The sequence below is a fragment of the Schistocerca serialis genome, chromosome 5, assembly GCF_023864345.2.
Source record: "Schistocerca serialis cubense isolate TAMUIC-IGC-003099 chromosome 5, iqSchSeri2.2, whole genome shotgun sequence".
NCBI classification, from domain to species: domain Eukaryota; kingdom Metazoa; phylum Arthropoda; class Insecta; order Orthoptera; family Acrididae; genus Schistocerca; species Schistocerca serialis.
Genome location: NC_064642.1, coordinates 361,455,638 through 361,599,816, shown reverse-complemented (window position 1 = coordinate 361,599,816; position 144,179 = coordinate 361,455,638). Strand labels below are relative to the sequence as shown.

The following is a 144,179-nucleotide window of genomic DNA, read 5'->3' as shown; positions in this document are numbered from 1 at the left end:
CAGCGCCGCGCTGTGGACGTATGTAGCGAGCGGAGAACAGTTTTCCGATAGCCGCAGCGGCCTTGCTCCTGTAGTGATATCCACAGGCGAGCAGCCAGGTCTACCCAAGTCTGTAGCAAGGCTGCCGTGAGCCTTAGCACGGACCACGTGCAGTAAGGCGCATGCGCGGCGGCTGTGACCTTGGACCGTTCCTCCGCAGACCGCGCGGAGACGTTGTGTAACTTGTCGGAAGACCCGCGCTGACGCGCCCGCAGCTGGCTGGCCTTGCACAGACGCCGGTGACAGGAAGTTTCTGTCTCACTACTTCACCATGCCAAAACACTGCCCACCATCACTTTCGAGCGCTATCTTCGTAATCTCTACATGATTTCGCCCACGATGATTAGATAGTTTGGAGAAATTGCGGAGACCATTCGCTTGTTTTGACTCCATTCCACCGTAATGCCTTCCGGGTCTTATTCAGTTTCATTTAACTACCCAATTTTTCGAATAGTGTACCAGAACCAATGTTGCAGCCAAGTTGTATTTAATTTAATGCAGCAGCTGATCCTTCTCATCATGAAAGACCTCTTGGGCACACAGATCATTACTCTTCTGTTGTAGTACCGTGGCAGGACAGGGCTGCAAGGACATCGATAAGTTTACGTTTATGTACATCAGCAAGCCACCTTGCGGAGTAGGCCTGGGGGTACTTCTGGTACCAGTTTTCTTACTTGCAGAACGCCCCTGTTTTAGTGTCTGCCACTGGAGTTTGATGGGCCTCTCCGCAACGCCCTCGCGCTTGCTAATGAACTTCGGACACAACGTGCCACTGTTCTTTGGATGTTCTGTATGTCTGCTTATGGTATGGCCAAGAGATCGCGGTGCTACACGAAAGTCGGCAACGGGAATCGATACTACAATTATTAGAGGGAGCTCGCTGCAGTCCACAACGACGTATGGAAGGGACTCATGAAGACCACACCTCTCCCCTCAGCACAGCATCGCTCACGCACCGGAGGTCAATATAGAGCCGAGAACAGAAGGGCCCTCCCCCATTTCGAGACTTCAGCTACAGCAGTAAACATCATCGTGTAGGACAGTGACAGTTAAAAGTTTCTGACAAACTTGTACTTAGTAAATGTTGAACATTGTACCTCAAGACAACAGTGCATCAGGAGATGCTTTGCTAGTCAATGACAGTTGTCAGTTATCCAGTACTCCTGTGGCAAAGAACTTTGGCAAAGCTAAGTAAATCCTTAGTCATTAATGTAATACAATTAACTAATATTTCATGAGCTGTAGCTCCTATGTGCCAACTCATAGAGCAATCAAAGAACTCACAGTTATGGCCAGATGAAAGTAGTTTCGTCTGGTCACAACACCTCTACTAATCCACTCGACTAATGATGCCAAACCGACGAGAAATACACAAGAACCGATGTGAATACGAGTATTTCATGAGCCACTTCTTTCGTTGCTGGACACTCCGGACTGGTACGGAACCCCTAGATATTTCATGGTCGTGACTGTTTTCGGTGATTTACCACAAACCGTGAAATCCAACAATTATTGAACTTTCCTTCTATTTATGCAGAATATTTAAGAATTATTTTCTTTGAGGATCAATTACCAGCCCCTGAACCAATCGTCAGTACCCTTGTAAGTCTTACTGCAATTCGTTATAGTTTTCTAGTGTTGCAACTTGTGTGCAGGGTTTCTCAGAAGGAATGGTCAGTGCTCAAGGCTATGACAAGGATGTGAGTACTTGTTCATCTACGATACTGTGAAACACATCTACTGAACAAGAGCTAATAGCTCTTATGATATGCAGTTTAGAGCATATGTTTACTGGAGATTTTTTCTTGCTTTGGTCCATACTATCTCCTGACAAAATTTAGAAAGCAAAGAGCTAGTACTCGAACCGATTTGTTTCGCAGTATCGAAGGTGTAATGTCATACGTCTTAAGGCATGCATTTTAGAGTATATGTTCACTGGAACTTTTTTTCTTGTTTCGGGCTATACTACCTCCGCACAGAATTCAGATAGCAAAGAGCTAGAAGCAGAAGAGATCTGTTTCACAGTGTCGACGATATAGTGATCATAACTCTTACGGTATGCGTTTTAGAGTCCATGTTTACTAGATGGATTTTTTTTTTCTCTCTTCTTTCTTCATACTAACACCTCTGGAAGTTTGTCGATGGAGTTTTGATTCACCGTGCACAATGAATTTTAAGTGTCCTGTAAAGCTCCCTTGCGATAATACCGAATTATCTTGTGCGCCTGACCATTTCACCCCGTTGAGAACTGCGTGCTGAGTACTAGCCAGTGGAAAGTTCTGAATCCAGACACAAAACTAATCCGATAATCAGTAAGCTTTGCTTGCAAGAGAGCTTACTCTGTGCATAGCTGAATGATGTACGATGTATCTACATGCATGCACATCTACATCCATTCTCTGCAAATCACTTGCAAAGGGTACAGTAAAAAGTTTGATGATATGCTATATTATTAGAACTTCTTTCCTGTTCAATTAACGGATAGAGTGTGGGCAGAATGATTGCTTGTATGTCTTTAGGGGTGCTGTTATTAGTCTAGTTTTATCTTTATCCTTTCTTCAAGTACTGTGTGTGAGGAACAGAAAATTGTTTCCACTCTTGCATCCTTTGCCGTCCGTTATGGCTGAGCGGTTCTATGCGCTTCAGTCCGGAACCGCGCGACTGCTACGGTCGCAGGTTCGAGTCCTGCCTCAGGCATAGATGTGTGTGATGTCCTTAGGTTAGTTAGGTTTAAGTAGTTCGAAGTTCTAGGGGACTGATGACCTCAGATGTCCCATAGTGCGCAGAGCTAATTGAAAATCTTGAATCCTTTGAAACTGTTGTAGGGATCTTGTATATTGTCGCTATTGTTGTCTCAGTACACATATTCCCTGTTTGTCTGGTCTGATATGGATCCCCATAACTTGTACAAGGGTTTCGTAAGTAATCTCTTACGTGGAAAAAATGTAGTTTCCTAGAATCACGCCAAAAAATTGAAGTCGGACTTTGCTTTACCTACAAATTGACACAGTGACTCCACTTCATATCATCAATCATAACCGCTTGCAGGTATTTTGTAGAACTAATTCCAGGCTTGCCTCATTATGAGCTCCGACCTATTATCGATATAAACCCATCCAAGCAATAGCAGCGTCACCTGGCGAGGAATGATTGCTAGCCAGACACACGCACGGTGTACGTAGCATTAGTGAGCGTGCTGTTCGTGTGTGGAATGGGGAAGGCGTGCGATTTATCGGAGTTTGACTGAGGGCAGATTGTGATGGTCTGAAGGCTCAGCACGAGCAGTTCGGAAACTACACTTCTTGTCGGGTGTTTGAGGAGTGCTGTGGTGAGCATCTTCAACACGTACCGAGACCAAAGTGAAACCACGTCCAGACGTCGTGGGTTTGGTCGGCTATCCCTTATTAGAGATGTCGGATGTCGTAGGCCGGGCAGACTTGTGAAGCAGGACAGGCGGGGAACTGTGGCGGAAGTAGTATCATACTTTAATTCTGGGTATACAAGCGTGTCTGAGCACGCAGCGCATCGAACACTCCTAACGATGGGCCTCCGCAGTCGACGATCCAGGCATGTGCCAAAGTTAACACCACGACATTGACAACTACGACTGAAATGGGCACGTGACCGTCGGCACTGGATCATGGCGCGGCGGCAGAGTATTGCATGGTCTGATAAATCCCGATACCTTCTTCATCACGCCGATGGGAGGGTGCGAATCCGTCGTCTTCCAGGGGATCGCTCCTTGACACCTGTACTGCGGGTTGGAGACAAGCTGGCGCGGCTCCATTATGCTCTGGGGAACATTCACGTAGGGATCCATGGGTTCAGAGGAGCTCGTGCATTGCACCCTGACGGCGAAGGAGTATCGTACGGTGGTTACAGACCACGTATACACTTCATAACGATCATGTTTCCCAACGGCAGTGGCAGTTTTCAAAATATTGTGCTATATCACAAGGACTTCCAATTGACGTGCTGGCCACCCAGTTCACCAGATCTGAACCCGATCGAACCCATATGGGATGCGATTGAACGTAGCGTCAGAACCCATCGCGTCTTTCCCCAGAATTTATAGGCATAAGGTGACTTGTGTGGGCAGATGTGGTGGTAACTGACTCCAGCGTCCTGTCAAGGCCTGATTGGTTCCATGCTAAGACGCGTCACCGTTTTTACCCGTTCTTGATGTGGACATACCGGCTATTAGTTAGATGGTCATGGTCATAATGTTCTGGCAGACCAGTGTACAGTCGAGCGCTGCGGCCTTTTAATGTTTCATGAAATGAAATGCACAACTTTACATTTATCCCATTTTAAAAACTAGTTGTCGGCCCTTGCACAAGTTTGACACTCAACTGTACAGTTCCAGTTATCAGTCAAAAACGGCTTCAATGATAGTCCAAACAGTGGTGCTGTGTCCTGAGTCAACATGCCGTTATCTGATATACGCTTCGAGGCGTCGTTCACCACGAAGTCGTCATACATGTTTAAGAATATTCTGGTTGAAACACGGTTTGTGAAAAGAAACTACAGTCGAAATGCTGCTGTTCGCACTTAACAATTGCAAGTTTCACTTTTTAGGATTCTGTACCTCAGTCTGTAAAAACGGAACCTTGTACGATCACTTCGTTGTTCGTCTGTCTGTGTATCCGGCTGTTCAAAACTCTTTTTCTCAGAAGCGGTTAGACGCATCAACTGGAAACTTATGTCACTTATTAAGATCTACAGTCGCTTCGCGATGTAAGAAAATTAAGTTTCTAAGTCAGTGCAATCAGAATACACGGCCATTTATGTCATATATTTTCATACTCTCATACTCACTCATTATAGCTACTGCAGGGCTTCCCAACCTTTTCAGCTGGCGGACCCCTTCTACAGTCGAAAATCCATGGCGGACCCCTAGTCAGTCAAGGGCACAGCAACTTTAAATTTCAGAGCGAAACCCATGGGAACTGAAAGCTTCTTAATGCAAGTGCCATGTTCCGAATGACCCCCCCTCCCGAAGTATCAATAGTCTTTGGAGCTTCTTGTGGTTGTTCTTTCTTTGGTCGTCCTCCCTCCTCATTCATTTCAACTGGAAACTTCCCTTGTTGTGAAGACGATGGAGAAACCGCACCCATCTTCAGTGATCCTGACTTCAGCCTTGGATCCATGTTAGAAGTAATAAACTGGTCAAAAATCGATTTATGAAATAGGTGACCGTATCTAGCGCCGTGAACCGGCGCACAAACGACCCCGCTATTGTTGCGAAACAGTCGATCAGAGAAGCCGCATTCTCCGGCACTCAACTATGCATGCGTTCTCACTTAGGAACCGCAAAGGCTGCTTGAGAATACGACCTGAAGTAAAAGTGCACCTTTTTCACACGAAAAAAATAGTGATGAATTTGATTTTCACATTTGTATACAATAATTTTACTCATTATTTTACACGATTTGTTGAAAGGTAGCTGCGGACCCCCTAGAAAGAGCCGGCGGACCCCCAAGGGGTCCCCGGACCACACGTTGGGGAGCCCTGAGCTACAGGGTACTTCCCCTTGACGTAGAACGTGACGCCTGGCACGAAGTCGACGTTCTAAAACATCCCAAAGATGTTCATAGGATTCAGGTCAGGACTCTGTGCAGGCCAGTCCATTACAGGGATGTTATTGTCATGTAACCACTCCGCCACAAGCCGTGCATTATGAACAGGTTCTCGATCGCGTTGAAACATGCAATCTCCATCCCCGAATTGATCTTCAACAATGGGAAGCAAGAAGGTGCTTAAGACATCAATGTAGGCCTGTGCTGTGATAGTGCCACGCAAAACAACAACGAGCGCAAGCCCCCTCCATGAAAAACACGACCACACCATAACACCACCGTCTCCGAATTTTACTGTTGGCGCTACACACGCTGGCAGATGATGTTCACTGGCATTCGCTATACCCACACCCTGCCATCGGATCACCACATTGTGTACCGTGTTTTGTTAGTACACACAACGTTTTTGCACTGTTCAATCGTCCATTGTTGACGCTCCTTACACCAAGCAAGGCATCGTTTGGCATTTACCGGCGTGACGTGTGGCTTATGAGCAGCCGCTCGACCATGAAATCCAAGTTTTCTAACCTCCCGCCTAACTGTTATATTACTTGCAGTGGATTCCTATGCAGTTTGCAATTCCTGTATGATGGTCTGGATAGATGTCTGCGTACTACACATTACGACCCTCTTCAACTGTCGGCGAGCTCTGTCAGTCAACAGACGAGGTCGGCCTGTACGCTTTTGTGCTTCACTGTCACTGGACCTAGGGATGTTTAGGAGTGTGGAAATTTTGCGAATTGACGTATGGCACAAGTGGCACCCAATCATCTAACCACTTTCGAAGTCCTTGAGTTCCGAGGAGCGCCACGTTCTGCTCTCACGATGTCTAATGACTACTGAGTCGCTGATGTGGAGTACCTGACAGTAGGTCGCAGAATAATGCACCTAATATGAAAAACGGATGTTTTTGGGGCTGTCCGGATACTTTTGATCACATAGTGTGTCCGTAGCTTTGGATAAGTTTAAGCACTTAACAGTTAGCACATCTCTAACTTCCTCTGTGTTTTCCGTCAGTCGGACTTGGTAAGCGTCTCACACTGACGAACATTACCCTCGAAATGATTGCACGAATGTTTTGTGATAGATCTGTTGGTTAGGTGAAATATAGTGCCTTAGCATTCGTCAAATGAACCTTCACCTGGAATGTATCTCCGGCATAAATACATACATGTCACCGGTCCGCCTAAAATCGCCGCGTGTGACTACACAGGGATATCTGACCATTTTTTGTAGTGAGTGCTAATCTACAGATTTGTCTGTATTAAAAAGCAATTTTGTAATGATGATACTTAACGTATATAGAAATAAAACGTCCATGAGGAGCATCAGAAAAGTAACAACCTTTTTTTTACCAGTTATTTATACGTACAGTGAGTAGTAACACTCCTATCACAGTTCCGAGCAACAAGCTGAATATCACTTCCGCTTCCAAAGACCTCTTACTATTGGGAAAGACCTCTTACTATTGGAAACCACGGGCTAAATCCTAATATTCCTTATGAATGTCTTATCTTACAGTGTCAGCCGTGCGGAAGCGATTGCAATCCATTTAGTCGTGACATCGATAGCTCCGGCGCCACGCTGTCGATACATACGATTTTCAGCTGACAACCTACTCCCCGTCGGCGCGTTGTATTGACAGATCTGCCCACGAAGAGGCAAGGTGTGACTCTTTAACACTCGTACAGACAGCTTGTGGGAACACCTCTCACGGCTTCCCGTAACATCACTGATTCGATACTGATACTGGAGTTTAGACAGATGAAAGCCGTCGCTACGCAACAGTGTCGTAGTGACGTTTTGCATTAAATAATTGCTCTCATTTTTATACACATATACCTAGTAAATTACACGTTCTGTGAACCACTATGAGGGGGTCACAAGGCAATTGAACAACAGAGTATAATGGAAACTAATATTTGTAAGCTGTACGAAATTTCATTTCTGTTTCTCTGATATTGCAGTGCAAAGTTTTTTTTGGACAGATCTCGACTATCGCACTTTAATTCGCATTTAATAGATCCATCTTACATAAGCTGTATAACACGTAACAATTTGAGGGGTTTCCTTACTTTCTCTACATTTCAGTTGCACCTATCCCAGACTACAAGAATTTCGCGCCAGAATTGATGAAATGTACGTCGTTAACAGAGATATCCATAATTGTAAAACAAGACATAAAAATGATAATCACATTGAGGGAAATCGGGTTATATTTAATGCCAAGGACACGGTAAATGCAGGGTGCTTTCTGTACAAGAGTTTGCCACACTATATAACAAAATGGTGTAAATATGGCTATTTTCAAAAGTAAATTACACTGGGATGACAGAAGTCATGGGATAGCGATATGCACATGTACAGGTGGCGGTAGTATCGCACACACAAGGTATAAAAGGGCAGTGCATTGGCAGAGCTGTCATTTGGACTCAGGTGACCCATGTAAAAATGCTTCCGGCGTGATTATAACCGCACGACGGGATTTGACGGACTTTGAACGCGGAATGGTTGTTGGAACTAGACGCATGGAGAATTATACTTGGTAAATCGTTGGGGAATTCAATATTTCGAGATCCACAATGTCAAGTGTATGCCAACAATACAACATTTCAGGCATTACCTCTCACCACGGACTTAACGACAGAGAGCAGCGACGTTTGCGTAGAGTTGCCAGTGCTATCAGACAAACAACGCTGCATGAAATAACCGCGGAAATCAATGTGGGACGTACAACGAACGTATCCCTTAGGACAGTGTGGCGAAATTTGACGTTAATGGGTTGTGGCAGCAGACGTCCGACGCGAGTGCCTTTGCTAACAGCAAGACATCGCCTGCAGCGTCTCTTATTGGCTCGTGACCATATCGTTTGGACCCTAGACGACCGGAAGCCTATGCCCTAGTCACATGATTCCGGATTTAGTTGATAAGAGCTGATGGTAGGGTATGCGTGTGGCACAGACCTCACGAAACCGTGTACTCAAGTTGTCAACGAGGCACTTTGCAAGCTGGTGGTGGTTCCATGATGGTGTGGGCTGTGTTTACATTGAATGAACTGAGTCCACTGGTCCAGCTGAACCGATCATTAACTGGAAATGATTATGTTCGGCTACTTCGAGACCGTTTCCAGCCATTCACAGACTTCGTGTTCCCAAACAACGATGGAATGATTATGAATGACAATGCGCCATGTCACCTGACCACAATTTTTCGCGACTGGTTTGGAGAACATTCTGGACAATTCGAGCGAATTGTTCGGCCGCGCAGATCGCCCGACGTGAATCCCGTCGAACATTTATGGGATGTAGTTGAGAGGTCAGTTCATGCACAGAATCCTGCACCGTTAACCATTTCGCAGTTACGGACAGCTGTAGACGCAGCATCACTCAGTATTTCTGCAGGAGACTTTCAACGACTGGTTGTGTCCGTGCTAAGCCGAATATTGCACTACGACGGCCAAAAGGAGGTGCGACACTATATTAGGAGGTATCCCGTCACCGTTGTCACCCCAGTTCTAAATGTTACTTGGTTAAAATTTGTCCACACATTGTGAAAGAATATCTTGAAGCTGAAAACTGAAGTAGTGTGAACTTACATTAATCAAATCAGTCGTTTTTATATACACTCCTGGAAATTGAAATAAGAACACCGTGAATTCATTGTCCCAGGAAGGGGAAACTTTATTGACACATTCCTGGGGTCAGATACATCACATGATCACACTGACAGAACCACAGGCACATAGACACAGGCAACAGAGCATGCACAATGTCGGCACTAGTACAGTGTATATCCATCTTTCGCAGCAATGCAGGCTGCTATTCTCCCATGGAGACGATCGTAGAGATGCTGGATGTAGTCCCGTGGAACGGCTTGCCATGCCATTTCCACCTGGCGCCTCAGTTGGACCAGCGTTCGTGCTGGACGTGCAGACCGCGTGAGACGACGCTTCATCCAGTCCCAAACATGCTCAATGGGGGACAGATCCGGAGATCTTGCTGGCCAGGGTAGTTGACTTACACCTTCTAGAGCACGTTGGGTGGCACGGGATACATGCGGACGTGCATTGTCCTGTTGGAACAGCAAGTTCCCTTGCCGGTCTAGGAATGGTAGAACGATGGGTTCGATGACGGTTTGGATGTACCGTGCACTATTCAGTGTCCCCTCGACGATCACCAGTGGTGTACGACCAGTGTAGGAGATCGCTCCCCACACCATGATGCCGGGTGTTGGCCCTGTGTGCCTCGGTCGTATGCAGTCCTGATTGTGGCGCTCACCTGCACGGCGCCAAACACGCATACGACCATCATTGGCACCAAGGCAGAAGCGACTCTCATCGCTGAAGACGACACGTCTCCATTCGTCCCTCCATTCACGCCTGTCGCGACACCACTGGAGGCGGGCTGCACGATGTTGGGGCGTGAGCGGAAGACGGCCCAACGGTGTGCGGGACCGTAGCCCAGCTTCATGGAGACGGTTGCGAATGGTCCTCGCCGATACGCCAGGAGCAACAGTGTCCCTAATTTGCTGGGAAGTGGCGGTGCCGTCCCCTAGGGCACTGCGTAGGATCCTACGGTCTTGGCGTGCATCCGTGCGTCGCTGCGGTCCGGTCCCAGGTCGACGGGCACGTGCACCTTCCGCCGACCACTGGCGACAACATCGATGTACTGTGGAGACCTCACGCCCCACGTGTTGAGCAATTCGGCGGTACGTCCACCCGGCCTCCCGCATGCCCACTATACGCCCTCGCTCAAAGTCCGTCAACTGCACATACGGTTCACGTCCACGCTGTCGCGGCATGCTACCAGTGTTAAAGACTGCGATGGAGCTCCGTATGCCACGGCAAACTGGCTGACACTGACGGCGGCGGTGCACAAATGCTGCGCAGCTAGCGCCATTCGACGGCCAACACCGCGGTTCCTGGTGTGTCCGCTGTGCCGTGCGTGTGATCATTGCTTGTACAGCCCTCTCGCAGTGCCCGGAGCAAGTATGGTGGGTCTGACACACCGGTGTCAATGTGTTCTTTTTTCCATTTCCAGGAGTGTATTTATGTAGTTGTGTAATTTTTAAGCTTGTAAGCGTGTTATTATTATGTCCTATGTAAACGTGACGTATCCAATACAATTGAAGAGAATGGTCCACGGACAAAAAAAATTGTGACTGTAAAGAGAGAGAGAGCGGATAGTAACGGACCAGGACCAACTGAAGTTTCTCATTGTCCAGTGACACGTGACGTAATCGCTGGCACTGAATCAATACTTCACAGAAAAGTGTAACTTAAATCATGAACAGAGTTTCGCGGAGAAGATTCTTGTTTACTTCTACGCACAATGTTGCCAGATTACGAAGACACCTGCTATGAACTCGGAGATACTGGAAACTTTTCGTGCGGTCATATGGACTAATTTCAGCTGATCGTGAATTCGAATTATGTATAGCATCGTATTCCTCGTAATCCTATGGAAGCTAGAGCTCTGTGCAAGGAGTAGCGCAACCTGTAGTAGATGTTATGTTATTCTAATTGATGTTTTAATTACGCAGCGAACGCGAGCTCCGTCTCTAATGACCTCATTGTCGACGATACGTTAATAATCTTCCTTCCTGGTTTTTAATTATGCAGAAAAACCTTATTTCATTGACGTGGTACGTAATGTTGTTAGGGCGCATGTAATGAAGTGCTGGACAACCACGTTTATTAGTGGTCAGACATCTTAATAACCACCTTGAAATCGGCAGCCCTGCCTTCCAGGATAATACGCTCTCGCCCATGGAGCTGAAATTGTGATGAAATAACACTCATCATCCTTCACATATCTTGCCTGACCAGCAGACCATCCGAATTTAAACCTCAATTGCAAATACTCGAAAAAATTCAAGAAACGAGTGTTCGTCTGCAAATTCCAAGGCGGTAAGATAGCGAGCCACAGCAGCAGCAAAGTTCGATCGACTGAAAGACATGTGCACACTGGTCAGCTGATGACAGGAGGAGAAGCAGTCTGCAGTCATTTACCCACTTACCTTTTAATTGTCTTCACAGCGTTAGTCATGTTAGGTATTTATATCTAACGATTAATCCTATAAAAATTTTATGATTGCCACACGATTGATAATTGTATTAACATCCTCAGAACAAGACAGTTACTACATTTGTTAAAGAAAAAAAGAAAAGTTTTTTTTGTTTAGAGTGATTGTATGTAATTAGCAGTGATGTGAGTGATGAATCGAAAACCCACAGTAACCATATAAAATAATGATGTAGTTTGTAAACATATACTGGGGCGCAAAACGTCAGGACAAAAGTAACTGTCGCATGAAGTTTCATTACCAAGTAACATCACTCGACGAAACTTGGACCATACATAGAAAGAAAAGCTTATAGTACGGAAGTTAACTGGAAGAAATATGCAATGAGACGAACAGAAATGACATTTTTATTCGAAGGCAGTAAGTATAACGAAGCCACAGCGATTCATGATGGTCGCCTGGACATTACGAACGGCGGGACGTGGTTCTTAATAGGAGATGTGATCACCACCGATGGCAATACATTGTCTGCCAGATGCTCCCATACTGGCCCATAGGGCTGGTAAGGTTGTGTTAGGGCGTTCCATACCTCCACGACTGCTGGATGGTCGTTCGTGCACGTGGTCGTGGAACCTTTTGTGACGTCCTGAGGGCCATCATAAACCGCGGTGGCGTAATTATCGTCTTTGAATGAAAGTGTCATTTCTATTTGTCTCATTGCGTATTTCTTCCAGTGCCCTCTGTACTAGACTATGAGGTTACTTTGGTCCTTAAATTTTGCACACCAGTGTACGAGGGGTGCTTGAAAAGTCCGTACAAAAATAAAAACTGCTTACATGTTTGGGGTAAACCTTTTTTATTTTTCGACATAATCTCCTTTTAGACTTACACACTTCGTCCAACGCTGTTCTAATTTGTTGATACCTTCCAAATAATAGGAATTGTCCAAGTCTGCAAAATAGCTATTAGTTGCTGCAATCACCTCCTCGTTCGAATACAATCTTTGTCCCGCCAGCCATTTCTTCAAACTGGGGAACAAGTAGTGGTCTGAGGGAGCCAAGTCTGGAGAATGGGGGGGATGTGAAACGAGTTAGAATCCTGTTTCCACTAATTATGCGACAACTGCTGAGGTGTGTGCTGGTGCAGTGTCGTGATGGAAAAGGACTTTCTTGCGGTCCAATCACCGGCGTTTTTCTTGCAGCTCGGTTTTCAAACGGTCCAATAACGATGAATAATATGCACCTGTAATAGTTTTACCCTTTTCCAGATAGTCCATGAGGATTATCCCTTGCGAATCCCAAAAGACAGTCGCTATAGCCTTTCCGGCCGAAGGAATGATCTTCGCCTTTTTTGGCGCAGATTCTCCCTTGGTAACCCATTGTTTAGATTGTTGTTTGGTCTCAGGAGTATAATAATGTATCCATGTTTTATCCACAGCGACGAAACGACGCTTAAAGTCCTGCGGATTCTTCCTGAACAACTGCAAACCATCCTTGCAACCCTTTACACGATTCCGTTTTTGGTCAAGCGTGAGCAATCGCGGAACCCATCTTGCGGATAGCCCTCTCATGTCCAAATGTTTATGCAAAATATTATGTAGCCGTTCATTCGAGATGCCCACAGCACTAACAATCTCACGCACCTTAACTCTTCTGTCATCCATCCCCATATCATGGATTTTATCAATGATTTCTGGAGTCGTAACCTCCACAGGGTGTCCAGAACGTTCAGCATCACTTGTGCCCATATGGCCACTCCGAAAATTTTGAAATCACTTATAAACTGTTCTAATCGAAGGTGCAGAATCACCGTAATGTTTATCAAGCTTCTCTTTAGTCTCCTCAGGCGTTTTGCCCTTCATAAAGTAACGTTTAATCACCACACGAAATTCTTTTTCGTTCATTTTTTGACATTCACTCGACTTCCTTGATTCACACGAATGCCAAACACAAAGAAATAGATCAGTATGGCTTAAACTTGGTGTGCGTTTTTTCCAAAGATGCTACTAACTAAACATGACTCGATACACGCCGGTGATGCCATCTCTCGGACTTTGAACGGACTTTTCAAACGGCCCTCGTATTATTAAATAACACTGTAGTTCTCTAAATAACCAGACAGCTGAAAGGCTATGTAATTACAAATACATTTTTAAAAATCTCTTGGAGAGCCTTGAACAATCTACCGAAATCAGGGACTGTGGACACTCAATCCGATCGCCTGCAAAGGTTTTTTGCCAGGACTGGTTGGGCACTGGCGACTTCTTACTTTCTGAAGCCAACCCGCAGCGAATAACAGGTGTTCTTAGGGTTAGTGAACCGATTAAATCTTATTAGGAGAGAGCTTCCTCGTCCAAGGAACTTAATCATCGAAATTGTTCTGTTCGAAAGCCAGTGAGAAACCGCTCTTTAGCTGCCCTGGTCAGATACAGCCAAAATCACACAGAACGGACCGACCTCCGCAGAAAGAGAAAGTGGTGTAATATTCGTCCCCAACGAGCGCACGTGGCAGGGCTGCGAATCAGCAGCAGCCTCTTGTGACTGCAGCAACGGATCCGGGCTGCTCCATTAGGCGGGGCTCAGCTTGCATCGGTCGCCTTTTTTGTGGACGCTTCCGGCCATCCCCTCCCCACCCTTCAGCCAGAGATAACAGAACAGGATGCTGCCTCCGCGCCACAAAGCCAGCCGGAAAGGTCCAGTTCCTATCACATATGAGAAAGCTAATCTCTCAAGATCTAGCCACTGGAATACAGGAGTCTATACTTTTTAGGCTACTCAATACGTTTGCAGAATTTCTTTAGTTTCACTCTTCTTTACGTAACGCATTTCAATCAGTACAGTAGTAGAACCTGCAGCTTTTACAGCTTTGCCGTGCCGCTGTTGTGACAGAGTAATAATTTATACGAAAAGGAACTAGGTTGCCCAGAATAGTGTTTACCAAGAGGTTGTGATGCTTACCAATACTTGGGAAAACGAAATTTGGTGAACACATCTGAACTATAACACTGCGAAAATTTCACACTCAGAAACAAGGCATCAAATGAATTCAAACTGACAAGAAATGTACCGTAAGCCGCTGTACGAGCATTAAACGCTTAATTTTGTAAAATTATGGCATATATCTAGTCCCTGCAGCGTCGTCTCCTGTGTAACCAGAAACGTTATTGATGCACCATTCATTTTGTGAAAGGCTGCCAAAGTGGGAACGTGAAAACCACTATGTCTCACTGACATCAAAGTTCGCAATATAAGAACTGTAAGATGACTAGAGGTGACGTTGCTGACAGGATTAGATAAATCGACAGAATTTGCCTTTCTAGTAGTCTCTGCCAATGTGAGCTTGCAGAATGTTAGTGTATTTATATCTACAGAAAAATTGCAGAAAAGCTATTGTGTAGTTGAGTTGGCAATCGTCTTATTTGCTTGCATGTTTGATGCATTAATTGTCTTTAATTAAAGCTGCGTGCGACTGGAATGTTTTCAGTACTAGTCAACATACACTATTGGCCATTAAAATTGCTACACCAAGAAGAAATGCAGATGATAAACGGGTATTCAAAAAAATGGTTCAAATGGCTCTGAGCACTATGGGACTCAACTGCTGTGGTCATCAGTCCCCTAGAACTTAGAACTACTTAAACCTAACTAACCTAAGGACATCACATACACCCATGGCCGAGACAGGATTCGAACCTGCGACCGGAGCAACAGCGCGGCTCCGAACTGGAGCGCTTAGAACCGCTCGGCCACCACGGCCGGCAAAAGGGGGTATTCATTGGACAAATATATTATACTACAACTGACATGTGATTACAATTCCACCCAATTTGGGTGCATACATCCTCAAGAGGAGGTCGTTATCAGGAGAAAGAAAACTGGTGTTCTACGGATCGGAGCGTGGAATGTCAGATCCCTTCATCGGGTAGGTAGGTTAGAAAATTTAAAAAGGGAAATGGATAGGTTAAAGTTAGATATAGTGGGAATTAGTGAAGTTCGGTGGAAGGAGGAACAAGACTTCTGGTCAGGTGACTACAGGGTTATAAACACAAAATCAAATAGGGGTAATGCAGGGGTAGGTTTAATAATGAATAGGAAAATAGGAATGCGGGTAAGCTACTACAAACAGCATAGTGAACGCATTATTGTGGCCAAGATAGATACGAAGCCCACGCCTACTACAGTAGTAAAAGTTTATATGCCAACTAGCTCTGCAGATGACGAAGAAATTGAAGAAATGTACGATGAAATAAAAGAAGTTATTCAGATTGTGAAGGGAGACAAAAATGTAATAGTCATGGGTAACTGGAATTCGGCAGTAGGAAAAGGGAGAGAAGGAAACGTAGTAGGTGAATATGGATTATATAATGGTAAGACAGAGATTTAGGAACCAGGTTTTAAATTGTAAGACATTGCCAGGGGCTGATGTGGATTCTGACCACAATCTATTGGTTGTGACCTGTAGATTAAAACTGAAGAAACTGCAAAAAGGTGGGAATTTGAGGAGATGCGACCTGGATAAGCTGAAAGAACCAGAGGTTGTACAGAGTTTCAGGGAGAGCATAAGGGAACAATTGATAGGAATGGGGGAAAGAAATACAGTAGAAGAAGAATGGGTAGCTTTGAGGGATGAAGTAGTGAAGGCGGCAGAGGATCAAGTAGGTAAAAAGACGAGGGCTAGTAGAAATCCTTGGGTGACAGAAGAAATACTGAATTTAATTGATGAAAGGAGAAAATATAAAAATGCAGTAAATGAAGCAGGCAAAAAGGAATACAAACGTCTCAAAAATGAGATAGACAGGAAGTGCAAAATGGCTAAGCAGGGATGGCTAGAGGACAAATGTAAAGATGTAGAGGCTTATCTCACTAGAGGTAAGATAGATACTGCCTACAGGAAAATTAAAGAGACCTTTGGAGAGAAGAGAACCACTTGTATGAATATCAAGAGCTCAGATGGAAACCCAGTCCTAACCAAAGAAGGGAAAGCAGAAAGGTGGAAGGAGTATATAGAGGGTCTATACAAAGGTGATGTACTTGAGGACAATATTATAGAAATGGAAGAGAATGAAGATGAAAATGAAATGAGAGATACAATAATGCATGAAGAGTTTGACAGAGCACTGAAAGACCTGTGCCGAAACGAGGCCCCGGGAGTAGACAACATTCCATTAGAACTACTGGTGGCCTTGGGAGAGCCAGTCCTGACGAAACTCTACCATATGGTGAGCAAGATGTATGAAACAGGCAAAATACCCTCAGACTTCAAGAAGAATATAATAATTCCAATCCCAAAGAAAGCAGGTGCTGACAAGTGTGAAAATTACCGAACTATCAGTTTAATAAGTCACGGCTGCAAAATACTAACGCGGATTCTTTACAGACGAATGGAAAAACTGGTAGAAGCCGACCTTGGGGAAGATCAGTTTGGATTCCGTAGAAATGTTGGAACACGTGAGGCAATACTGACCCTACGACTTATCTTAGAAACTAGATTAAGGAAAGGCAAACCTACGTTTTTAGTATTTGTAGACTTAGAGAAAGCTTTTGACGATGATGACTGGAATACTCTCTTTCAAATTCTGAAGGTGGCAGGGGTAAAATACAGGGAGCGAAAGGCTATTTACAATTTGTACAGAAACCAGATGGCAGTTATAAGGGTCGAGGGGTTTGAAAGGGAAGCAGTGGTTGGGAAGGGAGTGAGACAGGGTTGTAGTCTCTCCACGATGTTATTCAATCTGTATATTGAGCAAGCAGTGAAGGAAACAAAAGAAAAATTGGGAGTAGGTATTAAAATCCATGGAGAAGAAATAAAAACTTTGAGGTTTGCCGATGAACATCAACAAAATCAAAACGAGGATAATGGAATGTAGTCGAATTAAGTCAGGTGATGCTGAGGGAATTAGATTAGGAAATGAGACACTTAAAGTAGTACTGGCAGAAGTAAAGCTGTGGGTACCGGGCGTGAGTCGTGCTTCGGTAGCTCAGATGGTAGAGCACTTGCCCGCGAAAGGCAAAGGTCCCGAGTTCGAGTCTCGGTCGGGCACACAGTTTTAATCTGCCAGGAAGTTTCATATCAGCGCACACTCTGCTGCAGAGTGAAAATCTCATTCTGGAAACATCCCCCAGGCTGTGGCTAAGCCGTGTCTCCGCAAAATCCTTTCTTTCAGGAGTGCTAGTTCTGCAAGGTTCACAGGAGAGCTTCCGTAAAGTTTGGAAGGTAGGAGATGAGATACTTGCAGAAGTAAAGCTGTGAGTACCGGGTGTGAGTCGTGCTTGGATAGCTCAGATGGTAGAGCACTTGCCCGCGAAAGGCAAAGGTCCCGAGTTCAAGTCTCGGTCGGGCACACAGTTTTGATCTGCCAGGAAGTTTCATATCAGTGCACACTCCGCTGCAGAGTGAAAATCTCATTCTGGAGACAAAAATTTTGATTATTTTTTTGAAAATCCTGGAATCAGTTTTCAGATTATTGTATCAAATTGAAGAGTATGACTGCATATTTCAGGCCTTCCTTATGTTTCAGTTTATCATAATTTTACATAAACAGAACTTTCTTTTTGACCAATCGTGTGACAGATGCTCACTTCTTGGGTGCATAGATAATTTTGATACTTGCTTTGGGCTGCAGACAGCCCGGGGGTTGGACACCCCTGTCCTAGAGCATAATCTAATTTCAGACACAATGGATACCAAAGAAAAAACAGTCTTCTCTGTAGGAGTCACTGTGGATTCTGAAACATTAAACGTTGTCAAATATGTGGGCAGAAATAACCTGGGGTTCCTATTTTCCAAAATGTTTTTAATTCTATGCGACAGTGTAGCCAGCTTCAAAAAGGTTTGCTGTTGGACTGAGTATTTAGTGATAGCCATATTGTAGTATGTTATCCACAATGGAAACTCAGCCACAAGTGTGGTTATCATATAGTGTTCCAAGGAAGTTTGATAGTGCCACTCCCGCTACTTTTCCACTACAAGGTGGAGAGTACATTGCAATAAATGTTGGACAAGCTACAGTTGTATGATAAACCTAGAGTTGAATATAGATCCTTGCCGTCTGCAGGCAGCATGCTATCTATTGTTCTACCTATACATGCCTCATTGACTAAGAAGTACACAACCTAGTCTACCATAGTAACAATGAGTTCACAGTCCATCTGTGATACAAGAAATTAAAGGCGTTTTCTCAACTCATCACCAGTCACTCTAGTTTTTATAGGTTTTTTTATAATGTTCCACATAAGAAGACTAGAATCAAGGTGCACCCATAATTTAGAATTTAGTAGTATTCTCATAGCGCAGGGTACAGAATTATGTTGCCATCAGGAGGCAAATCAAGGACACCTGCATGCCAGAAGTATTGAAAAAGCATCATGTATCATGTGTTATGCTACAATGTTGATAATTCCCAGAAGAGAAAACACTGGGAAGATGTGACCCAGAAAATAGCTGAGAAAGGAACTGTACAGTGCATTTTCTGCTATAGTGTACAGTTTGTGAAAACACAACCAGCAAATGTTGTCAGGACTACGTAAACTTTCATGATGTATTATCTGAATATATTCTTGTAGGGTCTTAGGGTCTGCAGCCAGATCATAGTGATCTTGACCCATTATTTCAGTGACCTGCCTGGACCACTGAAATATTGTGTCAAACTAACTCCATGATCTGGCTGCAGACATGACAAGAAGATGACTAATAAGAAACATTAATTATTGACAAACTCATGAGCACAGCAAGCTACATAATGTGTCTATGTAGTCACCATTTAAATTCATATTTTACATGCCTAGGTCGCAAGTGGAGGGAGGGCACTTCTGGCACCCCTGTTTGTTCTCCTTTCCCTGTTCCATTTGCAAAGGAATCATGGGAAGAATGATTAAAGATAAATCTGTGTATTAGCTTTAATTAACCGGTTTTTCTCATTGTGATAATTTTGTGATATTTAGGAGGGAGTAAGTAACATGTAGTCAGATTCTTCCTCGAAGATGTTCTCTCAGAATTTCAGTATTAAATCTCTCCATGATGTCAAATATCTGTCTTATAGCGCATACCACTCTAGTCTGTAACACTGTCACACTCACTAAACAAAAATGTGTGGCTTTTGATTGGATCTTCTCTATTTCTTCTATTAATCCAATCTGGTAAAGGTCCCAGACTAATTACCAGTACTCATGAGCGACCAAAGAAGTGTTTTGAAAATAACTTCTTTCATGGCTGAAATATATTTCCTTATGATTCTGCTTCTGAATCTCAGTCTGGAATCTGCCTATCCTGCTATTTGTTATATGTGGTCATTCTACTTTAGATTTATGTGGAGGGTTACTGTTAAGTATTTTAGAATTGTTACTGTTTCTGGTGTTTTTTCACCAGTAGTAAATTGTATGGTAGTGGAGTTCTTCGCCTGTTTATGTTACAATTACTTATGTTTAGGGTCAACTGTCAGTCCCTGCAGCAACCATCAATTCTCTGTAGATATTTCTGGAGTCTGCTACAGTCTATTGGTGTTGCTACCTTTTTATAGATTGCATCATCTGTGAATGGCCTCATGGAGTGTCCGATGTTATCCATTACATCACTTATATAGAGGGTGAACCAGAACTCCACCAACAAACTTTCAGAGGTTGTTTAGGAATATTTTGTGAGTATTTTGATAGTAGTAACCAAGACCTCCTGTGGTTTATTGCAGAGTAATGATGTAATAGTGATTTATTTGGTTTATCATCCCAGCTACCTTTATTTATGGGAAAATACCTTAACAAGACTATAATATGACAACACAAAATACAGCATAATGCTGCAACCCTCAGACAGATGCTGCAATAGTGCAGTGAGGTTGCACTGATGGGAGAATGTCTCAGCACAGCATCATTGTGCATTGTGCAGCTCTTCCATTGCATTCAGTGAAACCGTACACCTGATGCGTTTTGGCAAACTCTCCATCAGAAACCAATATGGCTGTTAATGAACAACTGACTTAGCCAGAAAAAGATACTGAATGAAGTCTTGAGGTCAAAGAGTAATCTGGGCTTTACTGTTGTCAACAACATGTACCATGAATGACTGGAGCAAGTGTTTCCCAACAAGACGCACAGTGCACTGTGCATACCTCAATGTTTCCAGTGTTATACCGATATTTTCAGTACAGTACAAAGATACATGAGCACAAGAAATCAAGTAAAATGCAATTACTCTTTAATGAGGCACCAGAGATCATGAGTCCCTTATACCAAAATACTCAAAAAGTATCCCCGAAAAACTTATGAAATTTTGTCAGTGGAATTTGGTTCACATTGTATACCGTAAACAGTAATGATTCCATCACAATTTGTTGGGGTACTCAAGAAATTACATTTACATTTGTTGGGCTTTTTCCCATTAAGAACATTGTATTGAGTTCTATCTGCAAGGAAGTCATGAAATGTCACAAATCTGGTCCACTACTCAGGAAGTTCATAGTGTTCCAACTTCCACCAACCCCCCCACTCCTCTTCAGTAAACGACAGTGTGGAACTCATGAAGTCCAGGAACACAGCATAAGGCTGGAAACTGACGAAAGTGCTCTAGATCCCACAAATGAACAGAGTGAGCTGAGTTTTCCAAGATCTCTGTTTGTTGAACCCATGTTGGTTTTTGTAGAGGAGATTTTCAGTCTCCAAAAAGTCATAATATCCAAGTTATATCATGTGATAACTTTTTGTAACCCTCTTTCATGTTCCTTTGACATCAGAGATTGAAAAAGGTGAAAACCAATTTCTTCATGTCCTTCAATTTCATAAAATGTGATAATCAGAAGGAGACAGATTTAAGCAGTTAGATGTGTGACCAAGGTTTTCCCCTTGAAAATGTTACTGGAGTTTTGTTTTCTGAGCAGCATGAGCTCTGGCATTGTTATAAAAAATTCTGTATGGGAATACATCTTACACAAATTTTTCACGACTTGAAATAATCTGTAACAATTCCATAATTAATAGTATGCAAAAAGGAATGAAGTATTTAACTGATATCAGTTAGTGTGATAGACCAAATTATTGGTATTGTTTTTGCCAACTAAACACAGCAAGTCAGTCATAATGACTGATGAGTACCCTATTAATTGTCCATTGTGAATCTTCTGCCACAGTAGAACCTATAAGGCTGTCAGTAAACAAATGATTCACAAATATCTCATTCTCACTGCTTCTGGAGAGAGTATCAGATTGTCTCACATTTCTTGCATTTGTAATTAAATTACATATGTAACTTAAACTTAGAACTGATTCAAACTGCTAATAAAGGTCATGGCATAAATGAACCATACTTTCCAGACTTGCTGTCCAGTACAGCAGCACACACACACAGGAGCAGGGGGAATTAGTGTAAAATTTCAGACATTGAGATTAAGATAAAGAAGTATTATATTGGATTTACTGTGTACAGTTGTAATAGATGGCATCATGAAACCAGAAATAGATAAACAGAAAGTAAATGCAATAATAAACACATAGATGATGATTTGATCATGTTGGAAACTTTCAGCTATGAAGAAATTAAATTAATGGTATACACAAGGCTGAATACCAGAATGAATAAAAGAGATAAAGACAAGTGTAGCATTTCTAATTATAATATATGCATTTTGTTGTAATATAAATATAATCCTAGTAAAAATGAAGACATTGAAAGAAATCTATGATTACATATTTATTAGCAGGCTGAGAAGTTGTGAAACTCATCAACAACAAACCAGATACACTATGTGATCAAAAGTATCTGGACACTCACAAAAACTACTTTTGGTCACATAGTGTAGTTGTTGCTACTGCCAGTAACATTCTGCCTTTTGAAGGCCATTTTCTGTACAGTCAGTCTGTATATCTCAACTAATATGTTTGAAACTACACATGTTGATGCCTGTTAGAGAAAAAACAACAGGATACATAAATAATGAGCTCCATGACCTAGCTATGTATTGAAACTACAGTGGCTGTATTATAGAAGCAAACTGAAATGAAGATACAACAAGACAAGGAAGGGCAAATTAATGAAAGAGATGCTCAAGAATATGAGAAAGAGGACAAATAAGAAAATGTGAGAGAGCTCCACAAGAAAAAGTAATAAACTTTCATGTTCCTTCCCTGCAGTTGGGGGTTGCCCTATCATTCCTCAATTGCTTCAAATAATATATGAATACCTTGGCTGTAAACTGTGGTAAGGGACAAGTTAGTTGTTTTGAGAAATTGTGCAGTAAGGTTAAAGTAGAATCTCATAAATATGATACTTCAAGTACATCCATAGTGATCTTTTTATCCAGGTAACTCATAGTTTTCAAATATTTGTAGGGTACTGAGATGTTTTTAAAATTATAAATTGTATCCAAAATTTTATTCTTAAAAATACATCATCGTACATTTAACATTTTTTATTTGCAAACTGGTTGCATCTCTTGTGGGTTAACATTGTCTTACCACTGTTTACTTGCTGGGCAAAGTATCAAAACAGTACTGTGAAACCTCTCAAAAATACAAATTTAAAAGTCCAAATTGTTTCAGTTTATCATATTAAGATTTACATTACGAGTTTTTGCAGTGATAAAGTACAACCGTCTCAAAATTAATCTATGATTCAGCAAAATATAAAATTAATTTTACTGTCACCTTATTACAGCACGTAACTGTGTTAAGAATTGCCCTTAATATTTCTGCCATCAAACTATTACATAAATTCACATAAACTATGTTAAGGGACCTTACTTAACATTGTTTACTTGCCAAAATAATAATTCATATGTACCTGATTAGCACCAACTGTTGAAGTGCATTTGCATTGAGGAACATATTCAGGATCTTTATCTGAGTTGAGTTGTAATTACCCACATCATCCCTAGATTTGCACAATTCAACCCTGAAAAGCATTTTCCTGTCACAAATACCACACATGTTCCTACTACTAGCAGCCAAGCTTGTGCCACTTACCACTGTCCTGACAAACTTGCTGTTAGTGAGAATTTGAAATTAGGATAGAGCTGCTATCTATTGGTATATTTTGCAACTACCAACCACTGCAATATGAATGAAGTAGATCACATTCCATGTTTATATGCAATGACTTATTTACAGCTGATGTCTTCGTGTTATTGTTTCCAATGGCCTCCCCTTGCACTGCTAAATGGGAAACAGCACAATGTTGCATCTTTAACTTCTGTATATGTATACTTACATGGATTAATCTACATACAGCCTTTTAACTCATTGTGTATGAATAAAAGTAGTTTTGTCTTTCTCTTGGTTTATACACGCCTGTAAAGTTGCAACTTAGACAGCTTGTGTTTTGTGGTCAATAAGCTAGCATATGTGTAGAATGGGAGTACCGTCTATCATAAGCACTTAGAGACTCATAAAAGTAGAAATTGTCAGATCTGCTTTATTTTGCAAATGGTTGTAGTCTTCTTTCCGAAGACTAGTTTGATGCTGCTTTCTATGCTGGTCTGTCCTGTGCTAGCCCCTTCATCTCTGTGTAACTATGACAACCTACATTCATTTAAACCTGTGTGCTGTATGGAATCCTTGGTCTGCCTCTACAATTATTATCCTGCACACTATCCTCCATTATCAGATTCACTATCTTCAGGATCAACTGATTTCTTTTTTTAGTCATGTTGTGCTATAAATATCTTTTTCCTCCAGTTTGATGCAGTACCTCCTCATTAGTTATTTGATCTACCCATCTAATTTTCACCATTATTCTGTAGGACCACATTTCAAACACTTCTATTCTCTTCTTGTTTGAATACTCACATTTCACATCCATACAAGGCTATACTCCGTACAGATACCTAGAGAAAAGACCTCCTAACATTTAGTTTTATATCGGATGTTAAAAAATTCTCTTTTTCTGAAATGTTTTTCTTTCTATTACCAGTTTGTGTTTTACATCCTCTCTACTCCAGGCACCATCAGTTACTTTACTTCCTAAATAAAAAAAAACTTTTATTGTCATATTTTCTTGCCTAATTCCTTCAGCATTGCCTGATTTAATTTGGTTATGCTCCTGTGCTTTTGTTTTTCTTTTGTTGATGATGTTCATCTGATAACCTCTTTTAAAGACACTATCCATTCCTGAATGAAAAGTCCAATAGTGCACAATAGCTGCATTTATTGATGTCAATTAGAGGCTCACACAACCAGTTTTGCAGCTTTTAAGTTAGATCTTCTGATGTATATAATCCTATGCCATACGGTATAGGGAGCTATTACAGAACGCCAGTTAGTTCAGTTTTCTTATCTATCTCAGTACCCTGACAGCAGTCACTGCACATGCTCCGTCAACACACTGAGCACCTCGTAGCTTGTATTGTTTGCTGCTACTATTATTATTATTTTTGATTATTCCCATTTAAGAGAGCGTTTGAACTTGAATTCCTTTATGATGATTGTTTGTGTTTTTTCTGAGCCCAAATTTTCTTCATGTGTTCACTGTGTTGTTTCTTTCGCTCCGCTGTCCATTTGCATCCTGGTCTCTTCTGTGTTGTGGTGTCAAATTTATGTTTTTTGATGATGTTCCTGAATTCAGTTCTGTTTTCTGCATCGTTTACTGTTATTTGTGCTTGTCTGAGGTCCTCTTCAACTTCTTTTATCCATTTTGTTTTTCCCCTGCCTGAGTTGATGACTTTAAGAATTCGCTTTGAAATTCTGTTTTCATTCATCCTGTGGATATGTCCGTAGAACTGCATTCTTCTTTTCCTTACTGTATCTGTAATCTTGTCTGTGTATTTATATAATTCTGATGTTGGTCTCTTCTTCCAGATTCCTTGCTCTTGTATCGGGCCAAAAATTTTCCTGAGAATTTTCCTTTCTTGTTTCTCTATTTCTTTGATTTTAGTTTGCCCACCTATTTGTGTTGTTTCAGATGCATACAGTGCCTCCGGAAGTACGACAGTGTTGTAGTGCCTCAATTTTGCGTTAGTGGATATGGACTTTTTGTTATAATAGTTCCACGTGAGTTTATATGCTTTCTGTAATTTTTTTATTCTTTCCTCATTGGCCTTTAGGTTGATCCCTGATGGCTGAATGATTTCTCCCAGGTATTTAAAATGTGGTACTTGTATGATTTTCCCATGGGTTGTCACAATAGGCAATTTGTCTTGTGGCACTCTTTCTATGTACTGGGTTTTCTCATATGAGATTTGCAGGCCAGTTCTTTGTGCAATTTCGTGTAACTTCTCTATGGCGTTAGTGGCTTCTTTTCTATTATTTGTGAGGATTGCAAGGTCATCTGCAAAAGCTAAACACTTCACATTGAATCTATTATCTTTTCTAATGCCAATTTGGATTCCTTTGACTTCTTTTTCCCATGTCCTGATGATTTTTTCAAGAATGATATTAAAGAGTAATGGTGAAAGTCCGTCACCCTGTCGCACTCCAGTTTGGATTACAAATGGTTCCGAGATATCCCCCATAAATTTAACCTTGGAGACTGTGTCAGTTAATGTTTCCTGAATGATTGCTCTTGTCTTTCTGTCAATGCTGAATTCTTCCAGCGTCTTGCAGAGCACTACTCTGTCTATTGAGTCGTAGGCCTTTTTAAAATCTACAAAAGTAACCACTGTGTTTCGTGTGTTTCTCATCTGGAGAATCATTTTCAGATTCTACTGCTACTATTATTATTATGTTGTTAATAAGCACACACAAGCGTGTCGGCTTTTGGACCTGTTTTCCTGGATAACATTTATGAGGTTCATAGTCCGTTGCTCGACATAGATCCACAGTAACATGTTTTAATTGGTCATTGATGATGGTTTTAACCAATTTAAGAAGGCTGAACACTTTGCCTAGCCATGCCAACTTTTATTCTGCGGCATTCTGTAAAGCTATACATATGACTTAGCATTGTATACGCCAGAAGATGCAACTTGAAAGTCTGTAACTGACTTCACTAAATACAGTTATAGAAGATTATTGAACCTTTCATTCAGTTTTATATTTTAATTGTTTTATTTGTATGTAAACATTTGTTATATGGTATGAATGGTCAATCGTTTATGTATAATTACTTTAGGTATGGCTGCCATAGTTTTAAAATTATCTGTAATTATCCATTCCATTCAGCTGCCCTTACATATTCTTTGCTGTCTCTGACAGAATTACAGTGTTGTCAGCAACTTCAAAATTTTTATTTCTTCTCAGAGAACTTTTTTTCCAATTTCTTCCTTGGCTTCCTTTACTGCTTGCTCAATTTCATATAGAATTACATCAGGGATGGCCTACAAGACTGTCTCACACCCTCTCAACTATTGCTTCCCTCTCATGTCCTTCGACTTTTACATTACGGTACAAATTTCACTTTATTCATTCACTCAAGGCTAGTTTTGGGCCAGAACCAATTTTCAAATCACCATCCAGGCCCAAAACTAGTAAATGAAATTTAAAACTTTGTCTGGTTTTCCATTGTACTGATTAACACAAGCATGTTGGAAGTTTATTTTCCATTGCAGTTTGGTTTCTAAAAGCTGTAGATAACTTTTTGCTCCCTATATTTCATCCCCACTAAAATACTTGAATGAGGTTTGTCTTTCTTCAACCCATCTAAGTTGTAAGGTCAATACTGTCTTGCATGTTCTTACAGTTCCCTGGTACCCAGACTGATCTTGTCCAAGGTAGGCTTCTACCAGTTTTTTCATCCTCCTGTGAATAATTCAGGATAGTATTTTGCAACTGTGAGTTAGTAAATGGATAGTTTGTTAATATTCACACCTGTCAACATCTGCCTTCTTTAGAATTGGAAGTATTACGTTCTCTAGAAGTCTGCGAGTATTTTGCCAGACTCATATATTTTGAACACTGGGTGGCATAGTTCTGACACGTTTGGCTCTCAATAATTCTGAGGGAATATTGTCTGTTCCAGGGACCTTGTTTCGATTTAGTTTGTTAGAAAGCTGCAAACAAAGTTTTTCGTGTCACCGGAAATATGTTAAAGCAACTGACCCTATTTAGAAGTACGTTTAAATGAAACGCTCAAAGCACTGAAGTTCCTTTTTTTGTTGGGTGCATGTAAGAAAGAGAGACCTTGAAAATGACTTTGTATTATTTTTTCATATTTTCTCTCACCACTATATTTAGAAGGTGTTATGCTCATAAGAAGCGAAAATACAATAACATTTCTATAGGTTTGTTGTAATCACAGGATATAATTCATTCCTGCAGGCACGTGACATACCATTTAGAAATTTCACAGTATCCATTTTTCAGAAGCCAAGCCAGAATGGAGTTAGTTTAGTGCTCTCTGACAAGAGTGGTGTACCATTATCACAAAAAAATGATTTATCTGTTCCTTTACTCATAATCAATCTTACAAATTATATTTTCTAAACCACACCTACCCAAACTCCACTGTTCACTAAAAATTGCTGTTCCACTTGCTGTAGCAGTTGTACAGAACAATTAAGCACTGGAAAGGAATTGTTAATGGTATCCTACTGACAAAGCTCATCTTCATCGACGTACAAGTCACCAAACTGGCGTAAAATAAAAAGACTTGTACCACGTGGGCAAACAACCCCAGGTGGGGTCTCCCAACTAATATTACCATAAGGTAATTTCATTTCATTGACAAACTTTTGTTGTGGTGCAACTAATGTATATTCCATTGTGAGATACCTATCTTCTTCATTACTTATTGTTTTTTATCAGTCAGTTTAAAATTAATTCGTTCTCCCATTTTCTGTTCATATTTTACTGACATAAAGATTCAGTAGAAGATTTTCTAATATCAATACAATTTCTGTAAAACATTATCAAAACTCTCTAAATGTTTAGCTGTAAATGTGACTACAAAAGAGGTGGTCCTAGTTAGTAGGTCTTGGAAGAAATGACTGTGTGAAGAAAAAACAACCAGAGATGTTCATACCTAAACCTTAAGTGGCTAGATAATGTTAAGTAACCAATACTTGTATGGGGAAAAGCTAACATATTGTATTCCACGGAAATAGTATAGATATGACCAATTAACTACAAAAGTCTTCATAAAAATTTAAAAGTGAAACAGAAATTTAATGAAAGCACCATAAATATCAGTCAGGTGGTAAATCTTGTTGGATAGAGGGGGAAGGTGCAGAACACACTTTTGTTAACACTTCTGGTTGCACCTCATAGAAATTACAGGCACACAGATTTCACTGATAGTCAGTAATCGAAGAATGAATCTCTGAATGCGGTTTGATTGATTGTTACTTCACAGTACATTATTTCTAAGCAATTATGGCTTGAAATCAGTTGTTCACTCTTTTGGCACTTTGGATAGCCACCTAAATGGATGTTCCTGCTTCCAAAAAGTGCTCATGACTTGAAAAACATATCACAGATGTGATCAGTTCCAGTACATTTGTTTTGCAGTGCACTTCTGTAGTTGCCTTGATCACAAAAAAATTTGTCGTAGAATAGGGGACAGTTTGATTGAAGGAAAAATTCTGAGGCTGCTTGAAGAATATTATGCCAAAATTGATGATGGTTTTGAAATCAATGACTATTTCTGAAACAAATGATAATCTGATTTCCTCCTTCATTGTATAAACAGGAGCCACAGAAAGAAATCAAAAATGTTTATGAATTTTGGGGACTGCAGCAGTCACTGTGGCCTGACTGTATTAATCTAAACATTGGTTTAGAATCATGTAGGTAGAGAAAAATGAAAACACTAACATTTGGTTTCTCTGAAACGTGAGGCAGAGGGCCACGACAAATAAAATTTGAACTCAGGCTAATAGGGGAAAACTTGGCATCATCTGTGTATTGTACAGCATGTACACAAACAGTTGTAAAATCAAGAAACATGGCAATATAATGACAAAAAGAACAGCAGAAAAGATAAAACCTTGCTTTTGAGGTGCATGGAAGGAAAAGTGCCAAGAAGAAGTAGACTTGAAATAGTTAAGATGTAAGGAGAGAGAAAAAAAGTCCAGTAGAAACAACAGTAAGATAACAGAAATATGTACACCACACTTGTGAAAGTAGAGTTAGAAAACGGATGATGATGATGATGATGATGAGCACCATGATGATGATAAGAAGAAGAAGGAAATATAACATTGGCCAGGTGTCTTGGCATTAGGCATTTATCACCTGTATATGTAAGACTAGTCTAATAAGCACTTTTGGACTCATCACAAAGATGCGTGGGGATAATAGCATTTTGGTTCGTTACTTCAATGAAATCATGAGATAAAACTTTTTTTCAACACTTTACTGTAATCCACCCAAAAGTAGAGGAAAAATTTACGTAATGGTAATTATTTCCTTATACAATGAGAAAGTGCTCAATGAAATAAGTGTTGTTGAAAGCCTTAGTGATACTGGTTTATGTGCGGTATGATATTATTAAATTCTTAAAGTAAAAATAATTTGAAGAAAATTAGATATCTATCAGGATCTGCAAAAGATAAATTTGTTTGATGAATAGAGGTGCTACTTGCTATGAAAATTCCTTTCCTCTGCATGATCAAAGAGGCTCCTGTCCAAATAACCTAGCCAAGGTGCGGCACATGTAAGTTTGCATTGTGACAGCAATTAAGCTTTAGTCAGCGAAGGAAATACTAATCCTTGCTATAAAATATTGCATAGTTCAGCATTCACTGATTACTAGGCATTTTTAAGCTCAGTCAAGATATGTTTTGAACATAGCTTCAACTTAATCCAGGGAACTATACATGCATAATGCCCAAACTACTTTAAGGAGTACCAGCCTCAGATGTGCTGCCTTTTATTTACTTAATTTTGGGTCTAAGTAAAATAAGTATTGAATCACATAAGAAGTAAGAACAGGTAGTGCATATTTTATTCCTTGCTGCAGTCTTTCATGAAAAGGGGAGGGGGACAAGGTAGTAGTCAACAAATTAGAATCCTATTCTTTTTTCTTGTCAATAGTAAACACAAGTCAAATAGTAATGAATTTGCAAAATTACCTTTTCATTAATTTTAGCCTCTTTTTAGTTCAAAGTTTTTAGAAGCCTGTCATTATCTAGTCATGCATGGAAATGCTCACATGGTGCTGAAAGTTTACAGAGAAGTAAGCTGAGTTATCCACCATCTAGTGAAATTATCATGACTACCAATGTTGCGCCATCAGACACAACCATAACATAGCATGACTTCATTACATCTCCACAACATAATTCAGCTAACTAAATAAAATACCACACTGCCAGCTGATAACTCCATATGTTGACGTCAGAAGAAGTCATTGAAAGCTTGAGATTACATACAAATTTGTCAACGCCAGAAATCTGTAAAGAATTTTTCTGTTTACTGTATAGATCATTCAGGTAGTGCCTTAATGGTATGCTACTTGCAGACAGAAAAATTTATATCCACATGTTGTTGTTCAGTTCATTGCTGTATTGACTGGAACTGCTTGTATCTCTTTCTTGAAGAGGATAATTTTTCTTGATTGACTTTAGCATGTCTACAGAACTACTTGTTTCACATTTAAAACAGCTTTTATTACAACAGAGTATGAAATAAGTTTTGGTCAGGAACTGTCTACTGGGTAAAGAAAACAGTTACAATACATTTCATTAAAAGTTACTTGAATGTTGTAGTTTGTGAAGGCAACATGTACTTGTGAATGTAGCAAACTGCATATCCTTTTGTTTTATGCTTTTGCATGAAGTATATTATTTTTGTGGCATTAACCTCTATTACAAGGATTTAAAGTAACTTACTCTTGTACAGAAATGTGTGCATTATTCAGGAACACACATTTTCAATAACTTGCCTTTAGCCATAAAATGCTAAACAACCAATGAAATTCAGTTTAAGAGAAGCCTAAAGGATTTATTGGTGGCCAACTCCTTCTACTTCATTGATGTATTTCTCAGCAGAACCAACTGATTTGTTAATGTGTTCATTGTAAATAAGTGTGTGTGTGTGTGTGTGTGTGTGTGTGTGTGTGTGTAAGTACAATCTAACTTCTGTACCATTTCAGTGCAGTAATGTGTTCATTGTAAATAAGTATTATAGTAGTTTATTATCTTATAAATAAAAAAAACATTTTTTAAATTTTAAATTCAGTGCATTAATGCAATCTTAATAAATTACTGTTTGTAAAATGATTCTTTCATATAGTGTTCATTAAAAAAATGACGAGCACTTGGGACCTGTGGAATGTACATTAGCTTATTTGTTTCAGTTGTAAATATTTGTCATGTATTATTGTTTTTCTGACATGTTCTACATCCTGGAGGACCTCCTCACTATGGATCAATTGGAATGAAAGTAAATCTAATCTAATCCAATCAGTGCTTTGCAAACACTCCTTATTACAGTAGACTGATATTCAGAATTTATTAATTGTTTTACTGGAGGAACTATTGTTTTCTCCCTGTCAGATTAATCTGATCCTTAAAATATGATAAGAAAAGAAATACTGCTGTCCACCGTTTTCAATAAACCAGATAGATAGCTCAGAATTTTTCAAAATGAAGACATGAGTTTTCCAATAATTATGTGCAAGTTTTATACCTTTTGTATGATGACATTCTGATTCCTTACTTTTGTCTTCTGCCACGGTAACGTGTATTTTATTATGGGCAACAGGTGTTGGTGTTGTTTCGTAATCCAAATACTTCAGTGTTGTAACATCAAGAAATATACATGTGACCAAAAGTTTGTAAGAAATTAAATCCTAGTCATAAATTTTTAAAAATTAAATTGCTTGTCAAGTTTCAAATTATGTACCAGTACTGAATGAGTTATTAATGATAATATTATTATGTTTAAGACATTTTACTCAGTCACTCTGTCACTGATGTAGTGCATAGACAGTCAGCATGCAGAATGCCTCAAAAATGAATATACTACCTAAAAAATGTAACTTTAAAAAGCTGGTAATAATGCTTCTTTAGTTTTCACTTTCAAACTATGGCATACCTGTACAAAATCAACAGTAACATATTTCTTTCGATCCCCCTTGTTCTTCTATTTTAATCACAGAAAATTTCGAAGAAAATGTCAACTGTAGTGGACCATAAACAACTTTAGTTACTGGTGGGAGTGGAAAACAATTACTGTCACTCATTCAGTTATTTATTTATATGTAAAAGTAGTAAACAAAAATAAATGAAAATGGAGAGTATCGTGTTTGTAATGAAATTTTTATTCAGCATTAATAAGTTGTGTTGTTCATGTTTGGAAAGTATTTACGAAGAAATATAGTTACGCCTTTTGTGACAGTAGTAAAAATATGAGCACAGGCACAGTTTGTAAGAAATGTTGCTGTAAATTACACTAAGTTATTTACATAGTGTCAGGCAGTTGTCATCAGCATGCAATTATCCAGCCAATCAGTCAACAAGTTAAATAATGATTAGTAGTACAACTCTAAATTTAATAGTATTTACTTATGAAGAGTTATGTGGATAGTGTATTTACTACTGTTATTTATCTTTTACAAATATACATATCAGGTGGTAAGCATTCATACCAGAGACTGTTTTTGATAATTTCAATATATGTCATGCATAAACAGGGGAAACTTTATTGAACACACGTAAATAACAAAACACAACACAAATCACAGCCTAGCACTGCAGTTTACAAAGCTTGATATAATTCAGCCTGTGTGCCTGTTACTGAAACATGGCAAGCTGTCCATCCTCTGTGAAGCCCCACTGTACACTGAATGCTGGGTATTGATCCAGGGGTGTGCTGGCAGCAGCACTGAGCATGGCACGACTCACCCTCACTCCCCTCCCTTCCCACACACTCTGGATCAATGAAATGTGTATAACCCTTCTTAGGAGTGAAAATCAATGCAGATGCCGGAGTGTAGGATACGTGTTAGTGATAGGATGTTGTTAATACTTACACCTCTTGCCTGTGTGCAACATGATCTTGTTTGTGTGATAAGAGCCCATGGGCATGACATGGTGTTGCCTAAACTGCTAGAAGCCATTACTGCTGTTTAAGCAGACACTTCAGTCATACTACAGTGGTTATAAATGTGTGTATGAAAAAATACTCATCTCATGCAAACTTTAAGGAAGAAAACCAGTCCCTGTAAATGTGAGTAAGCCTTAGATTTTCATAAACTTGTGTAATTTTAGCAGCACATAAAAAGTGTCACTTGCACATTTTTGTTCCACACGTTTCATCTAGATGCATGTTGTTATTAGCCATGCTGCATGTGCTAGCACAAGCACTTAAATAATGAAATTACTGAGCTGATGTCAACTCTGTTGCTGCAGGCAACACAGGATTCTGAATGAAAAAAGGCCACGTCTGACAGTATTAACTAAGGTGTCAGTATGTTGTTTTACCTGTATGTGATCGTTAAACGAAAGCAATGTTATTATGACATATGAACATGGTATCTCACCTGTCTGTTGACTTTTAATAAAGTTAAGATCCTTCATCTGTGAATTTGTAATAGCTAATAACTTGTATTTATAGAAAATTTTGTATTTTAAAACCTCTCTGATAATTTTATGTACAATTAAGAACAAGTATTTATGCACTTATCTCTCTTTTTTCAGATAAGAATGAGCCCTCAAGATTCTTGGGAGAAGGGGTGAGCTTCAAGGCTAAATTGATTGGAATTTTGGAGGTCAACGAAGCTCGTGGTGACCGAATGTGTCAAGAGGCTTTGGCAGATCTCAAAATGGCAATCAGAGCTGCTGGAGAACACAAGCAAAGGATCAACATAAATATTGCCATAGATGGTTTGCGTCTCAGGGATGAAAAGACAGGGGTAAGAAAGAAACAATATTTTGTTAGCAGTAGCATTAATTTTCTCATAATCTTCAACACAAATGTCAGTAAATATTGGTATTTGTATAATAAACTGGATTAAAACCAATTTTTATCTTTAGTAGATATTAAACATTTAAAACATGTTACATTTTTTGTTTTCACTGTGTATTCCTAAAAATAGTAAATTGAAGAATATAAACATCTATTTGCACTGCACATCAGTTTTGTAATAATCATGGAAGTGAATTTTTGTGTGAGAAGCGAGGAAATATTTCATTACTGATACTCTAATCCATTAATATTTGTAACAATATTTTTATAATACACAACATTTTACTGTTCCTTCTAATGCTATGTTGCTGTTGTGTTGGTTGTTTCTTCTTCTTCTTCTCCTCCTCCTCCTTCTTCTTCTTGCATAATTAGTAACCTTTCCCACAGAAACTTTAAACTCAAGGAAAAAAACTTATAATTGTCATTATTGGACACACTGTGAGAAATCGTTAATTTTGTTTCTCGGGAATTGAAACAGAGTCAGGGCAATATAAATATCAGTAGCTGTCTCAAGCTGGCATCAGTGACAAGACAAGAAGCTGATAAAACCTGTTTCATCAACTATTTAAATAATGTGACAGCACATCACTACTTCTGGTTATTGGCATAACCACGAGCCATTAAATATTTTTTGCAAGAATGATGAGCACATCACACTGTCAGATTTAATTAATTCACTTTTTCAAGCAATAAATTCTCTGAGATTTATACAATTAACAGGAAGTGTCATGTCATTGTAGTGATTTCACCAGTAAATTATAATAAATTCGTGAACATCATCTTACAGCAATTAAATCTGATAGTGCTTGGCTATTTCCTAGCCTTTTTTATATCCAGCGCATATCTCCTCCTTGAGTATATTCTATCTTTTACTTGTTCTAAGGCAGTTCATAATGACATTTTAAATCCTGTTTCATTCTGTTAATCTGAAAACATGTTTTCAACCAATTCTGCTTAGGGGTCCTGAGCTAACCATGCACAATCTTCTCATTTTACATATATATTACACAGTGTGTTGCAGTTGTCTAACCACAACAGTACACTGTATTTCAGCTAAATTACCACAGTGCTTGTTCTTTATTAAGGCTGTTACATCTGCGTTAGTACTCTGCAAGATGCTGGCAGAAATATATTGTACAACTGTTGCTTTTACTCTATCCTATTCCTTTTGTGAATGATGCACAAGAACAACAACTGCTGATATACTGCTGTGTAAGCCTGTATTTAACTATTTTTGATTTGTGAGCATTTTGTGAAATGAAATTGGAGGCACTAATATTTTCTTACTAGCAATAAGATGACTACATATCTTAGATTTCTAAAAGTAAGTCTTCACATATAGGGTGTCATCTTTCCTACAGTGTCTTTCACTGGAAATTGTTAGAAACTTGTGTGACATTTCACCTCTAAATAAGCACCAAAAATTGCCCCTGGTGGATGTCCCCAAATATTCAGGTGTTGCAGCATGTTAAATTTTTTTCTTGTTGCTTAAATGATGGGCAGATGTTAGTCACATAAAAGTGTGAATATTAGACACTTTAACGTTATGATTTTAGATAACATTATTGGGAAACAGTCATCTGTCAGTTAATTAAGGTTAGTGAAAAACTGTCTCAGTCATACAGTCATTTATTAAAAATATGACTGGTTTTGGTCTCTAGTAGTAGGCCATCTGCAGACAATACACCATGCAGCTCATGTTGATGATACCTGGAACAGTTGTGCTGACCTCAGTTGCAAAACGGTAGTTCTGCAACTAGGATCAGCACAGCTATTCCAAGCATAATCAATGTTAGTCAACATAAGCCGGATGGTGCATTATCTGAAGATGGCCTACTACTAGAGGCAAAACTGGTCTTACTTTTAATAAATGACAGTGTAATTGAGACAGTTTTTTACTAATTTTATTTTAATGTTAGTACTTGAGTGTACGGTCATTTAATCTATGCACATAATATACAGAACAGAAAAGAATTTCAGAATGCTGTCTGTAGAGAGGGAAAAAAAATGCTGAGATTATACGAACTGATTTGCAGATGCTGAGCATATTTTCTTCTGTAATGACAAGGGGGGGGGGGGGGGGCATTACATTTATGTGTGTAACTGCAGGCTCCACAAGTTTCACATAGGTCTGGTCTTAAGATACAGTTCACATTTTCCAAACTGAATTACTTTCTGAATGTCTTCTAATTGAAAACTGATTGCATAAGGGCATAGACTTATTCTCTTGATAGTATGTATCATGAGTTTGTCAGATATTATTGTGTTTCTCCAACCAACACCAGTAATTTAAGAACAAAGATTCTGGTCTATATAAAAGTTGCTTTTGTATAGCATTGTCATGGAGACATTGATCTACACTCCTGGAAATTGAAATAAGAACACCGTGAATTCATTGTCCCAGGAAGGGGGAACTTTATTGACACATTCCTGGGGTCAGATACATCACATGATCACACTGACAGAACCACAGGCACATAGACACAGGCAACAGAGCATGCACAATGTCGGCACTAGTACAGTGTATATCCACCTTTCGCAGCAATGCAGGCTGCTACTCTCCCATGGAGACGATCGTAGAGATGCTGGATGTAGTCCTGTGGAACGGCTTGCCATGCCATTTCCACCTGGCGCCTCAGTTGGACCAGCGTTCGTGCTGGACGTGCAGACCGCATGAGACGACGCTTCATCCGGTCCCAAACATGCTCAATAGGGGACAGGGGGATACATGCGGACGTGCATTGTCCTGTTGGAACAGCAAGTTCCCGTGCCGGTCTAGGAATGGTAGAACGATGGGTTCGATGACGGTTTGGATGTACCGTGCACTATTCAGTGTCCCCTCGACGATCACCAGTGGTGTACGGCCAGTGTAGGAGATCGCTCCCCACACCATGATGCCGGGTGTTGGCCCTGTGTGCCTCGGTCGTATGCAGTCCTGATTGTGGCGCTCACCTGCACGGCGCCAAACACGCATACGACCATCATTGGCACCAAGGCAGAAGCGACTCTCATCGCTGAAGACGACACGTCTCCATTCGTCCCTCCATTCACGCCTGTCGCGACACCACTGGAGGCGGGCTGCACGATGTTGGGGCGTGAGCAGAAGACGGCCTAACGGTGTGCGGGACCGTAGCCCAGCTTCATGGAGACGGTTGCGAATGGTCCTCGCCGATACCCCAGGAGCAACAGTGTCCCTAATTTGCTGGGAAGTGGCGGTGCGGTCCCCTACGGCACTGCGTAGGATCCTACGGTCTTGGCTTGCATCCGTGCGTCGCTGCGGTCCGGTCCCAGGTCGACGGGCACGTGCACCTTCCGCCAACCACTGGCGACAACATCGATGTACTGTGGAGACCTCACGCCCCACGTGTTGAGCAATTCGGCGGTACGTCCACCCGGCCTCCCGCATGCCCACTATACGCCCTCGCTCAAAGTCCGTCAACTGCACATACGGTTCACGTCCACGCTGTCGCGGCATGCTACCAGTGTTAAAGACTGCGATGGAGCTCCGTATGCCACGGCAAACTGGCTGACACTGACGGCGGCGATGCACAAATGCTGCGCAGCTAGCGCCATTCGACGGCCAACACCGCGGTTCCTGGTGTGTCCACTGTGCCGTGCGTGTGATCATTGCTTGTACAGCCCTCTCGCAGTGTCCGGAGCAAGTATGGTGGGTCTGACACACCGGTGTCAATGTGTTCTTTTTTCCATTTCCAGGAGTGTATATGTAAGAGTGCCCTGCTCATAAGCTGTGGTGCTATAAGTATGTTGTGCTTCTTTCTGATAATGTTATCTTTGTTCATCACATTGGACTATATGAGTCAGTCAGCATTCACTTCTTCCTTGAAGGTCATATTGTTTGATTCTTGTAGTGTGCCCAGTACCTTTTCATTCATGCCAATTTTCCTCAATTCACATGAAACCTATGTAGCCACTCTATGTGCCACTGCTGAAAAATTGTGTGTCTTCAGAAGGATGTTAATTCTGTCTTTGTTCTCTGTATTTGCTATCTCGTGTTCAACTGCATTGATATCATGCTGGATTCTTTTGATCCATAATCTTCCTGTCTCCTGCCTGAGATTTCTCATCACCAGTTGTGACTAGATCCTGTTTTCTGATTGTCTCAAGATACAATGGAGATTGGATCAACTTCTCGATAGACAGCCCATTTTGGATGGTGTTCCAGACTCCTTTTAGCTGATTTTTTATTTATTTATGCAAGTCCTGATGATTCTTCCTTTAGTTTTGAGAAGCTGATCTGTTCTACTTTCCATTTTAATTTTGATATAGTTTCACAAGCGTAGATTGAATCTGTGAGCGATCAAATTTTATAGTGTTGGATCTCATAAATCATCTATTATTATGTATTGACAAGGCTAAATATGAGCTTTATGCGTTTTGTTGGTACTATTTATCCATGATGCTTTTTTGAATAGATTTTGTCAGATTTTTTTTCTTCCAGGTTTTTAAGTTGCTCCACTGTGTTAATTAGCTGATCACTTATACTTATATGGGTTTCATGGAGAGTTTTCTCAAACAGTATTTGTAATCCCAGTTTTGGGGCAGTTTTTTGTAGCCTAGTACTTCTTCCATACTGAGGGCAAAGAGAGCTAGATTGCTTGCATACCACAGCAGCCGGTTCTTGCTGAGGGTTACCTGTTCTAATTACATTGCTTCTACCACATCCAAAATTTTCCACTGCAGTACTCATCTTGGCATTTGAAGAGTATTATTTTAAAGCTGTCTATGAATTGTGTTATTTGTTACCTACCTACAGTAGACTCTTGTTGCTTGTACAGGTACATGAACAGAAGATATTGATGAAAATCTCTTTCCCACTTCTCAAAATGGCTTGGAAGGTTCGAATTTCTTTTGCAAACAGTTAATTGCTGGAACTTCTTAACTTTCAAAAAGCAGCACAGTTTTCATTCTCACTTACTGTGTTACTGTCTGCATATGTTTTTTATGCTACTGTGTTTTTTCTGTTGAGTATCTGAATAGTTAGCATCACTAGTGGTACTTTGTCCAATACTGAATTTCGTTCCTGTTTCATTATCTTTTACTAAGCTACACGACACAACAGTTCCTATTATTTTATTGTGTTTTAGATTGTTTTACATCATTGTGAAGTTATCAAGGCTACACTCACCTCTAAGTTCTTCTTGTCTGTGTGATATAGAACATGTATATTTTCATTTATGTTTCCTAATAACACTATTAGAATTTTTTAAATATTCACACTTGGTACACTTAAACTTATATTTATTTGCTTTTGTAGTAACATGTAGTTAAAATGTATATTCGACATAGTAATTAACTCATGATGTGTCCTTGTTTGAATTCAGTGGGTTATTTTCAAATGTGATTACTTTCTAATAGATGTGATGAATGTGTGAAATTAATGTGTCTTAATTTTTTACCTTCAAGATTGCTGCCTGAATGCAACTAGTTATCTGCAATAAATTCATCAGTGTTCAATATGCTTAAATTAATTACATAGTAGATTCTGGGCTCTGACTGATTTTAATAAGTTCGATGTAGTTAATTTCTTAGTAAAGAATTTCCTCCCATATTGATTATATTAGCAACACAAAACACTCGTATATGATCTCGTAACTTTAGCAACTTATAATATTGCAAATATTTGAAAAATAAATTGCACCCTGACCTGTATACTGCTGTTACAAGAATGCAAAAATTTCATATATACAATGTAAATATTGCTTTGCTGTGTAGATGTAACCGACACACACAGATTGTTATTGATCAGTTGAATCTTTGTCAGGTGGCAGCAATGAATTTCATGGGTCTTAGCACTTGTGTGAACTGAAACCTGAGACCTCACCATCAGAAGTTCACACTGGGAAAATATATCCCCCAATTATGCTCATGACACAGCTTGAATACTGCTCATTGTCAGTTTAAATAGAACATTGTGCACTATAGGAACTGTGAACATTAGTGGTCAGTCAATTACTAGGTTTGCACAGCTACTGACAAGTAGTGACCAAATACTGGTTTTGCATTCATGAGTGGTGAGGTCCAAATTCCCTTCCAATCATTCAGATTTTTTTTGTTTTTTCTTGGTTTTTCTAAACCGAATAAGGCAAATAACAAAATGATTCCTTTGAACATAACACACCCAGTTTTGCTCCCTGTCCCTGTCTAATCTGAGCAAGTGCTCCATCTCTAATGTTGTCATTATGGACTGGATGTTAAACTCTTTTATTTCTTCCCAGGATGACACCCAACTCCACAGTGTCAACTTCTTCACTGGAACAGATGTATACAACACCTATGCAGCTGTTACAAGTGTGTACTTCCTAGAAATGCAGCTGCAACTTCAATTTTGATTGCTGTTGCTTCAGTAAAAGAGATTCTCCAAAAATGTGCCACTTTTCTTATCAAACCCTGTGTTGATTGTACAGTGTTTTTGAGGTCACTAATCCGTGAGAATGACTAACATCAGGTTATCCTGTAGAGAAGTCAGTAATGTAATGTAAATGCCGCGTGACTATGGCCGCCCATCGGGTAGACTGTTCGCCTGGTGCATGTCTTTCGAGTTGACGCCACTTCGGCGACTTGTGTGTCGATGGGGATGAAATGATGATGATTAGGACAACACAACACCCAGTCCGTGAGTGGAGAAAATTTCCGACCCAGCCAGGAATCGAACCTGGACTGTTAGGTATGACATTCCGTCGCGCTGACCACTCAGCTACCAGGGGCGGACAAGTCAGTAATGAAAACCATTAAATCCTTTTGGATATATCTGCTTTTGATAGATACTGAACCAAGAATTTAAGTTTTTTGCATACTTTCATGTTATTTTGTAACAAAACCCTGGAAACCATATTTCAGTGACAGCTCATTAAATGGATAGGTCCTGTAACATCCAATAATTAATCCATTCTTGTTTTCTCTTCCCACTAGTCTGATTTTCCAAATGTCTTTGGGTGTATTTCTTATGTCTGCACCTTTGATCGCACCAAATGCTTTTGCTGATCAATTGTGCAAGAAGTAACTGAGCTGCATGGAAAATAAATAAAAGACAACCATCCATGACAATTGATTATTTTTTGTGGTCAGGGCTGCACAGCCTGTAACCATCAGAACTTGTTATTATCAGTATTTATTTCCAGACAGCTAGTTTTGGTCAAGCATTCACCTTCAAGTCACAGTGTGGGCGTAAAAATATGTAAGATACACGACACATCAGGAGGTTGCAGTGAACCACTAGATGTAATAGTTATGGTTGGACCAGCTGATGTTTGTTTTTCTAATGAGTAGGCCTACTGTATTTTGATATTTAATTCTCAAATATTCATGCCATTTCATTAAATACCATGGTCCGCCCCCGGTAGCTGAGTGGTCAGCGCGACGGACTGTGAATCCTAAGGGCCCGGGTTCGATTCCTGGCTGGGTCAGAGGTTTTCTCCGCTCAGGGACTGGGTGTTGTGTTGTCCTAATCATAATCATTTCATCCCCATCGACCCTTAAGTCATCGAAGTGGCGTCAAATCGGAAAGACTTGCACCAGGCGAGCGGTCTACCCTATGAGAGGCCCTTGTCACATGCCATTATTATTATTATTATTATTAAATACCATGCATTGCATTTTGTTATTGACTTTCTTATATGAGAAATAAAATTTCATGTCCTGTATATTATTCTCCCATCAAATGGTAGCTGAAAGAGCTTGAGAATCATTGATTGCCATTTAAATTTATGAAAAGTAATTTGGTTAGAAATCTCATAAATGTAAAAGAAAGAGCAGCTTCATGTCACGGTGCATGTAGGCAAAAGAGTAAGTGAAGAGGGGGAGGAGGAGTTATTTATAGTCATTAGAGAAGTTAGTCACACTGATCTCAAGAATGGAAATAGTTTCTTCACTCATAAATTAAATTTCAGAAAATGAGCTGCTTCATTAGCTGTGACAGTTCAGTATGTTACTCATTTATTTATGAATTTCTAAAAACATCTGCTCTCAGTTCTTATTTCCAATATGAATATAAGATTTAAGAAGGAAATTTCTTGAGTGCAGATTGTTCCTTGTTTAAAAGACTTGTGAAGAAAGCAAACATAGCCTGCAGAAAACTTTGATATGTCTTTTCATAATCTATTTGACACAGAAGATTCTTCACTTAGTTTATTTTATTTCCTGATGTCAATAGAATGATATGAGTTTAAATCTGAACCATGTCTTACAGCATGATAGTTTTGTGAGGTGCAATTCATTAAAAAAGTATTCCAAGTAGCTTGAAAAACAATGTAAATATTCGTGATCATTTTCTCCGTATTGTGTTTATCTGTACTTACTGAAAGGAAATAAAATGAGTAGGGAGATTGTACAGACAGCTCAGAAACCTTCTGAAATGTAATGATGCTGAATGTCACAGTCTGTTTATGCTGCTGTATTTAGAAAACTGTTTTTAATAAGATGCACAGCACTGCTTTCCTTTATACAAATCTTCTTTCCTTTTTATAAATCCTTCCTCAATTTTTATTTACAGGATTGCTTGTACCATCATCCTGTTCACAAAATATCATTTATTGCACAAGATATGTCCGATTCAAGGGCGTTTGGTTATATTTTCGGCTCACCGGATACTGGACATAGATTTTTTGGAATAAAGACTGATAAAGCAGCGAGTCAGGTAAGCTCCCAATGAATTTGGGTAACACATTTAACATACATTTAATAAAGCAGATTAATTTTCTTAAGTACAACAAAGAATACAGTGTTAATGCCATCAAACACCTCAAGTTATGTCTCCTTCAGGTGTGGAGAAAACTATGAATACATTAGTGCATTCAGAGAGATATTGGAAACTTTCAGTATTAACCCAAAGTCCACACAAATTGTCTAAATGATGGCAGCCTGTCACACTGGTTGCCATTAGATGGACTAAAACATAACTTTATTTTGCTTTCATTACTGCTCAGTTTTGATTGTGGAGTCATTTTCAAATGATTGTAATTAAGTATAAAATTTAAAGCTGTCATAAACCCAAAGTTTGGCTTTAACTTGACAGTACTTTTAACCATGGTCCTGTTTAAGGTGGTATGCTGTTTGCCTTCCTCTGACTTTTGAGCTAACTCACCCAACCAGTTTAGCAGAACCTACAGTTTAATGTAGATCCTGAACCACGATGTAGCTCAATATTTTTCACATTAACAATTCATTGCCAGAGTTGATAAGCAACAGGAAAAATCCGTAGACTGTTCGGGGCTCAAATCCAGGATCTTTGGATTTGGAGTCTGTGTTTATCCACTTTTACTTATTAATTTATGGCACTCTTTGTACAAAGTATGCAAACTGCTCCTCTCAAAAGCACTTGGATGTGTTACCGATTTTTTGACTTGATCTCATTTGTTTCATTGATTTTCAGTTCTAATATCTTCAGATACCTGGCATATTATGTGTATAAAAGCCTTCGTGATAATGGATTGATTTGAATGAAATAATGCATAAAGTGTCATCTAAAATATAGGTGAAATAAAATATAAAAGGAGATGAGTACAAAATTGCAATTTTTTAAAAATAAAACATTCAAGGTAGCTGATTTCTGTGGATTTCAGATCTTATTGGTATTCACTATGATTATGTTTTATGAGGGTGCCATCAGTTCAGACATAATTGTAGAAAGTCACTTTATTTTCTTGAGTTTCTTTCGCCTTCAATATTAAGATTGTCTTCCATTGGTAGAAACTCAAATCTGTTTTGAAGCTTAACGACATTATCTTTCAGTTTGTTATTATTTATTTACATGCCAAGTTCCATGGGACGAAATTGAGGAACAAATCTCCAACGTCATTGGCCTCTCAATATATATATGTCTGTGTATGTGCAGATGGATATATGTGTGTGTGTGTGTGTGTGTGTGTGTGTGTGTGTGTGCAAGTGTATACCTGTCCTTTTTTCCCCCTAAGGTAAGTCTTTCCTGTTTTATTTATATATATATATATATATGGCTGCAACCCTTCTTTCCATCAGTCCCTATACCAGTTCCAAACTGAACAATCCATTGCCCTCACCCACCTAATCCTTCACCTACACATCAACTCAGCCAATGAACACACCCATCAACTCCTATCCTTAATAAAAGTCCTCAATCTTTCCTCTCCCACATCCACACCAGCTGTTCAGAGCATCCTCCTACAGGCCAACTGCAAATTAGAACAGCATGCCACACTTCACCTCAAAAAACTATCCAATCTCCTGGTTTCCCACCTCCGGAAAGGCAACTCACTCACCCTTCACAACCTTTCCAGCAAACCTCAACCTCCTCTCATTGCACACAAACCCAGTCTCTCCCATCTACTCAACCTCCCACTTCCAGCTCTACTCCCTCCAAAACCTCAAAATTCCAATCAACACAATGTGGAACCACAACACCCTAATTCAGTAGTTAACCTTTCCTCCAAACCTCTCTCCCAATCCGAAACCTCTGTCCTATCCAAAGGCCTCACCTTCAGCCCCACTCCCAGATTCAACCAAACAGCCCTTGTCAAAGATTTACTGTCCTACACTCGTACTCTCTGCTGGAAGTATCACTTTGCCACGAAGAAAAATGATCCTAATCCTACTCCTAATGATCCAACTCCCCAAGACACTATCCAAATTGAACCCTGCCTGGAACAGTTCCGTCCTCCGTCACAGCGGGACCCACCTCCTCTTCCTCAAAATCACCCTCTCCAAACCTTCCAGGAATTTCTGACTTCCAGCCTTGCCTCTCAATCCTTCTTAAAAAACCTTAATCCTACTCCCAGCATCACCACTGCTGAAGCCCAGGCTATCCGTGATCTGAAGGCTGACCGGTCCATTGTCATCCTTCCGGCGGACAAGGGTTCCACGACCGTGGTACTTGATCGTCGGGAGTATGTGGCTGAGGGACTGCGTCAGCTTTCAGACAACACCACATACAAAGTTTGTCAAGGTAATCCCATTCCTGATGTCCAGGCGGAGCTTCAAGGAATCCTCAGAACCTTAGGCCCCCTACAAAACCTTTCACCTGACTCCATCAACCTCCTCACCCCACCGACACCCCGCACCCCTACCTTCTACCTTCTTCCTAAAATTCACAAACCCAATCATCCCGGTCGCCCCATTGTAGCTGGTTACCAAGCCCCCACAGAACGTATCTCCGCCTACGTAGATCAACACCTTCAACCCATTACATGCAGTCTCCCATCCTTCATCAAAGACACCAACCACTTCCTCGAACGCCTGGAATCCTTACCCAGTCCGTTACCCCCGGAAACCATCCTTGTAACTATTGATGCCATTTCCTTATACACAAATATCCCGCATGTCCAGGGCCTCGCTGCGATGGAGCACTTCCTTTCACGCCGATCACCTGCCACCCTACCTAAAACCTCTTTCCTCATTACCTTAGCCAGCTTCATCCTGACCCACAAATTCTTCACTTTTGAAGGCCAGACATACCAACAATTAAAGGGAACAGCCATGGGTACCAGGATGACCCCCTCATACGCCAACCTATTCATGGGTCACTTAGAGGAAGCCTTCTTGGTTACCCAAGCCTGCCAACCCAAAGTTTGGTACAGATTTATTGATGACATCTTCATGATCTGGACTCACAGTGAAGAAGAACTCCAGAATTTCCTCTCCAACCTCAACTCCTTTGGTTCCATTAGATTCACCTGGTCCTACTCCAAATCCCATGCCACTTTCCTTGATGTTGACCTCCATCTGTCCAATGGCCAGCTTCACACGTCCGTCCACATCAAATCCACCAACAAGCAACAGTACCTCGATTATGACAGCTGCCACCCATTCCACATCAAACGGTCCCTTCCCTACAGCCTGGGTCTTCGTGGCAAACGAATCTACTCCAGTCCGGAATCCCTGAACCATTACACCAACAACCTGTCAACAGCTTTCGCATTCCGCAACTACCCTCCCGACCTTGTACAGAAGCAAATAACCAGAGCCACTTCCTCATCCTCTCAAACCCAGAATCCCCCACAGAAGAAACACAAAAGTGCCCCACTTGTGACAGGATACTTTCCGGGACTGGATCAGACTCTGAATGTGGCTCTCCAGCAGGGATACGACTTCCTCAAATCCTGCCCTGAAATGAGATCCATCCTTCATGAAATCCTCCCCACTCCACCAAGAGTGTCTTTCCGCCGTCCACCTAACCTTCGTAACCTCTTAGTTCATCCCTATGAAATCCCCAAACCACCTTCCCTACCCTCTGGCTTCTACCCTTGTAACCGCCCTGGTGTAAAACCTGTCCCATGCACCCTCCCACCACCACCTACTCCAGTCCTGTAACCCGGAAGGTGTACACGATCAAAGGCAGAGCCACGTGTGAAAGCACCCACGTGATTTACCAACTGACCTGCCTACACTGTGACGCATTCTATGTTGGAATGACCAGCAACAAACTGTCCATTCGCATGAATGGACACAGGCAGACAGTGTTTGTTAGTAATGAGGATCACCCTGTGGCTAAACATGCCTTGGTGCACGGCCAGCACATCTTGGCACAGTGTTACACCGTCCGGGTTATCTGGATACTCCCCACTAACACCAACCTATCCGAACTCCGGAGATGGGAACTTGCTCTTCAATATATCCTCTCTTCCTGTTATCCACCAGGCCTCAATCTCCGCTAATTTCAAGTTGCCGCCACTCATACCTCACCTGTCATTCAACATCATCTTAGCCTCTGCACTTCCGCCTCGACTGACATCTCCGCCCAAACTCTTTGTCTTTAAATATGTCTGCTTGTGTCTGTATATGTGTGGATGGATATGTGTGTGTGTGCGAGTGTATACCCGTCCTTTTTCCCCCAAGGTAAGTCTTTCCGCTCCCGGGATTGGAATGACTCCTTACCCTCTCCTTTAAAACCCACATCCTTTTGTCTTTCCCTCTCCTTCCCTCTTTCCTGATGAGGCAACAGTTTGTTGCGAAAGCTTGAATTCTGTGTGTATGTTTGTGTGTCTATCAACGTGCCAGCGCTTTTGTTTGGTAAGTCACATCATCTTTGTAAAATAGAGGGAAACATTCCACGCGGGAAAAATATATTTAAAAACAAAGATGATGTGACTTACCATCTGAAAGCGCTCTTTGTCTTTAAATATGTCTGCTTGTGTCTGTATATGTGTGGATGGATATGTGTGTGTGTGCGAGTGTATACCCGTCCTTTTTTCCCCCTAAGGTAAGTCTTTCCGCTCCCGGGATTGGAATGACTCCTTACCCTCTCCCTTAAAACCCTCATCCTTTCGTCTTTCCCTCTCCTTCCCTCTTTCCTGATGAGGCAACAGTTTGTTGCGAAAGCTTGAATTATATATATATTTTACTTTCATTTCTTGTTAACAATATTACCTTAATCCTTCTTTTTCAATGACGCGTTTCCCGCATGCAGAATATCCTCGCTCAACTGACTAGGGCAGTTCCCATTCCTGAAGCGTACCATCTGATTGGCTACAGCTTATTCTACATTATTTTACATTTTAACATATTTAAATAATCAAAGCTTGACCACTTTCATGTTCTAAATAAAGTAACAATAATACCCATCACACAATAAACGTTAAATTCTTTTACACAAAACCAATACAATTTTCTTCTTAACTTTGAATGTCGTGGCCTGTAGCCTTGCACCAATGTGCTTCCTGATAAATAAATAAAGAACAAAAGTAACTATTATGCACTAAACTTTACAACAAATATCCTGTTACCTAATGATTCAATAAGGTGTCATGCTGTCATCTTTCAATGTGTTTTGTGTAGAGGAAATGATGATCTGATGCTTAACTGAACATACTGATAATTTAAATTAACTATATCTTTTAAACAAATAAAGTTACAGAGTTGATATTTACAACATTTGTCATTTTAATGATATGCTTTTATATGAAATGTCGATCATTAAGATCGACCAAAGCGTTCAGATTTTAGCATTCAGATCTTTGTTAGAAAACTTGTTAACTTCATTTTAACATTAAATCCTAAACTATTATAGATATGATCAGTATTCAAGTTTTATTGGGATCACCAAGACAATTTAAGAAAGATGGTAGATTAAAGTTATTGTGGCTTCATTCCGTGAATTACTACAGAATTAAATAGTTTTCATAAATGTTTCCCTTTATGGCCGATCTTAGGTCCACCATATTTAACACTGCTATGCCTTCCTGGGCACAAGCAGCTCGTTTGGGGTTTCCCTATGACGTAGGTTCTCATCTGTCTCACTCGCACACTACAGCACTTAGGCCTAAACAGCCTGGCCTCATTCAGCACAATAGACGCCTGTGAATTTCCCCATCTCGTGACAAATCTGCGCCCTTGTTGCACGTGTCCTGGATGACAGGATTCGTTTCGCAATTCCTGGAAGGCTGTATCTTTTGGATATATATCTAAATGACAGCAAAATGCTCGTTAACTCACAACATTCAGTTTTAAATATTTCCTTTCTACCATTTTCCACTGCTGTTGGTGATGTTATACTCAGTCTAGTGCTGAAATGAATGAATTGTCATTTTTCGTAAGGTGTGTGACAAACCATTTACTGAAAACTAGAGAATTATTTGGATAAAAATTTCAATTATTAAAATTTAACTGTTTGCTAATTCTCCTTGTGCATCTGTGCTGTGCTTGATTAAAATTCTTGCTTCATTGGCAGAGATAACTATTTCAACTTCATTATTATGAGATGGGTGATCACTGATACACAGCAAGAACAGGAGCAGGCATCCATATCATACTCTTTGGAATGACAGTGTGATTTATCTGTCAGATGATGATTTGCCATGGAAACCGTCTGAGCTATCCAACATCACATCTTCCCATCAGCTAATATGAAATGAACCAATTACTGCGTCTTGGAAACTATAAATTAAGTTTATACTAAAGAATGTTGCAGTTTATGCACAAATGCATGACATATATCACAGAAAAATTTGGAAAGTGTAATTTTTGTCACTTAACTGTTTTAATACTTCGACAGCAAATTTTTGTTTTTGAAGGTGTTTTCCTTACAAGATGTTGGACTGACCTCAACCTGACTTAAGTTTCAGAAAAAGCAAACAAGGTGGAGGACTCTTAAAAGCAGTGTGGAAAGAGTATTTACACCAGTTTTATTTAAAATCTACACAAACACCAATCTATCAATTTTGAATGCAAATCTTACTTACGTAATCATCACCTAACATTATGATCCCATGCTTCAAACTTTAAAGAAGTGAATAAATAGAAACACTCACATATCTCACATCGTACTACATATCGAAACTCCTTAAGCCAAACCGGCAGAAAAATAAATTTGGTACTTTACACCTGCTCACACTGGAAATGTAGAAGTTGCCTCGTAATGGTAACAGTCACCAGATGCAGTAATTCTTGATCATGTCCTGAAGTTCTGGAAACACAGTGAGAATGTAAAAAAAAATAAATAAGTAAATAAAATAAATAAAATGAAATTGTGTAGATAATGACTGAATTCAACCACGAAAACATCCTTGAACACAATATTCCTGCTTAAATCTGTTCTTTCCTTGTGCTCTTCTGATGAGTCTGGTGTGACCAATTCTTTGCAAGGCATAAGGTTGAAAATTACAGTAATTCAGTTCAGTATGGTAATCACACAGTGCCCATGATCAACCATTTTAACCAAACTTCTCAACCATTGATGGCAAAACACTTTCTGAAGTCTGATAAGTAATTACCAGTCAATGGGAGTAGAAACACACCCAAGAAATTAATTACTATATTCTGTAGTGTAATGTTCTAGCTGTCTGACTGAAGTACAGAAAGATTTTTTTCAGTCCCCTAACTAACCACCCCAAGGCACTGAATGAGGAAATGTGGAGAAACGAAGTTGCTCAGCAAGGGTTTATTACATCAGCAAAAGTTCTGACAATTCCAGTGGACTGGTCATGGCAGCTTTGCGTGTCTACCTGAACCAGTAATGTAATGCGATTTTGTAAAAATCTCAATGGCAATGCTGAGTGTTATCACAACTCAGTAGATGACATCTAGCACTTTGCAATTGAAACCTGGCAACTGGCCTATGAACTGTTGGGGATCACCTTACACTGCTTCAGATCATCTTATGCTACCTCATCTAAAACATCTGGAATCCATTAAACAAACTGTACCTTAGACACAGCCATTTCAAGAAAAGTATATTATATGGAAGCTACTTCAACTAGGAGATGACGTTAGGTGTCCCTGTTCTGAGCTCATACATAATGTGGTATCTTGAATGAATGACCACCTCAATGCCAACCAGATTGGCTTTTGAAAATGTTGATCTTGTGAAACCCAACTCTCACTTCTCTCACTTGACACACTGAAAGCTTCAGATAAAGGCAATAAAGTAGAGGCTGTGTTTCTTGATTTCCAAAAAGCATTTGACTTGACATCACACCTATGCTTATTGTCAAAAGTACTATCATACGGGGTATTAAGTGAAATATGTGACTGAATTGAAGACTTTTTGGTGGGGAGGACAAAACATGTTATCTTGAATGGAGAGTCATTGTCAGATGTAGAAGTAACTTTGGGTGTGCCCCAGGGAAGTGTGTTGGGACCCTTGCTCTCCATGTTGTATGTTAAGGGCCTTGCGGACAATGTTAATAGTAAAATCAGGATTTTTGCAAATGATGCAGTTATCTATTAATTGAGTATTATCTGAAAGATGCTGCACAAATATTCAGTCAGATCTTGACAAGGTTTCAAAGTGGCACACAGATTGGCAACTTGCTTTAAATGTTCAGAAATATGTGTACTGTTGGAATTGGCTGACTCGTACAAATACCTGGATGCAACACTTTGTAGGGATATGACACAGAATGATCACACGGGTTCAGTCTTGGGTAAAGCAGGTGGTAACTTCAGTTTATTGGTAGAATACTGGGGGAGTGCAATCAGTCTATGAAGGAGATTGCATACAAATCACTCGTGTGACCAGTTCTAGAATATTGCTCAAGTGTGTGGGACCTGTACCAGATAGGACTAACCGGGGATATTGAAAGTATACAGAAAAGGGCAACACAAAGGGTGACATGTTTGCTTAATCCATGGGAGGGTGTCACAGAGATACTGAAGGAACTGAACTGGAATGCTCTTGAAGATAGACATAAACTATCCCGAGAAAGTCTATTAACAAATTTTCAAGAATCATCTTTAAATGATTACTCTATGAATATACTACAACCCCCTACATACCGTTCACATAGGAATCTTGAGGATGAGATTACAATAGTTACTGCATGAACAGAGGCATTTATACAGTCATTCTTCCCATGCTCCACATGTGAATGGGACAGTAAGAAATTCAAATAACTGGTACAATGGGATGTACCTTCTGCCATACACCTCACAGTGGTTTGCAGAGTATAGATGCAAATATAGATGTAGATGTAGATACTGTTCTCAAGATACAATGTCTCACTTGTTGCATTATCCAAATACTCTTCTTCCATCAATAATGTAACCTTCAGGAATGCTTAGAAGTGGTCAATAAGTAATAAATTATTGCTGAATCTAAAGAAAATGAGCAGCAAAAATTTCATTTTAAAGAGGAGAATTGTTAACTGTAGATGATAGTGCCGAACATTGTGTAGCAAACACAATAATATCAAGAATGAATATAGATTGTCATCTGAAGTAAGATAAGCACACACAAAGCTATTAGGTAAGTGAATGTCATCAGCAAGTTATGCCCTTATAGAGCCCTGTCATCTTTGTTACATCAGATGCCTCAAGGGTGCATGCTGTTCCTAAGTACACTCAGTCATTTGCTGTGGTATAATTCTTTGGGATCAAATGCACAACTTACTGCCACAATATTCAAACTATAGAAAAGGCCATAAGAATAATGACTAGAACAATAATCAGTCTTATTGTAAAAATTGGCCAAATTTAAAAGAACACAAAATCTCCATGATTGGCGATATTTTACTGAAACTTTTAACTTAGCGCAGACATCAGTGTGACATGCTTTTAATAGCTGCCACAACGAAAATCTGGCCCAAAATCTGAAGATATTCTCATCATATGTAAAGTATACCATTGGCAAGACACAATCAGTACCTTGACAATGGTAATATTACTGATGATAGTTCTACTAAAGTATTTTGTTCACACCCACCTACATAGGGAGAAATGATCATCATAATAAAATAAGAGAAATCAGAGCTTTCACGGAAAGATTTAAGTGTTGCTTTTCATGCATACTGTTTGAGAGTGGAACGTTACAGAAATAGTCTGAAGGTAATTCAATGAACCCTCTGCCAGGAACTTATATGTGAACTGCAGAGTAGTCATGTAGATGTAGATGTAGACCTCATTGGTAGATAATGAGAATAGCTCACTACTACCTGCAAGTTTAAAAGTTATTGTCAGAGATGATTGGGTTAACAGTGTATAGCAGTGTGACAGAGTTGCCTGATTCCGCAACCAAGGAACTGAGTGTAGAGGTCAGTACCCTATTGGTGACATGGTTCTTGGCTGTAACTCCTTGCTTAACATGTGATAGTAGGGCTAGATCCTTGTGGTGCTAAGCATTAGATTTTCCTATCATGGGGTGCATATCATGCCCAGGTTTTCTTCTACAGAACAGTATCACTGTTTGACTGATTCCACTTTTGCAATTCCCCAGAATGAGCATGAATCAATTAGCTAAATGTTGATACTTAATTGTGGGTATTTGCCAAGTTTCATAGAGAGTTCCTACACATGCTCCAACCAATTGTACAGCTATTATAGAACTCACGACATTTTCTTTGCCTCTTACCTTACTAGCTCTGAATGAAAGACTTCAAGTCAGTATGTTAGCTGATCTATGCAATCAAATAACACATGGGGGGAAAATGTGAAAAATGTGTTGCAAGCCATACAGATGGAACAGAGGCTTGCTTGTAAAAAGAAAGAAGGTTAGGGATTAACTTCTCACTGATGCCAAAGATATGACATACAGCAGAATATTATTGCTCAGTTCAGGTTTACTCTATAGCAGTTAGGTCCAGCTTCCCCAAATAGTAATCATCATTTGGTACGCACAGTGTTTATAATAAGGCAGGCATAACACCATAACTGAAATTAGTCCTTGATTCAAGTAAAAGGATCAGACATTATGTTTGCAGCTACATTGTTGCTCTTTCATGCTGTCAGCAGTTAAAGGTGGAATTACCTCCAGTTACTGATTTGTGGGGTAAATTTAAGTGATTGCAGAGGCTATGTAGCAGACCTGTCTCATATTTCAAGGATTTCTTGGACATGTAATCTATGGTGATATGATGCCCTGTTTTGCTGATGATGCTGAAGAATTAGAAAATTCTGAGAGCGCCAATGTCAGCTATGTGTTCTACATAAAAAGGATTGGATCATGCTCTTAAAATTTTTCAAGGATGGAAAAACAGCTCTCACTCTTTCCAAAGACGTAAAAAGAGGTCTCATTCTGACACTATCACTATAGTGCTGGAATGTTTTGTTCATATTTTGTCTGCTCTAGATAATGGAATTATGCAAAATAGTGATCCAAAGGTGACAAAAGCATTGAATGTGGCAATTTGTTGTCTTCAGAACACTTGATATCTGTATATGAAAGCATCAATGAGCATCTATATATGGTTTCAAGTATAAACATTGTCCGCCTCCATAGCTGAGTTGTCAGTGCAGCAGAATGCCATGTGAGAGGCGCAGGTTTGATTCCCAGCTACGTCAGATATTTTCTCCACTTAGGGACTGGGTGTTGTGTTATCTTCATCATCGTATCATCTTCAAGTCACCAGTGTGGTGTCAATTAAAAAGACTTGGACCAGGTGATTGGTCTACCCAATGAGATCACACGACATTTCATTTCAGTACAAACATGGAGATTGCATATGCCAAATGGTAGCTTGTATCAATTGTATGTAATGCACAGAACAAAAGAGCTTCAGCAAAGATTGAATGCCAATTCCTAGCATATTTAGGGAACCTATGTTGTAGTCTGTATGAAACTTATAATGGGCTGCAGTAAATCAGTGTATATTGTGAAAATAAAACACACCTCACCACTCATTATTATTTAAAACATCCCTTACAGATATATGTTGTCAGTTTGAAAAAAGTTGTATTTTTAGAGTTGTAATTAATGCTAAACATTGTTTCACAAATTCAGTTGTCTTCAATATTATGCGCAATATACAGAGTTAAAACAAAAAACCTTTTATGAATATTTGTGATAAGTCTTAGTCGCTGTTTCTATAGTATGTTGGAACAGACAGAATTCTTGTTGTGAAATTTAAAAACTTTCCCTGTGTGTATAACTTACTGCTATATGTCAGAGCAGTATCCTGTGGCCTACTTCAGGTGTGTAGTAACAAAAACCCCAAAACCCAATTATCAATGAATCATGGAAATATGACTGTCTGAGGCCCTTATCAATGAGGACCTTGGTTTCCAGTTAGATAATATATGCAATTGTGCACAGAAAAACTTAATGCTCTGCATATTCGACATTGTTCTGCACTTTTACTGTGTGAAGATGATCAGTCCGATATCGATGAGGTGAGCTTTGACCATGGAGGGTGTTCAAACAGTGCACAGACTTGCAACAGACATGCATGTGCTCTAGCAACTAATGCGCAATAACAACTGGGCACATCATACATATGCACCATTGGGGTTTTAAATGGGAACTCAGTGCACTTATGCCAGTGTACACCCGAAGATAGTCAGAAGACTCTGTGCTGAAATATCATGGTAGCTAGTTACTGACATCTGGCAGTTCACTTGAACTTTTGTTCTTTGTGTAGATTACAAACAAATAATAATTGATAATGATGTCTGGTCTGATGCAACTCTTCACACTAGTGATGACTGGTCTGATGCAACTCTTCACACTAGTCTATTCTGTACAAACCTTTTTGAATTGGCATAGATAGTGCCCTCTGCATCAATTTTAACCAGTTTACTGTATTCAAGTTTTGATCTTCCTCTACAATTTTTACTCCCTGCAGTTCCCTCATTACCAAATTAAGTATTCCACACTGTCTTAGAATGCATCCTATCAATCCATCTCTCCATTTAGTAAAGTTGTCTGAGAAAGCTGTTTTTCCCCAACTTCTTTCAGTAGGTCCTCTCTTACTGTCAGCATTCTACTGTAGCACCATATTTCAAAAATATCGTTCTCTTTTTATCTGTGCTGTTTATCATCCATTTGTCTCTTCTTTGTAAGATTGCACTCTAAACAGATACTTTCAGAAAAAGATTTTCTAACACTTATATTCATATTTATTGTTAACCTTTTTTCTTTTTCAGAAAAGCTTTCCTCATTATTGCCACTGTACATTTTGTGTCACCTTTACTTCTGCCATCATCGCTTATTGTGCTGTCCATATAGTAAATCTGGTCTACTACATTTAGCATCTCATTTCTTCATCTAATTCACTCAGCTGATTTAATATGACTACAAACCATTACCATTGTCTTACTGTCATTTATATTCATTTTATAACCTCTTTTCAGGATACTATCCATTCTCTTCATTTGCATTTATCCACTCTCTCTGGTTCTTTGCCATCTCTTACAGAGTAATAGTTGTTGTTGTTGTGGTCTTCAGCGCTGAGACTGGTTTGATGCAGCTCTCCATGCTACTCTATCCTGTGCAAGCTTTTTCATCTCCCAGTACCTACTGCAACCTACATCCTTCTGAATCTGCTTAGTGTATTCATCTCTTGGTCTCTCTCTACGATTTTTACCCTCCACGCTGCCCTCCAATACTAAATTGGTGATCCCTTGATGCCTCAGAACATGTCCTACCAACCGATCCCTTCTTCTGGTCAAGTTGTGCCACAAACTTCTCTTCTCCCCAGTCCTATTCAATACTTCCTCATTAGTTATGTGATCTACCCATCTAATCTTCAGCATTCTTCTGTAGCACCACATTTCGAAAGCTTCTATTCTCTTCTGGTCCAAACTATTTATCGTCCATGTTTCACTTCCATACATGGCTACACTCCATACAAATACTTTCAGAAATGACTTCCTAACACTTAAATCTATACTCGATGTTAACAAATTCCTCTTCTCCAGAAACGCTTTCCTTGCCATTGCCAGTCTACATTTTATATCCTCTCTACTTCGACCATCATCAGTTATTTTGCTCCCCAAATAGCAAAACTCCTTTACTACTTAAGTGTCTCATTTCCTAATCTAATTCCCTCAGCATCACCCGACTTAATTAGACTACATTCCATTATCCTTGTTTTGCTTTTGTTGATGTTCATCTTATATCCTCCTTTGAAGACACTGTCCATTCCATTCAACTGCTCTTCCAAGTCCTTTGTTGTCTCTGACAGAATTACAATGTCATCGGTGAACCTCAAAGTTTTTATTTCTTTTCCATGAATTTTAATACCTACTCCGAATTTTTCTTTTATTTCCTTTACTGCTTGCTCAATATACAGATTGAACAACATCGGGGAGAGGCTACAACCCTGTCTTACTCCCTTCCCAACCACTGCTTCCCTTTCATGTCCCTCGACTCTTATAACTGCCATCTGGTTTCTGTACAAATTGTAAATAGCCTTTCGCTCCCTGTATTTTACCCCTGCCACCTTTAGAATTTGAAAGAGAGTATTCCAGTCAACATTGTCAAAAGCTTTCTCTAAGTCTACAAATGCTAGAAACGTAGGTTTGCCTTTCCTTAATCTTTCTTCTAAGATAAGTCGTAAGGTCAGTATTGCCTCACGTGTTCCGATATTTCTACGGAATCCAAACTGATCTTCCCCGAGATTGGCTTCTACTAGTTTTTCCATTCGTCTGTAAAGAATTCGTGTTAGTATTTTGCAGCCGTGACTTATTAAACTGATAGTTCGGTAATTTTCACATCTGTCAACACCTGCTTTCTTTGGGATTGGAATTATTATATTCTTCTTGAAGTCTGAGGGCATTTCGCCTGTTTCATACATCTTGCTCACCAGATGGTAGAGTTTTGTCAGGACTGGCTCTCCCAAGGCCGTCAGTAGTTCCAATGGAATGTTGTCTACTCTGGGGGCCTTGTTTCAACTCAGGTCTTTCAGTGCTCTGTCAAACTCTTAACGCAGTATCATATCTCCCATTTCATCTTCATCTACATCCTCTTCCATTTCCATAATATTGTCCTCAAGAACATCGGCGCTGTATAGACCCTCTATATACTCCTTCCACCTTTCTGCTTTCCCTTCTTTGCTTAGAACTGGGTTTCCATCTGAGCTCTTGATATTCATATAAGTGGTTCTCTTCTCTCCAAAGGTCTCTTTAATTTTACTGTAGGCAGTATCTATCTTACCCCTAGTGAGATAGGCCTCTACATCCTTACATTTGTACTCTAGCCATACCTGCTTAGCCATTTTGCACATCCTGTCAATCTCATTTTACTGCATTTTTATATTTTCTCCTTTCATCAGTTAAATTCAATATTTCTTCTGTTACCCAAGGATTTCTACTAGCCCTCGTCTTTTTACCTACTTGATCCTCTGCTGCCTTCACTACTTCATCCCTCAAAGCTACCCATTCTTCTTCTACTGTATTTCTTTCCCCCATTCCTGTCAATTGTTCCCTTATGCTCTCCCTGAAACTCTGTACAACCTCTGGTTCTTTCAGCTTATCCAGGTCCCATCTCCTTAAATTCCCACCTTTTTGCAGTTTCTTCAGTTTTAATCTACAGGTCATAACCAATAGATTGTGGTCAGAGTCTACATCTGCCCCTGGAAATGTCTTACAATTTAAAACCTGGTTCCTAAATCTCTGTCTTACCATTATATAATCTATCTGATACCTTTTAGTATCTCCAGGGTTCTTCCATGTATACAACCTTCTTTCATGATTCTTAAACCAAGTGTTAGCTATGATTATGTTGTGCTCTGTGCAAAATTCTACCAGGCGGCTTCTTCTTTCATTTCTTAACCCCAATCCATATTCACCTACTATGTTTCCTTCTCTCCCTTTTCCTACACTCGAATTCCAGTCACCCATGAATATTAAAGTTTCATCTCCCTTCACAATCTGAATAATTTCTTTTATTTCATCATACATTTCTTCAATTTCTTTGTCATCTGCAGAGCTAGTTGGCATATAAACTTGTACTACTGTAGTAGGTGTGGGCTTCGTATCAATCTTGGCCACAATAATGCGTTCACTATGCTGTTTGTAGTAGCTTACCTGCATTCCTATTTTCCTATTCATTATTAAACCTACTCCTGCATTACCCCTATTTGATTTTGTGTTTATAACCCTGTAGTCACCTGACCAGAAGTCTTGTTCCTCCTGCCACCGAACTTCACTAATTCCCACTATATCTAACTTCCCTTTTTACATTTTTTAACCTACCTGCCCGATTAAGGGATCTGACATTCCATGCTTCGATCCGTAGAACACCAGTTTTCTTTCTCCTGATAACGACATCCTCTTGTGTAGTCCCCGCCCGGAGATCCGAATGGGGGACTATTTTACCTCCGGAATATTTTACCCAAGAGGACGCCATCATCATTTAATCATACAGTAAAGCTGCATGCCCTCGGGAAAAATTACGGCTGTAGTTTCCCCTTGCTTTCAGCCGTTCGCAGTACCAGCACAGCAAGGCCATTTTGGTTATTGTTACAAGGCCAGATCAGTCAATCATCCAGACTGTTGCCCTTGCAACTACTGAAAAGGCTGCTGCCCCTCTTCAGGAACCACACGTTTGTCTGGCCTCTCAACAGATACCCCTCCGTTGTGGTTGCACCTACGGTACGGCTATCTGTATCGCTGAGGCACGCAAGCCTCCCCACCAACGGCAAGGGCCATGGTTAATGGGGGGTGAGTAATAGTATTGCTGGCAAAGCTTATACATCTTATTTCTTCTTTGTGCACTTTAATTCCCTTTCCAAAGGTGTTCTTAATTTCCTTTACTGCCTGCTCACTTTACAGATTGATTGACATTGGAGATACACTACAACCATGTCTCCTTCTCTTCTCAGTTACTGCCTTCCTTTCATGTTCTTCAACTCTTAGAACAAATTTGTTCTTAATTTTCTTTACTGCCTGCTCACTTTACAGATTGATTGACATTGGAGATACACTACAACCATGTCTCATTCTCTTCTCAGTTACTGCCTTCCTTTCATGTTCTTCAACTCTTAGAACTGCACTCTGGTTTCTGTAAAAGTTCCAGGTAACTTTCAGCTCCCTATATTTTATCTTTGATAGCTTACAAATTCATAATAGTGTATTACAGTCATTATTGTCAGATGCTTTTTTTCTAAATCTGCAAATGTTATAAATATTGATTTGTCTTTATTCAGTCTGTCTTCTGCTACAGCCAAGCCTGAACTCCACCAATAACATTTCAAATGTTGCCCAGAGATATATTCTGAATATTTTGGCATCAGGAACCCATGGTCTCTAGTGTATCATTACAGAGCAATAACGTTATTTTGATTTATTCAGTTTGTTACCCCAATTGCCTTTCTTTCTTTGAAAATAACTTCGTAATGATGAGAAAGCCTTTAATATGCAATCACTAAAACATTCAGAACAAATGGAATAATGTAACAACCCTCTGATGCTAAAGTGCTGTGATATGGTTGCTTTCACTAGCTCAATGTGGTATTGTTGTACTGCACTTCGAGTCCAATCAGTGAACTCTTCATCTATAAACTTATTCATACTGCAGTGTATCTCTGTGAACATACAACTAGCACTGTTGGGGAAACAAAACTGAGCAGTACTGAATGCTGAGACTTTAGAGGAAAGTGGACATTACCGTTGTTTGCAGCAAGTAACATGAATGAATGGAACAGGTTTATTTCTAGACCAGGTGCAAAGCATATACTGTCAACTTTTGGATTGTAGCACAACAATTTTCAGTGCAGTACCGGCACAAAGATGAATGGGGCCAATAAACTGAACAAAATGTGGTTATTTTATCATTGACAGGCCACTTGAGGATCAATTGCGACTCCCTCCTGCCAGAATTGATCCTCTGCAGGTCTTCCTGCATTTCGCTACAATTTTATAGCATCGCAGTTTCTCTGTATACAAAACACTTCATGGAACTTCTGATGTTGACTGCTATGTCGTTGATGTACAAGCTGATCAGAAACAATCTGAAAAGCTTGTACGGGTTTTGCAGTTTACGTTATGCTGAGAAGTAATTGTTAAAAACATTGATATATTATGCTGTCTCCAAATTAGTTAGCCAATCGGACTGTTTCACATGCTGGTTCAAGCATACCATAAGAGATGGTGTCACCAATGTGTTCTTAACAATTACTTCTCAGCATAACTCACCCTGTAACATCCTTACAAGCTTTTCACACTGTTTGTGACCTCCCTGTATATTGTGGAAAGGAGAGGACCTATTACACTCTCTTTGGGTATGCTCGAAGACTTTTCTCCATTGAGAATGACATGTTGTGCTCTGTTGTTAGAAGCTCTTCAGTTCAGTTACTCTGGTATTCTGTACGCTCATATTTTGTTCATTAGGTGGTAGTGTGGAACTGTATTGAACGTCTTATGAAAGTCAAGGAACACAGCATATACCTGGGCACTGGTATCTACTGCTTTCTGGGTCTCATGTATGGACAAAGCAATATGGATTTCACACATTCATTATTTTCAGAACCCATATTGATTCTTACAGGGGAGATTTTTGGTCTCCGGAAGTGTCATAATACATAGAACATGTTCCAAAATTCTACAACGGTTTGACATCAGAAATTTAGTCCTATAGTTTTGTTCCTCTGATCAATAACCCTTCTTGAAAATAGGAATGATCTGTGCTTTTTTTCAATCATCAGAAACATTTCACTCTGGCAGAGACATAAGGCGCACTGCTGCTAAAAGCTTGGCAGGTCATTTCCACACCTCACAACTTTGATTGGCACATACATGTCTAAAGTGTATAGGGCAATGCTCTTGGACTTTGTCCATTGATACTCAGCATGTTAGCACTGGAGTTGAAATTTTCATGCTGATTGCTCAGATAATCTGAAATCCGTCCCTCTTGCTAAGCAGAAAGATCTTCCTACCTTCCTTTGTATTCCAATTTATAACCATGATGCTGTAGTAGCCTTATGATATGATTCCCTGTTCTACATTAACAGAGTCAAAAAGTTTGGATCTGTTTCTCACCAGCAGTTCTAAGATGTTACTTTCATGAGTTGTTGTCTAATTAAATGCTCGAGGCAATTTTTGGATAAGGCATTTAGAACAATTTCACATGATTTCCTATCACTGCTAGCCAGCTTAATCACTTGTCTCCCAGTCTATATCTGGTAAATTGAGATCTCCATCTAATGTTCCAATACAGTCAGGGAACTTACACAAAATATTCTCCAAATTTCTCCTCAACTGATCCACCAATACTGCTCCGGAGGTATGGGGTCTATAGAAGTGTCCAATGACCATGTTTGATCTACATTTAGCACTTGTCTTAACCTAATCTCACTAGATATTATCATCTTTTTTATAGATATAAAAATGCTTCCACGACCAGTGTTCAACCTATTCATGTGACACACATTCCATTCGGAGTTTACAATTACATGGCTGTTAACATCTTACTTCAGCCACCTTTGTGTCCCTAGTACTCTATGGGCATTGCTACCATGTATATGCAAGATTAGTTCCGGGGTCTTTCCTGTGATTAACAAATATTATTTAACATTTTCTTTCTCTGCTACGATGAATGCTACTCTGTCTGGAATCAGAATACATCATATAGAGTCTATGGAGGGATTTTCTATCGCAAAAAACCCATATGTGCATGCCACATGTGCTCTGCTACCCTAGTGGTATATAGTGCACTCCTGACGTATTAAGGGTTTTGTAGATATCTGCATCCAATAGCAGAGGTTGAGAAATCCGGGATTGTAACAGATTCATATAAGCCTCTGGTTCAAGCTGTCCACTTGGCTTCAAACCAGAGGACTGAAATCAGTTCAGAGAACAAAGCTGCAAAATTATAGCTTTGCTTCCTCCCTGTGAGTGAGGCTGCTAGAAGTCTTCATCAAAGCAGGAAGCTGCCCATAGGAATTGAGAATGTCCTCTGAAACTAAGCAGTAAGCATCATTTGTGCCTACATGACCCATGATTTGGAGCTGGGTGCATCCAGTGCACTTGATTGCAGCTGGCACAGTCTCCTCTACATCTCGGATGAGACACTCCGGCAGACATACAGAGTGGACACTGGTCTTCATTCCCAACCTGGCCGCTATTTCTGCTGAGAGGCTCCATCACCCGTCTAACATTGGAACTCCCTATGACAAGCAATCCAACCCTCCGTGCTTATCCAGACTTCTCATCAAGAGCAGCCACAGTCCCAACAGATGAGGGGTCTCATGCTTGCTCAGATGTACTTTCAGCAGTAGGCAGTACCTCAAACCTGTTTTTGAGACATAAGGGGACAGCAGCTGGTCCTTCTTTCACATTCCTTCCAGAGGTACGTGATCCTGCCCCTGTTTGTGAATCACCATCATGCAAGTGTTGACTGGCCTGGTGTGGGAATCAGAAGGCATAGCAGCATCACGGATCCCAGGCAACAATATGGGCTCCAGAGGTGCTAAAGCATTTTACTCAGGTGCCTCAACACCATTGTGGCCCAGGCCAGCAGCCTGCATCCTGTTGATCATAGCCTACACAGCTTTCAGCTGTTTACGGACAGTGGCCAATACCTGCTGCATCTGTATACAACAGGCACAGTCCCTCAACACCTTTAAAACTGTTGTTTTCTCTGCACTGCAAGTAATGTAACACTAATCCAGAAAGTCACTGTTTACAGTCTTAAGTTCTGCCATTGTATTGCTTCTGTTTAGTTTTTCTACACTCCAAAGTTGGCTCACACAAAGGTAATGCACTAAAATTTATGCAAAAACCTTATAGTAGGTTAGTAAACACTCTCCTTCACAATAAAATACACTCATATGATTTAGTTCTTTGCAGGTGTAAGTGAAAAGCAGAAACTAAACTAATTACTGTTTATAAAACAGAAACTGCTACTACTACACTTGATGCACCCACTTGCCTTCTCATCAGCCACTACACACATATACAGTAATAAAAGTTTATTACAAAAATAACACATTATCTGAAAACCCTACACCTACATTAGATGAAATGAAGAAAGATTTATACCCAAAAGTTAGTCACCATAACAAACTTTACTACACAGTACACTGATGTGAGTGTCACACTCTGAATTCTCATGCAATAGCACAAGTAGGACCATTGTATAGTCCTATATTTCACTTGTTATGCTGTTGTCAAATGTTTTGAATACGAAAGGATAATGGAGCAGTCCCTAGTCTCTTGCAGATACTCATGATGCCATCTCGTACAGATATACTAATTCAATTACAACCATCAATTAAAATATTATGTTCCTCTGTAAGTTAGTTTTGACTATAATGATTCTTACTGGAACATGGGAAATGTGTCAGTTTTTCTCTTGTTTCCGTACACAGGGCAGGGATGGATTACTGAATCTCCCCAGTATGCCATTCTCTGCATCCCACTTCACCTCTCTAAATGTGGCAGAGAAGAACCCTATACTCTTTATGTAGTAGTGTGACAGAAGTTTTCATGGTGTTCTGTGTTGCAGACATGACATTTTGATGGCTCAGTGATCAAATTCATTTCCCCATTGGTTTGAAGTGTGTCTTCCAAAGCCCATAAACCTTTTACATTTTCAGGTTCTGTACTTTTCAACACATATCACAATTTAAATTGAAGATGTTGATATTTTACTTGCAGTGATTTCAGTTTCCACACCTAATTTTACGTTACATGCTATTTGGCCCTGAGAACACTGATGATGTGTCTTGGCATATTTCCATGGACTCTGTGAGATGCTGAAAGTTTTGAGATACCATCCTGAACCAAGACCAGCCAGCAGGTGCCCACAGATTGGTCGAAGCTGATGCCAAGATATATACATATTGCTTAATAGGATCCCAAATGTACTCAATATAATTGAATTAAGAAGAACTTGGAAGCACCACAAGCACCATCATATTCATGGAGAGTTCCTCAAATTATTCTAACACAATTTGGTAGATCTCTTTGAGATAGTGAATTATCTTGCTGATTATACTGGTCACCTGTGAATGCTGTAGGTCAATTAATGAAAGCCATGTGAACATCCCATATATGGAAGCACCTCAGCCACCTACCTGAATAGTGCTGCTGGCAAGCATGACACCCCATATCATATGATCTTTGACATAATGATACCCTACAATCAGTATACTCAAACATTTACCATGGCTACTACACACCCTCATAATAATTGCCCCATATCTCTTGTACCTCTCTTTCAAAAATGCGGACATCCTGTACACAAAAATACCTCCTCACCTGCCTGAATAATGCTGTCAGCAAGCATGACACCCCACATCAAGTGGTCTTTGATGTACTGGTACCAACATTTATGATGCCTATTAAAAAAAAGTTGACACATCACACCCTCATATTATTATCCAATCTCTGTAGTATCCTTTATTTCCAGGATAAGAGAGTACTGCCTGTAGCGCCAAATCTGTGAACATCTACCCAGAAATAACATTCCAGTGAGTCACAATATAGTTTAAGATCTGGTTTGTTGACTGTGAGAGAAGTTGAAGATGTTGTTTCTTTTGTATTATTCTCATTTGAATTACAACTCTGTGTTAATGCAATGCTCGTTGATCTCAGTAAAGGATTAGACATTGTCAGCGCAAAAAAAAAAAAAAAAAAAAAAAAAAAAAAAAATGGTAGAAGATCAAATGTGCCTAAATGTCACACAGTGTATGCCACAATGTTCTGTGTTAGGCCTTTACTGTTCATAATCTACATTGATATCTTGTCTGCTATTATGTTGAGTAAGTCAAAATTATATGCAAATGAATCTCATTTGATAGAGTTGGAAAAGACTTCAGCACAAAAACATCAATCTGAGAATCATCTCAGAGTGGCCAGTTCATGGTTTGGAATTGTTGAACTGCATGTTAATCATGAGAAAACTGTAAATATTTTATTCAGTCTATATATGGAAGATGAGGACAATGTGCTTCTGCTGAATTTCTTAGGATTCGTCTTGCCCACAATTAACATGGAAAAGTAATTGAGAATATATGTATGCAAAGTATTAGGTAAACTTGGGCCCTGTGTTAGTGATAAGCTACTTGTCAATGCCTACTATGTCTTTTACCATAACCACTTGACTTATGGAGTTCTGTTGACCACAAAAAATTCTTATTTGAGGAGGAGGAGAAAGGCAGTTAGATATTTTTATGAACACTTCATTCTTACATTTCATTACATGGCAGTGAGTGGTACACAGTTCCCTGTAGGCACTTTGAAACATTGATACACCAACAAATCAGACAACTTCATTCACTGTGTAATCATGGGCATGTCCTAACATGATAGTTCCATTCTGCCATTCTTTCATATCTTCACGTCTACCCATCGCTGGTACAATATAACCAACTGGTGCATATACACCACCTCCCTGCTGAGCCTTATGTCAGTGGTGGGGAATTACATGGAAAGATGACTCCAGCAGACAAAAAGAGAATGACACACATACAGATGTAAGATTCATGATTATGTAACTCCTGCAGCTCTTGAAAATAGGAATAACTTCCTGGTTCTTATCATACCATGCACATACTTGCGGTGTTGTGACACTGATGTTTTGATTCTCTGGTATTGCGGCCCAACAAGTTCAAAAGCCTACCAGAATGCATGGACTAGGATGACAGCCACTAGGCAGCAATCTTAATATTTATGAGCACTGGTCTCGCTGCCTTGGCTCTAGGTGTGTCCCATGCCCAATGTGCCAGCCTATCAGCACCTGCAGCTGTGCTATAAAGCTTGCAGCACAGGGTCCTGGACCTCCTCAGCCCCGTCTGACTGCACTCATTTTTATAATTACACTCAGCATTTCTTTGATATTGCTACGTCAGATTTGGTTTAAACTCCAGACTTGTTGTTCTGTAGTGTTATCTTGTTGTTCGTCCATCGCTATTCTTGTCTTTTGTAGTTTTCGACGACTGACAGTCAATGCCCTTGGCGTGTCGGCTAGTGTCTCCTTGCTGTGCCACAGTTCCAGCTACTATAGATTCCTTGACAATGAAAGCCAATGAAGTGGTACTGACACTATCATTCCTGTCTACAGCAGGCTGTGTTGAGTTGACTTCGGAAAACTAATTTTGTCAGCTCCAAACCTTAACAAAATTACAGTCTTATGAGGTATCAAATGTAATTTGTGACTAGATTGGGGATTTATTGATAAGGAGGACGCAGCTCTGAGATGGAGAGTCATGAACGGATGTTGAAGTAACTGCAGATGTGCCCCAGAGAAGTGTGTTGGGACCACTACTGTTCATGTTGTATCTTAGTGACCTAACTGACAGTATTAAAAGTAACCTCAGACTATTTGCAATTGATACAGATAACTGCCTTGCTGACAATTAAAACTGAATCATGAAGAAGGATGGCAAATAAATGAATTTTACTTATTGTGCACAATAGGAAAGAAACATGACTAAGTTTGGAAGTGATTTGGGAGTATACAGGATACGAAATTTAGTACACAGAGCTGCCACCTCCGGCAATAACAGCAGCTCTAACCTGGGTAAGGACAGAATAGAATTGACCATGGGTGGCAGATATGGGCATAACATTCCTTGCTATTTGTTTAACTCTGTGCTGTGGTTCATCAATGATAATGGCTGTTAAGTGGTGATGTGCTAGTTTCCTCTTCAGCCCTGGAGCAATTTTTTCGGTGAGTGAGGGGTATGTAGGACATGCTGGCCTGGGCAACAGTTGAACACCCTCTGCCTTGAGGTAGGATAGGACAGCAAGAGCAAAATGAGGCCTTGCATTATCTTGCTGAAAGATAATATTATGGAGACCTTAAAAATAGGGCACAGCCACCAGCTGTAACAAGTCACAAATGTAATGCCTGCTGTTCAGATTATTGGCCAAGTGAATCAGAGGTGATTGTGTTGTGTTCAAAATGCTACCCACAGCATTAAACAGGTGCTGGGCCTATATGATGGTGACAAATGCAATGTGGCAATGTCCATTTTCATTGGAGCCTCCAAACATGAATACGTTTTTATCCAACTCTTTGCAGATAGAAACACAGTTTATGGTTACTCACACTTGTGGTAACGAGGAGACCAGTGGAATGAAGCAAGCAGCTCTGATGATGACTGACAGTAGAAATCATGAGGTGAATTAGTAACCAACAGAAGTCCAGAGTGTAGCCAAATTGTCCAAACATATGGGACAATCCACATGAAAGTCCATATCACAAAACGTTAATCAGGCAAGGTCAAAATACTCTGCTATCCAATGGCACATATGTATGGCTTCAGTGGCTAGTGAGAGACTGGCCAGAATCACCGGGCTTCGGTATATCTGTAAACAGTTGTCTGAGTGTGATGCTGTCTCAGCTGCTTAATGCAGCAGCCACATCCTTCACTGCATGGGCTGCGGTTGTCACCCACAACCCAATTTTCTCTGACATGTTCTCCCTATTGATACTCAGGCTAGCCAGGGAATTTGAATCACCCTCAGATACTAAAGGTATGTGTATCATGATGCTTTACATGGAACCAGGACCTGCTTCAAAATATGACATGGTGTCACTCCTGTGTCCAGTTTCATTGTTGTGTGAATCACTGTCAGCCACCTGGCCCTTGTACTGCATTAACAGAAACTGCAACAGTAGTCACCATACTGACAGTCTGTGGTCCTCCAGACACCGCTGTATTGCCCATGTGGTTACTTATCTTGCGGCAGGCAAGTCCTTTTCCTCATTCAAAGTATATCAGGTTGGTGGCTCTTCTGGAAAACCTGGAATTTTCAGGGAATTACATTTAACCTGGAAAAATCAGGGAAATCTCAGGGAATTTCATAAAATCTCAGGGAATTCTGTATTTTTAACACAGCATTGAAATTTAATTTTATTGACTTTTATAATTCACAAATTTTGAAATACTTTACATTTCAAAGTGTGTTAATTACATGAATATTATTCTATATAAAGTATCTGTTTGAAAACTGTAGTGAAACTACTGCTTATAGCTGGTATATGCTTCAGGAGCTTATGACACCACTCACACAATCTTCTTCCTCACACCTAGTATTCTCAGCAATTTTTTTTTTCAAGTTTAGGTAGACTCCCTGTAGATGAATTCCTCTGTGGTTCAGTGAAGAGCCGGCCGGTGTGGCCGTGCAGTTCTAGGCGCTTCAGTTTGGAACCGCGTGACCGCTATTGTTGCAGGTTCGAATCCTGCCTTGGGCATGGATGTGTGTGATGTCCTTAGTTTAGTTAGGTTTAAGCAGTTCTAAGTTCTAGGGGACTGATGACCACAGATGCTAAGTCCCATAATGCTCAGAGCCATTTGAACCGTTCAGTGAAGAAGCAAGCGTCTGGTCTATGCAGTACTTGTCATGTGGGGCCATTGAAATCCTGCATGTTGTTTGACCCTCCAGAACTGACCAGTTCCATATTTGAATGACAGAAGCGGTACCCAGACTGACGTGATAGACCAATCTTGATTGGCCACGACCCTGCCGCTGTTGAATTTTAATATGCGCTGGTAGATGTTTCTCCTTATGCATAATGCTTAACATGATGTTCTTACAAACAAACAACATTCAAATGCAATTTATGAATGATAAGTCTGCTGTGAAATCGTTTCTTAAATATGAAAAATAAATGGTGTTACTACTACCTAATTTTTGCAACTGCTCATCAGTCCTAATCATTTGCATATCCATACATGTAGTACACCTCATGCTAATTTGTTGTTCCTTGCGTGTCACTGATGTGATGTAAAAATTTTAATGGCTGTCAGTAATCAATGAAAAAAAGTTCACAAATACCCACTCTGATGTCGATAAGATTTTGAAATGCTGGTAAGGTTGACAATTTGCATTAAATATTCCAAAACGTAAAATTGTACACTCCAAAAATACATTGCCGCTGCCGGAAAAAGATCCTGCAAGAACAGGACCAACGACAAATGAAGAAAGTCATTCAACATGACAGATGTGCAACCCTTCCGCAAATTGCTGCTGATTTCAATGCTGGGCCATCAACAAGTGTCAGCGTGTGAAGCATTCAGCGCAACATCATCGATATAGGCTTTCAGAGCCAGAGGCCCACTTGTGTACCCTTGATGACTGCGCGACACAAAACTTTACGGCTCACCTGGGCCCGTCAACACCGACACTGGATTGTTGATGACTGGAAGCATGTTGCCTGGTCAGACGAGTCTCGTTTTAAATTGTATCGAGCGGATGGGTGGGTATGGGTATGGAGACAACCTCATGAATCCATGGACCCTGCGTGTCAGCAGGGGACTGTTCAAACTGATGGAGGCTCTATAATGGCGTGGGATGTGTGCAGTTGGAGTGATATGGGACCCCTGATATGTCCAGAGACTACTCTGATAGGTGACATGCATGTAAGCATCCCATCTGATCACCTGCATTCATTCATGCCCATTGTGCATTCCAACCGACTTGGGCAATTCCAACAAGACAATGCGACACCCCACATGTCCAGAATTGCTACAGAGTGGCTTAAGGAACAATCTTCTGAGTTTAAGCCCTTCCGCTGATCACCAAACTCCCCAGACATGAAGGTTATTGAGCATATCTGGGATGTCGTGCAGCGTGCTGCAGAAGAGGTCTCCACCCCCTCGTACTCTTACGAATTTATGGACAGACCTGCAGGATTCATGGTGTCAATTCCCTCCAGCACTGCTTCAGACATTAGTCGAGTCAATGCCACGTCGTGTTGCGGCACTTCTGCATGCTCGCGGTGGCCCTACACGATGTTAAGCAGGTGTACCAGTTTCTTTGGCCCTTCAGCGTATAATAATATACTATAGTGGTAAGACTGGACTGTTTGTATGCATCCGACTGGTCACTGAACTACAAGCCGGTTAGGCAGGTGGTGCAAGGTAGCACAATGATAAGGCACAGACCTTGCACTCAGGCGACAATAACAGTTCAGATACCAGTCCACCCATCAGATTTAGGTTTTACATAATTTCCCTTCGTCATTTACGACGAATGCCGAGATGGTTTTTTTTTAATAGCACACGGCCGATTTTCTCTCCAGTCTGAGCTTGTGCTCCACCTGTAATGACCTCGTCGTCGACGAGACGCTACACTCTTAATTATCCCTTTTTTAAAGACTCATCTTTAGTGTAATAATGATCGCAAGATAAACAAAAGATAGATGAAAAATGAAAAACAGTGAGTAGATCTATCAAAACTTTCATAAAATATGGGGGTAATGACAAGGCGAAAATTACTCTTTTTCTCTCTTCTCTTTTCTTTTTTTCTTAACACGCCTCTACCGAATGATAGAGGACAGACTCAGAAAACAAATATTAATGTATCTTTTAAAACTGTGACAGTGATAGCCCGAATAACGGAAATGTGAAATGAACAGGAAGAGGTAACATATAGAAACGATTATATATGAAGATGGTATCTGTTCTTTCTGACATGTCCGAAAGAACAGATAACATCTTCATATAGTTAAGGCTAGCCGGCCATTGACCTTCTTCTTCTGTGCAGATGCAAACGTATTGCCCGAACATTTACGGGACTCGGTAAGATTGTCTGCCGCGGGTAATGAATGTAATGCGCAGGGGCACTACGAATGTAGTGTGTGGACATTAAGTCGATAATGTGGGTCCCTGCAGTCTCACTATTCTCTGTGCCCTCGGTTGCTCAGTTAACGGATCCACGATGAACTTCAACAAGCGTCATGGAACGTCCACCCCGAACAAATAAAACGACTGCTATATAAGCAGGACATACTGGGTTCGTGTCCTGGTCGGGGCACTCATTTTCAACTGTAACCATTGATGTAAATCAACGCCTGTCGACAGCGTAGGGTCTTGATTTAATTATCATTTCATAGAAACGATTCTGTCGGGAAGGTTACCAAATCAGAGAGGAAAAAAAAAAAAGTAGGAACGGCGTGGTCAGATGAAAGAAGAAATGAAACAGTGGGAGAAGGTGGCGTATTGGGGAAAAGGGCAACAACTAGGAAAGTAAAAGAACTGAAATTGTTACGTGAGCGCAGTTCGTATCGTATAAAAGTAGTCATTTGTTGCAAAAAAAAAAAAAAAAAAAAAAAAAAAAAAAAAAAAAAAAAACGAAGTATGACTATTGACACTTGTTCCACTATTCTGATAGTAGGTACGTTCTATCTTGATGACGTAGTAGGCATTCAAGGAAAAAGTTATTTAGATCTTCAGTGTAGTCATGGTAGCAGCTAGGGAAGAGATGGGTACCAACAAAGGTGCTGACAGGAACAAAGTTTGTCATTATGAAACTTCGGCATCCCATCTTGCCCCGAAATCACAGGTGAATGGAGAGTTATTTACAATTTCGGCCCTTTGTGCTTATTAGTTTGGTAAGCCAGTAATTCTGGTTTGTCGTGGACTGCATCTCATAGATGTTAATGAAATAGGTTGCTGGAATTTTGTTAGTTTTGCACTCACGGATTCGGACATCATCCTTAGCTAGAGCAATACCTTTACGTTGTTGATGGTTCCACAGTAAGCTTAAGTCCAAATAATTATAGCATTTTTGTTTTGTTTTTCAAACTGTGGTATCATAGGAAGCAGATGGTTCTTAGAATTATTACTGTAAATATTCGTCATAAGTAGTGATATGCAGTGCGTTAATACGAAAGGATCAGTGTTGGAGTAAGTTCTAATAGTCGCTGACAGTTGGTACGTGGGCAGATTTAGAGGTAGAAAAGTCAGAAAGTAGAGGTAGAAAAGTTCTTACAACAAGAAAAAAACTATGAAGAAATCTGAAACTTGTTTCTAAGTTAAGTGATTCCAGTAAAGAAATAGTGCGAATTAGTGCATCTGATCTTTATGAACTGAGTGCAAATAATTCCTGAAGTAGTGACCCGACTGCAGATTTTTTCACTTTGAGTTGTATTTTACATCATTATATTTCTTTTGTGGCAATAACAGTAACAAAACTGGGAGTGCTTCAGACTGGATAGAATGAACCGTGATGGTATGAGGCTTTTATTTTGAAAAATCTCAGTGACGCATTTGAGATAAACCAAGATTAATTTGAAAACGTTTTTTTCATAAGCTAAACGGATGAGCTACAGCGTTGTGTGTGAAGATATCCAGGTGAGGAAGAAGTATTCTGACCAGCCTGCCAGTTATCCAAAGATGCGTGATATTTATAGCTTGCAGCGAGAGGTGTCCGAAAATTGAGAAATAAACAACGGAGAACCGACCGACACTTCGCTGTACAAAGACAAACGGTAATAGTGGAGAGGGCAACATTTTTCCCCTTATTTTAGCTAAGTAAGTGTCTATTGTCATTATTGGTTTGTTGGGTGATTGACCACTGGTTTACCATATTACAAGGGTAGTCGCAAATTTTTAATCATTACCTTGAAGAAATGAATTTACATGTTTTTTTTTGTTTTTTCTTGTGTGAATGTCTGCTGTCTTAATACACATTGCATTCTCTATGCCACAGTACAGTAGCACGCGACTAGAGGGGTCAAAACACATTGCCACACGCCATGGACAATTTGGTGTACCGTACCGCAGTTTTGTCTTCGGCAGCATTTGAAATGTTGGAGCTGTGTCAGGACAATGCGGAGGGGTATTCCGAAGTTCCAGTATAAGAGGCACGTACCTGCAAGTAAACAAGAAATTAATTACGTAAGTTTATTTTTTCGAAGGGACAATTAAAACTTCGTGACTACCCCTCGTACATATTTGTCTGTGTACGTACTTGTCGATGAAGCTGACGCCCACTTCCACTGTGTGAAACGGATACGCGCGAAAGCCAGTACCTCGTGAATGAGTCGCCACCACCGCTGTTCGACTCCGCCGTGAGATTGCGCACTGATTCACTACGAATGTCACCTGGCCACGCGGCCAGATTGCGTGTTGAGATAATCAGCTGTCTGTGATTACTCTCTCCGTGCATGTGTTTTAGTGCTTGTGTTTGGATCGGTTTGCATCGCAGTGCAGTACAGAGACAGTCATCATGGAAAAGGGAAAATGTATTCCTCTTCACAGTGGAAACAGTTCGTCGACTACGTTGATCACTGTTGTTCTTAAGTCTCAGTTCGGTAAGTGAAGATGTTGCTATTAATATTCAGAGTTGAGCTCGAGCAAACGCTCATTCACAAGTTTCCATTTACTTACAAATTTGATTAACAGAAAAAAATGGTGCTCTAAGTCATTTTCATCCACACACACACTTCGCAATTTGCCTTACGTTGTGTGGTGGAGGGTACGTCATATGCTAGAACGGCTGTCTATAAAGCTCCATCTAATCTCTAGTTTCCTGTATTTAAGCGTCATGACCATTTCGAGAGATGTATAAGAGGGAAAGTAATGTGTTGCATTTGCGGAATTTTAATAGTAAACGTCTCTCCTTACACTTTCAACACTAGAGTTACATGAGGATTTCCGTGACGTTCCTGCACTTACTAAACGAAGTTGTAACGAAACGGATAGCTTCTATTCGCATATTTTCCGTCTCCTGTTTTAATCCCACCAGCTACGGGCTTCTGACTGACGAGCGATACACGAGAACCTTCGACCAATTGGATTGTAAACTACCTCCTTCCTTAGGTTTCGTCCCTTAAATTTCAATCTCCCATCTGCCTCTCCTACAACAAATGTCAACTAGCTGTTCCGCCAAGTCGCCCTGGACGCACACACATACATACACTCTGGTTGTGAATGATGCTTGTCGCAGTAATCGAGTGGTTCCCAACCTGTGGTTATTATCCCCTGAGGGGTAAAATGAAATTTTCTGAAGGGTAAAAAAGAAAAGGTTTTAGTAATGTATGGATCTCGAAACTGAACTAGTTTCAAAATATCATTATTATTATATCACTATTTCGTAAATCTGTAACAGTGATTACAATTACATAACTTACCAATAATATTTTTTATTTCAAATACTGGCATTAATGGGTGAGACAATGTGGTGGAGGTTACAGCTTGTGAAACGAATGTGTGAACATCTTCCTTGTTCCTCACATAGTCCACCTACAGTATCCATCTGTGTCAATAAAATTCATACATATATGCTTAAATATCTCATGAAAATGCCTTCCCCGAGTTGTATGTAGTTCCCACTATGGACCAGAAACTGCTTCATTATTCAAAAAACGTTCAAATGTATGCGAATTCCTAAGGAACCAAACTGCTGAGGTCCTCGGTCCCTAGACTTACACACTACTTAAACCAACTTATACTAACAAGGGGAGGCCGCCAATTGTGAAATTCAGATTCGATTCATACTGCGCATAATAAAAGCTCATGGCCAGAGGTGTAATGTGGCAAAGCACCAAGACGCACTTCTCAGCCGTTGTCGAGAAAATCGACATTAACTGTCGCTGCGCTGCCGCTGCGGTGAAATCCTCTCTACGATTAACAATTTTCTACAGCGTCGTGGCGCAGCGGTAAGCGCTCGGGTTCGTAATCCGAAGGTCGCCGGATCGAATCCCGTGCCATGCAACTATTTTTTTATTATTTGTTTTTTTGTAGTTCAAATGAATACACACACACACACATTATATATAATTCCCGGCAATCAGTTGCAACAATTATGCATATAATAAGTTGTTGAAAGAAGACGTAGAAACTATATTCCGAAACGAATACGTATATTGTAAGTCAAACGTTCGAATTAGAATAGAGACCCCCCGAACACAAATTTGCTGTGGCAGGTATGAAATATAAACTCCGTTACTCGCTCGTTGCACTTGAAGGACAGATGTTGAATGGGCCGAAACGAGCCGCCGCATAACAGCGTAGTTGCCTGCTAACTTCGAAAGAAGGTAGGTGCGGTCCCTAGCGCAACTTATAACATCGTCGAAAATCAGTGCGTACGTGAGAGCTTTGGTACATCCTGTTAAACAAACGGAAAAATGGAGACGGCACAATTGGAGAGCGATCCGGGCCATTCGCATGAAAGTGATGTGATCGAAGAAGATTCTATACACAGTGAAGTGGCGAAACAACAATTGAAAGATGCGTTGGTGTATTTTGAAAGCCTCCTTCGTAACAGTAATCGCATCGCAGCAGAACCGTCATCATCAATCAACGAAGAAGCCATGGTAATTGGGGAAGAAATGTTTCAGAATACGCTGCAAATGCTCGCCGAAAAAACCCTCGTTCATGATGAGGAACTGATAGACATTAATGAAATCGACGATAATAATGCCTAAGAAGTCGTTGAAACGAGTCCCATTGCCAAAGAATCATCAGACGAATACGAGCCGGACGAGAAGAAAAAAAAAGGGTACGATTATATTTCTCTGGATTACCAAATTAGAGCTGTAAATCTGGCCAAAGAACATCCAGGCTGGAGTCTCAAAACTCTACAAAAAAAGGGGTGCTCTCGTTTGACAAATATGGGCTATTTATCCAGGTGGAAAGAGCAAATCAAACGTGGCGGTAGCAAATTTGATAAATATTGTACCATCAGTTCATAGGTGCATGATCGCTTCGTAGAAGCTCGACTAAACTTCCAGCAAGTTACTACCAGAAACCTGCAGCAGTGGGCCTTGGGCGCTGCAAGTCAGTTCCCAGATTTCAACTTCAAATCTTCAAAAACATGGGTCACCGAATTTAAAAAGAAGCATGTTATTCGGCAACGGAAAATCACAAAATTTGTTTCCCGGAAAGAGACGGCTACCCAAGACGAAATTTTGTCCGCAGCGGACACATTTCGGATCCAGACGCGAACGTTGATAACTAACTTCGACAAAGATTTCGTAATTAATACTGATCAAACAGATACGTAAAGAGCTGTTCACAAATGTCATATGACATGATGATAAAATATGATAATCTGATATATGATAGACAACACAGATTTCGTATATTTCTTATATAAACGATATTTTTATATTTTGTTTGTCAGGGTGCCAGTACCAGTCCTCGTTCAACAGAACTCTCGCCGAAATAGGGTCAAAGGCTGTCCTGGTAACCCGACACGACATGAACAAGCTGACGCATTCGTATACGGCACAATATTCAATCACGATGTCTGGACGAGTCTTGCCTCTTGTTTTCCTACGCCTCCAAGAGTCCACAGGTACGTTTGGACCCAGAGTACAGAAGACAGTTGACAAGTACGCCAAGAAGTATACCAACGTTGTTATTACATCCTCCAAATCCGGTGAACTAACAACGGGTTTGTTCATGGACTTCTTGCGTAATGCTTTGCAACCATACGTACAAAAGAAAGAGTTTCTCCTTCTGATCGACTCTTGGGGTGGCCAAACGAACTCGGCGTTATACGATGAGATGTTCCAGGACGATAAGAAGTTACCAACGTGCACTATAAAAGTCATTCCCCCAAAGTGCACTCCTCTCGTCCAACCGTGTGACGTGTATTTTTACCGGTAGGTAAAAAATTTGATCAAGCGCCTTCAAAATTGTGCTTTTTTAATCGTGCGAAACCGTGACATCAACTCCAGAGACGATTGTATAAAAATCCAATCCATCGTCCACCACCAATTGTCTTCTCCGATTTTTGCCGATATGATACGATACGCGTGGTATGCATCAAACCTGACGAACGATAGAACAATTTTTCAGAATGTCAATCAGGTGTGTTTCCCAACAGGTAATTTAAAAAACAATTGTTCTTGTAAAAACGCATCGTTTATCAGATGTGCTCGATGTCGTGCTGTTTTCTGTTTTCCATGTTTCTATGATAACTATCACTCTGGTTTGTGCGATACTCCAGCTACTTCTGGTCACTAATTGTTAAGTATGTGCGAGTGTATACCGAACTTTTCAATAAATTGTATCCACTTGAATATTATTTGTGATATTGTGTTTCATTCCAAGTATTATTTTTCCACGACAAACGACTTTCAACAACTTATTATATGCATAATTGTTGCAACTGATTGCCGGGAATTATATATAATGTGTGTGTGTGTATATACATTTGAATTACAAAAAAACAAATAATTAAAAAAAGTTGCACCGCGCGGGATTTGTTCCGGCGACCTTCGGATTACGAACCCGAGCGCTTACCGCTGCGCCACGACGCTGTAGAAAATTAGTATTCGTAGAGAGTATTTCACCGCAGCGGCAGCGCAGCGACAGTTAGTGTCGATTCTCTCGACAACGGCTGAGAAGTGCATCTTGGTGCTTTGCCACATTACACCTCTGGCCATGAGCTTTTATTATGCGCAGTATGAATCGAATCTGAATTTCACAATTGGCGGCCTCCCCTTGTAAGAACACCACGCACACGCGCGCGCACACACACACACACACACACACACACACACACACATACGCGCGCGCACCCGAGGGAGGACTCGAATTGAGAATGGCCTCTGAAACTAAGAAGTAAGCATCATTCGTGCCTACACGACCCATGATTTGCAGCTGGGTGCACCCAGTGCACTTGATTGCAGCTGGCACAGTCTCTTCTACCCCTCAGGGGATAATAACCACAGGTTGGTAACCACTCGATTATTGCGACTAGCATCAATCACAACCATTGTGTATGTATGTGTGTGCGTCCAGGGCGACTTGACGGAACAGCTAGTTGACATTTGCTGTAGGAGAGGCAGATGGGAGATTGAAATTTAAGGGACGAAACCTAAGGAAGGAGGTCCGGTGACCAGGCGCATTGTCACTCATAAAAATTCCATCGTTGTTTGACTGCAAATGGTCTCCAGGTAGCCGAACACAACCATTTCCAGTCAGTGATCGGTTCAGTTGGCTCCGAGGGCCCAGTCCATTCTATGTAAACACAGCCCACACCATTATAGAGCCACCACCAACTTACACAGTACCTTGTTGACAACTTGGGTCCTTGGCTTTGTGGGATCTTCGCCACACTCGAACCTACCGTCAGCTCTTACCAAATGAAGTCGAGACTCTTCTGACCAGGTTACGGTTTTCCAGTCGTCTAGGGTCCAACCGATGGCCACTACGTAGTCCGTAGTGAGAGGTAATGCCTGAAATTTTGTATTCTCGGCATACTCCTGATGGTGTGGATCTCGGAATATTGGATTCCCTAATGATTTCCTAGACGGAATGTGCTAAGCGTCTAGCTCCGACTTACATTCCGCGTTCAAAATCAGTTCATTCCCGGCGCGCGGCCATAATCACGTCGGAAAAGTTTTTACGTGAATCACATGAGTACAAATGACAACTCCGCCTGTACACTATCCGTTTATAACTTGCGTACGCGATACTACCGCCCTTCTGTATGTGTGCTTATCGCTGTTCCATTAGTTTTGTCACCTCAGTGTTTATTGAGGTTCAACTGTCTGTCCCTGCAGCAATAGACGATACTCTGCAAGTGTTCCTGCATTTCGCTACAATTTTCCGGTGTTTGCAATGTCCCCATACACAGCAGTATCACTGTGATCACTGATGTCTCCTAACATTCCACGCGGCATGCCCGAATTTAACTTGATGACCCAAAGCATTACCACCGCGTCCTTAGCAGAACGTTGGTCCACCTTTGGAACGTACGACAGCAGCGATTGTTCATGGCGTGGGTTCAGCAAGTGCACGGTAGGTTTTCTTAGGTACGTGGTACCAGTTGCCTACACACACGTCACGCAATTCCCGCAAATTGCGGACCGTTGGTTTGTGGGTGTGGCGCTGGCGCCCGATTGCGTAATAGGTTTCTTTCAACGGGTTAAGGTCAAGCGAATTTGGTAGCCAAGACAGCCGCATGACTTCACTATCATGCCCTTCAAATCACTGTAGCAAGATTCCAGCCGTGTGAGACTCAGTTATTCTGCTGGAAAATGCTAACACCGTCAGGGAAGACATCAAGCATTAAGAGATGCAAGTGGCCCATAATAGTGTTCACGTAGTCCACAGCTGCTTCCGAGATGGACATTCCATGGTGCCGGTCCACAGAATTTGGCTTTTGTCAAAATCGCTTATGTCAGTAAGAGTGTTATATAGTCGCTAGAAATTTTTTTATTATTTTTGTTGTCTTTCAATTCATCTCTGAAGGAGATGGCGGGCTGCGGCAGCGCGGAGCACTTTCCAGTCATTTGTTTAGCTAGCAGTAGGTTTTCAAGGGCACAAAGGTATAGCTCTTGGAAATCCCGGTTGGTCGATTGTTGGTTGATTGATTTAGGGGAGGGACCTAGTGAGGTCATCAGTCCCATCTGGTTAGGGAAGGATGGGGAAGGATGTCGGCCGTGCCCTTTCAAATGAACTATCCCGGCATTTGTCTGAAGAGGTTTAAGGAAATCATGGAAGACCTAAATCAGGATGGCCAGATGCGGGTTTGAACTGTCGTCCTCCCGAATGCGAGTCCAGTTTGCTAACCTCTGCGCCACCTCGGTCGGTGGAAGTCCTGGCATTTGCCTTACGGCTAGGGGAGAGCTCCGCCATAACCCTGGCTGGGAGTGGTTTTGCGCTTTTGTGTCTTTTCTACTGCGGCACAAGAATGATTTCCCATTCGTCTTTGCTCCACTTACATACGAACGTGCAAACCTTAAGGATGAAATTAACTTTCGTGTGATGTGTCACTGCCAAGTAACAGCTCGATGAAACCTGCGCCGTTGGGGCTATACAGAAAGAACTGTTACAGTATAGCACAGAAGGTAGCTGAAGGAATTACTCAGTGAGACGAACAGAAATAACACTGTTATTCATAGATAATAATTAGATCGAAGTCTCCGTTACGAGGGGCGTTAGAAAAGTCCGTGCAAAGTCCGAGGGATGGCATCACCGGCGCGTATCGAGGTCAAGTTTAGCCGTGCGGTTCTAGGCGCTACAGTCTGGAACCGCGTGACCGCTACGGTCGCAGGTTCGAATCCTGGCTCGGGCATGGATGTGTATGATGTCCTTAGGTTAGTTAGGTTTAATTAATTCTAAGTTCTAGGCGACTGATGACCTCAGAAGTTAAGTCGCATAGTGCTCAGAGCCATTTTAGTTAGTAGCATCTTTGGAAAGAATGCACACCAAGTTTCAGTCATATTGGTCTATTTCTTTGTGTTTGGCATTCGTGTGAATCAAGGAAGTCGAGTGATTGTCAAAAAATGGACAAAAAGAATTTCGTGTGGTGATTAAACATCACTTTATGAAAGGCAAAACGCGCTCAGGAGACTAAAGAGGAGCTTGATAAATATTCCGGTGACTATGCATCTTCGATTAGAACAGTTTATAAGTGATTTCAAAATTTTCGGAGTGGCGATATGGGCACAAGTAATGCTGAACGTTCTGGACGTCCTGTAGAGGTTACAATTCCAGGGACCATTGATAAAATCCATGATATGGTGATGGATGACAGAAGAGATAAAGTACGCGAGATTGCTAGTGCTGTGGGCATCTTGAATGAACGAATATTTTGCATAAACATTTGGACATGAGAAAGCTATCCACATGATGGGTTCCGCAATTGCTCACGCTTGACCAAAAACGGAATCATGTGAAGTGTTGCAAGGATCACTGTGTATGAAACATGGATAGATTACTATACTCCTGAGACTAAACAACAATCTAAACAATGGGTTAACAAGGGAGAATCTGAACCAAAAAAGGCGAAGACCATTCCTTCGGCCGGAAAGTTTATGGCGACTGTCTTTCGTGATTCGCAAGGGATAATCCTCATCAGCTATCTGGAAAAGGGTAAAACTATTACAGGTGCATATTATTCATCGTTATTGGACCGTTTTAAAACCGAGTTGCAAGAAAAACGCCGGCGATTGGACCGCAAAAAAGTCCTATTCCATCACGACAATGCACCAGCACACACCTCAGCAGTTGTGCTCGCAAAATTATTGGAAATAGGATTCCAACTCGTTTCACATCCCTCCTATTCTCCAGACGTGGCTCCCTCGGACTACTATTTGTTCCCCAGTTTGAAGAAATGCCTGGCGGGACAAAGATTTCATTCAGACGAGGAGTGCAGCAACTAATAGCTACTTTGCAGCCTTGGACAATTCCTATTATTCGGAAGGGATCAACAAATTATAACAGCGTTGTACGAAGTGTATAAGTCCAAAAGAAGACTATGTCGAAAAATAAAAAAAAAAAGGTTTACCCAAACACGTAAGTAGTTTTTATTTTTGCACGGACTTTTCAAACGCCCCTCGTAGTTATGATGGTCCCCTGGACATTACGAAAGGCGGGACATGGTTCTTAATAACGTGTATTATCTGCAGTGTGCTCCCACGTTGATCACAAGGTTGGTAAGGAATTCTTGCGATAGGCTGTGCCATTCCTCTTCCAGCGCGATTAATACTGCGTGGTTGGTTGTTGGTGAGTGGAGGTGCTGCTGCACGTCTCCCCAACACATCCCACACGTGCTCGATATGATTTATGTTGGTGGAACAGGCAGGCCAGTCCATACACCGAATATCCTCTCGTTCCGAGAGCTCCTCCATCTGCACAGTTACATCCGGTCGCGCATTGTCATCCATAAGAATGAAGTCAGTGGCGAAAGCTCTCCTAAAACGACGCTCATGCTAAAGAACTACACTGACACAATAATGTTGACCGGTGAGTATACCGTGTTCAAAGATATGGAGTTCGGTGTGCCCTCAACAACATTACGCCTCCCTGCAAAATAAAAATAAAAGGTTGAAATGGCTCTGAGCACTATGGGACTTTAATTCTGAGGTCATAAGTCCCCTAGAGCTTAGAACTACTTAAACCTAACTAACTAACCTAAAGACATCACACACATCCATGCCCGAGGCAGGATTCGAACCTGCGACCGTAGCGATCACGCGGTTCCCGACTGTAGCGCCTAGAACCGCTAGGCCACCCCGGCCGGCGCACCATAACACCTGGATAATCAAAACGAATTATGTTCGACAATGCTGGACCTAATTTCTTATGGCAAGAGGTGATAACACTTACTGCATCCAGGAACATTGCTCTCGTAAAGGTCATTTTGGCATCGTTCAACATTTGTTTGGCTTCGTTTAAATCTGAGATGTTGCACAACAGAAAATTTTTCCCCGTGTCTCACGATCTTACTCATTGGACTGCCTATAGTCAATGCTTAAGAACTGCGCCTTTATGCATCTTCGCCGGCGCCTCATTTACAAACATTGGGAACTATCCTTTTCTGCCCTCTTGCTGCGTTTATGTCCTTTGCAAATGTGTAGTGACGCAATTTCTCCGTATGTGCTATTATGAATTTTTTATAGTTAAAGTGCAGCTACTCTCGGAAATCCTGTGTGAACTGTAATCATCGTATGGTAGCGGCACTTGGTAGAGATTCTAACGTGTTAATGCGGCAGATTTACGCCGGAAAAATAGTCCTAGTTTTGCTCACCAGGTGCAAATCTGGCGCTGTACTCTGGTTGTATGAAGTTTTAGTATCCGCGCAGTCATTTGTCAACACATGACGTTAGTGAACAGTATGGCTATCGGGAAGAGAGACCGTGCGCTTCTAGTGGAACTGTTTTATATGAACGGCAGCCATTACAGTGCTGCATTGACAGAGTATCGCCGACCTACAGATTCAAGGAGAGACCCGATGTTATTAAATGGTTTAAAGATGATAATAATGAAATTCGAAAATATGGATGAGCTTGGTTTAGCACCTGGAAGAGAAAGGCGTCCTATCCCGTTGTAAGTTACTGGCGAGGCTGCTGTTGCTGTAACTCATTGTGGAGCACGTGCCTCGGGTAGTGCTAGAGCTAGTGCAGTGTCACGAGAATTGTCCATCCCATGATGACAAGTACGGAAAGTTTTAATGTCTTTTGTACACTGGTAGCCGTACAACATCCAGACGGTGCAGCAACTGAAACCTCGTGATCCGCAGCGCCGTTCTGAATTTGCTCTTTGGTTTCTGGCACTGATCGCAGTTGATGACATGTGGCCGGATGGTAGTCAGTGGAGTAACGAGGCACATTTTACGCTACAGGGTGCAATGAATACACAGAATTGCCGAATATGGGATACTGTTTAACCGCGCGTTATTTACGAAGATCCACTGCACTTGCCGTATGTGACTGTGTGGCGTGGATTCACGAGTAATTTTATTCTTCGCCCCTTTCTCTTCGAAGAGAATATACGCAGTGGGCCTGTCAGGTGTACCGGGGCGTCTGCGTGTTATCTAGACCTCCTTGCACAGCATGTGCTTCTTGCTTTGGAAGACCGCAACTGTGTGCAAACCACTGTTTTCATGCAAGGCACCTCATATCGCTAGCCCAGTGAAAGATCTGTGAAATGCAACCTTCCATGAATGTGTTATCTCCAGAGGTTTCTCAGAAGCGTGGCCTGCGAGATCACCTGATCTGAATCCATGTGACTTTTCACTCTGGGGATATCTAAAAGAGTGCGTATACCAGAGACACATTCGGTGTCCGACTGATCTGAAGGCCAGTATACAGAAACACGTTACTCAGATTCCACCAGAAATGCTGCTAGCAACTATTGATCATATCGATTTGCAGCTGCAACGTCACTGGTGCTCAAATTGAATAGTGCGCCGCTCGTGGTCTCGCGGTCGCGTTCTCGCTTCCTGAGCATGGGGACCCGGGTTCGATTCCCGGCGGAGTCATGGATTGTCACCTGCCTCGAGGTGACTGGGTGTTTGCGTTGTCCTCGTCATTTCATCATCATTCCATAAAGTGGCGAATTTGGACTGAGCAAAGGTTGGGAATTTGTACGGGCGCTGATAAACGCGCAGTTGAGCGCCCCAGGAACCAAACATCATCAAATTGAACAACTTGTGTAGCGTAGGTTAATAATAAAATCAACATAATGACTTTCTCACGTGTTTGACCTTTTCTGCTCATGTCTCGTCCCTATTCCGTTAGCCGGCCGCGGTGGTCTCGCGATTCTGGGCGCACAGTCCGGAACCGCGCAACTGCTACGGTCGCAGGTTCGAATCCTGCCTCGGGCATGGATGTGTGTGATGTCCTTAGGTTAGTTAGGTTTAAGTAGTTCTAAGTTCTAGGGGACTGATGACCACAGCTGTTAAGTCCCATAGTGCTCAAAGCCATTTGAACCCTATTCCATTACATATGAAAATATTTCTATATGTCATATGAATCCCGATTCCTCATAAAGATCCGATGCAGCTGACATAGTTCCTTCCCTTTCTCGTGCATTCACCTTCAATTTACATAAGGTTTCTACACGCTATGTGATCGAAAGTATCTGGACACCTGGCTGAAAATGACTTACAAGTTCGTGGCGCCCTCCATCGGTAATGCTGGAATTCAATATGGTGTTGGCCCACCCTTAGCCTTGATGATAGCTTCCACTCTCGCAGCAATACTTTCAATCAAGTGCTGGAAAGTTTCTTGGGGAATGGCAGCCCATTCTTCACGGCGGGTTGCACTGAGGAGAGGTATCGATGTCGCATGGTGAGGCCTGGCACAAAGTTGGTGTTCCAAAACATCACAAAGATGTTCTATAGGATTCAGGTCAGGACTCAGTGCAGGCCAGTCCATTACAGGGATGTTATTGTCGTGTAACCACTCCGCCGCGGGCCGTGCATTATGCTCGATCGTGTTGAAAGCTGCAATCGCCATCCCCGAATTGCTCTTCAGCGGTGGGAAGCAAGAAGGTACTTAAAACATAAATGTAGGCCTGTGCTGTGTCAGTGGCACGCAAAACATCAAGGGGTGTAAGCCCCCTCTATCAAAAACACGACCACACCATAACACCACCGCCTCAGAATTTTACTGTTGGCACTACACACACTGGCAGACGAAGTTCACTGGGCACTCGCCACACCCACACCCTGCCATCAGACCGCCACATTGTGTACCGTGATTCGTCACTCCACACAACGTTTTTCCACTGTTTAGTCGTCCAATGTTTACGCTTCTTACACCTACCGAGGCGTCGTTTGGTATTTACCGGCGTGGTGTGTGGCTTATGAGCAGCTGCTCGACCAGGAAATCCAAGTTTTCCCACCTCCTGTCTAACTGCCATAGTACTTGCAGTGGATCCTGATGCATTTTGGAATTCCTGTGTGATAGTCTGGATAGATGTCTGCCTATTACACATTACGACCCTCGTCAACCGTCGGCTGTCACTCAACGTCAGTCAACAGACGAGGTTGGCCTGTACGCTTTTGTGCTGTACGTGACCCTTCACGTTTCTACTTCACTATGACATCGGAAAGAGTGGACCTAGGGATGTTTAGGAGCGTGGAAACCTCGCGTACAGTCGTATGACGCAAGTGACCCCCAATCACCTGAACACGTTCAAAGTCCGTGAGTTCCGTGGATCGCCCCATTCTGCTCTCTCACGATGTCTAATGACTACTGAGGTCGTTGATATGGAGTACCTGGAAGTAGGTGGCAGCACAATGCACCTAATATGAAAAGAATATGTTTTTGGGGGTGTCCGGATACTTTTGATCACATAGTGTATGTCTTTCTTGTATTTTCAGCGCCAGATTTGCACCTGGTGGTCAAAATTAGTACAATTTTTTTTTCAGCGTAATGGGTACCACATTAAGGCATTAGAATACCTATCAAGATTCGCCGCCATACCATAATTACAGCCCACATTGGACCTCTGCGTGTAGCTCTGCTTTAATTATAACCACCGGGTACACTCATACTCCGCAAACCATTATGAATTTTATGTCTTAGGGTACTGTCTGTTGTACCGCATGTGCAGACTCTTCAGAAACAGAGTTACACGTGTCGTCCCACTCTAAGACAATTACGCAACAGGAGTAGTGCATTGTTAGATTACAGTACATTTCCGGGTTTCCTTCACACACAGTTCTACTGCGGTAAGGAATACAGATACGTCGCAGTGTGTGAGTGAAATGGTGCGGCAACTGGAGACGTACTTCAAAATCGAAGTACGCTGGGCTTTACGATTCTTGAGGCCAAAACGTCCAAACTGAACACATATTCATCCTGAAGCTCTGGCGGTGTATGCCCCAAATGCATTTTAGCGCCCAGTCGCAATGAAATGATACCAGAATTTTACTAAAGTCGCACAGACATCGGCGATACTGATCAGTTAGGCAGGCCGTCGAATCGACCACAGCCGGCCGCGGTGGCCGAGCGGTTCTAGGCGCTTCAGTCCGGAACGGTGCGACTGCTACGGTCGCAGGTTCGAGTCCTGCCTCGGGCATGTATGTGTGTGATGTCCTTAGGTTAGTTAGGTTTAAGTAGTTCTAAGTTCTAGGGGACTGATGACCTCAGATGTTAAGTCCAATAGTGGCCAGAGCCTCTTTTTTTTTTAATCGACCATAGATGTCGATGTCTAGACAATCAAGGAACCGATTTACAGAGTCGTAAAGTGACTGTCGCGGACATTGCTCAGCAGATGCGTATCTCCATAGACAATGCTCATTCGATCATTCGAGATCGTTTGCAGTAACAGATATGTGCTTACGTTGGGTTCAGCGATCACTGTCATCTGCACATTTAGGTGCAAGCTTTGTGGCGTATCTGGACTTCCATGACCGTTACTCTGTAGAATACAGTGATTTCCGAAACCGCGTCATTACCGGCGATGAGACATGAGTCCATCGTTTCATACCTGTAACAGGGAGATACACCATCTTGACTCCGCGGAGGTAATGCAAATTTGCGCCATGAGCAAGAAATGTCATGGCCACAGTGTTTTTCGATTATGGAATTTACGGGAAAGAGCACAACCATTAATAAAGCTTCATACTATGCAACATGTCGCTGCGCAACACCACAAAGAACAAGAGTCGTGGAAAATTAAGCAAAGACTTGTCCCTCTGCACGATAACGCAACACTTCACACGGGACGCACAACACAAGCTTTGCTTCAACGTTTTCAATAGGTTTATCAGTATCCGCCATATAGTACTGGTCTTGCAACATGCTATTTGAATCTTTTCGGTAGTCCGATAGAACAACTAGAGGAAAAGATTTTCCAGCCTTGAGGACGTTCACACAGCGGATTTATTTTGTCGAGGAACTGAACGACTCGTAGGACGATTGACTAAAAATCCGAAGTGCGTCTGGCGTTCGGCTTATTTCGCACAGCGGTCACGTGACGTCTCTCGCCCGTGTTGTGCTATCTTACCGACAAATTTACGAAAGCGTTGTTAAGGATTAGATCGCAGTTAAATATTTGTGACAAGCAAATATGATTGCTGCTTGTTCCATTTGCAGCAATTTAAGTTGTGCTCTTAGCTTCCTACGTAGCCGCACCATCGAAAATAGCGACCTATTCCGAATAAAGAGCTAAATACTGGTGACAAGCAAGACTGTGAACATAATTGCCCTTCGTTCTACTCGCAGCTGTGGAAGTTGTACTCTTAGATTCCTGCCTAACCACATCCTAGGAAATCGCGACGTATTCGGAAAAAACTATCAAATATTTATGACAAGAAGGAACGTAAATATAATTGCTGGTTGTTTCAGTCGCAGCAATTTCATCTTTCGTTTTTTTAATCGGGCTGAAGCCATGAAATAGAAGGAACTGATTACTAAGAGATCACACTCAGGATATTGCACAACATACTTTTGTTACATGAATAATAAACACAAAGATGAAAACAATATTAGCATGTAGCTGAATTCGAACCTACTTCTTTCAGCTACACAACCACAAATCTCAACCCACGTTAGCCGGCCGGGGTGGCCGAGCGGTTCTAGGCGCTACAGTGGTAACCGCGCGACCGCTACGATCGCAGGTTCGAATTCTGCCTCGGGCATGGATGTGTGTGATGTCCTTAGGTTAGTTAGGTTTAAGTAGTTCTAAGTTCTAGGGGACTGATGGCCTTAGCAGTTAAGTCCCATAGTGCTCAGAGCCATTTGAACCATTTTTTTTTTTTTTTTTTTTTTTTTCAACCCACGTTACCACGGTGTACATACACTTAGCAACACTTCAGAACTGTTCATATTAAATTTTCTTAGAGCTTTTACAGACAATGTATCATTAATTGATATATAATTATAACAAATCGCGTCTAGAGTGATAATCATCATTACGCCTTTGCCTTAAAACGGTATACTGTCATAAAACGGACGCTATAATACGGAAACCACCGAAATATGATGAACCCAATACGGCGTCTCAATAGCAGGCAGCGACGAAAGTCACGTGACCGCTGTTCGGTTTCAGTCGAATGCCATATGCGCTTCCGATTATCTAATCCTTGGAGAACGTTTCTACTGTTGTTTACAAAGACTTTTTGACTATGTTGAAAAAGTGTGTCGCGTATCTGTGTCATTCTGAAATACAATTCAGCATTCAATAAAAGTTACTTTGCCTATCACTCTTCAGTGATGAGTTCCGCTTCGAAGTGAGCCCCGGTGACCAGCGATGACGTGTCTGGAGACACTTGATGCCAACCTGACAGTCGCCCGCCATACAGCCCGATATCCATTTCCTTTCATAGCAGAATCCCTTTGTCATTCGCGGCACCCTTACAGCACCCTTACATCTACGATATACCACGCCCCGTTTTGTTGCTCTTCATGACAAGCCACCCTGGGCTTACATTTCAGCAAGAAATTGCCCGCCCGCACACGTCGAGAATCTTCAGTGCTTGCCTTCGTACTTGTGAACCCTACCCTGGCCAGCCAAATCACCGGATACCTCCCCAGCTGAGAACGTTTGGAGTATTATGGACAGGGTCCTCCAACCAGTTCGAGATTTTGACGATCTAATGCGCCAGTCATCCAGAATATAAAATGAAAACCCTCAGGAGGACAACCAACAACTCTGTCAAGCAATGTCAAGCCGAATAACTGCTTGCATAAGGGCCTGAGGTGGACCAACGCGTTACAGACTCGCTCAATTTGTGGCGCTGAAATTGTAAACATTTTCTTGTCTCTACATACTCTCCAGATCTACTGATTTCCGTTCGATTCGGATAATTCCTTCGTGATGCGTTGCTTGCTTATCTTAATGAGTATTTTCAGATTCTGGGACCTAGTTACACATCAGTAAATTTTAAAAAAGTACATTGTTGATAAAGTAAAAAATCTACTAACGAAACTTATATTCCTTTCAATTTTATTTTCTCACAGTCATAAAGCATCCCCTCCCTTCCAGTCACCGCTGTGGTAGTGCAGGGTATTCAGTATGCGTTGGTAGTGTTAAAGCTAAGGTTAAGTAGTGAACGTGTGATGGTAGTGTGTCAACGTTGTGTCACAAACCGCAACGGAACAGCATCTCTACACGTGTTTAAGGCATTCTGCAAAATGTTGCTAAAATCCTCGTTTCGATACCTCGAACTTTCGCAAAATAAAAGGGGTGCAAGTCTTTACGTTAATCACGCTGTGTGTTACGTCCTGGCGCTAACGGGAGTTTGGCTGTGTGTCACTTTCTGTACCGTTGATTTCTGTCTAGAAAAACAGCGTGACTTGGAATGTTCTATTCCACGTTGCAAAGCGCATGAATACTCTCGGGATTTCATTTTTTTATGTTTTTATTATTCGTACTTGTTTCAAAAAGGTTTTAATTGACGCCGACAGTGAGGTAATTACATTCTAAGTATAACAGAACGACGCACCGCGAAGGAATTATCCGAATGGAACGGTATTCGGTAAATGTGATGTACATATGCGGACAAATTTCAGAGAAAAATTAGACGATTTATTCAAGAGGAAAAGCTTTAGAAACTGAGTAAATCAATAAAGCGTTGGTCCACCTATGGCCCTTATGTAAGCAGTTAATTGGCTTGACATTGCTTGATACATATTCTGTACAACTGGCGCATTAGATCGTGAAAATCCCGAGCTGGTTGGAGGGCCCTTCCCATAATGCTCCAAATATTCTCAACTGGGGAGAGACCCGGCGACCTTTCTGGCCAAGGTAGGATTTGTCAAACATGAAGAAAAGCAGTAGAAACTCTCGCCATGTGTGTGTGTGTGGGGGGGGGGGGGGGGCATTATCTTGCTGAAATGTAACGCCAGGATGACTTGTCATGAAGGGCAAAGAAAAGGGGCTAGAATATTGTTTACGTACTGCTGTGCTGTAAGGGTGCCAACGATGATAATCAAAAGAGTCCTGTTATGAAAAGAAATGGCACCCCAGCCCAGCCGGCCTGGAGTGGCCGAGCGGTTCTAGACGCTACAGTCTGGAAGCGCGCGGCCGCTACAGTCGCAGGTTCGAATCCGGCCTCGGGCATGGATGTGTGTGATGTCATTAGGTTAGTTAGGTTTAAGTTGTTCTAAGCTCTAGGGGACTGATGACCTCAGAATTAAAGTCCCATAGTGCTCAGAGCCATTTGAACCATTTTTTGAACCCCAGCCCGTCACTCCTGGATGTCGGTCCATATGGCGGCTGACAGTCAGGCTGGAATCCCACCGTTGTCTGGAACGTCTCCAGATGCGTCTTCACTGATCATCGGGGCTGAGCTCAAAGCGGAACTCATCGCTAAAGACATTCTTCTCGTCAGTGAGATTCCGTGGTTTTAATATCAACGAAGGTGGTTGTCGCCATGCCTATTAATTCTGACCAGTGAGGCCTTCGGTGTCTTTTATAGGCGATGGTGCGCTAAGAGCGCGGAACTCGTCACTAATGTACAAATATTGCATCATAGACTGTCTCTCATTTGGAATATGGATCCACTTTTCTGCATCAGGACGGAGCAGAATAGAGCGATTTGTACAGACTTTTATAAAATATTATCCTAAGTTAACATCTTAGAGTGCACCGACAAGCCTTCTAAAGTTATTTCAGTGTTTGGTTGAACAGATGTGTACCATAGCCTTTTTCTGTTATGAGACAAAAGTCCCACCAGCGTGATGTTGATCTGCATGACTCCATGAGTGTGACTGTATCGTGAGCTATAGTTCCAGATATATTACATATTCTAAAATCGAAATGTGTACTTCCACTCACCGTTTTAACACTGTGTAATGTACTCATTTAATTAAATAATCAAAATAATTGCTTCGGCGGAAAGTAAAAAGTTGAAAATAAACACTAATGGTAAAATCCTGCTTATAAGAGTATGCTGCAGTATTCGCCTCTTAGAAGTACTCCCACAGTGTTGCAAACACGGACTTCCAAAGTTTTCCACTGCAGGAGTGCAAATCTTGGCCAGGCCTGATCTAGCGGATAATATAAATCGCAGTCTTACTCTTTTCGCAAATGACGCCATTAGTTATGACTTATTTGCGAAGAAATCTTGAATTGTAAAAACTAATACTTTAAATTTTTTCAATAATTTTTAATGTGACATTTGTATATTTGAGAATCTTGATTTAAATAATACGTGCTAGGTTTATCATTATTACTGGACAGTTTCTTCAAGAGATGATGCTTATTTTTTGTAGTAAAAATATTTGTTCTTTCTTATGATCAAAAAACTTATGACTCCGTTTTTCGCAATATTGTGGCTTGTCAGTGGATAGCAAGCAACCAAAAATCTGAATAAATAATGCGATAAGAATTACATTGTGTCTAGGAAGGTACTGACAACGTTGAAGTTTGGTACAAAGATTGGAGTATCTCTTAATTTTCTCACTATGCTAATGAAGACTAATGGAAGCTGTAGCACTGACGTACACACTACTGAGTCAAAAGATTGCGAACACTGCCCACTGCGAGACTGAATGCTGTCTGGTTCGGTTGCGGGCACGTGATACGGTAAGTACTACACGCGCAAACTCAGTTGATACTCGACACAGTGCTGGTTGGAGCAACAGTAAAGGCATTTCCCATTTACAGTCGTTCCCATCAGCCACGGCGCCGAGTGTCAACTTCTCAAGAGCCAAAGAAACTGGAAAATCTGCTCAATATTGTCTAGGGCCCCCGCGAGCACGCAGAAGCGCCGCAACTCGACGTAGCATGGACTCGACTACTGTCTGAAGTAGTGCTGGAGGAAATTGACACCATGAATCCTGCAGGGCTGTCCATAAATCCGTAAGAGTACGAGGGGTGGAGATCTCTTCTGAACAGCAAGTTGCAAGGCATCCCAGATATGCTCAATAATGTTCATGTCTGGGGAGTTTGGTGGGCAGCGGAAGTGTTTAAACTCAGAAGAGTGTTCCTGGAGCCACTCTGTAGCAATTCTGGACGTGTGGGGTGTCACATTGACCTGTTGGAATTGTCCAAGTCCGTCGGAATGCACAATGGACATGAATGGATGCAGGTGATCAGACAGGATGCCTACGTACATGTCACATGTCAGAATCGTAGACGTATCAGGGATCTCATACCACTCTAACTGCACTCGCGACACATCATTACAGAACCTTCAACCAGCTTAAACAGTCTCCTGCTGATATGCAGGGTCCATGGATTCATGAGGTTGTCTCCATACCCGTACACGTCCATCCGCGCGATGAAATTTGAAACGAGACTCGTCCGACCAGGCAACATGTTTCCAGTGTCTACAGTCCAATGTCGGTGCTGACAGTCCCAGGCGAGGTGTAAAGCTTTGTGTCATGCATTCACCAAGGGTACACGAGTGGGCCTTCGGCTCCGAAAGTCCATATCGATGAGGTTTCGTTCAATGCTTTGCACACTGACACTTGTTGATGGCCAAGCATCGAAATCTGCAGCAATTTGCGGAAGGGTTGTACTTCTGTCACGTTTAACGATTCTCTTCAATCGCGGTTGGTCCCGTCCTTGTAGGATCTTTTTCCTGCCACAGTGATGTCGGAGATTTGATGTTTTACCGGATTCCTAATATTCATGGTACACTTGTGAATTGGTCGTGCGAGAAAGTCCTCACTTCATCACTACCTGGGAGATGCTGTGTCCCATTGCTCGTGCGCCGACTATAACACCACGTTCAAACTCACTTAAATCTTGATAACCTGGCATTGTAACAGGAGTGGCCGATCTAGCAACTGTGCCAGACATTTGTTGTCTTATAGAGGCGTTGCCAACTGCAGCGCCGTATTCTGCCTGTTTAAATATCTCTGTATTTGAATATTCATGCCTATACCAGTTTCTTTGGCACTTCAGTGTAAGTACTACACGCGCAAGTTAGGTTGACACTCGGCGCAGTGGCTGGTTAGAGCAACCGTAAAGGCATTTCCCATTTACAGCCTTGTGTCAACTTAGTTCGCACGTGTAGTTAAGTATACAGGGTGATCCAGCTGCCCCTTCCTATGAGTTTCGTGCATCGCCTTCAAAAACTACACACGAGATTTTCATATTGGCTCTCTCGCTATGCGCAGACTATTAGCTCTACAGAAAAAATGAACAGGAAGTTGTCATAGGAAATTTAAGTTAAATTTTGTACTGGAATATGTTTCACTGGAGGGCACGATTTTCGAGTTATTCGAGAGAAACGCGTTTGAAGGTCACTTTTGTACGTTTTCTTAAACAATTCGAAAACTGTGGCCTCTAGCGAAAAAGTATCCCAGTACAAAATTTACAGTTTATTTACTACGAAAAGGTCCGGTTCATTTTTTCTGTTCGAATAATAGTTTGTGTGTAGCGAGCATGTGGTATTTAAGGCGTTGCGAGTAGGGACAGCTGAATCGCCTTTTATACGCATCGCAGAGATGAATGGAGAAGCATTGTAGCGACGATAGAGGCCCACATAGAAAATCCATTAATATACCGGTAAATGATTTTGACAAAGGCTAGATTGTTCCGGTCTGGCGCCTGAGAATGACCATTTCGGAAACGTTGAATCTGGTCATATGTTTGCTAACTGCTGTTGTGAGCAGCTACGAAAAAGGTTGGAGGACAGTGAAACCAGGAGTAGGTGACAAGCCGTTGGATGTCCACACATCATCACAGAAGTTGGACTATGGAGGCTTGCCCACTCTCTAAAGGTAGATAGGCAGCGTGAGGCTACTTGTGGCGGAGTACAACGGTGGTGCATGCACAAGTGCTTCGGAGCACATCGTTCATTGCACATGGTCGAACGTGGGGCTCTGCAGCGGATGACCCATACGGATTCCCATGTCGATCCAACGATAATATCAGTTACGACTGCAGTGGGTACGAGATCATCGAGAATGGACTGTGGAGCAATGGAAACATGTCACCTCGTTGGATACATCAGGTTCCTTGTAACACCAGGTCGATGGTCGTGCCCGGATATGCCGTCATCAAGGCGAACAGTTGCTCGAAACAAGCACCGAGTCACGGATGCCACCTGGTGGGGGTAGTGTAAGGATTATTCAAGTGAAAAGGTACGAAACATCGTAACAACCAGAGCAATTGAAATCTCCATATGCCACTTTGTGATAATGTGGTGAGACCTCCAGGAACGCGAATGTAGTGAAGTCACCGCCGTTAGAAAATCCGAACTGTGCCCTCAGCCGGCAAGATGATGCTCACTGTCTTTTTGACATCTGAGGTTCGATACTCGCCAATTTCCTCGAGCACGGAAAAACCATTAACAGTGACACATACTATGAGACACTCCATAGCCTACTAAAGTCCATCTGGTGCAAAAGGTCTGCGCTGCTGACGGATGTGACAATTCTGCTCCATGATAACATGCCTCCAAGGTCACACAAAGTGTAATGGCCAAGTTCAAGTGGGAGCAAATTGAGCATTTGCCCTACAGCCCAGACATGTCATGTCGCCCTGTGATTTCTACATGTTTGCTCAACTATACGAGAGCGTTTGAAAAGTCCGTGCAAAAATAAAAACTACTTACATGTTTGGGGTAAACCTTTTTTATTTTTTGACATAGTCTCCTTTTAGACTTATACACTTGGTCCAACGCTGTTCTAATTTGTTGATCCCTTCCAAATAATAGGAATTGTCAAAGTCTGCAAAATAGCTATTAGTCGCTGCAATCACCTCCTCGTTTAAATAAAATCTTTGTCGCGCCAGCCATTTCTTCAAAATTGGGAACAAGTAGAAGTCCGAGGGAGCGAGGTCTGGAGAATATGGGGGATGTGAAACGAGTTGGAATCGTATTTCCATTAATTTTGCGACCACAACTGCTGAGGTGTGTGCTGGTGCACTGTCGTGATGGAAAAGGACTTTTTTGCGGTCCAATCGCCGGCGCTTTTCTTGCAACTCGGTTTTAGAACGGTCCAATAACGATGAATAATATTCACCTGTAATAGTTTTACCCTTTTCCAGATAGTCGATGAGGATTGTCCCTTGCGAATCCCAAAAGACAGCGACCATAACCTTTCCGGCCGAAGAAATGGTCTTCGCCTTTTTTGGTTCAGATTCTCCCTTGTTAACCCATTGTTTAGATTGTTGTTTGGTCTCGGGAGTATAGTAATGTATTCATGTTACATCCACAGTGACGAAAACGACGCTTAAAGTCCTGCGGATTCTTACTGAACAGCTGCAAACCATCCTTGCAACACTTCACACGATTCCGTATTTGGTCAAGCGCGAGCAATCGCGGAGCCCATCTTGCGGATAGCCTTCTCACGTCCAAATGTTTATGCAAAATATTCGTTCATTCGAGATGCCCACAGCACTAGCAATCTCACGCACCTTAACTCTTCTGTCATCCATCACCTTATCATTGATTTTATCAATGATTCCTGGAGTCGTAACCTCCACAGGGCGTCCAGAACGTCCAACATCACTTGTGCCCATATGGCCACTCCGAAAATTTTGAAACCACTTATAAACTGTTCTAATCGAAGGTGCGGAGTCACTGTAATGTTTATCAAGCTTCTCTTTAGTCTCCTGAGGTGTTTTGACTTTCGTAAAGTAATGTTTAATCATCACAGGAAATTCTTTTTCGTCCATTTTTTGACAATCACTCGACTTCCTTGATTCACACGAATGCCAAACAAAAATTAATAGACCAATATGGCTGAAACTTGGTGTGCGTTCTTTCCAAAGATGCTACTAACTAAACATGACCTCGATACGCGCCGGTGGTACCATCTCTCGGACTTTGCACGGACTTTTCAAACGCCCCTCATAAAACATCTTCCAGGTGACACAAAGTGTAATGGCCAGGTTCAAGTGGGATCGACTTGAGCATCCATCCTGTAAGCAAGACATGTCGTCCTCTGACTTCTATGTGTGTGGTTCGCGATAAAGAAACACCACAAAGGGAATGGCTTCTACTCGGTCGACGAACTGGAGGACACAGTGGAGGATTGAATCCTGTCACAGTCACAGGAAGTCTGGGAACAGGGAATTCTTCGGCTCGTGAAACAGTGGAATAGTTGTGCTCGTGCCTCTGGTCATTCCCTTTGAATAAAGACTTCAGTTATACCCACAGTGTCGTTTCGTACGTTTTCTTTTGAATGCCTCACATGTTATGCTATGGGGGACATTCACCTAGGCTTCCATGGGACCTGTGGTAGTACTTGAAGGCACCAGTATTGCGGGCCATCTGTCTTCCCCAGCAGCGGTGGCAGCTTACTTGAGGATAACTGTCCACGTCACATGGTCTGAGGAGCATGAGAGTGAACGTACGTTGATTCCTTGGCTACCAAGTTCGTCTTTTCTGGACCTGATGGGGCACATCTGAGACCCTATCTGCTGCCAATTCCGCACCCACAAACCACGGATCCGTAAATTACGGGGATTGCGTGACACGCGTGTAGTAATCTGGTGCCACTTACCTCCAGAAACCTAGCAAGGGCTTGTCGAATACATACTGTGGAGAATCGCTGCTGTACTGCGTTGCAAAATTGGATTGACACGTTATTAGAGTTGTGCCCTACTAAAAGTACAGTTCGGTAGTTTTGGTAAAATGCATAAATGACGTAGTAAATGGTAGGATAACGGGTGGTATCGATAGCTTCAGTAGGGATACGAACATAAATGAATGTTTGAGAGACAAGCTGGGAGCCGACGACTTCTCTTTACATTTTGTTTGTTTTGCCCGTAGTAAGCGCTGCATATCGTTCAGTGTTAAGTCTACTGTGTATTCTATATTCTTACGAAATATAAATCGCATTTTAGATGCAATAAAAATTAGTCTATAGCGAAACTTTTGAGTTTTTATGTGACCAAAGCAATTACTTTTGATGCAAGTACAGTTCACATGCAAAAACATAAAAAACATTTACAGTTGTTGTAATTTTGTACTCAATAGAATGTTCTTCATCGTGATCAAAGGCAAGAGTTTCCTGTTGTTATTGATAAATGCGAAAGTTGTTTGTGAATAACAGAAACATGTTTTATATAAGTTTGATGAAGTATTGAAGCGATGTTTGATATGTTTTTGTGTTGTGGTTTTTTATTTTACCTTTTTGTTAGGGATACAGTGTTTTTAGAGCTATATGATAAATCTTCATTATTTTTTTTATTGTTATCACAACATCCCTCTATTCTACGTTATGAATCAACAATTTTCGAATAAAATCTGAATTAAATTTTGACAATTTCAGTTTTCCTATAAATACTGTTTATTCCTAAGTAACAGACAGGAGGATAACTATGTAGAACAAAAATGTTCTATAAGTTACCAAGAACTTTATATGTCCTCACTCAGTTTCTAGACGGAGTTAGGGGAATCTAGTAAGACACTGATCGCTCATGTAAAGAAAGAGATCGTTATCAGCTAACACCCGATAGGTATGCAACACACGTAACCTACAGGTAATGCTGGTACGACTGTACCCGGCCAAAGCTGCAAGGAAAACTACCGTAGCTTGCACTTACCTAGGATAGTTTACGGTAGTATTGTAACAGTCACAATGTTTAGTCTCATCAGTGCATTAAAATTCGTTTCTAAGCTGTTTTCATTTAATATAAAAGCTTTCATTGTAGCCGAGAAAAGGCTACGAGCTGTTCCTAGTAAGTTCAAAACGCAGTAAGCTTTGTTTGATTTCCCTACAGCCACTTCTGGTGAACACCGAAAAAAAGGAAGATTGAGTTTTAACATGCCTTGACACTGAGTTCAGTAGAGGTAGATCAAAAGCTTGCGTTGGGGAAGGATGTATAAGGATATCGACCGTGTTGTCTTAAGTGATTGAGCAAATGCTGTCTGACATTTCTGTATTGTATTGTATTATTGAACTGGGAGCCTAGAAACGGCGGAGAGGCTTCGTCCCTGCCGTAGCCCTTGGTGGTTCACAACCCCCATAACAGGTCACAGCAGTCCACCCACCCCACTGCCTCCCCACACCGAACCTAGGGTTCGGCCCCCAGTGGAACCCCCCCCCCCCCCCCCCCCCCGGGAACGTCACACACCAGACGAGTGTAACCCCAATGTTTGCGTGGTAGAGTAATTATCGTGTACGCGCACGTGGAGAAAGTGTTTGCGCGGCAATCGCCACCGGGCGGCTAACCGGACGGGCGTCTGATATTTTAACTGTACACCCCTATAAAGAAATTTCTTGAAACTTCCAGGATGAATTAAAGGAATTTAATAATTATAATATGAAATTTCAATGTCAATAGCTGAGCTATTGCACTTTTTTGTTATTAATTGCATTGTATTATGCATTTGACGGTGTCTATTGCTGTAAGGTTCTAACGACAGTGAAATTATTATTCTTATTACCATCCTGTGTCTTACCACAGCACAACCTCGCCCGTTGTGAATACCGAGAAGCCTCGTAAATAATTTCGATTCCTTCTCTTCTTCTTCTCCACTTGAATTAGCACTCCGTGTGCAATGAACGCGAAATTAACCAGACGGCAAAATGTGGTATTCATGTCAGTGTCTTACCATAGTGTTTAAAACTATTGTAAGGCAGAATATTGAAAAATTTTGGTTAGAAACTATGTTTTGATCGACAGAAATGCGCCTTTATCTGTATGGTGAATTATATTTTTCCCCTACTTCTTTAGGGGATTTTCCGGTGGAACAGGCCAGCTTTGTGACTGATCTCAGATCGCGATGATGACGTTATGCTCGACTTTTGAACTAGCTAGTTCGAACCCCAACGTTTAAAATACTTTTCGTTAGCAGAATGAGGCCAGTGAAGAAAGGGCAGATACCTGCATTCAGTTTCGGACGGCCTGGATTGAACAGCAAACCTCTTTGCAAGTATGTTATGCTGTGACAGCATAAAACACAATATTACAACTAACACGTACTCTTCTTCTGCGAATTGCTACACTTTATCCAGTACAATACTCGCAGCCCACTCGGAAATGGCGGAAAGGGTCAGATATGGAAGAACTACGAAAAGGGTCACATATGGAAGAACTAACTATTTTGATGACGGTAGCAACTAAATTGAACTCCTGCCGTACACCACATGAACGAATTTCCCCCACCCCACCTCACCCTCTATTGAACGTCTTCGTAATATTCACACGTATCACGTCAAATTCTGCACTTGAGTTAGCTGTAATCTTTGATTTGAAATGTAATGTAACTTTGCATTTGTTACTGTACCAAAATTGTACATGTACCACACTGCAGTTTGTTGACCAGTACTAAATTATTATTCTTTTTTTAGGTTGTAATTGCAATGCGAGATTTGTTTCAAGTTGTATTTGAACTGAAAAAAAAAGAGATCGAGTTAGCCAAGCAGCATATTGAGCAACACCAAATAAAGTTGGGAGGTGGGCTGTTTTCAGAAGGCTCATCAGGCACAAAGGTAAACATTACACCCTGCAACTCTGTTATTGTCCAATGTGATTGTAAGGATTCTGGAAATGTAATTTGTTCTATGTTGCTTTCCTGTGTGATTTTAGAATGGAGCAAGCAGCTTGGAGCCAGGAGCAAGTAAGATGAGAACTATTCAGGAAGACTCAGCAGTAAAAGAGAATGGAACAGCTGCTTCATCTAAATCCGCTCAACAAACGTCCGAGGTTATAGCAGATCTTCTAGACCTGGAATTTGAACTAAACAGCATACAGCAAGGAATTCATCAAATGGAAAGAATAACGCCATCTGATCCATTTGGACCTTCGTCTATCAGAGAAGACCCTTTTGGAAGTGATCCATTTGGGGATTCGTTTGCCCCTGCAACGACAGCGGCACCAACTCCAAAGTCAAGCAAGCAGCCTATAGCTATTTTGCCACCACCTCCGTCAGCAAAGGAGCCTGTTCGTTCCCTAGCAGACCCATTCAACGTACCAGCAACATCTCGTGGTACTAACAGGCGGTCGACCAATCGAGCAGCTACGAGTGAACAACTCCCCGCTCCTGCCCCAAGTACTGTGAAGCCAGTGCAAACTCAGGCGCCTACCGCACAGCCGGAGAAGCACTGGTTTGACCAAGAGACTGAGTCCCTTTTTGATGAAGGTGAATTGGTGACGCCACCATTAACATCCTCTGTAAACACTGTGACCTTGCCACCAGTACAGCCACTTTCTGAGCAAGTAAGTTTTCTTTAGCATCATAGCAAATCTGCAGGCATTTGAAATATTCAGTTATTTAGCAGTATCTTATATGCCAATATACTTGCTTGATTCCAGGATGATAAGGAGTCCCGGAGGAGTCCTTCAGCGCAGAAAGCTGAGAAACCGTTTGATGTTTTCACTGAATTGGACCCACTTGGTACGGGCCGCAGTAAGCCGTATGTGGACAGAAAAGACTTTTTCCAGGAACTGAAGAATCCACCAAAGAAAGTTCTTAAGGACTTAGTCACAGAAATTCCTTCCGAAGCTACAGCCCCATTATTCCAGGCAACGTTTGAGAAAGGAAGTAATGCACTGACGCCAGGAGATGGTGATTTGCCGTGCTCCACAAGTACTGTGCTGTCGAGTGGTGACAAAACGACTGTCACATTTAGTCCACTGACTACCTCAGCTCTAACCACAATGTCAGCCAAAAAGTCGTTGGTGTTAGATGTTGACCCATTCGAAGACACTGATCCATTTGATAAGACTGATCCCTTTGCTGAAGACGATTTTCCTCAAAATAATTCGTTCCCATCATTAGGCAGCAGTAGTGACCCTTTTGATACCGGTTTCGCTGATTTTACCATGTTCGCAAAGCCAAAGAAGAATGAAGTTTTTGCTGGCATTGCAGCACCTGTGCCAGCACAGGACGATGTGAAACCATCTACGCTTATGTCCTCGGCTGAAAGCACCACCCCTCAGACTTTCCACGGACCACTGAGAGTTTCATTGCCTCCCGAGAAAACAGACGTAGACACAGTTCTTACCACACAGTCTGTGACACTACCATCGTCATCTACAGCGCCTCCATCCGTACTGGAAAGTCCTGTAGATACACTTAGCAAATCAAAGAGTAAAACTTCACGGCTTAGTAAACAAACCACATTGTCTACAATGGTGAAACTACCAAGCCCGAAGTCAACGCCACGATCCTCGTCACGCCTTGTAAAGCAGATCACTGTGGACGCGTGCACAACCAGTAGCACAACACAATCAGTGCGTCTGAGTCCTACGCCTCCGATGCCTCCGACACCATCAAAATCGGATAGAAAATCACCAGTAAGCCAGGGCATCTTGGAAGGTGTTACGCTACGCAATCGGTGTGCCGTGACCCCTTCTCCTCCAGTGGTCGCCAGTTTCCCAGATTCTGGAGACGGTGACAGTACCTCGAGGCTGTCGGGATCCAGTGCTGAGCTAGCAGAGATAGCCCCTGAACCGCCACCGAGGCCTGCAGCTAGCATTGCGGCCATCAAACCACCTCCACTTCCTCCAAAGCGGCAGCAGATTAGCTGTATGATGAAACCACCTCCTAGACCTCCACACGCTGATGAACCACCTCACTATGACTATATAGAAAATTACGAAACGTCGACATCACCCACTCCTCATGAAATCGACGTGTTACAAAGTCCACCTCTCCCAGTTCCAGCAAGAAGGCCAAAATTTCCGGAAGTTGACTTTGTGCCTCAGAGACCAAGGAGGCAACAACCTCCCCAACCTCTCACTGCAAAATCTTCTATAGGCAGTGACGACTACTTAACACCTACACCTTTTCCGTTACTACCTCCACCTCAGAAGAAAAGTCCTAGCACAGACAGCGGCAAGTTCCATCACCTCCCCAAGGCTCGTTCGCCAGTTATGACGACAATTGATTCCATCCTTATGTCAACCTCGAGTGCAACAACCACATCAGCGAGTGATGACCGAAAGAAAAAGCCGAGTACTTCACTAAATATTACTTTAAGTCAGCTCACAAAAACGGGATTGCAAGATTTAGCAGCAGCGTTAGGTGTTTCTCCCGGGCATTTATCCAACATGACACTCCAGGAACTTACTAACTGCCTCTCCAAGCTTTCGACAGAAGCTCAAGGCCCCGAAAATGGCGGCGAGGAAACAAAGACAGAGACAGATGCGATTAAGAGAGACAAATATGCCACACTGAGAGAGTCGGTGGACGATGAACCAGAGTTTAAGGCAGACTTTGAAACTAATTTTGAACCAACAGACTCATCGGACAAACTAGAGGATGTTTTCCAGGAGGCACCATTTGATAAATATGCTGTATTCCGAGAATTGATTGAAGAAGCTAAAGATGATAGGCGGACTAAAGGAAGCACAGATTCTGTAGATGCTGAACCCAAACAACGAGTAGTAGTCTCCGAAAGTTCCGCAGAAGAGATGAAGGCAAGAAAGGAGGCTGAGGATAAATATGCTGCACTTAGGGAGATTTCTCTAGATGAAGGTGCCGGTGAAAAAGAGGATGGCGACACGTCAAGTGAGAAAGACGACAGTATTGCAGAAGGTATCAAACCAGAGGAAGAGGATGATTTGTTAACGTTATCAAGACAGCAGAGTGAAAGCACTGAATCGCCCACTGTTGAAGCGGTGACGCTTCGTGAACCTCAGTCGATCATTGAAACAACTATATTAGAGGAAGACGCAACTGCTTTAGAAGATGATGCTGGAGCTAGTGCTGAAGAAATAAAGCACACATCACCACTTTCCGCAGAAATAAGCCCTGTCACAAAGAATGCTGACGAGCAAGAGGCAGTAGAATCAGCAGATGGTAATAATGGATCGTCAGTATCTGAAAAAGAAGACGCCACCAACGATATTGGCTCTCCCGATAAGGATGATGACAGAGCTGAAGGTGTGTCCAGTGCTGAGGGTTGGGCAAAATTTGACTCAATTGTACCAGAAAAGACTTCACCTGATACGCAGAGAGAGGAAGTATCTTCACCATGGTCATCTGATGGGAAAGAAACAGGGAGAATGCCTCCAGCTGGTTACCAGGATCATTTGGAAAGAGAACAAGAAATGGAAAGAAGAAGAAGAATGAGAGCACGAGGTCAGTGGCGTGATGATGATGAAGAAGAAGAAGGCTGGGAAGACAGGAGGGCAGATGGTATGCCATGGCAAGAAAGGCCTTGGAGAGAAAATGGTTGGAGTGATGGAGAGCCATATTATGATGATGGTATTCACCGTAAAGAAAGAATGTACCATGAAGAAAGGACAGCAAGAAGAAGACGACCTGCTCCGTGGAAAAGTGGTCAGAGAAGTTCAAGGGATCCATCCCCTTGGGAACAGGATGATAAAGACAATGAAGACCACGGATGGGTTACTGTGAATAAGAGGTGGCGTGACAGATCTGTTGATGAAGATGAAGAAGAGGAAGAAGAAGAATATGAAATATCTAGAAAACCTCGATCCAAACAATATACTGCACCAAGAGACGACGAGCGGTGGAGGAGATATGAACACAGAGAAATGAATGGGTTAGAGTATGAAGAAGGCAGGAAAAGACGCCCATCTCCTTGGAGAGGAGAAGGTGAAAGTCGAAGCAGTTGGGAATCAGTGTCATGGGATGAAGAAGAACGATTTTCACAACGCGAATATTGTGATAGACGAAGTAAAGCAGAACGTGAGGAAGCATACTGGCGCAGAAGAGAACTTGAACATGATGGAAGACCATATCCTTGGAGCAGGAAGTGTGTTCCCCCTGATGAAGATTACATGCGACCAGAGCAAACCCTTAGGTGGAAAGGTGAAAGATATCATAGATACTCGAGGGATCGTTCTCGGGAACTACCATGGGAGGATGATTACAGTGAACAAGGGGATGAAGAATCGCCCAGGTACTTGGGAAGGAAACAGAATTGGCCAAAACGGCCTAGTAGTGCAACAGAATCACGCTGGACTCCAGAAAAAGGACCAGCCAGCGATTATGTGCCAAGAATTGGAGAAAAACAACAGCATTCTCTCCCAAGTGCAGCACGCTCAGACAGGCCAGACAGTATTGAGAAAATGGGAAGCTACACTATGGCCGAACGAAGATATCGTGAAAAAGTAGGTAGGCGACCGAGGAGTCGGGAAGGATATTTTAATTCTGATCAGGAATATGATTATTGGCCACAGCAAGAAAGGCCCCGCAGGCAAGACAAAGAAATAGGTTATGATCAGAGATCACAGACACTCCATACGAGGAGAACTCAGCGATACAAAAAAAGCAGTGAATATAGCTACAGTCAGAAGTCACCATTCGATGATGATTTCACAATGCAACCATTTGAAGTAGGTATAGATATTAACAAAAGCCAAGGTGCAGAATCAGATGCATCAGATTCTACAAAACAAAGATCTCCTGCACTCTCAAGTCACAGTCTCCCTGTAACAGCTGGTTCTTCTGTTGAAACTTTCGCAAAGGGTAAGGAAAGCCATACTAGTGATCCTAATTCCCGGCCAAAGGAAATAGGCCTGAGTAGTCCTCCAGAACCCTATCAGTCTTCACTTGGTGAAGACACAAATAGAGTTAGAACTCCAAGGAGCTCAACTCACAGAAAATCTCCATTTGAAGATGACTTTACTCCTACTGAAATACATGGCATCAGGCTTGCATCAAGTGTATCAAGTGATATAAGTGACCACAGGAAGTCACCTTATGAGGACACCAAACCGTGCAGTAGAGGCCCAAGTGTGGTAGATGAACCTGCTTGTGCTAGTGTTCTCGACCAGAAAAATGGTAAACTAAGTGATGATGTTTTTCTTCCTGCAGGCACCTCAGAAACAGGAAAAACGCACAGTGAACATGCTTTTGCTGATTTTGAAAGCATGCCCTTTGGTGACAGTGAATTCATCCCTTCACCAAAAACTCTTTCTGAAAGCAAATATAGTGATAAGAAAGCACCTGGAACAGTGTGGAGTGGTGAAGACTCTAATAAACATGATAAATTTCATCCAGGAATGAAACTTCGTATGTCAAACCTTATGAGAGCAGATTCATCAACAAGTTTGAAAAAGTCGGAATCAATAAATATTTTTGTACGTGAAAGTGATCCATTTGATGACGACTTCTTCTGCAGTGATACAGCTTCGACAATACCCCGTCCACGCTCTGAGAACACTGGTCGGGCAGAAGATAAATCTGGTGCTAGTAATCAGACTGAAGTCTTCAACTGGACTCAAGCCTTTGACTCCTTCAACTTTGAAGAAGAGAAGTGAGGTATGTAAGGAAAGAAGATACATAAAATTTAAATTGCTCGTCATAGTGTATAGTCGTGAATTTCCTTTTGCAAAAAAGTAAGCACTGACAGACATCTTGTTCTTACTGTTACTGGGTGTACTAACTTATTCTTATTGTCAGATAAGCACAAATAATAATTCTCTAATGAAAACTAGAAGAAGAGGTGAGTATAGCTGTTCAAAGATTATTGAATAATCTATAGAACAGGCACTCAGGTGACCAAATTATTCAAACATTAAATAATGAAATAACTCCACTTGGTATTTTTTGTGGCCTGTACAAGGCACTTGACTAGGTACATCACTACATGTTAGAAAAACAGGTTTAACAGACTTAATTGCATGGCTACCATAAGACTTGCACAATACTTGATGTAAAGAGTGCACATTTTGCCAAATGTAGCCAAAGGACTGTTTTATGATTGAGAAGGTATTAGTTTTGAGAGAACCCCAGTGCTGTCAATAAACCAGTTAAACATGAGTGTTAGGGCCAGTTTAAATATGTCTGCTTGTGTCTGTATGTGTGGATGGATATGTGCGTGTGTGCGAGTGTATACCTGTCCTTTTTTCCCCCTAAGGTAAGTCTTTCTGCTCCCGGGATTGGAATGACTCCTTACCCTCTCCTTTAAAACCCACTTCCTTTCGTCTTCCCCTCTCCTTCCCTCTTTCCTGATGAGGTAACAATTTGTTGCGAAAGCTTGAATTTTGTGTGTATGTTTGTGTTTGTTTGTGTGTCTATCGACCTGCCAGCGCTTTTGTTCGGTAAGTCACCTCATCTTTGTTTTTATATATAATTTTTCCCATGTGGAATGTTTCCTTCCATTATATATATATATATATATATATATATATATATATATATATATATATATATATATATATATATATATATATATATATATATATATATATATATATGTATATATATATATATATATATATATATATATATAACAGGTAACGATACTTTACTAAGTAAGAACAAATATTTACAGCCTCATGGTGGGGCATCCCAAGCTCTGGGCTCCCCATGATTGTAGTGATTGCAATAGCCTTAAACTGGCCCTGTGTGTGATTTGTGTTACATATGACCAGCCATGACACGACAGAATGATTAAAGCAACAAGACAGTGCTATCACCTTGATTAAATGAAGAAATTATTTTGTTAAGTTGTCATTTGTGTAAGATTTACTCTTACAAATACAGGGTAATTCTGTGTTGATGTTAGACAAACTTCAGGGATGATGGAGAAGGGTAAATGCATCAATTTGAGGTAAGGGATCCTAGTGTGGAAATGATACAAGTCAAAATGTTACAAACGTCTCATATTTCTGTCAATGAAATACACACACCGGCAATGTTGTTGATAATATTATAGGGCAGGCAACTTTCAGAGGTGGTATTAAAGATGAAAACAAGAAAAAAGTGTGGTAAACATGGGCTCTAAAATGGTTATCTTAAGAGCTGTTAGCACTTGTTCAGTAGAAGAGGTACACTATGTGATCAAAAGTATCCAGACACCTGGCTGAAAATGACTTACAAGTTCGTGGCACCCTCCATCAGTAATGCTGATTCAATATGGTGTTTGCCCACCCTTAGCCTTGATGACAGCTTAAACTCTTGCAGGCAAACATTCAATCAGGTACTGCAAGGTTTCTTGGTGAATGACAGCCCATTCTTCATGGAATGCTGCACTGAGGACAGGTATCGATGTTGGTGAGGCCTGGCTCGGAGTCAGCATTCCAAAACATCCCAAAGGTGTTCTGTAGGATTATGGTCAGGACTCTGTGTAGGCCAGTCCACTACAGGGATGTTATTGTCATGTAACCACTCAGCCACAGGCCATGCATTATGAACAGGTGCTCTACCGTATTGAAAGATGCAGTCACCATCCCCGAATTGATTTTCAACAGTGGGAAGCAAGAAGGTGCTTAAGACATCAATGTAGGCCTGTGCTGTGATAGTGCCATGCAAAACAACAAGGGGTGCAAGCCCCCTCCATGAAAAACACGACCATACCATAACACCACTGCCTCCAAATTTTACTGTTGGCACTACACACATTGGCAGATGACATTCACCGGGCATTCACCATACCCACACCCTGCCATCGGATTGCCACATTGTGTATCATGATTCATCACTCCACACAACTTTTTTTCCACTGTTTAATTGTCCAATGTTTACGCTCCTTACACCAAGTGAGGTGTCGTTTGGCATTTACTGGCATGATGTATGGCTTATGAGCAGCTGCTCAACCATGAAATCAAAGTTTTCTCACCTCTCACCTAATTGTCATAGTACTTGCAGTGGATCCTGATGCAGTCTGCAATTCCTGTGTGATTGTCTGGATAGATGTCTGTGTACTACACATTATGACCCTCTTCAACTGCCGAAGGTCTCTGTCAGTCAACGGACCAGGTCGGCTTGTAGGCTTTTGTGCTGTACGTGTCCCTTCACATTTCCACTTCACTATCACATCAGAAACAGTGGACTTAGGAATGTTTAGGAGTGTGGAAATCTTGCATACAGACGTATGACACAAGTGACACCTGATCACCTGACATGTTCGAAGTCCATGAGTTCCACGAGCAGCCCATTCTGCTCTCTCATGATATCTAATGACTACTAAGGTCGCTGATGTGGAGTACCTGGCAGTAGGTGGCAGGACAATGCACCAAATATGAAAAACTTGTTTTTGGGGGGTTTCCGGATACTTTTGATCACATAGTGTATGTTTCAAAATAGCATTAATGAATGAGTAGTCATAGCTCATTATGTATGCATTCTAGGGCCCGTATTTACTGAACTTTTTTTCTTGTTTATGGTCTGTACTACTACCTCCAGATGTTCAGAAACCAAAGAGCTTGCAGTAAAACACATGTGTTTCACACTACCGAAGGTGAACACGTACTCAAAGCTCTCGAGGTATGCGTTTTAGAGTCCATGTTTACTAGACTAGAGTCCTCCATCGGGCATGGATGTGTGTGTTTGTTCTTAGGATAATTTAGGTTAAGTAGTGTGTAAGCTTAGAGATTGATGATCTTAGTAGTTAAGTCCCATGGATTTCACACACATCTGAACATCTTTTTCTTGTTCTGGTCAATACTACCACCTATGAAAGTTTCCTACCCTACAATCATAGCCACAACAGTACTTGCACATGTATTCCATTGTCAGAGATATCAGGATGATTTTCGCCTGTAACTTTCAGTTTGGTCGTTTTCAGACCAGAGCCGTTACCTCAAATTGATACATTTAGCCTTCTCCATCATTCCTGAATGTTTGTAGCATCATCATGGAATCATTCTGCATACTCTTCAAACCATTTTGAAGTGCATGCACTTAGCATGGTACTTAGGAGCATGGGAAGAATGACTTCTGAAATGAGTCTATGCATGCTGTAATTTACCGGGAATTATACATAGGCGCCTGAAGAACATCTCTCGATTTCTCGCTGGTTACTGATTCTTGAAAGTCTGTAAGCAGATTTCTGTGGAATATTTTGCTATCTGTCTTCAAGAGTCTGCAAATTCAAGTTTTTCAACATTTCTGTTATGCTCTCCTGTGAGTTAAACAAGTGTGCCACCATTCATGCCACCATAATTTGTTTTTATGAGTGGACTAATTCTAATTGAGAGTCATCAATATTTCAGTCATATGATAATAGCTTCTTTTTTTTTTCATTTCTGAAGTACGTGATTTTATATTTCTATACATTTAAAGCAACTGACCGATAATCGAAAGATTCTGAAATCTTAAGATCTGATGTAACATTTCTGCAGCTTTTTTCAGACAGCACTTCAATGTGGATAACAGCATTATTTATGAGTAGTCTGAGGTTTCAATTACTATTTTCCCGGAGCACACATGAAATTACCTCTACTTTTATTGGGCTCTTCATCCAAGATAATCTGCTGCATCATGCTTACCAAGAAGTCCTTACTTCAGTCACAAATGATGTTTTGACACTGCATATAATCATAATTTTGTTAATAAACTTTGATGTGATACCGAGTCATGTGCATTTTGAAAGTCAAGAAATAGTGTATGTACTAAATTTCCATGATCCGTGTCCTTCAGGGTGTCATGTGAGAAAAACCAAAAGTTGGGTTTAGCTCAATTAGTGTTTTTGGAATCTATGCTGGTTGACATGAAGGTGGTCATTTTAGTTGAGATGCTTCATGGTGTCTGAAATCAGAATATGTTTTGGGGCAAAAAACAGATGTACGTTAATAACACAATATTTTATTGGATCACTTCTGTTATCTTTCTCCAGTGTCTTGTTCAAGGGGTCTACAGTATGTTATGATTAAAATGAGAGCTAATCCAGCCACACATTCTAGGATCTGATGGGAACCCCCTCGGAGCCTGGAGCCTGGTTTAATTTTAACAATTTTAGCTGTTTCTGAACACAACCAACATTAATATCTGTATCATTCATCTTTGCAGTGATGTAAGAAGTACACTTCAGCAGTACATCAGTATCTTTCTTTCAATTGATTTGATTTTTATTTAATCAGGGAGAGAAAACAACAGCGGATTTACCCCCCAGCTGCCAGCACTAAATAAACTAAGTTTATTGTGCAAGCTCTCTCTCTGCCATTCTAGTAATGACTTCCAGTACCCTTGAAGAGTAGTAGGAGACCCTTTACCACACACAATTTCTTCAGGAATTAGTGACGAAACATTTTGTGTATGTGATGCTGTTTCATGTCCCTCACCTCATAGTCTCTACTTTGGGGCTTCTATCTCATTTCCTACTCTGTATGAATGTTTCTGGAAGTTCCCATGGCCATTCCTTAAACTTACCATGAGTTTAATCTGCCTCCTCTTCAAACCCGTGATTGCAGAACTTCTTTTTAAACACAGTTTCAGCATCATTAGGTTGTGCCATGTTTCTGTTTTTGGGTCTTAATCCAAAGTTCTTTTGCTTCCTTCTTATCCATTACTGGTAGGTTTGAACGACATGTAAGTGTTATAGAGATGCTTCAGGAACTCAAATGGGAATCCCTGGAGGGAAGGCGATGTTCTTTTTGAGAAACTCTATTGAGAAACTTAAGAAAACCGGCATTGGAAGCTGACTGCCGAACAATTCTACTGCCACGTACATACATTGCACGTAAGGACCATGAAGATAAAATATGAGAAATTAGGACACATACAGAGACAGTTGTTTTTCCCTCATTCTATTTGCGAGTGAAACAGGAAAGGAAATGACTAATAGTGGTACGGGGTACCCTCCGCGATGCACCATACAGTGGGTTGCTGAGTACCTAAGTAGATATAGATGTAGATGTAGCTGTGGAATGTATCAGTGACTGAAAGTACATGAATTACTTTCAGTTAGTAAGAGGCGTGTTATCCAAGACTGAAGAATACGGAAAAATTACCTACATTCGTACATGTGGTGCAACTTCTGCATGATGCAAATACTTACAAAAGCTGTAATTGGAGCTATAGCTGTCTTCACAGAATAAGGGAAATTTAAATGATGGATGAGTGGATAACACATTGGTTTAAAGTGCCACAAAGAGAAGTAGAGCAGAGGGCATCAGTGGCTCACAATTTTTACACAGCTTACTAAGTCAAAACCATCACTTCTACAGTATTATTTCCAATGGTTACTCTTAAAATGTTCAACACACTGCCTTGAGAAGTGTTGTTTCTGTGACCAGGATTATTCAGAAGGATTACCGTGAAGGACTTGAAACAGCAACCGTCATACTGTGCTGGAGTATTTTTCAATAGTGAATCAAGTGATTGTACAAAATAATATTTTTTTTTACATCTGTTTCATATGTTCTTGTTATAAATAATTTTGTTTATCTGATATATGATAAAAAGTGTTGTAAATAACTTCTTGGTAAGTTATATGATATAGAATACAGTGCTGACACATTCAGTCATGATTGCTAAGTAATGTGGATCTGATTATAAAGTTAATAAATATAAAAAAGTGGAACAACTGATAACCTTAAAATTTTTCTATATCTTATTGCTCAACACTTGTTACAATTAGTAATCTATTTTTCAATAGATTTTATTTTTATTTTACAGCTCTTCAAGAATAGTACCAGTGAACTGATGAAAGAGATAATGCAGTGACAGTGAAAACTGAATTGCAGTTGTGATGCCAACTTACATGAAATTCACGTTTTAAATCATGTAGGTTAATTTTGTTGGTGATGAAATTCACCCATGCCATGTAATTACTTAATACCCACTGCTTATTACTGACAGAACTGCAGTGTGTACCATTATAAAGGAGCCGTGATTGTTTCAGTATTATGTTATCATTGTCCACAGATCTCAAAATTTCATTATATTGCAATAATTTCCTTGCTCAAAGAGAGTGCAATTTAGTTGCCTTCTGCTCACAGACTCACTAAATATCACTAATTTCGAATGTTACCATCAATAAACTATGACAACCTGTTTTAATTTAATTTGGAAATTTTGTCATTTGCATTCCATCAGAAGTGAGTAACCATCAACCACCACATAATATTTTGCTGTTCTGTGTTGAGTAAGAAAACCTTAAATAGGTTAATATATTGCTATTGTTGTATGCACTAGAACACCTGTTGCTTTTACAGAAATCCTTGGTGGTTTTACAAATACCTGTTTGGATTCAGAAACTGGAGATTTTTTTACTGTCATATCATTACTAGTATGTAATAACTTGACACTAAGCCATAAACTGTTACTTCTGAACCCATATCAGCAATCTGAGGATCATATTGCCTTTATTGTGAAACTAGATATTGTGGTCTTCCTGTTGTGTCAGTGTTTTTGCACACTGTAGTCTTCTCTGGATTAATTGGACACTCTGTAAGGACAAGTGTCTGTTGCATAGGGTAGGATTTTGAAAAAGACCTCAAATGAAAGTTCCAAAACAAAGGAAAATAATAGTTTGAAAGCTCTGGAGACCATGAACAACTAATACAAAAATCTGTGCCCTTTTATTATGAGAAATGTTTACTAGATCTGCACTGAACTATTTCTAGAATTATAAATAGTTGGTTCACTACAAGTGTGCCTATATATGTCTTCACTGGTAAGTATGAAAAACTTATTTAAGAACAATTATAATAGTCAGATTAATTGGCATATTGATTCCAAGATACTGCAAGTGTATGGACGAACAATAAACAACACCAAAACTTTTATTTCTGTAGTTTGAAAGTTTTTTTTGACATTAAAAAATTATGGGAACAAGTTAATTATTTATATAAGTGCAGTTCGTCTTTGTCTAAGCACTCTAATTTTGGAGATTCTTGTAGCTTATATCCCATGATCGCTGCAGTGTTACTTCTTAGCATCTACACACTGTGATTTAATTAGGTTGTTATTTACAGTATTTGCCTCAATTTTAGTGGACTAATGTCAAGTGACAAAGAGTGTCATCAGCCCTTTAATTAAATTTAATGAATTATGATTTTATATTACTTCTGTAACATGCAACTCACATTTCACAGTTCCTGTAACTGTTTCAAAATGAAATACTAACATATCCAAATTCAGTGAGAATAATTATCACATAACTAGACAATTTATCTGCATAACATAAGTACAGTTAAAACACACAGAAGTATTTCAAAAGTATATATATACACTCCTGTTTTGTGTGGATACCCACATCTTTGTTAGAATTAGGTGTTATTTGATAGTCCTTGTTTCCCTCCTGTGTTCCAATAGTATCTTACAATAGCATTCTTAACACACAGTGTGAATGTTCGAGGAGTGCATGTTTCATATCTGTTCTGAGTCTTGCTAAGCGGGCAGTTGTAAAAAATTCCTAATGTTTTTCTTATAAGGTAGATTCTTTTCAAAAACTGGGTATGAATAGGAAACTGTGCTACTGCAGTATAAAATTCTTGGTAGAAACTGCATGTTATAGCATACCAGATGATCAAAATGAAAAAAAGAATGGGTTAGAATTGCAGAATGCACATACTTTGACATACAGTATTCCTCTGAGACTTAATAAAAGAACACCAATTGCTATTTTATGAGACTACAGTGAAGTGTTACAAAATTTTCATATAATCATTATATTTTTTAAAATAAGAAAATTTTGATTTACATCACATTTATGGTATTTCAATTTGTTGACTCCTAACCAGTATTAACTTTCAGCCAGTTTTTGCTATAGCTTTATTGTTGTTCCAGAGCATGCAGAAATATTGTATAGCTGTTTCATGTGCAAAGTCAGTTTCTAAAAATTGTGTGGCAGTGCAAAACAAAATTCTGTGAATGTCGCACTGTTATTTCATTACATATTATTGCTTTTAAATACTGCATGAGACAGTGTAACTGTGTGTGTTATAGGTACACTTAGATATATCCAGTGTAATGATAAATACAAAGGACTTCTGTGTTAAGTATAGACCTTCTTATTAGAGTCATACAGCTAAGGAAATGCTTATAGTGTTTATGAAACTGGTCTGACTCAATGCCATAAGTGTATGTGATGTTTCCCATTAAAAGAAAAGAGTCCCCTAAGGGATTACATGCTTCTGTGTATATCACATTTCCTGCTATAAACTCAATGAGAACAGAAGAGTGCTGGTGGAAATGAACTTTTATCCTGAATTATTGTGATGTTTTATATCTGTCAGTAACTTTTCATTTTAGTGAGTTGTTTCTCAGTGCTAAACTAGTTCACTTTGCACTTCATTAATTGATATTTATTTGTGCAACAGGCATAAAAAGTAAAATTTTCTGCAGCATTAGGAAACATATTTCAAGACAGTGCTAGCTTACAAGGTCATTGATATTAAAAAGTTACTCCTCTTCATAGCTCTGTTGAGACTGAAAATATATTATACTGGAATTCATTTTTTTCTCATTGTTACGATCTGCTAGAGTCTCTTACATAAAGAAAGGGTGCAGTGACTAGTATTTTTTAACGTAAAGAAAGGCCAAGTTTAAGAACAAATTTTTGCTTCGTAAACAGAGAATGAGACTTCTTAATATGCATGAATACTAAAGTCATGAATGCTTAAGTGAAATTGCTGTTAATGTCAGAGCTTCATGATATTTTGGAAATTGCAGTAAGCAATGTAAAACAATAACAAGTGTAATATACATCAGATGTATAAAAAAATTTTAGATGTTATGGTTTTTATAACTCATAACTATATAAACTATTACAAATGTTTTACACTTGCATTTAAATATGGAACGTCCATCATAATTCAATTACTTGTATAACTACATTCAGTCATAATTTGATAAACACACCAGCTTCAGTTAATATATTTAATGGAAGAACTTCCAGGTCATGCGCATTTTAACTCTTGGATATTGCTCCAAGGGGTGACAACTCACATTTAGTGATAAAGAGGATGAGATGTTCTGAAATGTACTGAGAGAAAATGAGGCAGTGGAGAGTTGGTTTTCTTCAGAGATGCAAATGCTTTCAGTTAACAGAATTTGTTTTGGAAATCTAAATTTTACAAACAAAACACTTTTGTTTACAACTCTTGTTCTCATTAAGTTACAGGCACTGATGAATTAAAGAATAATAAAATGGATCACTGAAAACATTGGTGAAGCATGATTAGTTCCCTTCAGTCAGTACTACACACCATGAGAAAAATTATTTTATTCTGATACAGTGCTATTTTTCTGACAGAATCTCTCACATGAAGCTCCATGATTGCTGAACTATATTCATCCACATGTATCAGTTTGCAATAAAAACATGAGGTATTTCCACTGTACAGGTGACATGAAAAATGTGTACATATATATTTGTGTATTAAATAAGCTGACTAAACCAAAGAAATGAGCAACCATGTTAAAGACATTACATTTTGTACATAATTGTAAAAATGTAAAAAAATGTAATAAATACTTTTGTATAGGATAAATATATTTGAGATAAAATGTAAGAAGTGTAAGTTTCATAATTTATGTTTTAAAATTTGACTCACTTGTTGCTTGTAATACTTTATAATGAATGTAAATTTCATGTTAGACAGTGAACTCAATTTTGCCCCATATTTTCAGATGTACGTTTATGAATTTTTAAGATCAAATGCAGGAAATTCAATTGGTACGAATGTTCAACTGTAATCCATATCAACTGTTATTATTATGAACATGGAATTAAAAGATTTAAATCTCAGTTGGTTCAGTGGGATTAACAAAACTATTAATAAAATTTGTGCAATTTATTCGGCTTGAACGTTGATTATTTATTTGTAGCACTGTTCAAACAGAGATTGAAAAGAACAAAATAACAATGTATAATGAACTGTGTCATTTCACTCTTTGTACGATGTTCATATTGAATATCGTTAGTTATTTAATTGTGGACTGTTAAGAATGAAGAAATAAGCGAATGGGTTGCTCTCATTTGAAGACCTGTAAGAAAATAAAGTTATTTTTTACAGATTTTTATTTTTATTTAAAAGATAAAACATCCTTTCTGCAACAAAAATTAATCCCTTGCTACCATGCTCCCTTTTCCTTACTAAATATTAAATTAAAAAACAGACTGCTATCTTTCCCAAAATGTTAGATCAGTAATGCTTTACAAACATATCCTTACATTGCGTGTAATGTATGCTGCCATAAAATTTGTGATGACAAAAAAGTTGTAATAGATTTGAACTTCATTGTCACCATATTTTAAAATTGGTATTTTGTTGGTATGAACAATCTTCACTGTCTGTTTCGATTTGTGTTGTTGTTTGAAATGGGCATAATTCATTTTGCTAATTAGATCTTCCAATTTCTTTCATATCTGTTTTCCAAGCTTTAAGCATTCCAAATCAGTGTGTTAGCGGTTTATGTTCTTGTTTGTATATCTAATCAGTTGTGTTGTTACTTTCATTTCCAAAGATTCAGCAGTGATGAAGAAATTAGATGTAATGTGACACATCATTCACATCACACAATTATAGGTTTCTTTCAGGAGAACAGTTTAATCTTTGAAATCTCAAATTCTATGAAATTGAAACATACCAGTATTTTTGAAGATCATGTGTCAAGCAAATTTTTATTTTACCTATCCTACCTTGAAAATGTGGTTCAGATATTCATTTTAGAATGTAGATGTGTCATTCTCGTTGTGATAATGTTAAAAGAAAAATGTTTATGCTTAGGAATAATTGCTTAATTCTTTTCTTGCACATGACTTCTTTAACTGTGAATGTGAGAGTGATCACAAATCTAATCAAGCAACAGCTAAGCAGATAATATAATGAAATCATAAATCTAATTTTATTATATCACTTCATTTGTAAAACACAAAGAAGGGTAAAATATATAGTGGAAGGTAAGAGAAATCTCTATGTACCAGAAGTGATTATTGTGAAATATTGAAGCAAAATTGCTCCAAACCAAACACTAAATTCCGTGTTTCTTTTCTTATAGACTCGACAAGGTATGTGTAGGTGTAGAAAAAGAAAAATGTCCCCTGCAGAACTATAAATCAAGCCAAATGTCCCACATGCATAGTATGGAGGCATGCAGTTAAGAGAATTAAGGCAATAGATAGAAAACAGAAGGAAAGAAATCAGTTACACTTAGCAGCAGAAAAAGGGTGTAGTCTGTAGAAAAGCGACAAGAAAAAGAAGTCACTGATACTTTAAACTAGTGAAAGAGGAGTTCTGATGTAAAAGACAACAGGTGAAGAAATAAAATATTACAGTAATAGGCACTGCAGAATGCAAACAGAGAAGAATAAGGAGCTCACCTGCAGATGAATATTGGATGGTGGATAGATACCCTTGAAAGAACTCAAAGTTGTGTATTTACACACACACATACACAAAAACAAACACACACACACACACACACACTCACACACACACACACACACACACACACACACACACACACACACACACACACACACACACAGAAAAAAACTGTTTATAAGTTGTCATCCAGTCAGATGGGGATGTGAAGGGAGGGGAAAGAAGGCAAAGAGAGTTGGGGAGGTATTTCGAAGTGGGAGAGACACAAGGTTTTCGAACAGATGGGGTATACTGTAGATTAGTTTTGGCAAAAATAATATAACTTAGGGGTAGAGCATGACAGAGAGAGAAAGGTAAATAGAAAAGACAATGCTGAAATGAAAGAGGATTAGGTAAAAAATTCAGGAGGGAAGAGAGTAATGGCAAGGGAGAAGAGGGAGGGGGCCAGAATTTGGGCTATAGTGGAAAACAATTCTGAAATGGCTGTTAGAAGTAACTGTGAGTACGTTTCCAATTAATAAAGTATACAGCCAGTCAGTAGGTGAGGCGCTCAAGTCATTTACACTTTATATGATTAAAACACATTAAAACTGTAAGGTCAAAAACTGGTATGGCTATAGAATAGAAAAACATCAAACCAAGCAAATGGCAACAAGCTGCAGCACTTGCATAAAGTAGCATAGAGCACACCATATGTTGCAGGCTCAGTTATGCAATATTTAACTTTTCTTTCACTGACATACCAACATAATAAACAAAATAGTAATGTAAGTGGCTACCAAAATGAAATAATCTAATAGCAGTGGAGTGAAATCGGATAAAATTAAAAAAGTAAAAGTACTACATAATCTTAGTGTGCACAACATCTCACTTTTTTTCACAATATAAGGCAATAAGTAATAATAATAATAATAATAATAATAATAAAGATTTTATTGTCTTTAGGCCATTACAGCAATTGACAACGTCAAATGAAGTTACAATTTATAATACAGTGTGATAAGGTATTGACTACTGAAATATTTTAGCTTATATTACAATCAATGTACAGTGGGTCATCTGTTAGATTACTGCATTTTACAGTTGAAGAATTCATTGATATCATAGAATGGGTGGGCAATAAACCATTCATGCAGTCTTTCTTTGAATGTATGTTCAGGAAGATCCTGTATGGCATGTGGCAGCTTATTAAATAGCTTGTGCCCTGTGACTTCATAGCTATTTATTGATTTTGACAGTCTGTGGTAAGGCGTGTATATGTGTTTGATGCTTCTTGTGTTGTAACAATGTACATTTTCTCTACGTTTCACATCTTGTAGGTTCTTCTTTGTAAAGATTAAGACATTGTATATATAGAGGTTTATTACAGTCATAATTTTTTGTTTAGTAAATAAGGGTTTGCAGTGAGCCTTATGTGAAGAATTTGTAATTATCCTAATGGCTTTCTTCTGCAATAATAGGATGTCATGTATATGACTACAGTTACCCCACAAGATAATGCCATAGGATATTATACTCTGGAAAAATGCAAAATAAGATGATCTGATGTATGTTTCAGGTACACAATTTCTGAGTTGTCTTAATAAATAAATTACTCTAGATAGTTTACTACTAATATAGTTTACATGTTGGCCCCAGGATAACTTTTCGTCTAAATAAACTCCCAGGAATTTAACAGAACTAGGGTCATCAGATAGTGGCTTGTCTCTTAGAGTGAAGATTATCTGCTGAGTTTTATTTTCATTTAGCAGGAAACTATTTGCTCTGAACCAATATGCTGCATGAGTGAGTGTATTTTCAGCACAGGTTTTAAGATCATTAAGACTGTTACTGCTATGGAGAAAAGTCGTATCATCTGCATACAATACAGTGGTGGATCTAATAAACGAGGGGAGGTCATTGATCATTATCAGAAACAGGAAGGGCCCCAGTACAGATCCCTGAGGCACACCTAGTCTAACATTTTCTATGTTTGACATTTCCTTACCAACACAAACTACCTGTTTACGGTTGTTGAGATAAGCTTTTAATAGTCTGAGACTGTTTTCTTTGATGCCGTAGAATTCTAGTTTCTCTAGTAGTGGCATGTGCTCAACACAGTCGAAGGGAAAAACTGTATTAACATTAAGGCATAAATAGCTTGTTTCTCTAGAGGAAAATGAAAAATAAAAAAAAATAGAAGTTTTGGAGATGATGTTACATGAAGTAATTAAACAAATTAAAAAATCTGAAATATGGCCATTTGCCCAATTATTTTCTTTCAATATTACTAACCTGTACACCTATTTGCCAGTTTAAATTATTTCAGATAAGAGTAGCAAGAATCTGAGGAGTAATAAAAAAGAAAATACTGATGAACAGATTACAGAATTATTACTCTGTCTTCAGGCCACAAGTGGCCCATCCGACCGCCGTGTCATCCTCAGTTAAGGATGCAGATAGGAGGGGCATGTGGTCAGCACACTGCTCTCCCGGTCGTTGTGATAGTTTTCTTTGACCAGACAAAATTGCTGTCCTACAGGCCCGGGTTTGATGCCCGGTTGGGTCGGGGATTTTCTCTGCTCAGGGACTGGGTGTTGTGCTGTCTTCATCACCATTTCATCCCCATCCGACGTGCAGGTCACCCAATGTGGCGTTGAATGTACAAGGGTAATCCTAAAAGTAGGGTCTCCTATTTTTTATAAGTACATAGACCTGTTTATTTCTACAATGGTTTACACCAGTTTACAGCTTGAACATTTAGTTATGTTTTGACATAATCACCATTTCTGTCGATGCATCTTTGTAGATGCTGTCACAGCTTTTGTATGCCCATGTCATACCAGCTTGCCGCCATGCTGAAAGTTATGAACCTCCTCTTTCACCTCGTCGTCAGAGCTGAATCATTTTCCGGCCAAATGTTCTTTTAACCTAGGGAACAGGTGATAGTCACTGGGCGCCAAGTCAGGACTATAGGGTGGATGGCTGATTATGTTCCACTGAAACTGTTGCAGGAGAGCAACAGTTTGCCGAGTGATGTGTGGGCATGCGTCGTCATGGAGAATGTGTGTGTCCTTCCTCAACGTTCCTCTTCTCCAGTTCTGAACTGCCCGTTTGAGTTTTTTCAGAGTCTCACAATACCTGTCAGAGTTAATTGTGGTGCCAACAATTCAGCTCCAATGACGAGGTGAAAGAAGAGGTTCATAACTTTCTGAACAGCATGGAGGCGAGCTGGTATGACATGGGCATACAAAAACTGCCACAGCAGCTACAAAAATGGATCGACAGAAATGGTGATAACGTTGAAAAATAGCTAAACGTTCAAGCTGTAAACTGATGTAAACCATTGTAGAAATAAACAGGTCTATGTACTTATAAAAAAATAGGAGGCCTTACTTTTGGGATTACCTTCGTAATAAGACCTGCACCAAGGCGGCCGGACCTGCCCGACAAGGGGCCTCCCGGCCAATGACGCCAAATGCTTATTTCCACTACCACGTGTGGCTTTCATATGTCGTACAATGTTATCTGAAATTAAAAGAGAAAGTAAATGATTTTTTTACTACTAAAAACTTATCCTACTTTATTTCACGTAGGTAAAGATGCACAGCCATTGTAACTCAGACAGCAGGCTACTTGCTCTAAAAAAAGAAAGAGTGTCACCATTGCCAACTGGCTAAGCTATAATGACTGTGAATTGTTGCTTACAATGGAACTACTAAATGCCTGTGAGAGAGGGTTATATATTTGATAACAAGTAATTTCTGGTTTAGTCACTAGACGTAACATATATATATATATATATATATATATATATATATATATATATATATATATATATAGAGAGAGAGAGAGAGAGAGAGAGAGAGAGAGAGAGAGAGAGAGAGAGAGAGAGAGAGAGAGAGAGAGGGGTACATAACCATAGCACCCCTCCCAGTAGTAATCTATGTTAATGTCACAGTTGTTTCCCAAAATCTCCATTGTTTTCTGAAAACAGCATTATTGATTAATTTTAAATTCCCCCCCCTCCAAAACCACATTCGCTGAGAGCCCTCTGTTCATTGTTAACATAAATGTAGTGTTTCAACCTGCATCACTGCTTGCAGGAGATAATGTAGGTAACTCTAATCAGTTTCATTCCCAAATTGAGACACAGCTGGAGGTTTCTGTAGTGCATAATGTATCTCTGTTTACCCCTGAGCATCATTATCAGCTTTGGGAATAGAACCATTGCATGGAACTAGCAGGACATAGTGGCAACTTGCTACATCCGTCATACAAATAATTAGAATATGCGTGTCTACCTCCGTGACATATCCTTCACCAGAATCCACTGCCACATATGTGAATTTATCAAATCTGATGATTTTTTCATCAAACAGCCATTTAAACCATCCAACAAGCACATATTGGTGCATGGCATACCACATAAGTTGTTAACATCAAGGTACATGATGTAACTCACACTGTCAGATGCTTGGAACTGTCCATTCCTTGGCATGCCTATGGACACATCTTCGAAATACCCCATGAATCCCACATTCAAAATACAGCAGCATTTTGACATCAGTCAATAATTCAATGCTAACACATTTATTTTTCAACATAGTGTCCCATGAAAACCCTGACATGGTGTAATAGAATGCAAGATCGATCAGGTATGTGGTTATCCACAGAATTCAGAATTTCTCAAAAATATGTGCAAGCAGGCATAAATCAGCATCTATATACCGCTTTTCATGCTCTCCTAATCAGAGATGTTGAATTCCTGCCAAAGATACACCTCATGCCCATACTCCTCATCCTTTATGGAATTACCTGTAAGGTTACTGGTGAATGTAGCTATTCCAGGCAAGTGGTTTTAATGAGTCTCTCCATCAAATTCAGATATTTGTGTGGGAAGACCCCCTTCTTCATCACAGCATGAAATTTTGCACTATTCAGATATGCAGCTCTAGTGAGGTGTGTGGCCTCCTAATTCATTTCTCAGCAAATTTCTTAAGTCATATGTACATCCATGAACTGCAACATAATATTTGGTGTCATCTGCTTCGAGACTGGAATATACCTCAGGCAGGGAACTAATCTGATTGCTGGGTAGTGTTTAATAATTAAACGAGCATCATATCCCCTCTAATTTTGGGAGGAAACAGGTATATGTCATGGCACTTGATAGTTCAAGTGGCATGCATTGTGTGCTGCACCATGGAACTTCCCTGTGAGATGACAGCGGTCTCTACATGGAGTTTCCGCTTCTCTATCTAATGGCAGCCCACAGATATGGCAGTCAACAGCTTTTTTGTATAATGCATTGTTCTCCTTCTATATGGTGTTGTACGTTGGAGCAGTAAATGCAATCAACACACCACGGAAGTTTTTAGAGCTCAGAGAATAACCATCTCACAGGATTGTCTGACATCTGAATCATGTCCCCATTACTCGATTTGCCAGCACGTATGGTAAATTTCATTCTGTGAGGGTAGTACGGGATGCAGTGGGGTCACCTTCACAACACCACACAATATCTTGGAGGCACTCAAAATCAGCCTAAACCACTGGTGGTGAGTGTTCTTAAACTTTAGGGACTTGTTTGCCTTGGCAGGTATTTCCACACATAACAGTTCCTGGCTAGAGCAGTCAGTTAGATCCTTTGGAATGATTGAATCATATGAGCATGCAACTTGATAAACTGGTGCATATGGTACATGCCTCTCTGTGAAGATTGTATGGTGGGGGGGGGGGGGGGGGCAACAGAGTGATGACGTACTCGAGATCAGCGAGTACTACAAAAGGTATTAAGAACATGTTTTCCTCAGTGGGCATTATGACACGTACTGTTTCCTGGCTAGAGCATCTGCTAGATGCTTTTCTAGGCTCTTACTCAAAGTAAACTATTTGAGGTATCGAGAGCAGTTATATCCTTTTATCACTCCTTTTACTCTTTTGGGTGTATAGTAAGTGGGGCATGTTCTTGGCCCTTACATATTGCTGTTTCTTCCCAAGAGAGAATAATAACAAATCGTTTCTGACGTTGACTGACTACATTGAAAAAGTAGAGAGAGTCTGGTGACATTATACTTCACTTCTTTTTTCTGCATACTGTGCTCTTCTTCTGGTTTGCTTTCATCTTTCTTCAAGTCAAACATATGAATGGAAATAGGCTGCTTATATTCTGAAGTTTAACAACAAAATCAATGCCATCAAAGTTATAAAGTCCTCAAATATCATCCTTACAGTATGTGGATGGATGCTCATCATATGTTGTATAAAATCCCTCACAAACCAGTATTGGCCAAGAGAAGCAGAATTCCTTTTTGAGATTTTGGACATTAATACAGGCCCCTTTGTTAGCTATATCTTTGGAGGCTAGATATAGCTAGACCCCCCACCCATTTAATGCAAGTGGGCATCAAAGTGGAGTACATGGCTGAGTTCCTTACCAGACCCCTTTCCCTGAATTTTGGAAAAATGGCCTAGTATGACCCCCACAATGTCAAGCAAATTCCCCTCAAATACTGATGATGGACTTCTCCTGCACACCAACTTCTTCTTTGGGGGCATACATTACTCCACAGCATAGTACTGCACCACACTTAAAGGTAAGATTTGATGATTTCAGGGAGAGTACTTTCCAGAACAGGTATAAATACAATGAGAAAAAGGGCTGGGTTTGGGCAGTCAGCAGCAGAATTATCTATGTCGGCATATAAGATCCACTTCTTAAATTCACCTGCAACCACAGAGTAGTTTGATGCTAGCATGTGACTGACCTGGTGCACTCCTAAAAAACTAAGGTGGCTGAAGGAGCCACTGCTAGCCAGCTGGTGATTACAACTAGTTGTTGATGACCCCGATAATGTGAATGTACTGTTGACAACCCCAGACAAGATCAAGGGGCCGTTGTCAGCTTGAGACCAGGTGTTGACAGCTCTGGATGAGTGAAGGGACCAGCAGAGGCACTGACAGCCCAGGCCGTGGTGAAGGCGTTGGGCGCATCACATATTATTTATGTGATGGTGGTGCTGATTGCACTGCAATTCTGCTCCCAAAAATACTGCAATAAACAGCATTGATAAGTACCTTATGCATGTAATGATTTTGAAAACAAGAATTGTATGCAGCCTCAATAATAATAACAATTTCTGGTACTTACAGATATATTCATATCCATCCACATAATTGAATATAGACCTCATATAGTCATTAATTGGTGTACTGCTTCCCAACATCATCTCAATATTATTGCCATCCCCCATTGCTATGTCATTATCGAGTACATCTAGAACAAAAGAAATGTCTCATGAACATTGTATGCAAATGCAAAGAAATTTATTCTAGAAGAGAAATGAATTATTCATGTATCTTCTTGTTTATGATGAGGCAGACCCATCCCTGTGAACTTGTGGGAGGAAAGTGGCGCTACCTCCTGGGACACTTCATTCTGATCAACTGCCACTGCTGTGGCCTCAACCCTCTCCTCCATGACTTCACCGTCATCAATAGCAGGACGCAGAAACAAGAACATCTCATAGTCAGTGCATGCTAATGTGAATTAATGTAATGAATAAGAAGAATGAATAGCTGCTACTACTACTACTACTACTACTACATACGTATGCATTCGTTTATGATGGGAGCCCCTCCCTGCAAGCTGACGGATGAAAAAGGAGTTATAGCCTTGTATGGCTGATTCTTAATATAAAAGCATCCAGAAAGAAGACCAATTCAATAACAATGCATGGAGACACAAATACACCTCAAAACACAATTAAAGGATCACTTTTTCTAAACCCCGTAATTGTCTCCCATTGCAACACAGAAATTTGAAATTTGGCTAAAAGGTGCATACTACCTTCCTCTGTAATGATGAAAAAGCGTGGCACCCTGTGATACCACCCTAAGGCTTGGCAAGACTTTGCAGCAAGGTGTCAACACATGTGAAAAAAGGCCAAACCTCAGAAGTTCTTGTTAGGTGTAAGGTGGGTTAATGATATCACATTTGCACCAAATGTGTCACACACATTTCAGCCCTTCTTTTGATGACTCTGTGATGGAGGTCAGAAACATGATGCCCAACATTGAAATTACACAATTTTCTTATGTGTGGCTGAGTAAAACTTTACACCTCACATTAATTTCTAAGATCTGCCCTTTCTTCTGCACATTTTTACCTTGCTGATTGAGGTGTCACTGAGCCTGAGGGTGACTTCGCAGGCTGCCACGCTTTTGCATCATTACAAAGGAAGGTTGTAGGCACCTTTGAGCAGTATACGTTATTATTCAAACCACTATGGGTCAGGGTACGCTATTAGATTGCCTCAGACCAGCAACAGACATGTCTCTCCTTTTGACAAAATGCAGATGCTTGTCTCTGATGGCAGTGGCAGTGGCATGGCGCACGGCCCTGTACAAACACTCACATAGAGCAGCAGGCACTGGGAAGCCAGGCATTGTAGCAGTAACACATACCCACTGCGTTAAAACATTACCATGCATACTTGTTCCACATGCTGCTGCCTCAGGACCAGTCAGCAACCCTTATCCAAATTGCTGATAAAAATTAGACTCTTTGGGACAAGCTACATCTCTCCTATCTGCCATGCATACTAGTCTTCTGAGTTTTGACACATTTAACATTTCTGAACAGTTTAGATACCACCACAGTTGCAGAGAATATCATTATTACACATCTAGTATTCAAGAAAGTGACATCCTTAAACACAAAATATCCACATTTGTTGTAGAAGCCTTAACTATCTGCAGTGATGCTTGCACTCTGAGTCCCCATAATGAAATGCTGCTGATGTGGTGCATCACATGATAATTTATACCACTCTCTCTGTAAACCCAGTGAGAGGGCAACAATTGATAGTCAATCATGTAGCAATAACACATAAACAACAGTTGCTTTAGGGATATTGTCCAATGTTTCAAATTCTGTACATACATCCACAGTGCGAGTTTTTACTGCCTCATTTTGCTTTGGACAGTCTTATTACAATGATGGGTACTAATACCTTAAATCCCTGTGATTTTTGGCACATTAAAACCTGTTATTTCCCTGATAGCAGAAAGGATGAATACAATAAACTGTATACAGTATTACCCTGTTTCAGCTGTAGGTCATCATATGGATATAACTCAGACTTTGGGTAAACTTTGGCACTCATTATTTCTTGACTCTTTTTTTGAGATCCGTTTCCTCTTGGTCTGCAGTGCCAGCATATTAAATTGAGATGTTTCTACTTGGGCTGCTGTTGTAATGGCCCATGCCTCTTTGGATGTAGTCAGAAGAACTAGATATTCATACAGCTCCCATGAACGGGAAGCTAGTGCCAGTGGACTTGGGAATTCAGTACTCTCAGTAATTTCAGGCACTCCTCATCTTCTACAATAACATGGAATGTTTTCCAGACTAATTACTCTAATACAATTTTATTCTGTTTAGGATTAGCATCTCCCTGAACATGTTGAGTTATTATCTGTCACACTTCTTACCGAAATCATTTCTTGTTTCGAGTTCATGATAACACAGTGCAAATCTTCAGAATATTCCACAAGCATCTTAAGTGGTAAACACACATGACAGTTATCATTTACACTTATCAATCTGGCTATGGACCACCTTGCATTTTGCAGACAATTCAAGCGAGAAACCAATGCAGGAATGTATGTTTTGAGGGATGATATGATTCCAAAACATTGTGAGTGATCAATCTGAGAGCCATTTAGTTCATATCTTTAAAAAAAAAACAAAAAAAAAAAAAAAAACAGAGAGGTGAATGCACTACATGTGAGCCACAGCGTCAATGTAGGGTCCCCCTCTCTTGTCACAAATCGTCCTTCTAGATGTAGGAAACTGCTGCTCAGAATTTTTCTTGTATCCTGGTGTTGCAAGAGAATCCTAACCTCATCATTATTACTAAATATTACAGAAGCAATAGTTTTGGGATAAATAATCCTATTTGATGATTTGCTCATCATATTGAACTGGGGTTGTAATACCAAGTAATGCCATTGTGTGGTTTCAAGCCTATTGATTTAAGGAACTTGTAATTCTCCAATGTTATCATGTTATGATGCCACTGCAAAATTGTGTACTGACAGCTGGGCACATCAGTTTTACATCTGACACCCATTCTGTCTCAAGTGAAGATGTATAACTATCTCTTTATTGTGAAAATCAAGTAAATTACCATCCTGGTGTACAAAATTCAATGTGAGATGATCTAGTGTCTGGACAGTCACTGAAGGATATATGGGATTGTTTGGCACCTCAATGAATTTATATGCTGGGCCTGCTGTAAGGAAAAATCCATAGATTGTATGAATTGGTCTGTCTTTGAAATATGAATCTGTCACAATATAACACTTGACATGGATCATGCTAACAGGTAGTATATCTACAGGTTGTACCAACTCGTAAAATTTGTGGAATTTCTTCTCCAAAACTTGATTCCTTAAGAAACCAAGTAGTAGTCCTATTGAACCTTTGCTGGTAAAGTCTTTCGTCTGTCGTATTGTTTTAACTCCATTAGAATGTATTAAAATTTGCGTGTAACTCAATCCCTTCTACAAACAATTTTATATGTGCACTTATATCATCAATATCATATGAACCAGGTTGTATTTCTACAACTTTACCACTACCTAGGTGTAGCTTATTGTTCACCTCAGTGATATTAGGAATCCTGTTATATATTTCCAGCCTATAAGTGCAATACTCCATTGCCTCTTGCTTAGATCAGTTGGTGGGAAAAAATTTGCTCTTACAACAGAGGTAATTCTTTCAGTGTTGCAGTGTATGACCTCAACTGTCACACTGATGCACATGCTGCTTTCCTCATGCACTTTTCACGAGAGACATGAGACACAGATGTGAACTCAAGTCTTAGTAGCATTGAAAATTGTAGAACACATGGTTGATGTTGGTAAAGTGATAGTACAATTCATCTCATGGGTGTAAATCACCTTAAGATTCAAAGTAATACACGTTGTACTGTTATTCTTTACAGATGCAACCCAGCAAATTTCAGATCCTTCTGCAACATGTAGGTTTACTATCCTGAAATTTCATCTATCTCACAGTTTTTATAAATTTAAGCAAGTCTACATTTGTAAGTGGTCTATTGGGTACTACAGCTATGAGCTTCTTTTTTATTAACAATCCAAGCCTTTTCCTGTGTGTGAAGTAAACTTGTTTGCCAATAAAGACAGATTCCATGATTCTAGTGTGCCTTTTCACCTGCCTAAATTGCTGTTCTGCACTTGGTGCATTGTTCACTGTTCGTATTATGGCTGCCACACTCCAGCTAAAGAAATGGTAACTGATAATCTAGCCAGTTCTGGAATTAGAAACGGGATAACTCCACCCAAAGCCTCAGGTATTGATGGAATTCTAGATGTTTTAGTTTTTCTTCTCAATCTTACTCATTCTGCTTCACAGCACTTTATCTGCTGACAACGGTGCCTGGATGCAATTTTGTAAATATCCTACAAGTCTCTTCTTTTGCTTCATAAGTGGGCAGCAAGTGCCACTGAAAACTTATCAGAAATTTATCCTAGCACCCAGTTTTAGCCTGGCATGCATTGACTTTTCAACTGAGGACGCTGCAATATGTATTTATCAGCTAAAATTCAGTCTGTGACATGATGTTCTGTTAAACCTTTACTTGCAGCTTATGCTAAATCATGTTTCTTGCAGGCATAATTGGCAGATAATCCCCTTATTTCCGTGTACTACACATCTTTTCAGCTTTGTTCCAGGTCCCCAATAGCTATTTCAGGAGTGTGTTATGAAACTGACGGGCTATCAAGAATACTATCTTTACCATACCCAGTGCACATCCTATGAGACATGTTATCTACTGCATACTGGGAGGGTTTGCTCACTTTAGTATAAGCAACATCTTTACCATCCACCCAGCTGTTGTGTAATGATGGAAGCCCAAATCTTAACTAAAGCCTTGCTCTCTCAACATCTTAGGACATGCTCTATGAGAAACACATCAGGTTTAGAGCTTCTGTGCAAGCCTTCTGTGTAGGAACTCCCAGAAATGTCTTCACCTTCACCATCCTTTAAGATGTAAGTTCCTGGGTTTGTTCATTGCATTTTGAAAACTTTGTGGTGCAGTTCAGCAGGTACAGTTTAGCAGGTAAGATTTCTCAGAAGCTGTCTTGTATTTTGAAATATGTACCAAATCACATATACTGAATTTCTGCTTGTGTGGAGCCACCATTTTGCTACAATTCTATACTGTATTTGGAAGCTCATTGTCATGAACATCTATAGGCCTCATCATGTGGTGTTTAGAATGGTTACACTGTGTAATTATTTGTGGGAGAATATTGAGTTATTTGTATGATCTTTGAAGATTAAACCACATCCATATACAGTTTTTTATCATTCTGTACAAACATTCTACAACACTAACTTTCATGTGAGAGAATGTCAAGTGGTGATTTCATATGTTAAATGTTACAGGATTCAAGTTAACTTCTTACTTCTGCAGAGAAAATACGGAGAAAGGAGGAGCTGCCACATTTGTCAAAAGCTGTTTTGATTTCAAGAATATCGATGTTAATAAATTTTGCTCAGAGCAGCACTTAGAAGCTTGTGCAACAGAAGTAGTATTTCATAAGAAGTCCTTTATAATAATAGGTATATACAGATCACCTTCAGGAAATATTAACTTCTTCATAAAAAATCTGCAAGGTCTGTTGTCCCATCTCATGGTAAAAATACAAGGAAATTGTGGGTGCTGGTGATTTTAATATCGATTTATTGAAAAGCTCTGTCAGTGAACAATTATTGCAGCCAGTAACACTATCATTCAATATAGTTTTTACTGTGAACTTTGCAACTAGGATATGTAAATGCTCTTAGACTGCTATTGATAATACCTTTGTAGATAAATCTAGGGAAAAAAGTCATATCACAAAACCAATAGTAAATGGGCTATCTGATCATGACATGCAGCATATTGTGTTAAATGTTGAAATGTGTCAAGATAAAAAAAATCTATTAAATTTGCATACAGGAGGCTAATAAATAAGTCAAAAATTGAGAAATTCAGGAAATTGCTGAAAGACATGAACTGTATAGATGTTTAAAATACTTCTGACTCAAATGGAAAATATAAAGCATTCATTAATAAAGTTACCTCCTCTTTTGAAAACTGTTTTCTCCTAAAGGTAACTCAAGTCACGCACAACTCAAAAAGTAAACCATGGACTACACAAGGAATAAAGATATCATGTGGGACAAAAAGGAGACTGTATCTACCGTATAGGAGCAGCTCTGATGTTAGAATTGTAATGCATTACAAAGAATACTGCAAAATATTGAAGCAAGTAATCCAGAAATCGAAGCAGCTTTATTATGAGGAAGAGATAATTACATCAGGCAACAAAATAAAAACTGTATGGGATATAGTGAAGACAGAGACAAGTGGAGCCAAAAAGGAAGAGGAACAGATTGCTCTAAAAATAAATGAGACTTTAGTAACAAGTGCATGTAGTGTTGCAAACCTCTTAAACAAATACTTCATTTCTGTTACTGGCAGCTTGGGATTATCAGGTTCGGTGAACAGTGCAATGAAATACCTGAGACCAGTCTTTAAAAATAACTTCAATAAAATGAAAATAACACTCACATCTCCCAAATAAGTAGCATCCATCATAAAATCCTTAAAATCTAAGTATTGCAGTGGGTATGATAACATACCAACAAAGTTAATCAAAGAGTGCTCATAGGAGTTGAGTTCTATTTTAAGTTATTTGTGTAATCAATCTGTTATCAGCAGAACATTTCCAGACCGGCTAAAATACACTGAAGTTAAGCCTCTTTACAAGAAGGGGAATAAAGAGATACCATTAAACTATCAACCAATTACACTTTTGCCTGCTTTCTCAAAAGTATTTGAAAAGCCTGTGTTCAAGTGTCTCCTGAAGCATCTGACTGCAAATAATATGTTGTCCAAGTCACAGTTTGAATTTCGTAAGGGTTCTGATATAGAGAAAGCTATTTACACTTGCAGTGAGAATGTACTTAATTCATTAGATAATAAATTAGAGGCTGCTGACATTTTCTGTGACCTTTCAAAAGCCTTTGACTGTGTGTATCACAGTATTCTCTTAAGTAAATTAGAATAGTATAGTGTCATCGGCAATGCTGCAGAATGGTTTGAGTCTTATCTAACAGGAAACAAAGGGTGTTCTGCAAAATACCTGTGCAGTGAGCAGTCAGTCTTCATCTGATTGGGAACTAATTACATGTGGTGTTCCTCAAGCTTCTATGTTGGGTCCATTGCTTTTTTTTACATTAATGATCTTTCATCTGTTACATTGCCAGATGCCAAGTTTGTTTTGTTTGCAGATGATACAAACAATGCAATAAGTAGCAAGTCAAGTAGAGATATAGAAATAGCTGCTAATCTAATTTTCACTGACATTAATAAATGGTTTAGAGCTAATTCGCTGTCATTTACTTTGAGAAGACCAGCTATGTGCAGTTCAGAACCTGTAAGAGATTTCCTTCCAGCATGTGTATAACATATGAAGACATGCTGATCGAAGAAGTTGACAGTGTTAAATTTCTGAGATTACAACTCAATAATAAATTCAGTTGGGAAGGGCATATCACAGAATTGCTTGAGAACCTAAACAACTCTGTACTCACAGTGAGAATGATGTCAGATGAAGGAGATATAAATATAAATAAACTTGCATACTTTGCTTACTTTCATTCTATTATGTCATCATGTCATTCTGGGATAACTCGTCAGACTGAGCAAAAGTTTTTAGGGTGCAAAAGAGTGTGATAAGAATCATTTGTGGTGTGAATTCAAGAACATCATGTACAAACCTATTTAAAGGAACTTTGTATTCTCACCACTGCTTCTCAGTATATTTATTCCTTAATGAAATTTGTTGCAAGTAATATGTCTGTATTTCCAGCCAATAGCTCAATACATAGTATCAATACTAGGAATACGAACAATCTACATAAAGACCTAAAATCACTTACCTTGTTCCAAAAAGGGAACCACTATTCAGGAACACACATTTTCAATAGATTGCCAGCAACCATTAAAAACTTAGTTTCAGATAAAGCACGGTTTAAACAGAGTTTGAAAGCCTTTTTGATAGTCAACTCTTTCTACTCTACAGATGAATATCTTAACAGAGACTATTAAGCCAGCTTAAGTAAAAATATCTGTTAAATTTCAGTTTTGACAGGACTTGGTCACAACAGTCAAGATTAGGTATTTTGTGTGTGTGAGATTTATTAATAGTGCGTAACAATCAGCATGTTAATTCTGTAAATATTGGCTATTACAGTTTTCTGCATTGTAATCATCTATTTCGACAATATCCTGACAAATTATCAGGGTAGTAAGTATTATATTCAAACGTTTTATGTTTTTATGTTATACTTTTTGACATGTTCCACAACCGTGAGAATCATCTCATTTTTTAGGTCTATGGAACAAAAACTGAATCTAATCTCATCTAATCTGTATGATCCATTATGGACCTGAAATACCTTGTGTAGAAATCACCTCCATGGTCAGTTTGAAGGTTGTTGGGGTTATGATTCCTCCCTGTTTTGCAGCAATTTTTCAAATACCCATGTAACTTGTTTCCCAGTCTTTGTAACCACAGATAATGTCCTGCTGACTTTAGACTATGTATCTACAACCATTAATATGTACCTTTATTCATTCATGAATGTTGTCTCATAGCTATGAAACCTGCCTATCATAAATCATCCAAACTCATTAAAATAACACATCTATGCGGGAACATTTTGCATGCTGGTTGATGAAGTTCTCAGACCACCATCTCCATAATTATCAAATAATATGTCTTTCTTAAAACTCTGAAATGACTAATATGATTTCGTTTGTGTGAGCAGTATTCCCTGCAGCAGCCAATGCTACGACCAGTCATAATCATTATTTGTTTTCATTATGGTCATCATAGTGTATATCCTCCAGGGGTCGATTTTTCATTCTTTTATGCTGTGCTATGTATAGTGGTTAATGCAGGTGTAATAATATTCTTGTATTTATTGCTTTTTGAACTTTTTATTCGCCCATCTGGCATCTTTTACCTGTGTGCAATAGTTATACATAATATTTCAGCATACACGGCCTTGCTGGGCTGGTACTGTGAACGGCTGAAAGCAAGGGGAAACTACAGCCGTAATTTTCCCGAGGGCATGCAGCTTTACTGTATGGTTAAATGATGATGGCGTCCTCTTGGGTAAAATATTCCGGAGGTAAAATAGTCCCCCATTCGGATTTCCGGGTGGGAACTACTCAAGAGGACGTTGTTATCACGAGAAAGAAAACTGGCGTTCTACGGATCGGAGTGTGGAATGTCAGATCCCTTAAATGAGCAGGTAGGTTAGAAAATTTAAAAAGGGAAATGGATAGGTTAAAGTTAGATATAGTGGGAATTAGTGAAGTTCAGTGGCAGGAGGAACAAGACTTTTGGTCAGGTGAATACAGGGTTATAAATACAAAATCAAATAGGGGTAATGCAGGAGTAGGTTTACTAATGAATAAAAAATAGGAGTGCGGGTAAGCTACTACAAACAGCCTAGTGAACGCATTATTGTGGCCAAGATAAACACGAAGCCCATGCCTACTACAGTAGTACAAGTTTATATGCCAACTAGCTCTGCAGATGATGAAGAAATTGATGAAATGTATGATGAGATAAAAGAAATTATTCAGATAGTGAAGGGAGACAAAAATTTAATAGTCATGGGTGACTGAGATTTGAGTGTAGGAAAAGGGAGAGAAGGAAACATAGTAGGTGAATATGGGTTGGGGGTAAGAAATGAAAGAGGAAGCCGTCTGTTAGAATTTTGCACAGAGCATAACTTAATCATAGCTAACACTTGGTTCAAGAATCATAAAAGAACGTTGTATACATGGAAGAATCCTGGAGATATTAATGGTTTCAGATAGATTATATAATGGTAAGACAGAGATTTAGGAACCAGGTTTTAAACTGTTAGACATTTCCAGGGGCAGATGTCGACTCTGACCACAATCTATTGGTTATGGTTGGTTGGTTGTTTTGGGGAAGGAGGCCAGACAGCGAGTTCATCGGTCTCATCGGATTAGGGAAGGACGGGGAAGGAAGTCAGCCCTGCCCTTTGAAAGGAACAATCCCGGCATTTGCCTGGAGCGATTTAGGGAAATCACGAAAAACCTAAATCAGGATGGCCGGACGTGAGATTGAACCATCGTTCTCCCGAATACGAGTGCAGTGTCTAACCACTGCGCCACCTCGCTCGGTATATTGGTTATGAACTGCAGATTAAAATTGAAGAAACTGCAAAAAGATGGGAATTTAAGTAGATGGGACCTGCATAAACTGACTAAACCAGAGGTTGTACAGAGTTTCAGGGAGAGCATAAGGGAACAATTGACAGCAGTGGGGGAAAGAAGTACACTAGAAGAAGAATGGGTAGCTCTGAGGGATGAAGTAGTGAAGGCAGCAGAGGATCATGTAGGTAAAAAGATGAGGGCTAGTAGAAACCCTTGGGTAACAGAAGAAATATTGAATTTAATTGATGAAAGGAGGAAACATAAAAACGCAGTAAATGAAGCAGGCAAACAGGAATACAAACGTCTCAAAAATGAGATCGACAGGAAGTGCATAATGGCTAAGCAGGGATGGCTAGAGGACAAATGTAAAGATGTAGAGGCTTATCTCACTAGGGGTAAGATAGATACTGCCTACAGGAAAATTAAAGAGACCTTTGGAGAGAAGAGAACCACTTGTATGAATATCAAGAGCTCAGATGGAAACCCAGTCCTAACCAAAGAAGGGAAAGCAGAAAGGTGGAAGGAGTATATAGAGGGTCTATACAAAGGTGATGTACTTGAGGACAATATTATAGAAATGGAAGAGAATGAAGATGAAAATGAAATGAGAGATACAATAATGCATGAAGAGTTTGACAGAGCACTGAAAGACCTGTGCCGAAACGAGGCCCCGGGAGTAGACAACATTCCATTAGAACTACTGGCGGCCTTGGGAGAGCCAGTCCTGACAAAATTCTACCATCTGGTGAGCAAGACGTATGAGACAGGCGAAGTACCCTTAGACTTCAAGAAGAATATAATAATTCCAATCCCAAATAAAGCAGGTGTTGACAGATGTGAAAATTACCGAACTATCAGTTTAATAAGTCACAGCTGCAAAATACTAACGCGAATTCTTTACAGAAATTCCGTAGAAATATTGGAACACGTGAGGCAATACTGACCTTACGACTTATTTTAGAAGAAAGATTAAGGAAAGGCAAACCTACGTTTCTAGCATTTGTTGACTTAGAGAAAGCTTTTGAGGATATTGACTTGAATACTCTCTTTCAAATGCTAAAGGTGACAGGGATAAAATACAGGGAGCGAAAGGCTATTTACAATTTGTACAGAAACCAGATGGCAGTTATAAGAGTCGAGGGACATGAAAGGGAATCAGTGTTTGGGAAGGGAGTGAGACAGGATTGTAGCCTATCCCCGATGTTGTTCAATCTGTATATTGAGCAAGCAGTAAAAGAAACAAAAGAAAAATTTGGAGTAGGTATTAAAATCCATGGAGAAGAAATAAAAACTTTGAGGTTCACCGATGACATCGTAATTCTGTCAGAAACAGCAAAGGACTTGGAAGAGCAGTTGAATGCAATGGACAGTGTCTTGAAAGGAGGATATAAGATGAACATCAACAAAAGCAAAACGAGGATAATGGAATGTAGTTGAATTAAGTCTGGTGATGCTGAGGGAATTAGATTAGGCAATGAGACACTTAAAGTAGTAAAGGAGTTTTGCTATTTGGAGAGCAAAATAACTGATCATGTTCGAAGTAGAGAAGATATAAAATGTAGACTAGCAATGGCAAGGAAAGCATTTCTGAAGAAGAGAAATTTGTTAACATCGAGTATAGATTTAGCGTCAGGAAGTCGTTTCTGAAAGTATTTGTATGGAGTGTAGCCATGTATGGAAGTGAAACATGGACGATAAATAGTTTGGACAGGAAGAGAATAGAATCTTTCGAAATGTGGTGCTACAGAAGAATGCTGAAGATTAGATGGGTAGACCACATAACTAATGAGGAGGTATTGAATAGAATTGGGGAGAAGAGGAGTTTATGGCACAACTTGACGAGAAGAAGGGACATGTTCTGAGGCATCAAGGGATCAAAAATTTAGCATTGGAGGGCAGCATGGAGGGTAAAAATCATAGAGGGAGACCAAGAGATGAATACACTAAGCAGATTGAGAAGGATGTAGGTGCAGTAGGTACTGGGATATGAAGAAACTTGCACAGGATGGAGTAGCATGGAGAGCTGCATCAAACCAGTCTCAGGACTGAAGACCACAACAACAACAACATTCAATCTCTTATGGCAAATACATATCAGGGTTTGAGGTTTTCAAGAATATTAGATCTACTAACTTAGGTGTTCTTACAAATTCCTTATCCCCAGCACCTATTGCATGGTTGGTAAAGTTTATAGTACGTTTTTCCAGCATATATAGTTTATCCATGGTGACCCGAACTCCCTATCTACTTTGCTAACACTGTGATGATTAACATAATCAGTAATAGTATATCCTTATTCCTGTTCCACCTCCTCCTCCTCCTCTTCATCTCCTTCTTTTCTTCGTCCTGTGTTGGCATCTCTCATGTGCAGGAGCCACTTAAGACTTTCAGTTACTGATTTAAATGTCTCAGAAGAGAATGATTTTCTTCCAGCTGCCATAATTTTAGCAGTTGTGACTTCTGACGAGTAGCTTTCAGCATCGTAATGACTTTGCCTTTAGTCCACATGCCATTGTGTACTAAACTAACAATGAGATAGTGCACAACTTTTATATGTTAATGCATGGGTTATTCTTTTTGTATGTCCAAAAACTTCTTCAATCTCATCAACCTTTGCATTTACTGCATTGATTAATCTCAGAATGGTACTAGTGTTTTCTTTCCCAGCTTTTCTTTCCATGATGTTTACAGGTGAAATCTTTTGTATATCTCCTAATGTTTTTTTCAGTTTCATGGGCCTTTACGGTCACCATTTTGATGGCACCTTCAAACGTTTTCACTCCCACAGTATGAAGTTTAAGAGTTTCATTGAGATTCTTAATTTACATAGTACAGCTTTCAAGACTTCCTTTCACTGCTTCATTTTTTTTATAGACATCTGGTCTGCGCACAGGATTGTCATCCATCCTGATATATCAGGACTGTCACCATTATGGATCTTCTTGTCCCGATTTCCCAACAAGACCCAATTTTGTTCCGACTTTGCAAAATACTATTATGAGCTTGGCTCAAGTACTGGAGTAACACCACCTGTTAATGCAACATGTATATGCAGCTCCAGTTGGTTTTATTTATGTCAACAAGTTTATATTGTCTCACAGATGGCATTGCATGTTGCATATCCTGTATCGACAACGCAAGCATCTTCTAGATCTAGAGCCATTATTCGAGAAAATACAACCCACGCATCTTCTAGATCTAGAGCCATCATTCGAGAAAATACAACTTCTCCAGTGGTATGTGGCTGGAACTATTTAAGCATCATCTCATGGAAGAATTGGACATTCCCCATTTGAACAGTGATCTGATAAGATGACTCTTTCTAAACATAATGCAAACAATGAATGCAAGATATTAATGTTTAAAGTGTTTACCACAGGTATATGGGGCATGAAGTGTATAGCGACATGTACTTCGATGACTAAAGTGTTATTGTCAACTGCTTACCATGCAATAAATTTTATCTTATCATAACTTACGAAAAAGCCTAAGGATGGAAAAAGAAAGTGTTACTTTTCAGATGATTACATAAAAGAGTGGTCTTCTATCAAGAGAGTGCATACAGATCAGGAAGCATTGTTTGAGATTTATAGCTGTTGCATCTCAGTAACTAACAGAGGCAAGGCAATAAGTCTATTTCTACACTCATGATTAAAGAAGATACCTAGGAAGAATTGTTCATTGCTGCTGCAGAACTAACTTAAGAAACTTTAAGACAGCTGCAGATTGCATTAGATAAATTAATCGCTTTTTGTGGAGACAATGTCAATACCAACTTTGGGGGGCTTTATCGATGTAGCCAGTGGAATGTGTTTCCCCATTCACCAGATTAAAGAAGAACAAGGAAAAAATGTAGAAGGAATTGGACACCCTGCCTATATTCCTGACAATACTATACCAAGTAATGCTGTTGGTGTTTTTTTTTTTTTTTTTTTTTTTTTTTTTTTTTTTTTTTTTTAGAAATGGCTCACATCTGAGTTACTGAAATGAAGCAGCTACAGATACGTTGCTGTCAATCTCAGACTTTTCTATCACACATAAAACAAAGATGGCTGTCATTAATGCCCACAGAATTTGGCCACCTGAAATAATTTCAGATTTTTTCAGTGGACTGATCAGTGAAATTTACTTCACGTTTTTGCAGTCAAACTTGGCTCCATTTGAAAAAATACAAAAAGCATGTAGAAGAATAAAGTCTCGATAATTGATATAAGAAATATATTAATCAACACTGAAAGATGTCTGAATGTAAGGAAGACTGAAAATTTTATTAGTAGGCCTATGCAAACGAAGATGAATTTGAACAAATTAAGGATAAGAACTCTAACCACGAAATAATTAACTTGATTTTGAAATTTGAGGAAGAGGTAATGACTTTCTATACCACAGCATTTGATTACTTAGAGAAATGGGCTATTTGTTTTAACAAATGTCAAGTATTTGCCTGGATGATGGTACCACATCCAGATTGGGTGATGATTCAAAACATTATTACTTGTGTGATTAAAAATGGTGTGAAGATTTCGGGTGACAGTCATTTTCAGAAATATATGTATCTGAAGAGTGTATTAGACACTAAGTATCACTCAGAAGAATGGAAGTCTAAACACTTCATGGAAGAAAGGTGGATTCACTTTCTTAAGGAAACTGTAAATCCTGAACACAAATGCCAACAGCTAAAATTATGCAAGTATTTGTTTTTTTATTCCCACACACAACAACATTGTGGAAATAGTATTTTCGCTGATGCTGGCCCAGTGGACTGAGGAAAGAAACTGGCTACTGCCAGGGACTATGGAATAAATGTTACAGCGCCAATTTAACTACAAGGTGACTTGCATGGAGTTTTATAAATACATAAAAAAGAAAAAAGACTTGCTGAAAAAGATTAAATCTTCCAAAAATGTGGTGTACCAACTACTGCTGCCACAACAAGTTCTATGTAATTGTGTTTTAAGTAAAAAGTAATTATGTTAAATAAATATTTTTTAATTCATTTCTACAGTCACATGTCAGAGTGTACCAATGCGGTCACAACCGGATATGGCAACCCTATCTGGGCATCATCCCCTTGGAATGAGAACATGACATTCATACGAACTTATCCACAGCATGCAATGTATTGGCATAGTTACATATTAGTACACTGTCTTTCAAACAGAAATTTCTGGAAGTTCTGTCTGTGTCACCCATCAATCAATTTTCTTGTTTTATTAATATACAAAAACCCATACTCTGTGTTATTCTAACAATCTATGCATATTTCTATAGATTCATTGAATGTCATGCCAGTTTCTTTCATGTATTTGATAAATGTGTTTCAAATTCGTATTGTCCTGTTTGAAGGCGATAAAAAGGTTTGCATTATCCCTTACAAGTTGCTTCAGAATCCTAAAGTGTTTGGCTCAGATAAAAGACGTCAAATATCTCCATACCTGAGTGTGGCTTTCCACAGTTACATCACCAAAAATGAGTTCACTTTTAGGGCTCAGGTAATAGGATGTTACGTATGTTACACCATCAATGTCTGACAGTATCTCCTGTAAAAGCTGGTGTCTGGTTGTTTTTAAAAATAGATACACATGCTCAAAGGGAACACCATCAGGATGTGTTGTTGTTGTTGTGGTCTTCAGTCCTGAGACTGGTTTGATGCAGCTCTCCGTGCTACGCTATCCTGTGCAAGCCTCTTAATCTCCCAGTACCCGCTGCAGCCTACATCCTTCTGAATCTGCTTAGTGTATTCATCTCTTGGTCTCCCTCTATGATTTTTACCCTCCATGCTGCCCTCCAGTACTAAATTGGTGATCCCTTGATACCTCAGAACATGTCCTACCAACCGGTTCCTTCTTCTAGTCAAGTTGTGCCACAAACTCCTCTTCTCCTCAATTCTATTCAATAACTCCTCATTAGTCATGTGATCCACCCATCTAATCTTCAGTATTCTTCTGTAACACCACATTTCGAAAGCTTCTATCCTCTTCTTGTCCAAACTATTTATCGTCCATGTTTCACTTCCATACATGGCTACACTCCATACAAGCACTTTCAGAAATGACTTCCTTACACTTAAATCAATACTCGATGTTAACAAATATCTCTCCTTCAGAAACGCTTTCCTTGCCATTGCCAGTCTTCATTTTATATCCTCTCTACTTCAACCATCATCAGTTATTTTGCTCCCCAAACAGCAAAACTCCTTTACTACTTTAAGTGTCTCATTTCCTAATCTAATTCCCGCAGCATCACCCGACTTAATTCAACTACATTCCATTATCCTCGTTTTGCTTTTGTTGATGTTCATCTTATATCCTCCTTTCAAGACACTGTCCATTCCGTTCAACTGCTCTTCCACGTCCTTTGCTGTCTCTGACAGAATTACAATGTCATCGGCGAACCTCAAAGTTTTTATTTCTTCCCCATGGATTTTAATTCCTACTCCGAACTTTTCTTTCGTTTCCCTTACTGCTTGCTCAATATACATATTGAATAGCATCGGGGAGAGGCTACAACCCTGTCTCACTCCCTTCCCAAACACTGCTTCCCTTTCATGTCCCTCGACTCTTATAACTGCCATCTGGTTTCTGTACAAATTGTAAATAGCCTTTCGCTCCCTGTATTTTACCCCTGCCACCTTCAGAATTTGAAAGAGAGTATTCCAGTCAACATTCTCAAAAGCTTTCTCTAAGTCTACAAATGCTAGAAATGTAGGTTTGCCTTTCCTTAATCTTTCTTCTAAGATAAGTCGTAGGGTCAGTATTGCCTCACGTGTTCCAACATTTCTACGGAGTCCAAACTGATCTTCCCCCAGGTCGGCTTCTACCAGCTTTTCCATTCATCTGTAAAGAATTCGTGTTAGTATTTTGTAGCTGTGACTTATTAAACTGATAGTTTGGTAATTTTCACATCTGTCAACACCTGCTTTCTTTGGGTTTGTTATTATTATATTCTTTTTGAAGTCTGAGGGTATTTTGTCTGTGTCATACATCTTGCTCACTAGATGGTAGAGTTTTGTCAGGACTGGCTCTCTCAAGGCTGTCAGTAGTTCCAATGGAATGTTGTCTACTCCCGGGGCCTTGTTTCGACTTAGGTCTTTCAGTGCTCTGTCAAACTCTTGATGCAGTATCATATCTCCCATTTCATCTTCATCTACCATCTCTTTCATTTCCATAATATTGTCCTCAAGAACATCGGCGCTGTATAGACCCTCTATATACTCCTTCCACCTTTCTGCTTTCCCTTCTTTGCTTAGAACTGGGTTTCCATCTGAGCTCTTGATTTTCATGCAAGTGGTTCTCTTTTCTCCAAAGGTCTCTTTAATTTTCCTGTAGGCAGTATCAACCTTACTCCTGATGAGATAAGCCTCTACATCATTACATTTGTCCTTTAGCCATTCCTGCTTAGCCATTTTGCACTTCCTGCCGATCTCATTTTTGAGACGTTTGTATTCCTGTTTGCCTGCTTCACTTGCTGCAGTTTTGTATTTTCTCCTTTCATCAATTAAATTCAGTATCTCATCTGTTACCCAAGGATTTCTACTAGCCCTCATCTGTTTACCTACATGATCCTCTGCTGCCTTCACTATTTCATTCCTCAAAGCTACCCAATCTTCTTCTACTGTATTTCTTTCCCCCATTCCTGTTAATTGTTCCCTTATGCTCTCCCTGAAACTCTGCACAACAACCTCTGGTTCTTTCAGTTTATCCAGGTCCCATCTCCTTATATTCCCACCTTTTTGCAGTTTCTTCAATTTTAATCTACAGTTCATAACCAATAGATTGTGGTCTGAGTCCACATCTGCCCCTGGAAATGTCTTACAATTTAAAACCTGGTTCCTAAATCTCTGTCTTACCATTATATAATCTATCTGAAACCTTTTAGTATCTCCAGAGTTCTTCCATGTATACAACCTTCTTTCATGATTCTTGAACCAAGTGTTAGCTATGATTAAGTTACGCTCTGCGCAAAATTCTACCAGGGGGCTTCCTCTTTCATTTCTTAGCCCCAATCCATATTCACCTACTATGTTTCCTTCTCTTCCTTTTCCTACTGTCGAATTCCAGTCTCCCATGACTATTAAATTTTAAACCTCCTTCACTACCTGAATAATTTCATCAATTTCTTCATCATCTGCAGAGCTAGTTGGCATATAAACTTGTACTACTGTAGTAGGCGTGGGCTTTGTGTCTATCTTGGCCACAATAGTGCGTTCACTAGGCTGTTTGTAGTAGCTTACCCACACTCCTATTTTTTTATTCATTATTAAACCTACTCCTGCATTACCCCTATTTGATTTTGTATTTATAACCCTGCATTCACCTGGCCAAAAGTCTTGTTCCTCCTGCCACCGAACTTCACTAATTCCCACTATATCTAACTTTAACCTATCCATTTCCCTTTTTAAATTTTCTAACCTACCAGCCCGATTAAGGGATCTGACATTCCAAGGTCCGATCAGTAGAGCACCAGTTTTCTTTCTCCTGATAACAATATCCTCTTGAGTAGTCCCCGCCCGGAGATCCGAATGGGGGACTATTTTACCTCCGGAATATTTTACCCAAGAGGACACCATCATCATTTAGTCATATATTAAAGCTGCATGCCCTCGGGAAAAATTTCGGCTGTAGTTTTCCCTTGCTTTCTGCCGTTTGCAGTACCAAAACAGCAAGGCCGTTTTGGTTAGTGTTGTAAGGCCAGATCAGTCAATCATCCAGACTGTTGCCCCTGCAACTACTGAAAAGGCTGCTGCCCCTCTTCAGGAACCACACGTCTGTCTGGCCTCTCATCAGATACTCCTCCATTGTGGTTGTACCTACGGTACAGCTATCTGTATGTGTTAGCAGTAACAAAATAATAATGGTCTTACCACAGTCCAATGGGCACTAACAATAGCACATATATATTTGGGAATGAGTAGTTCATTCAGCTTCTCCTCCTCCTCTTCCTCCTCCTTCTTCTTCTGGTTTCCAACATCATTGCAGGACCAATTAGTTACTACAAAGTCCTTGTGGCAAGGGTGTTTAGTCCACTCAACCTTGGTGATGACTGTAGGTTTATGTTAGGATGCAGAGGATTTTATATATAGAGAGAAATAAAATACATGTGACTCTTACACTTTTATTCCACTCATAAATTCTTACATGTAGCTGGTTACATGTACAGGGTTAAATAGGTCTGTAGTTCAGTGCCTTCATCAGGCATGGCTGGTTTGGACATATTTCTGTGTATTAATGCACAGCTTGTGCAATAGAGTTGTGTGGTGATTTCTTCTGTTGGGTTAAGAGCTTGGCATGCTAACCTTGTTAAATTGATCCACATTTTCTTGTAGAATCTGCATATGTATGGTTGCCATCTTAGCCACTTGTCTTCAGATTGTTAAATTGCATAACTGGCATACATTAAATTTGAACTCAATTGGCTACCATTTGTTTCCTAAAGAACTGATGTCTGTTTCATGTAACATTACACACAGATTCGATAAGCTACGACATTGCATCAGAGTCATGAGTTTGTTTCAAAGTATGACTATTGTGATAAGTGCTTTCAATCAAATGGAGAATGCCAGCTACATAGATCATCTCCTATTAAACTGACTGTGTTGACATTAAG

The 144,179-nt window shown here is 40.3% G+C and overlaps 1 protein-coding gene across 1 annotated transcript; it reads left to right on the top strand.

The window, feature by feature from the left end:
- Window positions 1–33,464: 33,464 nt before the first annotated feature.
- LOC126480752 (protein disabled) lies at window positions 33,465–115,903 on the top strand. The gene is made up of 7 exons (XM_050104034.1): window positions 33,465–33,667; window positions 34,138–34,352; window positions 42,915–43,058; window positions 99,621–99,761; window positions 99,859–100,488; window positions 100,585–105,508; window positions 111,590–115,903. The coding sequence occupies exons 1-6, from the start codon at window positions 33,631–33,633 to the stop codon at window positions 105,505–105,507; spliced, it is 6,090 nt and encodes a 2,029-aa protein (XP_049959991.1). The 5' UTR covers window positions 33,465–33,630; the 3' UTR covers window position 105,508; window positions 111,590–115,903.
- Window positions 115,904–144,179: the final 28,276 nt, after the last annotated feature.

What these genes read in the sequence shown, in the direction of transcription:
- LOC126480752 (XM_050104034.1), top strand. Translation starts at nt 33,631, where the DNA reads ATGCAAACTTTAAGGAAGAAAACCAGTCCCTGTAAAT. An exon ending in GAAAACCAGTCCCTGTAAAT is followed by an intron (nt 33,668 to 34,137) that starts GTGAGTAAGCCT and finishes CTCTTTTTTCAG; the next exon opens with ATAAGAATGAGCCCTCAAGA. An exon ending in AAGGCTCATCAGGCACAAAG is followed by an intron (nt 99,762 to 99,858) that starts GTAAACATTACA and finishes GTGTGATTTTAG; the next exon opens with AATGGAGCAAGCAGCTTGGA.